The 144,179-nt window shown below is 47.5% G+C and overlaps 1 long non-coding RNA gene across 5 annotated transcripts; it reads left to right on the top strand.

Moving 5' to 3' along the window:
* Positions 1-24,358: 24,358 nt before the first annotated feature.
* LOC137202736 (uncharacterized) lies at positions 24,359-133,979 on the top strand. 5 transcript variants are annotated; one of them, XR_010932761.1, is made up of 3 exons: positions 24,359-24,722; positions 25,686-25,761; positions 133,839-133,979. It is a non-coding gene; the product is annotated as an uncharacterized lncRNA (long non-coding RNA). The 5 variants fall into 5 exon arrangements; XR_010932762.1 differs by lacking the exon at positions 133,839-133,979 and adding an exon at positions 117,864-118,246; XR_010932760.1 differs by lacking the exon at positions 133,839-133,979 and adding an exon at positions 98,842-100,509.
* The last annotated feature ends 10,200 nt before the right edge of the window (positions 133,980-144,179 follow it).

Below are 144,179 nucleotides of genomic sequence, written 5' to 3'. Positions count from 1 at the left end.
GAAGGACCAGGAAGTGAGAGCATCAGGGAGCTGATGAGAGGACCAAAGGAAGGGAGTCTGAAAGATGTTGCATCCTTGTTGGACTTTCACCTGGGACCCTTGAGAACTAGATGCATTTCAAGGGCCAGAGTGGATCAGAGAAATTCATCATTGGTAAGCCCTACACTACCAGTGCTTGCACCTGGAAGTATTCTTTTCCCTCACTTCCACCTCTTCAAATCCTACTCCTCCTTTGAGGTCCAGCTCAAGACTGACCTCCCTCTGTAACTCGCCATGTCCTCTGAACTCCCACCACCATCTTGATCTCCATCATTCACTTTGGCATGTGACTGCTGATGCATTGCATTGTAAAGGCTCACAGGTACCACCTTAGCCTAGTTTCTCTCCTGGAAACAAGGCACCCTGTCTTAGGTCCTTTCATAACCCTCCCTGCACCTAGCATTCTGTTGGGCTTAGTAAATTCTCATGAAATGGACACAGTCATCGAGTGATATTGACATTCTCAACGGCCCAAATGCTTCACCAAACTTGGGTGTTGCCTGTCTGGCTCCATGCAAATAAACAAATGTCTGTAAATGGAAAGATTTTCCTAACACGTGTCAACTGGTAGAGGGTAAACTTAGCGCCAGTAGGAGAGGCACACCATGGGGCTTAGCAAATTAGGCTAAATCAGTGGTTCTCAACCTTGGATTCCCATTTCCAAAAGCTCCATTCTGATTTCATTGGTCCAGGATGGAGCCCAACCAAGAGTGTGTTTTAAAAGCTCTCTGGATGATTCTAATAGACGACCGGGATTGAGAACTTCATTTCATATTCTGAATCTTTTCAATGTGTTTTTCATACTCTAGTGTCCAATCCTATCTGATCCAGTTTACCCATCCCAATGTCTAAGCGGTGTTTTCTACTTTTGTTTGTATAATTTGATTTATTTATCAAGTACTTAGTACATGATGGGCCAGGCAGAAACAAAGAGAAATCTGGTGGTCTGCCCTCAAGAAACCCACTGTCAAGGGAGAGACACTTTTATGGAAATAAATAAAGGTACAAGTAAACTTTGCTGCCTAAACTCGAGAACTTAAGAGACTCAGATAAATTTTTGGAACACACCGTGCTGTCTGGATTCTCACAGCTTGCTACCTGAAATTCAGAAACCAAACAGATTAAGACAGTGTGGGACTCCTCTCTACACAAATTTACCATCCAACCTCTTGCTAAGACTCAAGACCTAAACAGACTGGGAAAGTACACTCTTGTAAGTGCTGTAGAGGAGAATGAGTTGAGAATGGGCAGGAAGGAATGGCCACCCAGAGGAGTAAGGCTCCCTGGTCTTGGGATCTGACAGCTCCCAATAGCCAAGCTGGGTTAAAAAAGGAAGCTTTGTGGGCTAAGTGTGTCAATGCTGTGCTCAGTCTCAGCTGGAGATATTTTCTTTTTTCATTTTTGAGACTTTGGTGTCTCCAGTAGCACCTGAATGTAGTTTCAAAGAAAAGGCTGAGAATCTCCCCTGTTTGGCTTAGTTGAGTCCTGCAGATGGCCAGTGACTAGTCAGACAAATTGGGGGTATTTGGGAGGAGAAGTAGGTATAAAGGAAAGGGCAATCAAGGGATGTTGCTTAGCATGGGCCAAAAGATTGAAGAGAAAGCTCGAATTAAGAAGCCAGCAGTGGTCCTGTTGAGTCCAGAAGAACACACTCCGGGTACCATGCTCCACACTCTCAGTTGACTGTCATGCCTCCTTCCTGGGGCACTTGGATGCTTTCTACAACTGCTCATCTGCATCCCATCCCCTGTCTTAACCTTGACTTTGATATACCTTCAGATACATCTGCGGTTACTGGTAACGTGAACCTGTCCATCACTCACTTACCTCATGGTCTTAGGATAAACGTGAAGGGGCTTCAGAAGTCACCTCTTTTGTGTCCCACCCAACAATGAGCAGAGGAAAAACGCACTCTTCCTCTGTGGGATCCATGGGTGGAGGTTCTCCACCAGGACTGGTATCTCACCTCCTCTGATGCTGCCGCAGAAGTCCAGCCCCCAGTTCTGGACTCCTGATACGCCTGCATTTCCCAAGGCATGGCTGACTCTGCCCATTCCCATCTTTGTCTCCTCTTTCCTCTGGCCTCCCTCCTTCTGCAAATTTTTTCTGCACTTGACTCCAACCATAAATTTTATTAATACTTTGTTAAACTAATAACAAAGACAACAATAATAATGAATGGCAGGGTAGCTATATTGGAGACTTTCAGTTTTTTAATAACCAACCTTTGGGAAATTTAGTAACTATTAAAGCATCTACAAAGAGAATCCTCCAGGGACTTCCCTGGTGGTGCAGTGGTTAAGAATCCGCCTGCCAATGCAGGCGACACGGGTTCGAGCCCTGGTCCGCGAAGATCCCACATGCCGCGGAGCAAATAAGCCCGTGCGCCACAACTACTGAGACTGCGCTCTAGAGCCTGCGAGCCACAACTACTGAAGCCCGTGTGCCTAGAGCCCGTGCTCTGCAACAAGAGAAGCCACCGCAATGAGAAGCCCACTCACGGCAACAAAGAGTAGTCCCTGCCCACCACCTCTAGAGAAAGCCGGCGCCCAGCAATGAAGACCCAACGTAGCCAAAAATAAATAAAATTTTAAAAAAAGAAAAGAAAATCCTCCAGAGAGACTTATAAATTAAAAAAAGATGGCTATTTGGGACTTCCATCTGATGGAGTTCACTGCACCAGAAAAGGGCCTCGTGTTGCAATTTAAGAATGCTCTCTCTGAGTTATGTCCCTCAAAACGATTTCCCAGGCCCTTCATCTGTTGGCCCACAAAGGAGGATTGATAAGAGAGTTCAAGGAAGCCGAAAGCCAGGAGCATTCCCCATGCTGGGTCGAGGAAAGGTTGAAGCAGGCCAGGCACCAACGCTTCAGCTCCTTGTCAGCAGCCTTTGATCTGCGTGGCAGCTGACACGAAAGTAGAATTTGGCCCTCCAACTGTACAGGACGAGACTTGACAAGGAAATCAGTTTCTCTGACAATTTCAAAAGCCCTGACACTTTCGTCACTTGGCACTTGGCCCTGGGGAATGGTGCTGTGGACACACAGGCACCCACCAGAGAAGCCATTTCCCTGGAAGGACTGACAGGCAAGTGAGGGCAAGTCTGTGAGGAATGAAGGACACGCTCTTCCCTGCCCTTCCTGGAGGACAGGTGTTGCGGAAACCAAGAGAATTTTGATCGGAGAACTGAAGGAACTTCCTACCTGTCTGTCTGGGTGGAAAGGCACCAGGAGGGGTGGCCAGGGAGTCTGGAGAAACTCTTTCCGTCTAAAGAATAAGCATAACTGCCCTGGGCTTGTAGGTTTAAGCAGAAGATGCTGTAGCTGGCTCCGGGAAGGATCATCCACATTGGTGAGGCTACGTGGGACTTAGATGTGCATTTTCAGCGTGCGCCACTGAGCAAACCAAAATACATGGTGTTTGGCCTTTTATTATAATTCCGTCTTACAGTTTGGCTGCCTGAGTGCTGTTGTCAGTGGACTCAGCCCTCCTGGGCTGCTCTGTTTGGGATTCATGACAGATGCTAAGGTGCCAGGCTTGGTTCAGGACCCCTGCTTGGCAGTGAGTCGAGCTGACACCTTGAGTGTTCTTGATCAAAAAGCCAGCTAAAGTACAAGTATCTTTCAGGGATGCCTAGGACGACACCTGCTCCAGTGAGAAGTGGACGAAACGTCCTCAGAAACTGACGGCCAGAGTCTCTGACATTTCGCTTTGGTGATGGGCTCAGGGCACCATTAAGTCCCAGAGGCTTCTGGAAGCCAGGCTTGACAGGCGGCACTAATTACTCCCCCAAAGACGAATGAGTCTGCACCTGAGTTTGGCGCGGAGGTACGATGAGCATAGGAGACGCGGTTCTCTCCCTCGGGGGGGGTCCCAGCTGACACGGAGTGAGAGACCTCGGGAGATGCCAGCAGTGCACGCTCATCTGTTACGACGCAGACTGAACTCAAAGTTAGTGTGCGGAGCTGCAGACGTGATGTCAGAGCTACTCACGCAGGCAGCCAAGAGCAAGAGAAGGGGCAGATTCTGAAAGCTTTTGCAGTGGATGGGTAGTAAGGGTGTTAGAGGCCGACACGCAGTCACCTGGCTGCCGAGAGGGGGGCCACCTGTTGTAGGTCAGACTTCCCAGGAAGCAGATTCTGAAATGAAGATTAGCGTGAAGGACATTTATTGGGAAATGCTCTTTGGATCACCACCTTCAGGGGAAGAGAAGAAAGCAGGTAGGAGCAGAGGGTGGGCTGGGCTGCAATGCAGTCCCAAAGGCCTCAGCTGGTCCATCAGTTACAGGGGACGTGCCCCCAGAGGTGTCTCAGGCTGAGTCATGGGGCCATGTCTTTGTACCCTTACTGCCCAGGCTGCCTTGGGAAGGGGACCTGTCCATGGAGGAGGCATCTCTGTTCAGCAAGGGCAATTCCGGAGACAGCTGAGAGCTGAGTGCTGCGAGCCACCGCATCCCTGCCGGGAAGGGGAGTAAATCCTTTGGTCCAGAAGGGAGATCTGAGCAGTACAACGCAGCATCTCCTACACCTGTCAGTCAGACACTTCATAGCTCACCTAGATTCTGCTCTCGGACTGGGCTTGGGAAAACTTGGCAGAATCTTCCCATGGTGCCCCTCACGGTCCTCTCCAGCATCTTTTGCATCCCCCTCTCCTTCTAGCACCGCGGAGCTTCAATATCTCCGTATGATTCCATACTAAGGGCTCAGAACTCACTGTGTTGCCATCTCCTAAATGTCAAGGAGCATTTTAAGGGTGTTTCCAAGGGATGCCATGTTTAATTCAAAAGAAAAGGCCATTAGTGGTGCAATTTCCATATCAGTCCAGATTGTTAGAGAGAAATCAAAGCCAGAATCCTTTCCCTCAAAGGTATGCTGTTTGGGGGAATTTTATTTCCCCGGAAGACATGTTCCCTGAACTTTGAGCGAGATCCAAAGCTAGTGAAAGTTTCCCCTCCTGGGTAAGTTCCCACGAAGGGTAGTGGCAGACTTGCGATGCTCGGCAGACGTGAAGATGGAGCTGCGGAGGGTGGTGAGCATTGGTGCTTCTGAACTCCCTTCAACACCACATCAGTAATCATCGCTCTCAGCATCCCTCTCTACCACCACCAGAACCATAGAAGTAGCCAAGGGAGGGCTTCCTTAATTAAAGCAACTACCTTGCCTACCCATCAGCGCAATTCGAACTTAATGAACCCACAGCCACTTCCTTCAAGCCTTAATAGTCACATGCTGGAAAAAAAAAGCCACCGTCCACTCTGAAAGCCTAAGAAGCGGCAGCGCAATTGGAATGAAAGAGATGGGGTTGTTCCGTGCTGGAGAAAACAACCAAGAGAGATGGCTTGAGAAGGACCAGGGGAAAGGCGATCACTTCCTTTTAAGCACTGCCAACTTCCTGGCGTGGGGGCAGGGCACGCATATTAATCAACTGGTCCGTTCATAAGCATTTATGCAACACCGCTTTGACCAGGCCCTAGGTTAGGTCCACGGGAGACTTGACAGGAAGGGAGATACAAAGATAAAAGCATAGGACCTGATTTCAAGGAACTCACGGACCACTTCAAATGCTACTTCAGGCATGAGCACTGAAATCGTCAGCTAATAAGGCAAGAAAGTCAAGGACCATCTAAAGTCCCAGGAGTTCCAAGAAACCATGCTGTTTTGGAAGACGCAGATCCCGAAGAGGTGGAGGGGAAGTGGAACGCCTTCCAACAGAGGAAACTTAAGTCATTAAATGCTCACAATAACCTTAGGAGGTCGGGCTTATTCTTATCCCCATTTCCCAGATGGGGAAATGGAAGCCCACAGGGACTCAGGAACTTGCCCAAGGTCACACTGGGAGGATGTGGCAGAGCGGAGTCTCAAACGCTGGTGGTTTCATTCCAGACCCTGGAAATATCATGTGAGCTACAGATGGCAGCCACGTACGTAACTTTAAATAGTCTAGTTGCCACATGAAACGTGATAAGGAATAAGAGGTGAACTTGATTTTAATAATATTTTATTTAACCCAAATTTCTAAAATATAATCATTTCAACATGTCATCAACATACAAATTATGAATGTGCTATTAGACCTTTTCTTAATACTAAGCCTTTAAAATCTGGTGCGTGCTTTTCACTTATAGCACACCCTCAGTTCGAACAAACCCCGGTGGTCGCAGGGTGCCGAGACGGGGGAGGTTAGCTGCGGCAGGTTGGGGAAGGTTCCTCGGGGCAGGTGAAGGGGTAAATGGCTTCTAGAGACCCCTTTAGACCCGAGGTAACAAACGCGCTGCCTTATATGGGAAGAGAGCTGCACCCTCTTGTGTGATCCGCTCAATGGCACAGAGAAATGACTGCGACTTGTTTCCTAGAGGTCCCGTGGTCCGGCAGAGGAAAGCCTTGATGCTGGAGCCCGGGAGACTGAGGCGTGGCCCTGCTTGCCCCACATACGGGTTCTGTGATCTTGGGTAAATTATTTAATCTCTTTAAACCTTAGAGTCCACATCTACAGCTATCAAATGGGAAGAACATCACCCCGCTGTTGTGTGAGGACTACACCATACAATAGAGTTAAAGCTCTTAGGACAGTGCTTGGCACATTGTAAATGCTCAGTAAGTGTGAGCCCTTACTGTTATCAGGAGCTCTGAGCTACACAATTACCGAGTTCCAAGTCGCTCAGAGAGCCGGTCACTGGATCGTCACCCAGGTCCCCGCACACTGCCTTCCCATGTGGCCTCTTTCCGTGGTGCCAGGTAGAGCCCCATCAGCCTGGGAATGAACTAGCAGAATCCATGCAGTGACCTAGGAGGGGTGTGGTGGGAAGACCCAGAGGGTCACTGAGAGCCCATCAGCTTGAGAAAAGTATTTAAGAGATGAACTGGAGGGATGAATAATACCTCCCGGACAGGGATTCTCACCCAGCCAAGAGGTGTCATTGCCAGTGCCAGGCAGCTCCTTAGGGGCAGAAGCCAGGAATCTCAGTTCCCTGTCTAGGGGTCCACACTTAATGAATCCTCTGGGACTGTGTTGTTCTCCTGTCAGCCCTGGCATGGTGTCAGGATCACCTGGAAAGCTTTTAAAACTTACAGCTGGGCTTCCCTGGTGGCGCAGTGGTTGAGAGTCCGCCTGCCGATGCAGGGGACACGGGTTCGTGCCCCGGTCCGGGAAGATCCCACATGCCGCGGAGCGGCTGGGCCCGTGAGCCATGGCTGCTGAGCCTGCGCGTCCGGAGCCTATGCTCCGCAACGGGAGAGGCCACAACAGTGAGAGGCCCGCGTACCGCAAAAAAAAAAAAGGATCCCAAGAATCATCATTATGAACGTAGTTTACACTTTCTCCAGAGCCTTCACTCTGCTGATCTCAGATTACTTCTCCCAACATCCCAATAATGTCAGAGGGAAGAAGAAGGCAACTGAGCAGAAGGAAGTGGCTAGAGATCAAGGGGGAAACTTAGGAAACAAGAATCCAGACCCCGTCCCAAAGCAAGGCTGGTTAGATCAACTCTAACTCTGCTGCACCGAGTCACTCAAAGGCAAGAAGCCGCCTCTCTTGGGGCTGAAGGCCAGACAATTTCATTTCCCTCTATCAGAAAAGGATATGTTAAAAGAAGCATTAATTTACAAAAAAACAGAGAAAGGAAATAAGCAAATTTCCATCTCTATTTTTTCATTTCTCAAAGCACCAGCCTCTTCTGTCCCATTGTTCCGAAAAAAAGAAATTTCTTTTGCATTTTTCTACGTTTTTCCCCCCATAGGTAGTTGTAGTCACCTTTCCCCGCTCGTATCATTTAATTCAGGTTCCTGAGTCTTTGGCATCGTTTTGTCTACTCCCTCCAAATATCTCATTTCATCTCTTCTCTGTCTTTTTTATTGGAAGAGTTTCTTCAAGCTGTAAGAAAACTCACCCCTTGTCTTTTCCCCATCCCCACTCTTTCCCTTTCAGCTGCTTTCCTGAATGGCTGCTGCACCAATTCTGTTTTCTTGACCACAATTGGTGCAGCTGGGATAGAGAAGGACCAACTGAAAAGGAAATGCTAATCAGACCATTTTGCAGAGTACAGTGAACACACACACACACACGCATGCACACACGCACGCACATGCACACAAATTAAAAAGGGCTCTGGTTTAAGGAGAAAAGTATCTTTTCTCAGTATCCCACATTGCTAGGATGCTGGGCTTTCTGACATTCTCCTGATACGCTTTTCCTCCAGTGATCCAAGGAGGCCAGGGGACAGCCACGCATGGCTTGTCCTCTCCACAGTCCCCTCTTTCATTGAGCGGTTTCAGACTGAGCTGGAACATTCAGAGGGGGAAAAGTGCACGTACACTCGAAGGCACATTCATCAGCTCCATGTCTGGCTAGGGGCTGCCGCGGGAACTAGAAAGGGCGCCAGAGGAGGTGTCCAGGTAGCAATGGGGCCGTGAGCTCGCTTCTGCTTCGGTTGGGAAACACAGAGAAAGCTCAGGTGGACCTTTGCCCTGAGACCAGCGGCACGAACCGTATTACGTAGAGGGTTTGTTGTTGGTCTTTTGTTCTGTTTTTTAACATGGGGGAGAGGAAGAGTAAGTGGCAAGGCCACAGCTGGTGCTCCGAATCCCTCGTGGCCTGATATCCAAGGTGCTTTACTGGATTTCTTGGAGGATATTCTCAAACCCCTAGCTGGGCAGGAGGGAGGAAAACTGAAAGAGAAGATGAGCAAACAGGAGGAAGCTTGTCGGAAAGGAAAGAACCCCAGGTTTGCAAACAACTCATGCGCAGCTCTCGTAAGGGATGGGACACATCACTTACTCTCTCTGTGCTCTGGTGTCCTCATCTGCAGAAACAGGTTTAAGTTGATGAATCTCAAAATGACTTTCCAGCCCTGGTATTTACATTATCGAATAGTAGAAATAAAAGCATTCCACCAACAAGGACCTACTGTAGGGCACAGGGAACTATACTTAATATTCTGTAATAACCTATAAGGGAAAAGAACCTGAAAACGACTAGATAGATACATCTATGTATAACTGAACCATTTTGCTGTACACCTGAAACTAACACAATATTGTAAATCAACTAAACTTCAATAAAACACATAAAACAAAACAAAAAACCAAAGAGTTCTCCTTAAATTAAAATCCGCTTTTGTTGTGGACAAGCACATTGGGCTGTTACTTACTGAAGCTTATCTCTCCACAGAGAAACTAAACACAAAGGGGATGCGATGTACAGTATGGTGACTAGAGTAATAATACTGTATTGTGAATTTGAAAGTTGCTAGAGGCAGTAAATATTAAAAGTTCTCGGGACTTCCCTGGTGGTCCAGTGGTTAGGACTCTGGGCTTCCACTGCAGGGGGCATGGGTTTGATCCCTGGTCAGGCAACTAGAACCACGCATGTGGTGTGGCAAAAAAAAAGAAAAAAGTTCTCATTACAAGGAAAGAAAATAGAAAGGCATACCTCCGGTCTGTTTTGTTATGGCGGGGGATAGAGAGTAGTCATGAAGTGGGACTTAATTTATCTTGGGCAGTGTCTCCACCAAGCCAAAAAGCACCATCTTTGAGTGTGAGCCTTGCTTTCTCTCTCTCTCTCTCTCTCTCTCTCTCTCTCTCTCTCTCTCTCTTCCCCTCCCCCTCCATGTCTGACGTGGCAAGTGACGGGGAGTTGGGGGGACGCAGGGGAGAGGAGAGCAGGAGATGGGAGTTTTCTAATGATCTTCTTTAGTTAATAGGCGCAAGTTGTTAGCTGGATCTGAGAAGGCTTCTTTCCCTGTGTGCCAATACTCCCCCCTCCTTTCTGTAATGGGTTTAGTTCCCACAGCTAATGTACTGCGTAATGAGGCAGAGGGGGGCCAGTGCTCTGGAGTAATGATACGGAGCCTCCCGGGCCTGACAAAGGACAGAGAGCCCGGCTGGACAGTCTTAATGACGGGTATGGGCTCCTTTCACTCACGGCGCGTTGGAGCCTCCTGCCAGGGCTGGTGTAAGCAGAGTGGCACAGTCCAGGCCCTGGAGTAAAACCCCAAGCGGTCCTGGGACAGGACAGATCCCTGCCAGGCCAAGTTCCTTTCTTTCTCCAAGCCCTGATCTGACCTCCCCGCCCCTCCCGCCTGGTCTTCCATCCACTGGCTCAGGGGCTCTTGCTCTCAGGATGGGGTACCCTTTCCCCATAGAACCCTCTCCCCATGGGGTAAGAAAGGCCCCTGCCCTGTTCCGTCAGCCTTTATCAGGCTGCAGATGAGTACAGAAGAGACACAGGCAATGGCCCAGCAAGAGAAGTGGCCGCCTTGAGGAGGGGACCCTCATCCCCTCAGGCCTCCGGGACCCTCATCCCCTCAGGCCTCCGGGTCCCCCAGCACTTCGCTCTGGTGGGGCTTCACCTGCTTTACTGTGCAAGGTCTCCCCGTGACGCGTGCACCCATCACTCCCGTTCGACCCGCGCTCTGTGATGTCCCCTTATCCACCTTCAACTCCTCACAGCCTCCAGTTGTAACACACAACCCAGACTGGAAGCTCACGCCATGTGTACTGAGTTGACATTATTTGAATGACTGGGAAATGGGCTCTGAATATTTATGTCCTTGGGAAAAACTTAGGGATCATTATAGATTATTCCCTGAAGCCATCGACCCAGTGGGCTCCAGGGATTCCCAAAGGGAAGGGAGGAGAGGAGGAGAGGCTGGAGGAGGAGAGGAGAGGCCGCGGAGCGGCTGGGCCCGTGAGCCATGGCCGCTGAGCCTGCGCGTCCGGAGCCTGTGCTCCGCAATGGGAGGGGCCACAACGGTGAGAGGCCCGCGTACCGCAAAAAAAAAAAAAAAAAAAAAGTTAAAATTCCACAGCCGGGAAGTTCAGGAATAGGCAGTTCCAACGATCGGGAGGAGGGTGGTGGGAGAATGTCGCTGGTATGACTGCAGCCTCAGTGTACACTTCAGGGTTTACAGAATGGGTATAATACTGACTGGGTCTTCCTAACATCTAGGACAGCACCCTACAAAACGCAGGCATGAAACCTGGGCTCCCAGAGGTTGGCTTCCAAGGGTGCACGGCTAGTAAAGGTTAGAAATGGTGCCCCCGGCCCTGTGCTCTTGTCACTGTGCCACGGATCTGGAAGGATCCATCAGTGGTAGAGAGAAGGCTGCGAATAGAGACAAGTTTGCGAAGCCCCAAAGGACCAGATCTGGTGAAAATATTCTGCCTTCACAAACCTATAGGTTACCTTCCAGGGTAACTGTTGAAGCTTGAATGAGATAAAATGGGGAACAAACAAGAAGACGGGACTTTTATGAGGTGAGCGGGAAGTAAGCTTGTGGAACTTAATTAGATAAGAAATAGCAGGGCTTCCCTGGTGGCGCAGTGGTTGGGGATCTGCCTGCCGATGTGGAGGACACGGGTTTGAGCCCTAGTCCGGGAGGATCCCACATGCCGCGGAGTGGCTAGGCCCGTGTCCCACAGCTGCTGAGCCTGAGCTCTAGAGCCTGCGAGCCGCAGCTGCTGAGGCCTGTGTGCCTGGAGCCCAGGCTCCGCGGCGGGAGAGGCCACCATGGTGAGGGGCCCGTGCACCGTGGCGAGGAGTGGCCCCCGCTCTCCGCAGCTAGAGAGGGGTCGTGCACAGCAATGAAGACCCAAGGTAGCCAAAAATAAATAAATAAATAAAATTAAAAAAAAAAAAAGAAATAGCGGGGTCACCCAGCCCCACTGTGTGTCACCTCTGTGCTAGTGCTTTGTTCCCAGGGGAATTCTATGATTGGACGGGGCCCCTGCCCTCATGGGTCTACTTTAAGAGATGATGCTATTGGGAAAAATAAAAATCTTTAAAGGCAACTGGGAAGTCATATCTCATGATCCCAAATAGTTTAGTGGAAAAGTGGGGAGTTGGGGAAAGCTTCCCAGTCCTCTGAAGCTGATACTGGCTTTGCCTTTCCTCCACCAAAACTGCCTTGGACACTGGACGGTGACAGACCCCGGACTGAGCCAGAACCACGCGGCTCTGTGTTCTGACGCACGAGGCCATTTCTCAGACTCCCTGCTAAGTCACGGGCAGTCCTCATGGCCTCTTCTCATCTCTTGGAAAGTTCCAAGATGCGTGGTCCCTCTGGCCTGCATCTCCACTGTGGGCCTTGCCCTGCCCCGGGCCTGTCCCTAAGTTCTCCAGAGAAGAGCCTCTCAGCAGTGAATCACTCATTTTCCTGCAACCAGGCAGGAACAGAGCATTCACCTTTAGCCAGGGATCAAGCCGCATTCCAGACACGTGGCCTCCTTGTGGTTCCACCTCAGAGCACCTCCCTTGGCCTGGAATCCACCCCTGCCCCCATGCCATGGTGATCACGTGACCATCTCCCTCCCCATCCAGGCATCTACACCTCCTCCAAGAGAGAGTCCCTCACTAGGCAGCAATCCCTCCGACTATTCTGTCCCCTGGCCCTGATCCATTTATGCTCCTACTTCTTACCCCTATGTCACCAGTTCTTAGGAAAGCGACTGGCACATAGTAGGTGCTCAATAAATGTTTGCCCAGTGAATGAGTGACACGGAGAGTTTCCACTCCTCAGATCACTTGCAACTAAAAACTGGAGTCGGAACTTCTCTGGTGGTCCAGTGGTTAAGACTCCCCACTCCTGGGCTTCCCTGGTGGCGCAGTGGTTAAGAATCCGCCTGCCAATGCAGGGGACACGGGTTCGAGCCCTGGTCCGGGAAGATCCCACGTGCCGCGGAGCAACTAAGCCCGTGCACAACAACTACTGAGCCTGTGCTCTAGAGCCTGTGAGCCACAGCTACTGAGCCCATGTGCCACAACTACTGAAGCCTGCGCGCCTAGAGCCCGTGCTCCGCAACGAGAGAAGCCACCACAATGAGAAGCCCGTGCACCACCACAAAGAGTAGCCCCCGCTCACCGCAACTAGAGAAAAGCCTGCACACAGCAATGAAGACCCAACGCAGCCAAAACTAACTAAATTAATTAATTAATTAAAAAAAAAAGACTCCCCTCTCCCAATGCAGGGGGCCTGGGTTTGATCCCTGGTCAGGGAACTAGATCCCGCATGCCACAACTAAGAGCCTGCATGCCGCAACTAAAGATCCTGCATGCCGCAACGAAGACCTGGCGCAGCCAAATAAATAAATAAATATTTTTTTAAAACCAAAACCAGGGCTTCCCTGGTGGTGCAGTGGTTGGGAGTCCGCCTGCCGATGCAAGGGACACGGGTTCGTGCCCCGGTCTGGGAAGATCCCACATGCCGCGGAGCAGCTGGGCCCGTGAGCCATGGCCGCTGAGCCTGCGTGTCCGGAGCCTGTGCTCCGCAACCGGAGAGGCCACAACAGTGAGAGGCCCGCATACCGCCAAAAAAAACAAAAACAAAAACAAAAAACTGGAGCCAACTCGAGGGCTAGGTCCCCAAAGCACTTCTCCTTCTTCCTGGCCTCATTTCTCGTGCAATATCTAGAGCAGTCATTGTCACCACTGCTACCACCACGGCTGTTATTATTTGTTTATCAGCACGATGGCTAATGGTTTCACAAAGATTCATTAGACTAATATGATCCTAGTAATTAATGAAATGCCTATAATAGAACAGCAGTGCGCCTGGCAGACAGCAGCAGCTCGGTTACCCTTTGTTCACTGACTCTCGAGATAGTACAGTCTCTCAGTCAAGAGGGTCACAGTCACAACGAAGGAGCTGTGACCATCCGTCAGGTGGGGTCTGTTAGGCACACACCAAGTTTTGGGGGCTTTCAAGTACATCCTTATTCAGTTCTCTCAAGAGCCCCAAGACGCAGGCATTCTCATCCTCCAAGGTCACAGTTAGTATCTGAGGTTGCTGGTATTCCCACTCAAGTCTGTACTAAACACGCCCTGTCCTAGAAAAAGTCCTCTCAGTTACTCCTGGAATAAGCCCTGGTTTCTTCACCTGTAAAATGAAGGCACTGGCCCGAGAGAACTTTTTTTTCAAAAATGCAAGAAATATTTTTCTATTGAAGTATAGTTGATTGACAATATTATATTAGTTTTAGGTTAGCACAGTGATTCAATATTTTATAGATGATACTCTAAAGTTATTACAAAATAAAGGCTATATTTCCCTGTGGTGTACAATATATCCTTGTTGCTTTTTAAAATTTTATACAGAGTAGTTTGTAGTAGATACAAGCTACTATGGATAAAATAAAGTACCCGGAGACCTCTAAGAGACATTGCAGTTTTAAGTTCTAGATTTTCTCTCCCCTCTGCCTTGGTGCGAGGAGAATCATCTCATGCTCACACAATGAGCTTTACCACCTGCCTCTCTCTCGGCAAGATCTGATGACTTCAAAAGACCCTCAGATAATGTCTCCTCGCCTTACACCTCTTTTTACTTCTCAGAGCATTTCCCTCCTCTGAAGAGGTCGTGGGATCCCCCTTTGGATCTCATTTGCCTCTCCAGGAAAAGGCTTCCCCCAGGTTCTGCTCCCCTGACACGCACCCCCTCATCAGAAACCAGCGACGCCCTCTCTCAATTGGCCCCATCACGTCCTCCTGGTTTCGCCCAGAGCTGCTGCCACGACTTCCCACCTCGCCTGTCTGGCGAACATAACTCCTGTGTGCTAGGGCTTGGGTATCGGAAAGGAAACAGGACACGTTTCCACCGACAGCCCATAAGAGCATCAAGCCCAGGAGGTCGGGCCAGCCTCTTCGTCAGTTATCAAAGTGAGGGAATTAGGACCCAAGCCCTCCTCCTAGAACCGAAGTCTATTTACCCCAAACACCAGCAGTCACTAGCAGAGGGATGCACCAGCTTGATCTGGGGAAAAAAATTCCTGGCATTCTAAGCTGCGAGCACGAAAACATTGCGAGGACTCACTGGCTGGGAGAACACAGGGGGTTTATGATGCACTTAAAATATTTATGTAAGGAAAGCAGGGGTTCACCACCTGTTCCCCCTCCCACTGCTATTTATGACAGCTGAGGAATCTTACCCTTTACGAAAGCCTAGGCTCCATGCCCGAACTTTCTCGCCTATTCTTTCCATTCACATTAACATTTTCATAGAAAAGCCTAAACCCCGTCCTGTCATGAGAAAGCAGAGTTCTCCCAATGCCTAGTGGGGTGGTGAGCACTTTTCTACAGCTCAGCCCCAACTTCCGGTTTGGAGTGTGAGGTGCATGGGCTGACCTACTCTTCCAGATCCGGCCTGGTGTTTGGCTCTCAGCATCTCCTGATGGAGGGAGTTTAAGAACGGGGTGCACGGTAGGCATGCGAACAAGAGGTGGCAGTCCCCCCAGCCTCTCCTAGTGCCTCTTGCTCCTAAAGCATCATTGGCTTCCTCCTGGAAGGTGACTGGGTGGGCGGGATCTATCTCCCACCCCTCCACCACCACCTTCAAGGGCTGGTCATGCCAGGAACCCTGTAGGTGAGGTTCTCCCCTGCCCCTGAGGAGCTTACAGTCTTCTGGAGCGGGGTACCCCTGCGAAAGCAGATTTCAGAGCTGTAGGTGCCCTTCAAGGTGATCTGCTGCAAGGGTTCTTGGTGGAATGATGACATTCTAGCAAATCCTGTAAGTCGTGTCAGAACGGAGAGACGGGAGAGTAGCTGTGGTTTGCTGGGCGGGGATAGAGGCAAGGAGGCAGCCTACTGAGAGACGCTGGGTCCAGATGACAGACTTTGCACACGCTTCAGCGTCACCCTGTCACCCCCAACCCCTAGACATCACGCACTTTAAACGTCCATAAAATGCCAGGAAACGGGAAGCCTCAGGAGGTTCTAGAATGCCGGGTTTGGAGAGCATTCTAGAGCACCCCCAGAGGCCAGCCCGTCCCTCCTGGAGGAAGGTCTCCACCCATATACACCTGCAGGCTTTTAAAAAGACTTATCTGCACTGTCTTAAAATCGAGAGAGAAGAGAATTCTGCAGCCCGCAGGAAGCACTCTCCAAGCCGCCCTAACCCTCATCCCCGGGAGCCTCGATTCAGCGTGCTTCATCCAGTGGCCACTCCTGCTTGCCTTGGAGGGAGGAGAAGCAGAAACTTAGCTGCATTTTGGCGCTGCCGCCAAAATGGCGCTACCGTTAATCCATCTGCAGGCTCTAACCACCCACAAGGGATTTGAATCCCTCACTGAGCTGGGCCATATTAACTATGCCCTCTGTATCCCTCTCCACCCTCTCCAGCCATTTCCTCTGCAGATAGAGGGCTGCAGCTTTCCAAACTTCGTGATCCTACCAGATCCCTCCTCTTGCTTCACCGTCATACAAGCCCAGAAAAACTGCTTCTACGTCCAAGCCCGGCCACCCTCCTGTGGCAGACTCTGGATCCTCTGGAGGGCTTTTCTGACTGTCTCCAGAGTGAGGGTCATGAACTGGCCAATATCACAGCCCTATGATTAAGCCACTAATAGTTGAGCATCGTAAAGTAATAGTCACCAGCTCATTTTAAAGGAGCTCTTTTTCCCCGAGTCCAATGTGCTTCCTAAGTGTTATACCACCCCATCCCCTTATTACACGAAAAGCCAGCAAGACAGTGTTGAAAATCTTAACCCAAACCTCTGCCTCGTCCTATCTTAGCGTCCTTTCCCCTTATGTGGTTCACTGTGGTCCGCTGAAGCCACCCCTATCTGCCTCTCGATTGGTGGTCGATTCTCAATTATCCACAGATAGAATGGCTATTTTGCGGGTCTTTATTTGCTGATGGGTTGAGACACAGTCCTAAGGCTGGGACCTGGGACCTGGGACCTGGGACCCTTTGCTGCAGTGCTTGCACCTGGATAAATGTCTCCTGGAGCAACAAAATACAAAGAAACCATGAGGGACTAAAAATAGCTGTGTGCATGTGCAGTTGGGCCAAATTATGGACAACAAGACACAAAGAGACCAAAAAAACCCAACTGCCACTTCTGAAGAGTTGGGAGCAAACACAAGGTGTTGGGAGCCAAAGCGGGGTACTGCGCATGCCCCCCCCCCCCCCCCCCGCTGCGCACAACGCTACCGGAGAGGTGAGCAAGCCCCCTCCCTAATCCACCCGTCTGGCCCGACACCCTCACCCATAGAAGGAACCAGCCTGCTGCATCCCCACCCTGGGGAGTGAGCAAGGGAACTTGTTACTTCTTTTTGCTCCCCCCTGCTGCAGCAGGGACCCCAATAAAGCCTTGTCTGTATTTCTTGTCTGGCCTCTAGTCAATTTCTATTGATTGGAGAAGGCCAAGGACCCTGGTTGGTATCAGCACGGCAAGGACTTCCAGAAGCCAGGCCATTCAGTGCAAACTATAAGAGGAAAGCAGGCTTCTGTGCCACAGAGAGCTGAACACAGAAACTTGGAATGGCCGAGCTTTGGGTAGTTGGCCCACCGCAGGGACCAGGTGATGTGCGGTCAGCTCCTCGGGCTTAAGGGAGAGGAAAGTCATCTGCTCTTCTAAGAAAGCTGGGTCCTGGGTGATGAGCAGCATTCCCCCGTGAGCTTAACGGGATGCTGCAAATGTTCGTTGATGAACAGGCATCATTAGTTAATCCATCTGCAGGCTCTAACCACCCACAAGGGATTTGAATTCCACACGACTGAAGCAGCAGCAGAGGCAGCAGCTGTCGATCGGCACCTGCCACAGGGGAACTGGCCAGATTTCAGAAAGGGTCCTCTGAGGCCAAAGACCGCAGGAAGGAGAGATTCCAGGGGGATCGGGGGCGACAGCTGGGGCTGGAGGGGAAGGTGCGGAGAGGAACTCGACGGGGAAAAGAGAAAGGAGAATGTGCAAAGAAAGCAAAGGACCCGCCGTGAACATAGGAAGGAAAAGGGCTAAATGGCAAAGGAGTGACCTCAAAATGAAGCCAGAGATGACTTAGGGGAGTCCTGGCGGGAAATCTCAGCCTTTCCCAAGGACACCATCCTGCTATTTTGGCCACCAGAGGGCTCCTGTATTCCAAAAATATTATGGAAAAGTGGCAAATGTCTCCAATATTTTCCACTCTGAGCATACACACGTGAAATTAGCCCTTTCTGTGTATGCGTACAGAAAACTGTCTTTGAGACTTGGAGATTCAATTCTGATTTCGACAGGGTCCGTGAGTCAATATGGACAGAAAGTATCAACCTCTCTGCTCCGTTCCTCTATCTGCCAAAATGGAGAGGCGGCCGCATATCTTGTTACAGTCCACAGTCAGAGGCAGGTGGGGGGGAAGGAGAGGGAGAAAAGGGCTCTACTGAGTCAGACTTGGGATTTCAGAAAGACATCCCCTCCTCTCAGTATTTATATTTAGCTAAGGATAAGAAGGCCTGTATCTTGGATGTCTTGTACCACCCTTGCCCTGGCGAAACTCGTATATCAAGGAAAAAAATTAATGCACATGTGTTTGGCAAAAGGCTCAGGTTAATGGGACAGTTCTGTCAATTTCTAACTATATGGCCTTGGCCTAAACCCCTAACCTCATGAGCTACAATTCCCTCCTCTATAAAAGGTAAAGTGTTCTTATCTCAGAGGCTGGATGCAGAATTGAATGAGATCATGTCTTTGAAGGGAGTTGGCACACGGTCAAAGCTCAGGATTCACACACTTACTAGAATCTGCCCCACACGTGAAATTGACATTACAGAGAGAAGCAACACCATTGCAAAACTGGCACAGACTGGGCGTGAGGAAGAGAAGACTAAGAATGCCACCATCCCTGCCTTCAAATATTTGAAGGACTCTTACGATTAGGACTTTTATCACCCCAGGGTGTAGAAAGAGGACTCATGAGTGGCAGAATTGGGGAATCAGATCAAGCTCGCTAGAGAATGCCTGCAATTTCCAAACGTGAAAGCTTCCCCCAGACGGAGTAAGTAGTCCATGTCAAACAGCAGTTAGCAGTTAGTGTTCCAGGAGAGGTCAGCTGAGCGATAGAAGGGAAGTGACAGTGCAGATTCCTGCATCAGGTGGGAAGGGCTGGATTCGGTGACCCACAAGAACCTTTCCAACTCAGGAAATTCTATTATTCTCTGTTCCAAGCAAAGGGACAAAAGGGAAAGCATTGTTATGTCAGGCTGGTGAGAAGGATGGTCTGTTTTCCAACCTGGCCGTTGTGACACCTTTCCTACATCATATGCTCTTTACGCATCTAGCCACCTCTGATCTTTTTTCTGCGCGTCGAGCCGCTGGTGCTTAAGCCTTGAATAATTACTTCTATGCCAAGAGTAGGGTTATGCACATCAAAGATGGCTAGTATAGACTCACTCCAATATTTTTGGAATGACTGATCGGTGTTTCTGACACAATAGTGATGTCCAGAGGAAGGTAGAGGTGGAGGGCAAAGCTGTGAATAAGTGCTGAAGAAACGGGGATAGGTTGGCTCAGAGTTCAAGCTTATTTAGATCAGGAGCTGTGTAATTTGGGCCACTTTCCTTTCCTCTCTTCTATCTGACGCTGAGAACAATCCTTTGTTTCACAACCAGGGAACTCCATCAAAAGGCAGAAGTCTGAACATACAACTTTTGGAAATTCTTCCTCTGTATGAGTCCCAGTGCAAGACTAACTTCCACTTAGACCTTCTATCTTAAGAAGGTAAGTGAGTTTTCCTGCTTTTTCTAAGATAGAATGGGCCAAGAGAGAGAAGGTATTCCCAGCTCTTGGGGAAGGATGGTTTTGAGAGGAATCAGGAGATGCAGCATATCTCAGGGGTCAAAGCATGGGTTACTATCTCGAGAAACTTGGTTTTGAGACAGCTTGATCATTCGCTAGATGTGAAACGTTTAACAGTGTCCAAGTTTTAGTGTCTCCATCTGGAAAAGAGAGATAATAATATCTCCTGGAATTTTGCTGAATATATAAAGTGTCCAGTATAGGGTGTGGCACAGAGTGGTGTTCAGACCACGATTGGTTGGTCTTGCTATTGCAAATCTGGTACCAGTCAGGAACAAGGGACAAAGGAACTGGAAAAATCCCAGCTCAGATAGGAAGGATATGCAGATTTATGGAGTCCAAGAGAGGTGTGGATATGTTTGCCCTGAAGTTGTAACCAGGAAGCTGTATGTCTGGAGCTACATAAATGGGCTGGTATCTGTACCACAGGTTTGGTTGGGGTAGGGAGAGGAGGGCGTGGGTGTGCACAGTGTGTCATCACAGGCAGTGTCAGTCACCTTATAACGAAACAGACTGGACCATGTTGCATTACAACAAGGGAGCAACATTCTCCACGTGGCTGAACTCTGGAAAGCAACAAAACCCTGTTGCACGTAAGGCTGCCCGAGTTAGGACAAACGTAGACCCCGAGAACCAGTCTTAAAGCAATGAGTATGTCCTAGGGCCTATGGTGGCAGCAGCTCTGGGTTTTGTGAGGCCAGCAGAAGGGAGATGTCCTATGACTGCATAAATGGGAAACTACATGTGAATGAAAAACGGTGCCATCGTATCAGTAAACCAAGGATGTTGCAGCCACCAAGCCAACACATTACAGCTGCCCCGACGGTGAGCGCTGATGAAACTCAGGACGGAAACAGGATGCCCACCATCAAGCCATCAGCCCCTGCAGCCACCCCCCGATGGTGCACTCTGAGAGGACTCACGGTGGGAAAGCACAGGATACCAGCCCCAGATAGCTGAAGTGCATATCAAAGGAAGGACTCCAGTGAGCCCAGAGTTTTGCATAGAAGAGCGCTAAATTCCTTAACTTGAGATGTCTGGTTTTTCTTTAATTAACAATAATCTTTTGATGTTCCGGCTACCCAGTCTTTGTTGCAAAAACCCGTATAGATCCCGGTTCTTCCCTTACCTCTTCAGAGCAGTCCCTCGGTGTGACTTGAGATGCTGTGGCCCGGGCTTAAGTCCTCAGTTTTGTCTGCCAAATAAAACATAATTCTCAACTTTTAGGTTGTGCATTTTTTTCAGTTGACATACATTATCCCCACAGGGCTTCCCTACACTCAGGTCTGTTAAGACACTGGTATTACTGACTACAGACATTGTGAAGTCATCTTCTTCAGTGCTTTAAACATAAGTCCATTACTCACGAGTGGGGGATGACGTCTGTCTCCCATCTTCACTGAACTGGTACCCAGATACCAATCACACCACATCAGGGAACCATACACATCTACTGGCCCCCACTGATGGCTGCAGTAAGTGCATCATGTTTCATTGGAAGAATGGAAAAACACCATGGTTTTAATCACAGCATGATGATTTGTACCAGGATCATGAGGGTCTGGGGCAGAGATTGGAAGGAACTGAATTCCAGCTCCTGGCTGTGTTATGTGCTCTGTCAGGCAGGTGTCCTGCCAATGTAGCAGGCTACCAAATACTTCAATAGTCCCCTCCGTCATGGAGGGCAAGTGTAATCACCTTTCCTCTGCAGAGGAGGCCTTGGAAGAGATCAGCTAACTGTCTTCAAAAGTTAAGCAACTTCCTTCTCAGGAACTTGAAGTGGGAGAGAATGCAGGTCGCCTGTTGTTTGCAAGAACTTCCTGTGTCTCCGCCCTCCAGCCCACCCCCCTGGAGGGGCTGCAAAGGCAATGGAGTTCAGACTTTTAAGATCATCACTGACAGTGATAAGTACCTTTTATATCGTGACCCAGGGCACACACACAATCATACACACAAAGACATATACTTCTTACTACGTGCATGTTCTTTGATATTTTCTATTTCATTCTATACTTATCCATTCCATTTTTAAGTTGTTCATGACCTGAATTTCACTGTATAACCTGACCTTTGAACTATGTTCTTCAGCATTGATCTTGCCTACCGATTCAAAAGCCTGCAATTCCTCTCCATTTCCTCCCAAATAAAGCCCAAATTCTTTAACACGACAGATAACACCATTTAAATGGTCTCTATCTTCCATTTCAGTTCTGCCATCTTCACCTAAGCACCCTATGCTCCCAACACACCTGGCACCTGCCTCTCCTAGGTGCCTCAAGCCCACTGTGCACTCTCCCATCTCTCTGCCTTGCCTGCGCCCTACCTCAGCATAGATGTGCTTCTCGCTGCAGGGAAAACTCCTCTCCATGCTTAAGAACTATCCCAGATGTCACCTCCTCTGAAGACTACCTTGACCTGCCCAAGCAGAGCTAAACTCTCCACTAGATTCCCACGGTCTTGAGGAATTCCCTTTTTGCTTAGCATTTAGTGATCATCTGACCCTCCTTGTCATAGCTGAGCTGGCCTTTTCTATTTTTGAATTGGTAGAAATAACTTTAAAAGAAAAAAATACCACTTTGGGTCTTTTCTTTCCTTTACGATTGGCCCTTGTCTTCCTCCTTCTTTATCTTCAACCTACCTCTCGCCCCACCACCATCTCCACGCTGCTCAGAAGCACCAGGAGAATGGGAAGGTCAGCTTAGGAGGAAGAGGCATGTGGTCAAAATTAGTGGTGGCGAACCAATCTGGTTCTAGTGTCTCTTCCTCCAGACTGACAGGGAATCCAAGCTTGGTAGAGGCACAACGCAATCCATCCGAGTCACAGGAGGCTGGAAAAGGCAAGGGGAGGTGGAGAAACCAAGGCAGAGTGAGAACACTGGCGAAGGCGCGGACGTGAGGAACGGCATAAATACTGATTCACGGGCTGCAGCAAACCCTGATGCCAAACAAAGGCCCTGTGGCCGCCTAAGATGGTAGGCAGTAGAGGCCCTGATAGAGGCCCTGATTTACAACTAGTCGCAGAGTTTAACCGAAAGACCCCGCAGTGCTCTGTTGTTTTCAGAGCAATTATCCACACATTATTCCATTTCACTATGGGGTGTCAGAGCTGGAGGGAAATTTCAGAGGTCAATTAGCCTTATCCCTCCTCCCACAGCAAGTCAAAAGGCAGGCAAGTGACTTGGCCGAGGTCACATCCCTGAGTTAGCAGCTGAGTGGGATGCTCTTCTATCAAACCTGCTTCACACACACGGGTGCCCAGAGCGCCCCTGTTCCCGTGGGTTCAGAGGGCTCTCACGGTTTTACACAGCCTGCATTTCAAAGCCCCTCTAGGAAGCAGTGTGGCGCCTCCCAGATCTTTGAAAGATTCCCAGGCAGAGACTCTACAGCCTCCCTCTGGTCAACCTTCTTAAAATTTGCTGCCACATGAGCTAAGCTGATCTTCACAGTATCATATCCCTATGACCAAGAGTGCCTAAGCTATGAACTCACCAGTAACTCGTGCCAAGCTGCCTCTTCTTTTGCACAAGATGTTCATTTAAAATCAAATTGCACATAAATCCCTCCAGTTTCTGCTCATTTCCCTCAGCCCTTGGCCTTTTTTGGTCTTTTTTCCCCTCTCTGCTCCCAACCCTGTCTGCTGCGAGTCTCTGAGATGACACACGGGCAGGGAGAGCTGGGCCGTCTAGGGGAGCATCCTGGAGTCGCGCTGGAGCCGATGGGCGAGCCCCAGGGCCGCGTCCGCCCGAAGCGCACAGGCTCCCCGAGGGGGTTACAGGGGTGGCCTGACGCAACTACCCTCATAGATCTGGAACGCCCCTTAAGGACTCTTCTAGAACAACTCCCTCATCTTACAGATGTGGAAAATGAGGCCCGGAGTGCAGAACGACTTGCCCTTGCAATTAGGGAACCCAAGCTAGGAGAGCACCCTAAGTGGCCCCTCTCCCGGACTAGTTCACTTTCTGGACCGCTGCCTCTGACTCTGCGGATGAGGAAACTGAAGCTTAGAGAGTTGAAGAGATCAGCCATGATCCCAGAGCTACAAAGTGCGGGCTTCAGTACTGGACCCACAGTGCGATGGGAGCGGCAGCGAAGGGAGACGGGGAAGGGGTTGGCCAGCCATTTCCCACGCGGCGGGAGACGCCTGAACAACTCCAGGGGACGCTGTTCTTACCGCCCCGCCAGTATGTGCCCCGCTGGAGACCGGGATGGGGGCGCAGGGTGGGGAGGAAGGTGCCCCGATCCTGCTGACAATCAGCCCCTGGGCCCGGCATGTCGGGGGCGCCCGCCCAGGTTGGGGTGCCTGGTCTCCCAGCACCGCCCGCGGCCCCTGTTCGGGAAGCTGGGGACCGGGTCCGAAGGCCTTTTCCCATTCAGTGGGATTATGCCTTTTGAATTGTTTTTTTTAAAAAAAAGCTGCAGCGAGCGAACCCTGCCTGACAACACCGAAGGAATTTTTCCCAGGGATCGGCCGAAAGCTGACTCACATTTAAAGACTTGCCCAAAGTGGTCATGCCCCTCTGAGCAAATACCACAGGCATGTCAAACCCCGCTCCCCACGGCCCCGCCGCCAGGCCCCGCAGCTGCCCGGCCCGGCCCAGCCCGGCCCGGCCCGCGATTGGACGAGCGCCGCGCTGCTAAGCCGGGCCAGCCAATCGCGGCTCCGCGTAGCCGGGCCAGCCAATCGTGGCGCCGCTTAGCCCGGCGCAGCCAACCGCAGCGCCTCTTAGTCGGGCCAGCCAATCGCAGCGCCGCCTAGCCGGTTGCTATCCGGGTCCCGGGTCCTAGGGAGGCGCGGCGGAAGGCGGTTCCTGCTTGTTTTCTGTCCCGCGGGCGGGGGCGGAGCGGGAGGCTCCGGCTGTGTGTTTAGGCAGGTAGGGCCCCGGAGGGAAGTGAAGAGTGAGGGCTGAGCCGCCTACGAGGGAGGGAGGCTGCCTCAGGGCCTTGAGCCGCAAGGTCCCACTGCGGCACGTGAGCTGACGCGAGCTGCCAGGGACTCCGGCGCCGGCGCGGGGCGCATCCCTGGGAACCCATCCTTGAGAGCCGCTGACAGTCCAGTTCCAGGCTGCCCCAGAGCTCCACAACCCGTCAGTCTTTTCTCCAGTTGTGGAAGGCAAGAAGAGGCACAGACCCATCAAGAGTGCAGCAGGTGCTGGAAAGATATCAAACGTCCGAGGTCTCTCTGTGTTCCCAGATAAATACACGTGTGAGCCTGGCTGAGTCTCTTCACAACTATGGTTCTCGATTTTTCTCATCTTTAGAATGAGAGGTCTGGGCCCCTGTCACCTCTAAGATTCTGGTTCTTATCTCAACACCTAGAGGAACATTGAGGTCTGGTTCTCCTTCTCAGGCCAAACCACTTTCCACCCGGCAGCCCAAGGGCTTTTCTTAACACATGAATGGAATCAAGTAGCCCCCCCGCCCCCCCCGCCCCCCCCCCCCCCCCCCGCCACACTTGTCCCCTTCCCCCACCCCCACCTCTTTCCTCCCTCGAGGGCCTTTGCACTTGCTGTTCCCTTCATCCCCACCCCAGCCTCTCCCTTGGCCAACTCCTAACTCCTCCAGGTCTCAGCATAAAGGTCACCCTGATCTCAATTGGTCCCACTGCCATTCCCTCTTACGGCACCCTGTGGTTTTCCATCATAGCACACACCCTAAACTATAATTTTATAAGTTTATTTGTGTTTATTTGCTTAATGTCTCCTCCACTAGAAAGGACAGAGGCCAGTTCTGTTTTTGTTTTGTTTTTTTTTGTACCACATCCCCAGTGTCTACCACAGTGCCTGCCACTCGGTAAATATTAGGTTGAATTCATTAAAAAATTATCTTCAGGAGAGTAAAGAATCATTGTACCCATTTAACAGATGAGGCTGTGGAAGCTCAGACAGGTTAAGTAACTTACCTACATTCAAATGGTCAAAAGGTGACCAAACTTATCTCTGGTCTTCGGTTTCTGTTAGGCAATTGTATTAGGAGATCATAGGCCTTCCAAGAGGTAGCAAATAAATACTAGAACAGACGGTTGTAGCATTTTGGGTGCTGTGGTTTTCCTTCTGCTATCCAGGATTTTTTCCAGCCCATTGAAAGTTCCATTCACTTATTCATTCTACAGATACTTATGGAGCATCGATTATGATGAGCCCAGGAGCCCAAGGTTAAACAGGAGAGTTCCCTTCCAGAACTTACTGGTAAGTGTGAACTTTCAGACCACAAGATATAGCCTTGTCTACCAAAGAGCAGAATCTACTCTGTCCATGTAGTAAAAAAATTGGGTCATCTATTCTGATGTTTTGTTGATTTCAGTGTCTGTTCTGGTATGTAGTAGGCTTAACCTGTATTTTTAACTGGACTAAAAAAATGCATTCCCAAAGCTGGAATATATTTTTTAAAGTTTAACCTACTGTTTCTTTGGATTAGCAGTGTTGTCTGGGAACCAATCATGGTTATTTCTAAAGGAGAAAGATGCTACAGCAGGGAAATGTACACACGGCAAGAGGCTTTTCTGGGTACCATTCCGTTAGCTGTGATCTAGAAGCTACCTCTGCTGTCAGCTGCACCAAGGACACACGCACACCACCAGCGCCACTGCCACTGCCACCACCAAATGGCTGAGTCAAAATGACATAAAAGGGAAGGGAGATGATACTCAGACCAAGTCCCAGCTCCCCCATATAGCCAAGCCATGTGATCTCTGGCAAGTCTCTGCCCTTCCAAGCCCCAGTCTCCTTATCTGGCCCCAGTGCTTTCCAGCTATGAAGCATCTGTAAAATGAACTGGCTCCATTACTTTATTCCTTTACTTATTCAGCAACATTTATTAATCATCTCCTATAGGCCAGGCACTCTGTCCAGCACTGGGACTACAATTGAGAATAAAACTAACTATGGTCTCTGTTCTCAGAGAGCTTACGCTCCAGTGGCAGATACAACCATCAATTAAATAGTCACTGATCAAACAATCACCATACACATGAATTACAAATTGAACTGAGTGCCGCCGGGTGATCACATTGGCGTGTGCATCAACCCTGAGGCAGGAAGCCTCCTGCACACTGAAGGAACCAGGGGAATCCAGCGTGGCTGGAAGAGAGCTGGGAGGATAGGAGGGCCCGAGTGGTGCAGGACCTTGAAGGATATGTTGGGGACTTCAGTCTTGATCATGAGGGCGATGGGGAACCACGGGAGGGTTTTAAGAGGAGGATTCGATGTTCCGGTTTTTATTTTGGAAATATTTCCAGCTGAGGCATGAGTTAACAGAGTGGAAGTGAGACGACAGGTTGGGAGGTGAGAGATGTTGGGAACTTGAATTAGGATGATGATGGTGGGGAGGATATGATAGTGATGGGGAAGAAGTGATGATGGTGGGGAAAAGATGATGGTGAAGAGGTGATGATGGAGGGGAAGAGACGATGATGGAGGGGGAGAGGCGATGATGGAGGGGAAGAGGTGATGATGGAGGGGAAGAGGCGATGATGGAGGGGAAGAGGCGATGATGGAGGGGGAGAGGCGATGATGGAGGGGGAGAGGCGATGATGGAGGGGGAGAGTTGATGATGGAGGGGGAGAGGCGATGATGGAGGGGGAGAGGCGATGACGGAGGGGAAGAGGTGATGACGGAGGGGAAGAGCAAGAAGCTGTCTAAACTGGAGAGTGCATCGACACTGGTCTATCTTCAAAGCCCAGTTTCTCATTTTTTTTCCATTTTCTCCCAGTAAAAAGTGTATGCGAGACTGTAAACCTCAGCCCTTTCCATGCCTGACACTGCACCAGACTTGGTCTATATGTGCTTGTACTGGTTCCCATTTACTGTGGATTCTGGACACCCAACATGGATCCCAGAGCTGAGAGTCTACAAAAATATATGTGTATCTTCTCTCACTGTCCCCTTGGCTGTGAACAAGTCCCCACACATCGTCGCCTCTGTGGGCGCTTTGGGAGGGGCTGTCTGCCTTTCCCTTGAACTGACTTCCAGAGCAAGTATTGCTTCTGATGCTTTGACTTCTGTTGTGGGTAACGTCGGGGAGGATGAGAGCCTGCAGTGTGGACTCCTTGTGGGCAGAGCTGATGGGGAAGGGTGTGGCGAGCAGGCCATTTTCCACGTTCACCCTAGGGCCCTTGTATAGACCTGATTCACTGGGGTCAGCCTTTCCCTTCTTGGGCCCATCTTGGCCCTCTGTTCATCCTTCCTGTGAGCCCCAGCAAGGCCCCTTGCCTGACTCACTTTCAGTTCCCCAGCCTCTCTCTCTCTCTCTGTCTCTGTCTCTGTCTCTCTCTCTCAAACTCACACACACACACACACACACACACACAGCCTCAGGCTGTGGTGTTTCCACCCAAGAGGGAACACATCACCTGCTCCGTACGAAATGAGTCTTGTCTAAATGAGAAAATGTGTGCATATGTGTTTCCTTGACCATTTCACAAAGCTGCCCTCTAACCACCATCTTCATGGAAGCCTTCTGCTCACTCCACCTGAAAAGGTAGATCTTTGGGTAGCCAAGCCCTGAACTCCACTGGCTGGCTCCCTGGGGTGGGGATCCCAGTGAGGACCCAGTGCACTGCCTCGGGGACAGGGAGCTCCATACCAGAGAGCATCATCCCAGCTCCCCTGGCCTCCTGCCACCCAGGGCCCCCGGCAGTCCCTGTCCCCAGAGAGTCTAGGTGAGCGATGCGAATAGCTCCGGGCCCTCCCGACTGCGGTGTGTGTAGGAGGGTGAGCATCCCCTTTTCTATAAAGGCAGCACTTGTTCGGAGTTCTGAGACTCTGACAGCGTCCACTTAGCAACAGCCAGCGAGTGGGTCTGGCTCGGGTCTGTGCTGGAGAGAAAGCGGGGTGCCTGATGGGTTTGACTCTGATGAGAAAGCAGTGTACAGAAGGCTTTTTTTTTTTTGGTAGGGGTGGAACTTTTCAACTTTATTGAGAAACGACTTATGTAAAATGAACTACATTCAGAGTACAGTTCCATGAGTTTTAACGGTTGTATATACCCATACAAAACATTTCCATCACCACACAATGGGGTTTTAAAAAATCATTTTAGATTGTTATATAGTATTACGCTTTCTCATGACTGGCCCTTCCCAGGTTCCATTCATTCTTTCCTTCATCCGCTCACCAGGCTAAGAGGAGTTACCCGAAGGCAGGGTCATATCTATGCATCTGTGTGTTCCCGCCTCTGAGCACAGAGCGCGTTCAGTGAATGAACCCATTTGGCGACCATTCACCCCGTGCCATGCACGGCTCTGGGGGACCTGAGGCGGGTACAGGACACCGTCCTCGTCTTCTGGAAGTCGCCGTCTGGGTGGAGAGTCAGCTGTGGCAGAGCGATTGCCAAGCTGTAACTGTAGGCCAGGACTGGAGGTGACCCTGCTGCAGAGGAGGACCCCACCCTCAGGAGGAGCCCCTGTCCTGTCACTGATCCCTCTCCTGCCGCCTCTGCACCGGCTCCAGGCTTCACGTCTTCCACGGCCTCCCTGGGGTCCCACGGCCCACGTCGGGGGTCAGCTTTCTGCACGGGGACAGGCGCAGGTCTGACAGTGGAGTTGGATCCAGTTTCTGTCATTCCCCTGCTGTCTGACTTGCACGTGTTCTCAAGCCTTCCTGAGCCTCGGTTTCTTAATCTACGAAAATGACAGCCAACATCACAAGCCGTTTCCCTGTGCCAGGCTTGGTTTTGACTTATTTGGTCCTCCCAGCACCCATGGTCTTGGTTTTACAGATAAGAAAGTGAGGCCCAGGGAGGGAGCAACCCGTCCACAGGGGCAAGAGCCTGAATGGAAACCCTGGGAAGCAGCTCCCAAACGAAGCCTGACTTTGGCCCGCGCCGGCTCTCAGGCCCCCTTCCCAGGCCCCCTTGCTCTCAGCCTCTCAGGCCAGCTGCACCCAAGCAGAGCACGTCTCCTGGCATCACCGGCCTTTCAGAAACACGGGTCCCTCTGTCTCTTTCCGCAGGCCTTGACCTCAAGTCCAAGCCCAGACTCCAGGCGCGTCCTGCCGCCCCGCCCCCTGGGCTGAGCTCCCCCCTCCCCTTTCCTGGGCGCACAGCCTCAGGTCAGCGGTCAGGTTCTCTGACCCGTCCCCTCTAGCACTCCCCTTTCCCCGGCCGGCCCAGCAGTCTTTCAACCTCAATTGACTCCTGCTGTTTTCTCCTCTCGGGCTCTCTCACTTCCTTTGCCCCTTTCATCCCTGCCCCCCACTCGGCTCCCACATCCTGCCCTGGGGCCCTCTCCCCGGCCCCGAGAAGTCTGTCTTGGCATTGTTCTCCAATTCCAACATTAGCATTCTCAAACCCACATTTGCATTTTGATGGCTCCTGTCCCAGCTAGACAGGGGTACTCTGATGCCTATATATTTAGGAGAGGAGCGCTTTCTCCCGGACAGTCTCATTTTCCACTTTGACTCCAGAGCATTCTCTGGTTCTGGCCCCGATTTACTCTGGGCCAAGAGAGTCAGCCCAGCACCTTTAGGCTATGCTGGGGCTTATAGGCTCATGGCCGGCTTTGCCTGTAGGAGCTCCGGAGAACAGAAGTCTCACTAAGCTCGCATCTGCAACCAGTCTCTCCTCCCAGGCTCCAAGACCTGGCCTCCAGCATTCCGCAGCACAATTGCGGAGGCCAGGGACTGGGGTTTGCGGTGTCACCTCTCGCCGGGACACCCACCTGCCATGTGAACCATCTCCGGCCTCGGTTCTAGGAAAAGCCACGAGGATGGGATAAAGAAGCCTAGTCAGCCAGTATTTCCCAGGGCAGGGGTGTTCCGGCTTTTAGTTTTTCTCTGCCTCTGGGCTTCTGGGGTTCAGCCAGAATTAGAACGGCCAAGTGCCAAGCAACTGAGAGAAAGGGATCTCCTGCCAGGTCTCCAGGGGGTTCGAGGCCACTTCTTACAGAGGTTTAGGGAATTGTGGTTTGCATGGCAGGGCTTCCTGGGGTTGCATCACAACTTCAGAGTGATTTATGACTCCTGTTCCTTTGAGAAGCTCTCGACCTCCGTTTCCACCTACAGCCGAGTCCTTCCACGCAGCGACCCTACAGAACATCTTATATGTGTGGTGCGGGGGTGGATATTGAGGCACTTGGGCTGGGGAAACAGAGGCACTTCCGGGGGCGAGGGGAGCTGGGCGGGGCGTGATCCTGGAGGCTTCTGACTCCAGGGCGCCAGCGGGCCCATCCAGGGCAGCAGCAAAGGAGACAAGAGGAAATCTTGATTCCTCCAGTTCTGTCAGGATTCAGCTAGCATTGCTGGGAAGAGTTCTGTGTTCCTGGCTCTGTGCTGGTGACTAAGGTTGATGCAAAAAACAAAACAAAACAAAAAGAAGCTGGTGCGCCTAAAACTCCAAGTATTTATGTTCTAGTGGGAAATCCATAAATGCACCATATTATTAATAATGACTGCCCATGGATCACTTGCTCGTGCGGGGTGTTTACATGCACTATTTCTAACTTTCACAGCAAGTTTATATTCTGGTGCCAGTCTTACAGATGGGGGAAGAAAGGCTCCTAGTAAAGGCTCCAAGATCACACGGCTAGGAAGTTGCTGAGCCAGAGTTTACACCCATTCGAAGTTCATGGCCCATGCTCCTTCCCCAGCACCACAGTGCAAGACGAGGCTCAGCCCAACTACCAAAGGGTGTGAAATAGACATGTGCGGGGGAGTCCAGGGCGGGAGCACCCCCACCTCGCTCTGGGAATAGGAGGGGCATCCAAGGGGGGCGGGCATCTCTGGAGAGAGACGCCCAGGGGGACGCAGGGAGCAGAAGCACCGAGGTGCACCAGAAAAATAGTGAGTCATCCTGTTACCGAACCAAACGTGGGGCCGCTCGCCCGGGCACAGTAAAGCCGATCTACTGACCCCAGGTTGTAGGGAGGGAAAGGGCAGCGTTTATTGCAGGTGCCAAGCAAGGAGTCGGGGACGGCTCGTGCTCCAAACACCCGAACTCCCCAAAGGGTTTCAGCAAAGCATTTTTAAAGGCCAAGTAAGGGAGGGGTGTCCCGGGGTATGTGATCTGCTCATGCACAGTTCTCTAACTGGCTGATGGTGAGGTAACAGGGTGATGTCATAGGGGTTCACATCAATCCTTAGGCTCCAGGAGTCCTGGGGTCTATGTGCTCATGGTCATCAAGTAGTTAGCTTCTCCCATTTGATGGGGGGCGGGGGCGGTTTCACATCGGTAAATCAACTTGGGACATGTGCATCAGGTACTAGCAGGTTGGCCAAAAAGTTCCTCTGGGCTTTTCGTAACATCTTGCAGAAAAACCCGAACAAACTTTTTGGCCAACCCAATATTATCTAAGTCCTTCAGAGAGGACCTAAAGCAGAGGATAGGGGAGAGAGGTCTGCCCCGGGAAGCCCCCATAGGTTACAATCCTGGAGTCTAGGATCTGAGGAGAAGAGAGTAGGGAGTAGGTTGGCACCAGAGCACAGAGGTGTCTGTAGGCATCTGGCCATGTTCTGTAGGTGTTCAGGGAACATGGAAAAAATTTGAGTAAGCTAGTGATGTGAGAACTCAAGAAGACATAGGTAAAGAGTCTTGGGATGGGGAGAGAATAAAATGACACAGGAGATTCAGGTTACTGAAATCCCAGCAAGGGGCAAAGAGATCTGGAAAAAAGTAGCCTGCGAATGGAAAGATGGTGTTAAGTATCTGAAATGATTTGGGGATGAAATGGGGGTCTGGAGCACGAGGTGAGGTGTGAGCCGGAGCTCCAGGTTTGGAGATTGTAACTTAAAAGGTGATGCTTGGGACTCCCTGGTGGCGCAGTGGTTAAGAATCCGCCTGCCAATGCAGGGGACACGGGTTCGAGCCCTAGTCCGAGAAGATCCCACATGCCGTGGAGCAGCTAAGCCCGTGTGCCACAATTACTGAGCCTGCGCTTGAGAGCCCACAAGCCACAACTGCTGAGCCCGTGGGCCTAGAGTCTGTGCTCCGCAACAAGAGAAGCCACCGCAATGAGAAGCCTCTGCACCGCAAAGAGTAGCCCCCGCTCCCCGGAACTAGAAAAAGCCCGTGCACAGCAACAAAAACCCAATGCAGCCAAAAAATAAAAATAGAAATAAAATAAAATAAAATTAGAAAAAAAAAAAAAGGTAATGCCTGAAACCCTAGGAATGGATTTAAGCAACAGGGGTAACAGAAGACAAGAGAGGCGGGGATCAAATCTAGAATCAAAGGTCAGAGGGCAAAGGTGAGACGCAAAGGAGATGGAAAAGAAGCAGTGGGAGGGGAGAAAGTAAATTCCCAGGTGGCTGCCTCAGTCAACTCTGTCTTGTCGCTGCTTGAGACTCACATACCAGATTGGGGCGTGACTGCCAACCCTTCCCCCTGGCCTGTACTCTGAGCGTCAGCGTCCTAATTTGTAAAAGGAAACAGGGCATGAGTGTGGCATCTTACATGATGGCTGGAGAGGCAGAGCACTTCCTAGGGGTCAGTCGATGGCAGCTCTCATGGTTATAAGTGTGGTCTGTTTACCCTATTCTCTTCCAAGGTCAGGACCTCCTCAAGATCAGGGAGCAGATCTTCGTATGTACCCCAGTTGACACTGGACACATTACAGTCACTCTTCAGATGTCTCTCGAATGCTGAGAAAGTGGGATGGATGAGGTTTTCCTGTTGCCACCCTGATCGTTTAGCCCCTGTTGGCTGTTAGTCAAGAAAGAGCTTGAGAGTCAAGAACCAGGCCCTCCGGAGGCTCTGAACACCAGCCCCTTCCTGTCCTGGGCTTCGTTTTCTCTGCCTAGAATATCAGCCTCAAGTTTCCATTGATAGGGTCGTGGGCAGAGGCCCGGGGCCAAGACAGCAGCCCTGAGACGTGGCTGGTGCCAGGCCCGGTTCTGCGTGAGGCATCGGGGACTTAGGAGGCCACCTGCGTCACTCAGGCAAGGTCATGGGAAGGACCTGCTGCTTTCTAGACTCCCGTGATCTCAGGTGGTGAGGGATGGGTGGGAGAAGCTTGGAAAAGCGAGGGTACCTACCCACACCCCTCTGGTGAGGGGCGCGGTGGGGAGCAGAGGCTGGGCAGGACCGAGGCCGGGACTGTGTGGCTGCACCTGACCCAGCGGGCTTTCTTCTCAGCCGTGAGGGGAGAGTAGAGACATCCATCCCGTGGGTCTGGGGAAAGGGTTTGGGAAGGATTCCTTCCCTCTCATCAGCACATCCTGGCGTGTCCTTGCAAAGGTGGCTCGAGGAATCTGCCCTGGGAGCTGCTGTTAAAATCTGCTCTCCACTAATGATGGCTTTTTTTTGTGTGTGTGTGTGTTACGTGGGCCTCTCACTGTTGTGGCCTCTCCCGTTGCGGAGCACAGGCTCCCGACGCACAGGCTCAGTGGCCATGGCTCACAGGCCCAGCCGCTCCGCGGCATGTGGGATCCTCCCAGACCGGGGCATGAACCCGTGTCCCCTGCATCGGCAGGCGGACTCTCAACCACTGCGCCACTGGGGAAGCCCTAATGATGGCTTTTTTGCCCACGTTTGTTTGAGTGAGGTGGAGGTGTGAAGGGCGCAGTGTGGAAGCCCAGCGTCCCCCTTGCTCTTGGCTGTCCCAGGCTCTGATAATGCCGGTGGCCGAGGCAGCCACTGAGCTATCAGGCCCCCGCTCCCCGAGCTGGCGGCTCGGCTTTCATCTCTGTTTGTGGCCAAGGACAGGGACAAGGGGACCAGTGCCCCGGCTGGCTAATGAGTAATGGGAGCCTTGTCTGTCTGTGGCCCTGGACATGCCCCTGGGATGACCTTGAGGTTGCTGGAGCTGGGCAGGCCAAGGCCAGGGGGCCATTTCCTCTTTATCCTCTCTGCTGCTACACACCCCCCCATGAGTCTCCCACCCCTTTCACCTAAATGCCTTGGTCTGAGTCATTTATGAAAGTTATTCCAAAGGCTTTCCTCCTCCACTCTGCTTTTATTACACAGTGGAGAATGATGGGGCAAGTCTGGTGTCCATCTGAGTCATCAAACTGTACAGCCTCTGGTTACCTTCTTCCTCTCCCCACCCTGAGTGTTTGTGCAAATCTCCCTCTAGGGATGATGAACAAAGCCATGGAGGGGTCAGGCGCACACCTTTGTGAAGGGCTACGTCATCTTGATCTTCCTTCCTCGGGTCAGATCGCTTCCTGCCTTTCTCTCCAAGGGCCTTGAATGGCAGCCCAGTAGGAAGGCAGCGGTCTTTGCTTCCTCCACGTGTGCCTCCCGTGCCTGCCCACGTGGGAGTCTCTTCTCTGTGCCCGTGACTTACTTGCTGCTCTGGGTCCCTGGCGCAGTTACCCAAACTCTCCAAGCTGCACCAGGGGACCTGCAGCACCCCTTCCTAGGGCTAGCGGGGCTGCACAGAGGGACCTGCAGCACCCCTTCCTAGGGCTAGCGGGGAGCTGCACAGAGGGACCTGCAGCACCCCTTCCTAGGGCTAGCGGGGAGCTGCACAGAGGGCAGATGTCAAGTGCGAACAACAACGAAAAGATAGGAATTCCATGTTTTGGAGCCTCGTGTCTGTCCTCCTCCCCAGCAGCAGCATGAAACACAACACGTGAAAAATGTTTCCCAAAGGAATGACTGAATAAATGCATTGCTAATGGCAGCAAATATATGTGGGCATCTGTCCTCAGGGAATGAATCAGTTCATTGATTCTGAAGTGTCACTGTCTCGCAAGGAGTTGAACCAGGCACATGGAAACCATGCCCTGAAACAATTGAATTGGGCCTTAAAAAGTAGCAAGACTTTCCTATTTTATGTTGGGTTAGTTTTTAGGGAGATGAACATTTGAGAAAGAGCTCCAGCCGCTGACAGCGTAATTAGGTTGTAGCGTCTGTATTTTGTTAGGTGTTGGGTATATTTCTATGGGGTGGAGAAATGGATGAGTGACAGATTAGCCATCGGCGATGGGAACAGTGCTTATATGAGCTGCTGGGGCTTGGGTACTTTTCAGGGGTCTGGGTACCAGCTTGCCGTACGGTCTTTGCGATGCCTCTTACCTTCTCTTCCTCCACCTGCCTGCCCCCCAATCTGAGGCGTGAAGCGCCACAGTCCCCAATCTCCGCATCTTACAGGAGAGCTAGAAGGCGAACACAGCCTGGGACATAGGCCTGCAGCAGCCTCCCAGGCCAGTCTCCTATGAACATGATCACCTATCCTTCTGGGGCCTTTAGAGCAAGCAGAGTTGAGGGAAGGGAAGAGAAGAGGTTGACGGGGGAGACGTGAACTGGACAAGTCACCGCAGGACAGTGAGGCCGAAGAGAGCACCTTGATCTCCCTCTCTGCTGTCCTGTCTCCAGGCAGCATCCACTCTGCCTTCCTGCACAGTTAGGCTCTCCTAGGGACGGGGCCTGGCAACACAGAGGAGAGGCGGGCAAAACGCTGGTGGATTAACTGGCAAAGCTCTTTCTCATCCCCTGCTTTAAAGCAGCTGTTTCTTCAGGAAGTTCCGACAGGCCCCTCAGAGTTGTGACGGGGCCTGTGGCTGGTGGGGCTCTGGGCTGCCTCAGCCGGGGGCTGCACTTTCTCAGCTGGGAGCTGGAACTTTGTGACGCATCCCGAAAGGAATTCCAGGAGGGCTGGTGACTGGCTCTGGAGCTTAGAACAGCTGCTTGGTGATGGCAGAAGTTCCAATCTCACTTCCTCCAGGAAGCCTTCTGGGATTGCCCAGCCAGGTGCTCCCTTCCCAAGTCCTGTAGAGCTTTTTTTGGGACACTTAAGACTCTCTTTTGTAGTCCCATGCTTGCGTCGTTGTTTTCTCCCTTTACTAGTCTGGGAGCTGTTAACAGGAATGATTCTGATCTCATTTTTCTTGCATTGGTTGAGTGTCTATAAATACTGTTGACTCAATGAAGAAATAAATGGCCATGTCGCCTGTGCTGGCCTTCTCACCTCTCCAAGTTATTTCCAGGAGAAAGGAGGCAAAGTTTAAAGCGCCTTCAATACCTATTTTGGCCGCCTGTGATGACGGTGCAGGCAGGATGAGGGTGCAGTGCCCCAGGGGAGGGAAGTCCAGGAAGTAAAGTAATGGGCGGACAGTTTAGCGGAATGGAATTCACGTGGGTGCTAACCCTTGGGTCCCATTTTCTGGTTTCCTGGCCTGCCCTGTTTGTAAGGTCACGGTGCCTTGCTCTGTGAAATACTAGCTTGAACAAACCTGCCTTTTTACAGCCCCATTTTGGGCTTCAAAGAGTGAGCCCCTCGTTAAGTTTCAAGAGGCAGGCTAGCAAGGTGGGTGGGATCTCAGGTTCTAGAACCCACTTCCTAGATTCACCACTAAATGGCTGTGGAAACTTAAGCAGGTTACTTAACCTCTCTGTGCATATGCAAAGGAGGGAAGGAATAGAAGCCGCCTCCTAGCATGCGGAGGATTGAAGGACTGAGCAGGTGGAAGGCTCTTAGAATGGTGACTGGCGGTGCTCGCCTGCCCTGATGGAAGCATCGGCGTTGAGAACAGCACCTTTTGATCCTAAGTTACTGAGGTCCTGCTTCCCAACAAGCCATGCTGATATACCTGTTAATGGAGAAACTTTTTCTGGGTCTTCCCTGAATGCAAGATGCACTGGACATCCACTCCCCACCACCATCAGCGCCTCCTGACCTTTATCTCCTGTGACCCCTGACCCCGACTGGGTCAGAATGTGGAGGCTCAGCCCAGGGGAAAGACGGGCTGACCCTGGGTCAGCCTAGACAAACACCTGCCTTCCAGGGAGGCCAGGTGATAGCATTCCTGAGGCCTGAGTGGGCTACACTATGCGTCAGCAGCAATCCTGTCTGCTCACTGCCTAGGACCCCTTCATCAGGTGGCCGGGCATCCCAGCAAACTCCCCAAGGCCATCTGGCTTGGTTAGAAGAGCTTCAGGGGCCTTGGCGCACACATTCTCGAGCCTGGAGTTAGAACGCGTACCTGGCTGTGTTCAGTGCCAGGTCTGGTTGTAAGATCCCCCTCCAGAGAACAGGCGAAGGAAAGGGAGCTCATGCCCAGGGACAGGTTGAGTCCGTGGTCAGGACCGTCGCAAACTCTTCTTTAAAAGAGGCAGTTTGGGGTGGGAGATTGGGATTGGCATATATACACTATTGATACTATGTATAAAATAGATAACTAATGAGAACCTACTGTGTAGCTCAGGGAACTCTACTCAGTGCTCTGTGTGACCTAAATGGGAAGGAAATCCGAAAAAGAGGGGATATATATACATGTATAGCTGATTCATTTTGCTGTACAGTAGAAACTAACACAACATTGTAAAGCAGCTATACTCCAATAAAAATTAATTTAAAAGAATAAAATAAAATAGGCAGTTTTAGGGTCGATGCACAGAACGATTTCAGAAAGGAAATCCAGTGGAGCAGTTGACGAAGACCTGGGTGGGAGGTAAGACTTCGAACGCCAGCCGGTGAGAAAGCCACGTCCTAGTAGAATTGCAGCATTTGTTTCATGGCCAGGCAGGTGTTAGGTGCGGTGCACAACCTCAGCACAGCCCTCTGAGGTGTGCTTGAGGAAACAGAGTCAGACAGTGGCCGTCACACAACTTGTAAGTGGGGAGGTTTGAACCCCCGTCTCCTGGCTTCTGGCCCACTTCTTAGTCCATTGTTCACATCTGTTCATCCTGGAAGGGACCCTGGAGCTAGTCCTGCCCAGACTCTGGCCAAGTAGAGCATTAACCTAGCAGGATGCCTCCCCAGCAAGAGTTCTGTACAATCCACCCCCCTCCCCCCCCACCCCTCCCCCACCGTGGAGATGCATGAGGAATGGTCAAGGCTCTGAGGCGTCCTGCAGTAGAGACCCACGTGTCCTGGTAAATGGAAGCACAGGGTGAGGAAGGAATTGCCTGAGGGCCACCAGCCAGTTAGTGGCAGAACTGGGATGGCAACCCGGTCTTCCTGGCCCTCAGCTGTATTTTTCTGCCACGCCCGGCTGGCGATGCTCCCTAACTTTATTTTTCTGCCACGCCCGGCTGGCGACGCTCCCTAACTTGGCATAGACCCAGCGGGGACCCAGCGTGAGGAGACGGAGATTTCACCTCTGGCTGGACGCAGGTCAGGAAAAGGCCTCAGGAATATTTACATTCAGCAGATCAGCAAAAGCCCATCTTCAAGGGCAGTAGGACATCCAGCTGCCGACGAGGGGTGAGATCAAAGCCTGGGCTGTGGGCTGGATAATTCTAGGAAGGGTTTCTGAAAGATGGAAGTGTGGAGACAGATTTTGAGAGGCTGAATCACTTGTATTTCTTTACTTTTTTGTTTTAGTATTTTTTTTAATTGAAGTATAAGATGTATTCATTTCTGCTCTACAGCAAAATGATCCAGTTATACATATATATAAATCTTTTAATATTCTTTTCCATTATGGTTTATCATAGGATATTGAATACAGTTCCCTGTGCTGTACAGTTGGACCTTGTTGTTGATCTGTTTTGTATGTAAAAGCCTACATCTGCTCCCACTCCATCCCTCCCCCAAGCCCCTGCCCCCTTGGCAACCACCAATCTGTTCTCTACATCCTTGCTGAGTCACTTTTAAAGGGAAAATAATTAAATGTCGAATGTGAAAATCTTATTTTATTCATTTAAGAAAACGATTTTGCACAGGTATGACTCCTATAAAGATTAGCTGACCCCCCCAAAGTGCCTTTCCCTCTTGCCTCCAGATGTGCTAATTGAATATCTTACATGAACCACCACGATTCACCCACCACGATCCACCCACCACGATCCACCCACCACGGTCCACCCACCACGGTCCACCCTGACACCTCCAAGGTAAGGCAGCAGGCTTTCGGGGGCAACAACAGTACACTTGGAATAGGAAAAATCCATGTTTGAGCCCTGGCTTTGTGATTTGGGGTCCTTCCCTTTATCTTTCTGGGTCTAAGTTTTCTTAATAAAAAAAGAGAGGATTAAACCCAAACATGGGTCCACAGGCAGACAGCATCAGCATCACCTGGGTTAATGAAAGGGACAGCTTCCTGGGCCCTACACAAGAAGTACTGCAGCAGAACTTCCAGGGCCCATGATTTTAACAAAGGCGCTAAGTATTTCTGATGTGGAATCAGGCTTAGGAACATTGGACTAAATTATTTTTGAGCGCTTCCAGCTCTCAAATGAGTTGCTTACACTTACAGAATATCAACATTCTTGTCATAAAATTAGATACTAATATTCACCTCCAAGTCATATATATTATATCAACATATTGAGGACTTCATCAACTCTAAAACCACCTACAAATAATATCAATATTTGTAGAAAATAATTTTGATGTACAAAAACTCACTTCATAGGGAAAATATAGAAAGCTCACACCCAAGTCTGTGGGAATCTCCTGCACGGTATGTGCATGAGGCCTTAAAATCGAGCTGGTCTCAAGCACGACTATGAAACACATGAAATTTTTACTTGGTCATGGTTTTTTTAAATATAAATTTATTTATTTATTTTTGGCTGTGCTGGGTCTTCGTTGCTGTGCGCGGGCTTTTTCTAGTTGTGGCGAGCAGGGGCTTCTCTTGTTGCGGTGCACGGGCTCTAGGCACGCGGGCTTCAGTAGTTGTGGCACGTGGGCTCAGTAGTTGTGGCTCGCGGGCTCTAGAGTGCAGGCTCAGTAGTTGTGGCACACGGGCTTAGTTGCTCCGCCGCATGTGGGATCTTCCTGGACCAGGGCTCGAACCCGTGTCCCCTGCATTGGCAGGCGGACTCTTAACCACTGCGCCACCAGGGAAGCCCCACTTGGTCATGTTTTTAACCTTTTGGAACTTTTCCAGCTCCCGTTAATCTCCCTTTACTTTTCTGGATTATCCAGAGAGAAAGCTGCAGAAGTGGTTTACACAAAGTCAGCGTTTCCCAAAGTGTGTCCTGTGGAACACTGACAGGTGTTAGGGAAAGAATGGGGGAGGCTTCTGGGTCAACTGCATTTGGGAAACGCTGTGCTGACCAAGTTTTATCAAGAATTTCGAGAGCCTTTACCACGCTAATATTAACAGCAAATCTGCAAGAAAGCAAAAAGTGTGATTAGCGTTGCCACGCATATTTGATCAGGGAGACCCTTTATCGAGGGCCATCTCTCAGGACCAGGATAATTTTGCATTAAGGTCCCAGCCCTTTGGGCTCATTCCTCTGAGGTGTCCTTCCTTTTCAAATTAGGACAGCTGGGAAAGCAAGACTCAAATCAAAGTGAACTAAAACCTGGCTGTGGGTCACCAGGGGAGCATTTAACAAATGTGAATCCCTGCTCTCCACCCCCGGCAGACTGCGTCAGTGCGCAACCAGCCCCAGATCATCTTTGGACCAGTGATTGGGAATCCTCCAAGGAATGAATCACTTCAGGCATCTAAGTGGGAGGAATGCTTTTGGGTGTAGAGGGTAGAGAGGGAGGAAGACTGGTTGGTCCTCCAGCATTCCTTAAATTGCATCAGGCTGTCAGGGCATCAGCTCTCTCTTGTGAAGCTGGACCCTCCCCACAGGATGGGAGGAGGCTTCTCAAATGTTCTCAAATGTACCTGAAATCTGGAGACTTGGATTGTTGTTCAGATGTGATCATAGCCTCCCTGTGTGACCATGGACCAGTCCCATAACCTCTCCGAGTTTCACTTTTCTCTTTGCAAATTGGCAGTGTTCATAGACACCTTGGGCCCTTTATGGAGACATGGTGGAAACAAAGGAGGCTAGGTAGACAACAAGGATTCACTGTAGAGCACAGGGAACTATATTCCATATCTTCTAATAACCTATAATGGGAAAGAATCTGCAGCTGTACACCTGAAACTAACACAATAGTGTAAATCAACTATAGTTTAATTAAAAAAAAAAACAACGAGGCAACAGACAAGGCTGGGTTTCTGGCTTTTCCAAAAGCAACAGCAAGTCAGGCTATTATGATTATTAATCCAGATTTAATGTCTGTTAAAAACTAGCACTTAAGGTGCTAAGAGACACAACCCTCTTAGTTTCCTCCGAAGAACCTTTGCATACAGTTTGAAATAGTGAATCAACATTGTATTTTTAAATAAATATATTAAGGAAAGGATCAGTGAAACAAGCAGGTCTGTACCGGGCAAGACAGGGCAGGGACTCGCACAACTGTCCTGATCACTCAGCCCCAGGCATCCCCGATTTGGGGTGGGGATTATCTAGAAAATCGCCTCAGCTGTCCACTTCATTTTCGGTGCTTGCTCAATGGACCACTGTCACATACATTTTTTTAAAACCTTCCAGCCTGCCACTAAGATTGGGGGTTATGTCGACAGTCCACAAACCTGGACGTGTGGAAAGAATTTCACTTTTTTTATTTTTATTTTTTAAAGAATTTTTGATGTGGACCATTTTTTTTAAGTCTTTATTGAATTTGTCACAATACTGCTTCTGTTTTATGTTTTGGTTTTTGGGCCCCCAGGCATGTGGGATCTTAGCTCCCTGACCAGGGATCGAACCCACACCCCCTGCATTGGAAGGCGAAGTCTTAACCACTGGACCACCAGGGAAGTCCCAAATTTCATTTTTTAAAAAATGCATGATGTCCACTGGATTAAACTAATTGGGGCAAGACCATGCCGCTCAAAGAAAGTGAGACTGGTTATGAAAGCACTGTTTACCAAATACCCATCATGTGCCAGGTCTCAAACTAGCTCCTTTTGTAAGTGTCATCTCATTTAATCCTCAGATCCGTTTAATTACTTTAAAGTAGATGGGGGATAAACAACAAGGTCCTATGGTATAGCACAGAGAACTGTATTCAATATCCTATGATAAACCATAATGGAAAAGAATATACAAAATAATATATATATATATATGTATAACTGAATCACTTTGCTATACAGCAGAAATTAACACGTAGGTCAACTATACTTCAGTAAAACAGTATTAAAACTGGAAAAAATTAAGTAGATAGGTAAGGAACTGGAGATGTTAAAAAAACAACCAATTAACAAAAAAAGCAAAAAACACAACCTGCCCGAAGACCACAGTTGGTGGATTTGAAGACCAGTGTTTCCAATGCCTGTTGCTACTTTCCTTCCTAGCTCCTTCCTTCCAAAATGGGAATCTTTTAAACTTAGAAGTCTCAAGGAGGCATAAGATCTATTCTCCTTTCATATTTCATATGAAGACAACACAGGACATAGAAAATTCTTAATTCTAACCATGCAAGAGTAGAGCTCAGGGGGCTTCCCTGGTGGCGCCGTGGTTGAGAGTCCGCCTGCTGATGCAGGGGACACGGGTTTGTGCCCCCATCCGGGAAGAACCCACATGCCGCAGAGCGGCTGGGCCCGTGAGCCATGGCCGCTGAGCCTGCGCGTCCGGAGCCTGTGCTCTGCAACAGGAGAGGCCACAACAGTGAGAGGCCTGCGCGCGTGTACCGCAAAAAAAAAAAAAAAAAGAGTTAACTCTCCTACACTGGGGTTTTCAAAAAAAGAGGATTCACCATTGCAGATCCAGCACGAGGGCATGCCTGGATGGTGGCCCGGCACCTCTTTAGAGAGGGGCTGTGAGCTGTGCAAGATACAGATGAAGTGGGAAATTATACCCCATCCTAATGGTTGGGCCTCAGTGTTCTCCCCCTGTGAAAGGGGAGTGAGAATAACTTACTCACCTGAAGTCGGAGGTGATCTTCCGGCCCAGGCAGGGAGGCTGCACTTTCGAAGGATGGATGCCTGGAGAGCTTCCATTTCCCCATTTGAATGGGCTCCCCCCTGCTCTCCCCTGAAAGGAACTTCGAGCAGGACAGTGTCTTTCTTCCCTTGTGGGTCCACTTAACCCTGAATAGAAGCCGGGCATCCTGCCTTCCAGCCCAAGCTAGTCCGGACCTGGCACATCCCCACCTTGTAGGACACTGTAAGCCTACGTGTGTACGATCTTTCAAAACCATCCTTCCCACAGTCTGTGGGATGTTCAGAGGGCCTGGCACCCAGGGAGAAGGGGCAGGCAAACCGCCAGCCCAAATACCTTTCCCGAGGAGGCCCTGGGGAGGAGAACCCATCAGTGGGACGGCACGTGCCACTCAGGGAGGCAGGGGCTGGAGGGGCCGGGCCAGATTCAGGACAATAACAGGAATGTCTGCACGTAGCTACCAGCCCAGGCAGGGATGTGTTCACCTGGAAACTCGGTGCCCCCAAGAATGGCTGCAGCTGTGGGGTTTGCCCCTCGGGGTCCCAAGCTCCCGGCCAGGTGGTAGGAGACTGCCCCTGCTGGAGCAGGCGCTGCAGGTCTTGCCCTGGGAGGAGAGTGGGGCGCTGAGGGCCAAGATGGTACCAGGGAGCCGCAGTCCCTGTGCCCCTGGCACCCGGCACCTCCGGGCACAGATTTCTTATCCACAGCTTCCGGAGGTTGCTCTCAGCCAGGCCTCGATGTCTCTCCCGGTCCTGGCATTCCTCGGCACCCAGGGCTTTGTGCAGTGACAGCCTCCTCTCCTGACTCAGACCCAGCTGAGCCTCCTGAAGCTGTGACTCTAGTGAGCCCGGGGGTCGGGACCGCCGTGTGTCCCTCCCGTCTCGGCTTTAGTTGGCTGCGTGTTTTGAGAAAATCACCTGACCTGCTGTACCTTGGATCCCCCAGCTCCATCTAAACACCTGGCTTATGAAAAGCAAAGGTGGGGACTCCCTGGCGATCCAGTGGTTAAGCTCCTCGCTTCCACTGCAGGGGGCACGCGCTCGATCCCTGGTCGGGGAGCTAAGATCCCACATGCTGTGCGATGGTGCAGCCAAAAAAAATTTAAAAATAAATAAAGTGTATAATTCAGTGGTTTAAAAAAAAAGCAGAGGTGGACCTAGAGATTCTGCCAGTCCTGGCCATTGAGGAATGAGAAAACTGGTCTCTCAAAGATGGAAAAATAATTATTCAGGACAAAGTAGAGCTAGGTCTGCTAGTGTCTCTAGTAGCTATTACCTGCTTCTTCCTTAGAATCGCAATCTGTAACCTAAACAGAAGGATGACATTTATCGACTTCCCTTGTGGCCAGTAGAGTTTAGGGGAAGTGTAGTGGGCAAGTTCCTGGAAGTGTCTTTAAAGGGAAGAAGTGCGTCCCTCTTCACTGCTTCCTTGTTTCGGCAGGTGGGCTGCCGGCCTGAGAGCTGGAGCTCAGCAGTCATTCTGAGCCATGAGGTAGCAGCCAAGCTCTGAGAATAACAGACCACATAGAAGGATCCTAGGTCCCTGAAGACCTTAGGAAGCCTCCCTGGCACCCCTGCACTAACGCCTCCAGACTTCTATTGGAGGGAGAAGTAACTTTCCATCTTGTTTAAGCCAATACTATTTCTGTCACTTGCAGTCAAAGCTAAAACTAATTGTACCAAGAAGACAGTACGTGGTTCATTTGGAAGAAATAGCCAGTTCTAGAGATCTGGTCCATTAGGAAAGCTTATAGTTTAATTTGCGTAGAAGAAAGGATCTCGTCATCTTGGAAGAGGTGGTCTCTTGCCTACAGCTCAAGGCCAGGGTCTAGAACCTTAAAGAAAAATTTCAAAAGGGGAGCTCTGTTTTTATTGATTGGAAAATAAAAAGAAATGCCTTTTTGGGAAGGTCACTGCCCCAAAGGAGCTGACTAGGTAACGTTAACCTATGTGTCGCACTTAGGATTGGGAAGGCGAGGAGGGGAGCCTTACAGCACATACGTCCACAGCTGGGTGTGAAGTAGCATCTTTGTGTGGCCGGCAGGGGGGCAGGGATAAGAGCCGTTAGGAGTGGAAGGAGGATGTGGGTGGAAGTAGTCCAGACAGTGAAGTCATACACGGCCCATTGCATTATAGTCATTTATGCATTTACTCTGGTTTATTAAGCAGCTATTAAGTTCAAGGCAAAAGAGGACACAATGATCAGACACAGACCCTGTCCATATGCAGCTTATGAAGCCTGGTAGGGAAGGTAGGATGTAGCTTACCTGTGAACACGAGATACAGTGATACACACCTGGGCAGGGGCTGGATCAGGTGCCGTGGGTGTGCAGAGCATGAGGAGGTCCCTGCCAGGCGTGTTTCAGGGAAGCTTTGTTGGGAGTGGGCTTTGTCTGCGGTCTTGCAGGGTGGGTCAGGTTTGGACGTGCAGGCCCAGTGGGGACAGAGAGTGCCTTCTCCCGGGTCTGCCCATTCTCCAGACCACTGGTAAGATGTCCACTTCCTGGCAGTGTGATGACTAACGAGCCCCTCCCAAGGCTGTGGATACCGTAGCTGTTCGCTGCGGGCAGGAGTGTGTTCTGTATAAGATGCAGGTGGCTTGGGGATGTCGTTATGGTCCAAAGCTGAAAGAGGAAGGGCCAGGCCAGCCCTTGGTTTCTGAGGTAGATACACTTCGACGGCCATCTCAGCTCAGTTCCTCGAGCTCCTCAGGACTGGAGGCTTGGATTGAGATGGCCCCGCCAGCTGTGGCCAGGCCTCAGAGGCGGGCCTTAGGAGAAGCCTAGGGAGGTGGTCGTGAGGGGGCCGGGAGCCGGGCCTCCCCCGAGCCCATCATTCCACCTCCAGGGCCCTAGAACCACGGTCTGGCGTAGGAGGCAGCTCCCAGCTTAGGGACACGGGAAACACCAAAGCAGATAAGTGCCCGGGAGAGGCCGTAAGAGGGCCAGGTCCCCTGGCCCTGGAGGCCATAGGAACCGATGGCCAGGCTGTCGGGGACACTGCAGGCAAACCATGAGGAGGACCCCTGGCGCTCGGGACTTCGTGGTGCATAGATGTGCTGGCCGCGGGAGGAGTGGCTTCCCATAGTTCCAGTGTTCTGTTCTGTTATTTTTTCTTCTCCTCCCTTCTCCTCTCCTTCCCTTTCCTTTCGAGGATGAATCAGCACAGACCCACGAAGATTCACCACCGCCATGCCTGGGACGCACACCTCCATGCCCAGGGTCCGTGCTCAGACACGACCATACCCAGGGGAGCTGGCTGTTTCGTCTTTGTCTTTAGTTTTATGAATACCTGGAGGCAGAGGGGTTGAGGGAGGGGCAGTGATCAGTAAGGAAAGCAGAAATGCTTTTGCCTCTCTTCGCAAGAATAATGGGAGAAAAAAACTAGACCTCAAACGGTGAGGTGTTTGTTGCCCCAGAGTAGAGCGTGTCCGGGCGTGGGCAGTGAGGGCACATTTTACTGTTCGTCTTTGAGACCTTTGCCCGGAACCAGGAAGTTTGTTTGGCCCACTTTACCTGCCGGGGTCACTTTCTATCTACCTGGAGGCACAATCTGCCGTCTGTAATATCAGGGTCCGTTGCCGTGGAGACCGTGACGTTAGCACATCAGCCTTCTGGCTGGAGGAAGGGAACAGTCTGCCGAGACGGGGCCCCATGTACAAATAAATACATTCCAAAGCAACAGGTGAGCCTCAGAGAAGCCAGGTCTCTGGTTTCCACTGAAATGTTTCTGACATTAAACAAACATCGGAGGAAACACAAGCATCTGTCTAGAAGCGAAGCCTGGAGCTCATGAATTCCAGGGCTGCGCCAGGGCCCCTGCATCTGATTTCCTGTGTGGGCTGAGACCACTGGCTCAACCTCTCTGTGTCTTGGTGAACTGGCTGTCTCTCCTTCCTGGCTTCCACCCTCAGCCCCGGCCTCTTGGTGAGCTTAGGGGGGCAGATGCAATTGGAAAGTAGAAGGAAGTGTTTCATTCCACGGTGGCACTAGGCAGAAGTGGGCAGGAGAGATGATCACCCTGCCAGGGCTCATAACATCCTCTCTCCCAGCAAAATACCACCATTGGTTAACCCCTTCCCATCTGCAGTTATTTCACTATACTAATGTGGGAAAAAGTCCACAGGACGTGGTACCTCTTAGGAGGATCTGTGTCTTAAGGGCAATTTCAGCTCTTGTTGGGGAACCTGGCACGTGAAATAGTGCATCAAGTCTGTGCGTTCGGCTTCACTGTGTGCTGGATACGTGGTTCAGTTCCTAAGCAAGATACACTCTCTGAGCTTACTCGTAGCTAGCTCAAACGTGGGGACCCATCATCTCCCGCAAAGCTCAAGTCACTGATAACGCATCCTAAATTTCCAACCTTCTTCTTGGTACAGACAGGCTGAAATACCAGTGTAAATAGTTTGGTTTACTTTGAAATTCAAATATACAACTAGCTTATGCTCATCTCTAAGTCATAACTGAGCACTAACATTGCTTTGCATATAACAAGCAACTACTGAATGAATGAATGAATGAATTAGGGTTAACATTCATAATCTGGGTGCAGTGGTCCGTGTGTGTGTGTGTCCGTGTGTACACAGATGAATATTTAATCCTAATGTTTTAGAGCCAGAAGGGACTTTAGAATCATTTGTTCCAGCATCTTATTTTGCGCAGGGTGGGCCTGGGACTCAGATTGATGCAATGACCTTCCCCAAGTTGCAGCTAAAAGCACAGTCAGACTAACCTCCGAGACCACAGAGTCTTAGACCCGAAACCATAAGACTCCTAGAAGAAAACATAGGCAGTAAGCTCTTTGACATCAGTCTTAGCAGTATATTTCTTCAACTTGTCTTCTCAGGCAAGGGCAGCAAAAGCAAACATAAAAATCTTCTGCACAGTGAAGGAAATCATTAACAACCTACTGAATGGGAGAAGATATTTGCAAACAATATAACCAATAAGGGGTTAATATCCAAAGTTATTTATAAGCACTCAACTCAATATCAAAAAAAAAATCTAATTACAAAACGGGCAGAGGATCTGAACATTTTTCCAAAGAAGATATACAAATGGCAAAGAGACACATGAAAAGATGGTCAGCACCACTAATCATCAGGGAAATGCAAATCAAAACCGCAGTGAGATGCCACCTCCCACCTGTCAGAATGCCTGTTATCAAGAGGACAAGAAATAACAAGTGTTGGTGAGGGTGCAGAGAAAAGGGAGCCCTCCTACACTGTCAGTGGGTGTGAATTGGTGCAGCCAGTGTGGAAAACAGTATGGAGGTTCCTCAAAAAATTAAAAATAGAACTACTGTATGATCCAGCAATTCCGTTTCTGAGTATTTATCCGAAGAAAATGAAAACACTAATTTGAAAAGATACACGCACCCCTATGTTCACTGCAGCGCTATTTACAATAGCCAAGATGTGGACCAAAGATATGGACACCAAAGTGTCCATCCATAGATGAATAAAGAAGATGTGGTATATGTTTATACAGTGGAATATTACTCAACCACAAAAAAGAATGACATCTTGCCATTTGTGACAACATGCGTGGACCTAGAGGGTATTGTGCTAAGTGAAATAAGTCGGAGAAAGACAAATACCATATGATTTCACTTATATAGGGAATCTTAAAAAAAAAAGAAACCAAAGGAGCAAACACACACAAAAAGGCAGAAACAGACTCATAGATACAGAGAACAAATGGGTGATTGCCAGAGGGAAGGGAAGGGGGGATGCGCAAAATAGGCAAAAAGGATTATGAGGTGAAAGGTCCCAGTTATAAAATGTAAATGTCACAGAGATGTAACGTACAGCATAGCGAACATAGCCAATAATGTAGTAATAACTTTGTACGGAGACAGATGGTAACTAGACTTATCGTGGTGACCATTTTGGAACGTATAAAAATATTGAATTACTATGTGGTTCACCTGAAACTAATATAATACTGTACGTCAGTTACACTTCAATTGAAAAAAAAAAGGCCGTGGATTCCCAGTCCATTGCTTTTTCTCTCATTTCCCTCCGCACTCCTATGCTGTACCCTCACCCCATCCTTCCTTCCCTCTTCCTCCTGATCCAGTGGGGAAAGGCCACTCAAGCTTCCTGAGGTCACGGGGACTGCACACATAGCTCTGTACTGCCTTTACTCGGAGCTGCACCCAGCAAGGCCCTCGGAAAGGGCCGGGAGGCCAGGCTGCCGGGTCTGGCTCTCTTCCTCTTCCCAACTTGGAAGATGGAGTCAGGAGTTTTGTGTTTGAGCTTCAGCTCAGTGATGTTCCAGCTGTGTAACCTTGACCAAATCATTTCAATTCCTGGGACTCGGCTTCCTCCTCTGTAAAAGAACAGTAATAGTTCCTGCCTTGTACGTGTTCCGGTTTGGGGGGATCAAGTGAGATAATATGTGTACGGAGACTAGGAAACGTGATACCTATATCAAGGCATAGTAATACGACAATAATCGTTACGATCATTTTCAGTGATTTCCTACCTGAGAAGAGTGAGGTACCCAGTTAACTGTGCCCTACGGTGTTTCTAAAACATCTGTAGGACAGAGATGGGCACCAGCCATGCACAACGTTGGGTCTTGACTCCACCTACATTTACCAGGGCTTCTGTCCCTGGCCACACCTCCCCCTCCACCTCTCCCAGGTCACAGGCAAACCCGTGCTTCCAGCCATGATCCTAAAGGCTCCCCATAAAGACTGTCGTTCTTCGTTGCTGGAGAGAGTTGGACACTGGACCACTCAGTGCCATCCATCCCTTGACGTAGCCCCTTTCAGGCTAAGTACACAGAGGGTTTTATTTTTTTGCCATGTTGGAGTCAAGTCAACCCTGAGCACCAACCAGCCTTTATAGTCTGTACCTCTGAAAACCAAGACTGACGGCGTCTTCCCTTTTTGCTCTTCCTTGCAGCTCTGTAAGCCCAGCAGCTTACAGCCAGTGAGCCCCCTCCCACCCACAATGTTTGGGGTGGTTTGGGGTTACCTACGGGGAACCTCCCACCCCAGAAGGTCTTGCCCGAATCCCCCATCCTGAGCTTCCTGCCACCTCTGTGTGGAAGCCGGGCACCTTGTTTGTTTCCACCAGTGCCTTCTACCCATTTGTTACAGGAGAGCTGGCTGTGACATCAGCTAACCAGAGAACCAAGGGGAGGGTGCGCACCCTGTGTTTGCTCCAGTCTCATCTTTAAAATGAGGCCGTCCCTGCTCTGAGGTTTCAGGGAGGTGCCGGGCATGGAAGCGGGCTTTGTAAGCAGTTACACAGATCGAAGGATGATTACTTGGATGTCATTGTTCTCCCTTCCTGTATGACACCTGCCTCCCCCTCCCCCACCCCCGCCCTTAGGGCTTCCAGGGCACACCATGCTCAGCCCTGTGACGCCTGGCCTGAGCCTGCACACACCTCACTTTCTGGAGTTAGTTTTGTCCCAGAGGGTCACTGTTTGCATTCTGCTGGGTACCGCGTGGCTCCTCAGTTTGGAAGTGGCGAGTTGGTGAATTCAGTTCTCCCATTTATCAGATGAAATAACTGAGGTCCAGAAAAAGTCAGGGGTGAAGGACGTCCGCCAGGTCTGTGGCGGAGTACTCGTTTATTACCCTGGAGTAGAAAGTCTTCTTTCCCAGAGTTTTGCAGGAAAGGAATGCAGGGAAACAACCTCCTCTGGTGCTGATTTGCATGCAGTCGGTTGGGCTCAAGGGGCCCCAGGGGAGGAGAAGTCCTTTCGGGGAACCAGTGCAGGCTAATTATGCCCCGACTCCCTCTCCCTCCCGAATGCACAAGTGCTTGACAGCTGCTTCTTTGTACCCTTAAATATTTGAGCAGCCTGCGATCCTGGGATCCTGGCTGAGAGCTTGTCACTGCCGGCTCCCTCCACCCGGAAAGCGCCCAGGTCTTGCTGGGCTGCCCCTCATTCCTGTGATTAGATATGGTGCCTGTCAGGAGATAAAGAGGGGTCAGAGGCCCCAGGGGAAGAGGGAAGGAGGCGGCATCTTCTTTTCCCAGAAAACAATCCCCACGGTCTCTGAATGTTATTAAGAAGGTATTAATGTAGAATTCAAGTTCATTCCAGCACAGAGTGGGTTTGCCAAGTCCAGCCAAGGGGGTTTTGTGGGTCAAGGACTATGACCTCAACTGTCCATCACTGAAGTGTATGTATTGACTGAAGGCAGGTCATTCTGTCTTGACAGAAACAGCAGGAGAAGCTGACTCTGGAGAGAAGGAATAGAGAAGAGTGTGGGCTGCAGTTCATAGACACACACACACTCATAGAGACACACACACACTCATAGACACACACACACACACACACTCACTCACACACACACACACACACACACACACACTCTCTCTCTCTCTCTCTCTCTCTCTCTCTCTCTCTCTCTCGTATTAATTGACAAGTCACCACTGCCCTCTACTGGCAAAGCCATCACCTTCTCCCAGTGTTAGAAACCGCCTGGAACCTTTGTTGCTTCAGAAAATAATTTGATGGCTTATTGCATGATTTTTCACACAACTTGCAAATAAACTGTATTTCACAGGTTTTAGACGGTGCATTCGTTCATTCATTCCACAAGTAGTAACAGAAATGGGAAGGGCGTGTGTGTCCCTGCTCTCAAGGAAGTTATAATCTTCTATTTCTAAAAGGAGGAAAGGAATGCTGATTTAATGAATGCAAGTCATTTCACCTTGTCCAGGTTTAGTACCCAGGGCACAAGCCCCCTGACCCGTGGAGCTCAGGTTCAGACCTGCCAGTTTTCACCTGCCATTAGGATACAGCTGGAGAAAGGAACTCTTTCTCACTGTCAGGGAACATCTGGACTGGAATAATTAATCTTGGAATCGTGGGTCTGGAAGCTCATTCAGGACTCAGCCAAAGCAGAGTGTGAGGTTCCTAAGTCCAGATGGAAACCCCTCCTAACACTTCTCAGAGTCTAACACCTCCTTCAGGTGCGGGAGCCTGTTTCTCCCACTTCGCCCTGCAGACCCCAGTGTGGCTTCAGATTCTTGGAAACCATGATGAAGCGCTGCCTTTGCCTCTCCTCCTTCCTAAGATTTTCAAGCTCTTTGTAAATCCTGGGGTTTTCCTGGGCAACTTAAATAGGCATGGTTCCATCCAAAGCTTCTGATCCTGGCTTTGCTTTTTGTGCTTTTCTTTAATCAAATTAGGCAAAGTACGTATCCTTTTTCCCCCTAACATTTTTTTGGATTAGGTAATGCAATTCACATGGCCCAAAATCAAAACAATAAAAAAGCTTATGGTAAATTTCAGTTCACCCTGTCATCCACCTACCCTCACGTCCCTCTTTCCTCTGTCCTCTGCCAGGAGAAACCATTGTTGTTAATTTCATGTGTATTCTCTCCGTGTTTCTTTATGCAAATGCAAACACGTGTAAATATACATTATTGTTGCCCTTCCCCACTAGACAAAAAGGAAGCACCCTTTGTACACATTTTGAAACTTTTTTTGCAGAACAGTTGCAGAACAGAACTCCGAGGAGAAGAATGATGGGACTTTCTGGGCGGATGGATGGAGACAATGACCCTGGGATGTGCTACAAATCACCTGCAGGGAATTGAAACTGTATAGTCCTTGGATGGGCACAGGAGCCCAGGCAGTGAAGGGGCCAAAGAAACGAGGATGGAATGGAACACCGTCAGACTTAAAAGAAATGTAAGAGACCCACTTGTCCTTTCCAAAGCTGCACCAGAGCATTCCAACGCGCTCCTGGTCCTGTCTACACAGTGTCAAGGTGCGTGGGTGATTCCTTCCGTTCTGAGGAGTGAGGCAGTCCTATGGGTGGTTTGCAGCCCATGCAGCAGTCAGTGGTAGACTGACTTTGAAACATGGCCGAAAGAAGTCATGGCTTCACTGGTGTCGGGCCACAAACACGATCACAGAGTGTTTCAGTGTGTTTACTGCTGTGTAACAAACCACCCCAAAACTTAGTATCTTAAAGCGACAATTCTGTGGGTCAGGAAGTTGGGCAGGACTCGGCCAGGCAGTTCTGGCCATGAGGAGGCATCTGGGGTCATTCATTGGCTGCATTCTGCTGGCACTGAGCTGGTGGGAAACCAAGATCTCAGTCCTGTGTCTGGGGCCTTGGGGGTCCTGCACACGGCTTCTCCTCTGGCTGCCTTGGGCTTCCCCATAGCACATGGGCTTGGGCTCTCTGGCATTTTCCATCCCTGCTGGCTTCCAAAGAGAGAGGAAGCAGGAGCTCCCAGTCCTCTGAAAATCAGGGCTTGGAAGTCCCAGGTTACTTTAGGCAAATTCTGTAGGTCAAAGCCAGTCACAGGCCAGCCCAGATCAAGAGGAAAGGAAAGAGACTTCATCTCCCCACCAGGGAGAAATGCCTACGAGCACAGGGTGGGGAGAGTTTTGGGGGGGGCGGTGCTGGAAACTGGCATCCACAAACAGTGGACAGAAAACTGCAGGTAGGAGGAGCCTGCAGAATTGGGGGACATTTTGAATAAGACCCGGGGGCTCTTGGTGTCTCTGTAATTTGGTTTCTCTTTGTATACTGGGGATTGGAAGGTTCAAAAAGCTTTTTCTCTCCACTGGAAAATCACTCGTCTCGATGGCCAAGCAAGGGCTGGGGAGCCCCGAGCACGCTTGCCGTGGGCTGGAGAAAGGGAGGGCACGTCTTTGGAGTTAAGGGTGGAGCCCTGCAGGCTTGGGGGCGTGTGTTCTTCCCGGGTGCACTGGCTTGCCTGTTTCTATGCCGAATTCAGGGGCTGCAGTCTGAGTCACCATCCTCCCCCTCACCCATAGCAGACATTCGGACCACTCTTCCTAGCAAACCTTGGGATTCTTGTTAACACACAACCTAGGTAGACAGTGTAGACAGATCAGAAGTGTAGCATGCCTCGAAATCTATACACTAATATAGGCTGTCCTCTCTGAAAGGCACTGAAGAGGCACTCCCAATCCCCAAGTAAGAAAGAAAGTCTAGCTGCTGCTGGGGTGGGGAGAGGTCAGGGGGAGGGAGGAAGATGCCCTCCTGACAGGTGTTTCCCAGGTACCACAGGGGAACACACCTCCTGTGGTTTGTTGGGAACCGTGCTCAGGTGTCCTTGGAGGTGGAGTCATGGCGCCAGCAGGAGAGGAAAGTGAGGCACCAGGGGCAGGAGACCTTGGGCATGGCATGCTCTCCCCTGACTAGTGACAGGGCTGGTCATTAACAGGGGAGCTGGAGAGATGTCTGGACACTCTGATGTGACGCCGGGGCCCCAGGGACTCAGTGTCATCGTCTGTAAAGTAAGGGAGCTTGTTTCTGTGCCCTGTTCCAGCTCTGACATGCTGTGGTTCTAGAACTAGCTGAACCGTGGAGGTCTTTCTTATAGCAAGAGATGGGCGACTTTTCAAAGCAGATGAAGGGGGTGTGATCCCTGACCTTCTTGCTTCAGACGCAGTGAAACAGATAAGGAAGGACTTTTGGCCAACGCTGTACTTGGGCCGCAGCTAAGGGGCAGACTTAGAATCAGAGACTTCTCCGCGTGGCAGGATGGCTTAGAGATTTTTTTTTTTTAATTTGCCTTTTAGGACAAGAGTTAGAGGGAGGGCAGGAGATGACGGGCGTCAGCCCTCTGCCTGGGATCCAGGCGTCCATACTCTGACCACTGGCTTGCATCACCGACGCCAGCCAGAGGCTGACTCTTCTGGCTAAAACAGCCCCTTTCCCAGCTGGGGTCTGGCTGGGGTCTGGGAATGCCCATTAAAAGCCAGTTCCACCCACTCAACCTCCTCCTCTGGTCCCTCTTTTCCCTTTCTCCACCTGGTGTTCTCGCCTTTGCCAAAAAGGCTTAAACCTTGTCAACTTCTCAGCGATGAGAAATCCCACGCCCCCTCTGGCTCCCCCAGCCTGATCAGGCTTCGGGAAGGAGTTGCAGAATCCTGAGATGTGTCCATCAGAACTTCCCAACCCCTGAGAAAGTGGAAAACACAAGTCGAAGTGGCGTCTTGAACAGATCCAGATGGAGCAGAACCCTCTGAACGGACTAGACCATGCAGGAGGGAGACAGAAAAGAGACAAAGCAAAAGGCAAAGGGAGGGTAGCAGGAGAGAGGCCTGATAGATGGGGCCTCTCCCTCCTCGGCAGCTGGGCCTCTGCTGAGAGCACGGCTGAGTGAGGGTCGCTCTGAGCAGGGGCCCGGGGCCCCATGTTCCCTGAGAACGCAGGGGAGATTCAGTGGGGCGGGAAGATGCCGGGCCAGGCGCTGGGGAGCCTGTGAGGGCCGTGACATCCAAGCCGTCTCCAAGGCCTGCTGGGGCAGGCCAGGCATCCCCACGCGGTCTGGGGCCGCACAGCAGCCTGGGCCCCAGCCCCAGCCGTGGGGCCCTGCTCCGAATTTCACACCATGTCTAATCCAATCAGCGGCAGATTGCAAGCTCTCTGCCTACCTCCCAGATCGAGCATTCTTGGCCGGCTTGGCCCAGCCCGGCTGGCTGCCCTGCTCATCCATGTAGGCCGTGCTGTGGCCCCCTCTGGCCCCTGCCTCCCCTTCTGGGCCCACAGAGTTAATCCTGTTTGCCTGGTCTGTCGATTTAAACAGCTTTAAGTATGCCTCCCCAGGTCTGGGTGGCAGAGCCCTGATGCTTAAAAACAGAGGCCTCGCCTCGAAGCAGGCCGGCGGGGACACAGGCCACAAGGGTGTCATTCAGAGACACAAAACCCACCCCTCGTTCAAAACAAAAAAAAAGCAAGCCAAGTGAATCACACACACATAAAGGAAAAAAACCCTCACCACCCCACAAAACCGAGTGCCCTGTACCGCGTGCAAAAACAGCTCCAAAGCGGGGCGACGTGGGGCTGCAGCCAGCAGGACCCCAGCTGGGCGTGAAGCTCGGGCTTCTCCAGTAGGAACAGCGATGGAGGGACCCATCGCCTGGAGGACCGCACCCACCCGGCTCGGGGTAGATGGCTGGGATGATTTTGGAGCTGAGCCCGCTGCCCTCGGGAGCTCAGGGAAGGGTGTGGTGTAGGAATCTGGCTCTGGGTCGAGGCTCCTGCCCCAAGACTGAGCCCTAGCCCAGCGCTTCTCAAACTTTTACGGACAAATGAGTCACTGGGAGATCTTGATAAAATTGCAGAAGCGAAATCAGTAGGTGTGGGGTGGGACCCGAGATTCTGCATTTCTCCTTGGCTCCCAGGGGAAGCAGACTCTCCTGGGCTGTGGACCACAATCTGAGGAGCCAGGGTGTAGACGGAGCCTAGTGTCCTCAGCCTTGGACTCGGCTGCCTAGGTTTTGACTTCAATCCCTCCTCCTCCAGCGCGCTGCTGCTCTGTTCCCTTCTCCGCAAGAGATAAGACAGGAGGGGCTGGTCTCGTGTTAGAGCAGGTGACATCTAACCCAGATCGCAAAAAGGTGTCGTTCCCTGTCTGTGCCATGGTCATGGAGCTGCCCGTCGCTGGAGTGTGAAAGCAGGGGCTGCTTCAGGGGAGGCCCGCAGCCAGGGGTCTATCTGCAGAGGAGGACGGAAAGCCTTAGCTGGAGGGGGGTGCGAGAGATGACCCTTAAGGGGGCTTTTTCAGCCCAAGATTCTCTTATCACTCCTGACCTTGGCTTTGATAGGGGAAAGCATCCATCCTCCCTCCCCCTCCCTCCATCACGTAGGGAGTGACCCAGGGTGCCGGCTAGAAACTGCTATCTGTGGAGGGCTCGAGCTCCAAGCAGATCAGCGGGGGCCTTGGGACATGCGGGAAGGCTGTTTGCACTCGGTTTTGCAAGTTCTGTTTTGACTTCTAGAGAGAGGGGGCAGGCCCGCTGTCCCACGACTGCTAGAAACAGAGCCTTCTAGCGACAGGGGCACTCAGCTGGCCTGTTGGCATCCTCCCCCCGTCCACACCTCCCCAAACTCCACCTGTCACCCTGCATCAGTGTCTCCGAAGAAGGGACAAGGCTGGTCCAGTCCAGTCTGCTCAGAGTTCCTCTCCACTTGGAGTCCATGTTGCCCAGGCCTGACCCAGGCCAGGAGCACAACACGCAAAGCTGGGGAGAAAGAGCAGGACAGGTCCAAGGAAGCGCCAAGTGGCCGGTTCTCCAGGGACCTCTCGGGGTGGGGGGGGGAGGGGGAGGGGAGGCGACCGCAAGCACAGTGGGCGGGGCTCAAGGCAACAGCCACACTGGGGCACCCCCCCGCAGCCACCAGCCGAGTGGAGGCGGGTCAGGTGGGGCGAGGCTTTGGTGGAAGTGGCAGGGAGGCTGATGGGAGTGAACGTCTTTATGAAAGGTAGAGTCCAAGCCAAAGCCACATGAAAGAGGAGGCAGGAAATGCAGCTCCCAGCCGAGACCTTTCCCTGGACCCTCACCTCAGTCACACACGATTGTCCCCTGGAGGCAAGCAAAGTGCCCAGCGGGCAGACTGAGGTGGCCCTCGCCCTCAGAGCTGGGCAGGAATGCCTCACTTGCCTCACCTTAGGCCCAGCCCTGCTCTCCAGTCCTCAGTTGGTTTTCAGAGAAAAGAAAGACATGCAGATCCAGAGAGATTTTTTTTTTTTTTTTTGGTCTAAGTCACATGATAAATAAGGTCCAAAATGCTGCTCCGTTTTGGCCGGAAGCAGAAGTCCCACATTATTTTTCTAGCCCTTGGTGTCTTCATTTGTAAAATAAGATGGTTGGATTAGAAGGGTTTACACATTTCTATTATAGAACTGTTAGCCTCTCCATCATTAGTTCTTCAGATAAATCACTAATCAGCGGAACTCCAGGACACCTCTTTCCTCTCCCTGACTTAAACCCATACTCTTTTGTTAGTGAGGGGGAGGGTCCTCAATAATCCTAGATCTCTGCACAGGGGATCTAGTCAGAAAAGGTCATGCCTGAGTAGGATGTGTGATCCACCTGTGATCTAGATGCTGATGAGTCAAGGGTAGGCTTCCTTACCCCTTTCTGTTTCCCTCCCTCCCTCCCTTCCCTCCCTCCCTCCCTCCCTTCCCTCCCTCCCTCCTTCCCTTCCCTCCCTCCCTCCTTCCCTTCCTTCCTTCCTTTCTTCCTTCCTTCCTTCCAACACACGTTGAGAGCCTGCGCCGTGCAACACTTAGTGAAGAGGTCTCCCTGTTTCCCCGGGGAAACAGCTGCCTGTTGTATAACTTACAACATGCAAGAAGTGACCTAAAGATACCCTTTGTGAACCTTGGCCCACCTGGCACCGCGGGCAGTGAATAGAAACTCCATCTCCTGGGCGTCACCTGCCTTAATCTTAACCTCCCTGCGATAAAGGGGGGAAAGGGCAGCAAAACAACTGCAGGGCAAGTCCAGTGTTAATTTCTGACTCTACTGAAGACTGTTTTGCTGTTTCGGTCTCTAGAAAATTCTGATGGGAAACTTCCCAGTGAGAAGACATTGCCTTTGTTTTTCTTCTTTAAGAAAGAAACCTGTTTCGATGATTAGAACTTCATCTTGCTCATTTTGAAATGCCGTTTCCTTTGGGGACCTGGGGTGTGATGTCACTCTCACCAAGGTGTCCTGCATCCTCTTTGTGCCAGAATGATGTCTGAGCCACAATGATTGTTCATACCTTTTCGAGGATGGATGGGAAAAGGGATGCGTCTTCCTGGCTAATTATGGGCCACTTTTAAACGTTTATGGGTTTGTGTGTACATATGTGAAAGTGTGTGTGTGTGTGTGTGTGTGTGTGTGTGTCTCAGCATATATATCCCCTTCCTCGTGGCATCCCACCCCCATTGTGTGCAGTTTGGGGGAGACCATCCTTTGTGCGCCCCTAGCTAAGTGGTGGTACGTGAACTAAACTAAGCCAATCAGACTCTCTTTGCCAGTCCTTGAGGTCTTGAGCCGAGAGCTGGAAGGATGAACCAACACCATTGCCACAAAGACCAGAGGGTGTTAATTCCCGGGCCAGTAGCCGGATGAGGACTCCAGAAGCTGTGGTGATGCTAGCCCTGGTTTCTCCTCTGCGTCCACACCTAGTTCTGCAGGTTCCTATGCTTTTGGTCCCATCAGTAGATGAAGGGATCCTGCCTTGGTTTCCGTGGCCTGCCACTGAGGAACCCAGGGTGAAACAAGCAGCCACCTCCTGTGTGTGGTACCCAAGTGATGAAAATCTCCCCTCCCTCCTCCAAACTCACAGTGAAAGCACACTGTGGTGTGTGCGGTGACAAACTGCGCTGACTCCACCTTCCAGATGAAGCGCTCATTCTCCCAGATGCTGGAAGTGTAGTGGGCTGGTGCATCTCTGGGAATTGCCCTCTGCTGAAGACAGCCACCTGACCCAGGGTCATGTACTCCAAAGGGGCAGCCCACATCCGATGACAGGTGGATGGGGGTATATGGAGGCCTGGCCCCCTTTCCTCAGGGCAGGACAACTCTTAGAAGGCATCTCAATTATTCTTCAGAATTCCCCGTGGGAGCATCTGGGGCTGTTGGGACTGTCCTACTTCCCCATAAGTATTTTTCCCACAGTCACTCCCCTGTCAACCTCCATCTCCGGGTGCCTGTTGAAGAATTGACTTAAGACACTCGCCCAAAGCACTGATCTTTCTTTTTTTGGTTTCAAAGTAAGGGTGTTATAGACCCCCCAAGTCTGAGCAGTGCAGCTCTAACAGGACTGTAGCAGAAGTGGCCCAGGCACACCTAAATTTTTTAAGCAATGTAATTGCAGCGGGTGGCTAAGGTCATCCCTCTTGCCCTCGGGGCTGAGTGTCATACCCTGATTTATAGAAAATAGTCTGACCTCAGTAGAGGCAAAGGAAAGGAGCAGATTCCCCTGACTGAAGTTAAGAGGCAGGAGGGTGAGTAGGAAGAGATGAGGCTGGGAAAAGAAACGGGGCATGCCAAGTTGTGGTTCCCCCATTTCATAAATACTATAGATTATCTAACTAAAGGGATGCATTCATGGGATTACCCAGGTTCTTCCTGGTTCCTTCCTCGCCATCCTGCTATGAATTAATCCAGAAATACGTGGACACGGTGATAAGCAATTCTCCCATCAGGGACCGTGTCATGTTCAGATCAGCCCACATCAGATATTTAACAGAAGACAGAAAGTTCAAATTGAAACCAACCCTCTCGGTTTCTTTCGAGTTTCTTTCACAGAAAGAGAAAATAAGTGTTAGAGTATCTGTAAATCATCGTTTTACCCGTTCCCTTCCCCCATACCTGCCCCTGCTATAGACCCTCCAACGTTGACCAAATACAGTAGCAGAGATGACAAAAGTCGTGCTGCCAGTTTGCAACTTAAAGGTCATGGCTGCTAATAACTCAGAGGAAACCCAAAGTTCAACCCGTCGGCTGCCCGCTTTTGTCAGATGAGAAGACTGAGGTCAGAGAGGTAACCGGGTTGTTGAAGGTCACGGGGCTGATGTTCGTGGCTCCTTCACCAGAATCACCACCCTCTTTGTCACACTGGGATATTGACCGTGACTCAAAAGGTTGAGGGTCACGAAGCAAGCCTTGGAGACGCGGTGCGTTCTTCCTAGCAGTCCCTGTGCCCTTGGGGGAGTTACCACCTCAAAGGACAATGATGCCTGCTGGAGGTCTCTGGGCCTCAAGATTTGCGTACAGTCGAAGATAACTTTAAAAAGTTCTTGAATTTTCTACAAAAATGTCATTCTTTATGAAAGTCTTAACACCCATTGAAATCACTCCCTAATGTCTGCTTGTGCCAATTAGATCAAAGCTCAAAAATGATAAAACACACAGAAAAACGTTAAGTGTATCTGTAGTTAACTTCACATTTAAAACATTTTTTATTGGAATGCAGTTGATTTATAATGTTTGTTAGTTTCAGTTTTTACAGCAAAGTGAACGTTATACATCTATATGTATCCACTCTTTCTCAGATTCTTTTCCCATATAGGTCATTACAGAGCGCAGTGTAGAGTTCCCTGTGCTGTACAGTAGGTCCTTATTCGCTATGTATTTTATATATAGTAGTGTGTATATGTCTAACTTCACATTCATCACACAGTTCTGAATACAGTTTTCACTAAGTGGGGCGTTCGGATTTATTTTTAACAGCTACGAACTAGCTCTTCTCTGTTCTGTTGTGGTTGGTTATCAGGGATAATGAGTCTTTACCTCTTGTAACCCTCTGCTCTGTAGTTTGCTGCCACAAGAAACTTCTCTTAATGTTCAACAGAAAAACACATCCTGCTTATCCCGCTGGGTTTAGCACTCAGCTGACCCCTATTCTCTACAGTGAATGAAATTACGTCATTCCTTTGTGATGGTTTTTTCTCTAGAGACATTTCAGCTTCATTGTACAACTGGTTAACTTCCCTTAACTTACTGCTAAAGGTTGTTTACATTCTTTTATTTAATTGAAACATAGTTGGCAATATGATGCTAGTTTCAGGTGTACTATAGTGACTGGACATTTGCATGCATTATGAAATGATCACCGCAATACATGTAGTAACCATCCGTCCCCATAGAAAGTATTACAATATTATTGCGCGTATGCTTTCTGTGGTATATTACATCCCTGTGCCTCGTGTATTTTCTCTCTAGAGGTCTGTACGTCTTCACCTTCTTTGCCCTCCCATTTCCCCCTTCCGTCTGGCAACTACTGATGTTTCTCTGTATCTGTGAGACTGTTTTCATTTTGTTTTTTTGTTTGTTTTGTTTTTGAGATTTCACAGGTAAGTGAGATCCTACTGTATTTGTCTTTCTCAGTTCGCTTAGCGTAACACCCTCTAGATTCATCCACATTGTCACAAATGGTAAGAGCTCATTTTTGTATGGCTGAGTAGTATTTCCTTTACACACACACACGCACACACGCACACACACACCACACCTTCTTTATCCACTCATCTATCAATGGACGCTTAAGTTGCTTCTGTATCTTGGCTACCGTATCTAATGCTGCAGTGAACACTTGTGTGGATATATCTTTTCAAATATGTGTTTTCATTTTCTTTGGATAAATACCCAGAAATGAAATTGCTGGATCATACGGCAGTTTTATTTTTAATTTTTGGAGGAAGCTCCATAGTGTTTTCCATAGCGGCTGTTCCAATTTACAGTACTACCAACGACGCACGAGGAGCCCCTTTTCTCCAGCCAAAGATTGTTTCAAAACAAACAAGCAAACCAACTTCCTTAGAAGAGCATAGCAGACGTTAGCCAGCTTCACTAGTCACTAAATGACAGTGTACGAGCACGTAAGCTTTAAAGAAATGCAAGAGTTGTGACATTTCTCACTAATAATCATGGGCAATCTTTTAAATGCTTTATATCTTTTAATTAATCTTTAGGAAAGCCCTAGTAGGTAAATACTTTTCTTATGCCCAATTTATAGGTCAAGAAACTGAAGCAGCCAAGTTAAGCATCTTGGCCAAGGTTCCTCTGGCCAGTGGTGGGGCTCAGATTGGCGCCCAGGAGGTCTGACTCTGAGTGTCACCCAGGACACTCTTCCCTCTCCAGTACTTACTGTAATCTCACTTCAGAACCTTCTTTGGAGAGGCTGAGTCCTTTCCCCCCAGACTATTAGAAACCCCACGTCCACATAGCAGAGCAGCAGTTCACCAAGTCATCAAGTCATTTGTTATAAATAATAAGAGACCCAAGAAGGCTTCGACGGCATGGGAATTTTCTTATCTTTGGAAATGACCTTACGTTATTACTGCTGGAGACAGAACTCTAGCCCAAGGGTCAGCAAACTTAAAGGCTCGGTAAAGGGCCAGCGAGCAGCCACTCTGGGCTTTGTGGGCCATGTGGCCTCTGTCGCAGCTACTCACTGCAGCCACCTTAGGGCCGAAGCACCCATGGACCACAGGGAAACCAAGGGCAGGGCTGCGTCCCAGTAAAACTTTACCTGTGGACGCTGAGATCTGAATTTCATCCGATTTCCACATGCCCCCACATGCAATTCCTCTTCTGATGTTTACAAAACCAAGTAAGAAGCTGGCGGGTCCTGTAAAACCAGGCCTTGGACCACGTTGGCCCGGGAAGCACCAGTTTGCAAACCTCACTCTAGCTGCCCCTTCCACCTCCCCAGGAGCTCGCGGAGGGGAGAGCGTATCAGAGTCAGCTTGGAACATTACAGACGTTCAGTGGAAGTTTGCTGGATGGAAATGAACTGAACTTGGAAAGGAGGCGGGGGGTTGTTTTCAGAAAGCCCTTCCGGCCTCACGCTCAGAGAGGAACTAAACTCAAACAGTGGGGGACAGCCCTGCATGCCGCCGCCCTGGCTTTTCGGAATAGATTTGTTCGCTTTTGATGGCGCTGGTTCCCGCCTGATGCGGGTCTCCCCCGTGAGCTCGCTCTGCCTCTCTGTAGGGCAGGTTTCAGGCTTCAATCTGTAGATAGAGACCAAGGAGGGAAGAAGACAGGCTAACAGGCTGCTCTCCTGCGCTCCCTGCTAATCAGCGCCCCCAGCACCGCAAGCCAAAGGGGCCGTCCAGGGGAGTTCGTGCTCGTTCATTTGGCTGTGTGGCAAAGCAGAGCGCTTCTTCCTGATTTCTGCTCCTGAGAGCACAGCGGCACCCAGATCAAAGGACGGAGTGCTCCAAAGCACGCTGGGAACTTCTGCCTATTTGGGGAGTGTGGGAATCTAGCAGGTTTGCAGCTCAGAGAAGAGTACAGGGCACCTCGCTGAAGGTCTCTGCAGATGTAGGAATTAGAGACCCCCGGGATGCTGGGGCTTTTTAAGATGAGGGGAAATCCCAACTATCCTGTGATAGAGACAGACCGTGACCTCGGAAGGCTTCTCCCGGTGGGGAGACTTGGTTACTAGAAACAAAACCTCATCCGCACCTGCAGGAAGTGACAGGTGAGTCTGAAGACTCCACAGCCCATCAGGTTAGCTGGGTGCAAGGCTGCTTTCTGGCTGCTTGGAGGGTTGGGGGCTTGCCTGTGGGCGCGCCTCTCCTGTGTGTCTGCAGCGCCTGGAGATTGGTTCTTGGCAGGGCAGAGTGAGAAAAACGGCGCTTTTAGTTCGGGTGGGATATTTTCCATCCTGAGCGTGAGAATCTTCCCCACACCCATCTTCCCCAACAGCACCGGCTCTGAACAATGAACCCCAAAAGGCAGCTTACACAGGTACCCTCCCCTCTGCTCTTCAGGTGTACTTCTCCAAGCGCTCAGCAGGTGACGGAGGGAACTTCCCCAGAGGTGTCACCACGTGCTTCTCTCTTTGGGGGATGCACTGCTAGTGTCTTTGCTTTTTCACTGAAATAATTGGCATTCTGTTTTGCTTTTTCCTCCCACTGTTACTGCATTTTTTCAGTCCTAGTTTGTCCCTGCCTATGACCCTAGTCTGGAGACTTGAAGGAATCTCCAAGTTTTTCCCCAGAACTGCCTGAAATTCTACTATTAGTGACTCACTTATTTGGGTGAAGCATTGACCCTTTACTGTAATTCTTAAAAGTCAAAACAAACACAAACAAAAACCCAACAAGCAACCATGGATATGACTGAAAGGGCGGCGCTTCAGACTTTGAGCTCTTATTCATTTATAATCTACATTTTCTACTGAATAAGAGGGATGACCCATCATGGACACAGTGACAATTGTGGGAAAGGCCCAGGGTACTTCCTGATATGTTATAAAAAAAAGCGCACGAGACCCCATGTGGCTTGCTCCTGCCAACCCGCCTTCAGCCTGCATCCTGCCCCCATCTTTCCTGCGCCGTAACATCATTATTTCTCTTCCTCAGACACATGAAGCTCATTCCCACCTCAGGGCATCTGCAGATGCTGTTCCCTCTGCCCAGAAGTTTGCATGGCTACTTCCTTCTTGTCATTTGCTTTTACACTTAAATACCACTTCCTGCTACATGATCTAAAGCTGCCCACAGATACTCTATCATGTTGCCTGAGATTGTTTTTATAGTGGTTGTTACTCTCTGAAATTATCTTGGCTTTTTTTTTTTTCTTTTGGCCATGACGCGCAGCTTGTGGGTTCTTAGTTCCCCGACCAGGGATCGAACCCGGACCCTCAGCAGTGAAAGCACCAAGTCCTAACCACTGGTCAGCCAGGGAATTCCCTATGTTGGCTTTTTATTGTGTTTCTTTCTGTGGATTCTCAGTAGACTGTAAGCCCCATGGGAGAAGGAACCTTCTCCACTTTACTTAATAATGAATAAAAGAATGAGAGTCAGATCTTCCAGCAAGGACTAAAAGCAAAGAAACAGGAAGTGTAAGCAGAAGCTTCAGGAGAGCAAGGACTGTGACCTGGGGGGTCCTGGACAGGTGACCCCTCCAATGCTGGGAGCCCCCCAGGGTGACTTTCTTTAGGAGACACAGTGGGAGCCTTGATTCAGTAAATAACATTCCTCCGTCCCATCCTGATTCAGAGCCATCAGGGGAATAAGGCGAAGGAGGAAGTGATGGGAGCTGAACTGTCCTTTTCATTATTGACAAATTGGAGAAAGCGATTTATGTCTATGGGCGAGAGGGCTCACGCTATGAAACACCAGCATTGGGCAGACTGTCCGCTCAGCCGCAGCAGGGCTGTGCTGCCTTCTCTGGGGCCAGGCCTCTGGGAAAACTGAGAGCACAGAGTAGCGGGCAGGACGCAGGCTTGTGTGGGCAGCCGGCTTCCAAAAGAAGAAGAGAGGAAAGGGCTGCCCAGCTTCTCCTTCCAAATTTGCCAATGAAATACACCCTCCACCTCCCTGGGACAGAGTGGGTGTGGGGAGGTGGAGAGGCGGGGTGTCAGGGAGGCCAGTGACAGCTCCAGGTGGAAGGAAGCGTCAGAGCGGGAAGATACTCTCCTCCAACCACGGCTCATCTCAGAGGCGGGAATGGATGGACCAGGGTAGTGGGTCCCTAAAGGGCAGAACATCTGAGGACCTCGACTACCTGGCTGCACCTGGCCCTGGCCCCTCCTCTGTCTAACCTTGGTCATTTCACTCATGCTTTATTTATTCATTTGCAGACTTGTTCCACAGACATAGAGGCTACGCAGGGCTAGAGATGAGCAGAACTTATTGCTTTCCTGGGTGGTCCCAGACTAGCCCTGGCCAGGCCACTCCCACTTCTCTGGCTTCTCCCCCAGCATCCTCTCTACCCCAGGATTCCAGCCACTCGGCTTCCTTGGGTCCCATGTGTGTGATGCTCTCTACTCAAGCCCTGTGCTCTTGCTGTCCCCTCTGCTGGAGGTCTCCTCCCCCGTCCTGTAGCTATTTGGTGACCCGGTTTCCAGAGAAATCAGCTCACTCATTGCTTCCTCTGAGAAAACCTTCCCCACCTACCGTGATTCTCTCCCTGAAGTGCTCATATCATACCATCTGTCTCCATCCTTCAGAATACTTGTCACCAATGGAATTTTGCATTTAGTTGTGTGATTCTGTTATTTATGTTCAAAAACATTTTTTATGGAAAATTTCACACATATACAGAAGTAGAGAGGATAGTAAAAATAACTCTGTGTATCCACCACCCAGTTTTAACAATCATTAACTCAGGACCAATCTTACAGATTCTTTTATTGCTTATTCATTCTCTTCGACAGAACTTAAGCTCCAGGAAGGTAAAGAGAGTGTTTGTTTTTCTTACCGCTGCATCCCTAGTGTCTAGTGCAGCATCTTGCTCATGTAAAGCCCATGGTTTTGAATGAACACTGGGGTTGAAAGGCTGAATGAGGTGTATTTTCATTATGGAAAAGCACAGCCCAAGTTGCCATGAGAGCGCAGAGCGGCGGCATCTCGCCTCGACGGAAGAGTTCTCACGTGTCCACTCTCCCATCTTGGCTCTGATACTGAAGCTTTGCGGGGCAGAGGGCAGCGTGTGCAGGATGGAGAAGACGGGAGATGGGATTGGGGCGGGGTAGGGTAGGGTCCACTAAACCCAGGAGAGGGCAACACAGACCTGCTTGGCATCGTGGCTAGCAGCGGTCCAGTCCACCAGTCTTGCTAAATGGTTTGTCGTCTCTACACCAGAACTGATGCTTTGGCACTGATGGCCTCAAATAGTAATTCCCAAGATGCACTACTCTGGAGGGCTGCTTCTCGATGAAAAAGGATCATTGGTCTGGTAGGGTTGGGAATGCTGCTTACTCTGCCCTCTTGTTGGCTATTCCCTCTTGCAGTTTTTAAAGGTTTTAATTTGGTCTAAGACAGATCTTTCCAAATTTAATTATCAAGGACCCCATTAATTATCAAGGACCTTCATTAATGCATGAAGAACCAGTGTCTGCAGAACACACTTTGGGACACATTATAAACACATTTTCTCCATGACTTGCCATTTCCAAAAGAAGAAAAATTGTAAGCTTGTTCCTTTTCTTATTTTAACCTTTTCCTCTTTTTAGTATATAATTAACACATGGCTAATAGAGAAGAAACAGAAAATAAAGGGGAAATAACATCATATATTACATAAATAAATGTTTATTTTAATGATTCCATGGATAGAAATAACCCCCTGACTATTTTTGCTGCATCTGTTTCTGCATTAAAAGATGCATAATTACTACACATATTTCTCAAAAGAGATTTTATTTATTTCTTTCTTTTATTGAACTATAGTGGATTTACAATGTTGTATTAGTTTCAGGTGTACAGCACAGTGATTCAGTTACACATATACATATATGTATTCTTTTTCAGACTGTTTTCCCATATCGGTTATTTCAGAATACTGAGCAGAGTTCCCTGTGCTATACAGTAGGTCCTTGTTGGTTGTCTATTTTATATATAGTAGTGTGTGTATGTTACTCCCAACCTCCTCATTTATCCCTCTCTACTTTTAAAAAGTAATCACTGGCACTGATTTCCAGGAACAATGACAGAACAGTTTGAAAGGAGAATGCATCCCTGACAACTTAAGTGTGGGGTTCTTCTTGGCGAATTCCAAAGTGCTTTTTTTTACCTTTTGTTCCTTTGTTTTATTGTGAGTGAATTCCAGTTGCTTTCCTCTGTTTACCTGACATCCCCCCCGGGCTAGAGTTAGTCCAACTAAACAGACAGATTGCTAGTTCAAATACAGGTAGGACACCAAACTCTTAATCACGGCCCGGTGCAGGGAAAGAATGAAAATTGCCTCCCTTCTTGATATCAAATGACTGAAAGAGTTCCTCAGCAGAAACTTTTATAGGTGGAGAGGTGGGGGGCTCTCCTTTAACTATGGTCCCACCTACTGGAGACCAAGAGACTTGGAAATGAGCTTGAGTTACTCCCCAGTTATGTGCCTTTGGAGTCCTACTAAAAAGTAGTTTTCAACTTCTGTGGGCTGCTCTCTCTTGGAAGCTGGGTCACCCAGCATTTTTGAGTTTTCAGTGCTTGCCATTTTCTTCCTACTCTTCTCTCAAAATACTTCATAGCATAGATCTGTTGGCACTTGAAGTTAAAGTGATTTGGAGAATTTTGAAAGGAATTATCCTGACACCCTTTGAATGGACTGGAAACCTATTTTGAGAGCTTGAAGGTTAGCTGGGGGCATCTTTCTCTTAGACTTTGCGCGGAGGTCCTTGATCACTGGTCTCCCTGCAGTGATGTCAGGCATCTCTGCCCTTGTGTGTTCTCATGGTAGGCAGGGTGGACTTCCCTGTCCTGGACCTTGATCTTGGCCATATGACTGTCTTTGGTCAACAGGTTGTAGCACGAGCAAAGGCTTGAATGTGCTTTAGCGATGAGGCTGGTCCTCTGTGTGCCTTTCTTTGCCCTGAGATGCATTGACCCTGGTAAACCACTGGCCCAAGGAGGAAGAGAGACAATGGAGCCGCCCAGAAATCAAGCCAGGCCCAGCTGAGCCACAGAGGCGAGAGCAAGAAGCAGATGCTTAGAGCTGCACACTGTTGAATTTCAGGGGATTCTCCCCACCACCCCCCCGCCATTATTGTGATATAGCTGCTCAGTACATGTAGGCGAGGGCTGCATGTGAAAAGCAGAAACGGGGCGCCTGATGGAAAAGCCAGTGAATAAGCATCAAACAGTCAAAATTTAGGAGTCTAGTATAGTGGTAATACCAAGACTTGAATTTTTCTGGGACCCAATTGCAAATATGTGGCCCTGTTTCCCTCTAAGGAACATTCTCATCCAGGTGTAAGTGATTTGGAAAATACTACTGTGTGTCCGGCACTGGGCTTCACGGAGGACGTTACAGAGAACACGGACCAGAATAAAGGCAGTTTGGTGTGCATAAAACAGCCTAGACTTTGAAGTCGGAAAGATGTGGTTTTTAACTTACACCTTTTTTGGGCTACTTACTAGCCGTAGGGCCCATGGCAAGTGACTTAACGTCTCTGAGATGTGGCGCCTCCTGGGAACAGAGTGGCCTGTAATCTCTCCCTGCCTTGTGGGATGTAAGCGTCTAGCACGAAGTCGACGCATAGGAGGCACCCAGAAGCATAGTTACTCTAATAGTAATTGTCGTTAATCTGGTATCTCAAGGAGCTAAGTGGCGTTTACATGTCGACTTATCTCACAGAAGCGCGAGTGAGGATGCCGGACAGAACATGGAGGATGCCCTCTGAGCACAGGTGTCAGCTGGGTTGGAGGGTCCACGTGGAGTCGAGAGAGAGACTGAAAAGGCAAGTGTGGGCAGTGGGGGTCTTTCCATGGTCCTAATGAAGCTGAGCTTCAGGCCTCCTGGCTGCCGTGGACCCCTCCCCAAACCTGGTGAGGCTTCAGCTATCTGGTCGGTGTCCTTTTTCTTAAAGAGGGCCTCACAAATTGCAAAAGCCTCAGGGACCCACAGATGCACAGCTCTGGGTACTTTACAGGGTGATGAGCCTCAAGGGCTGGGCTGGGGAGCTGGGGTTTCTCGTGTAAGCCCCTGGGGAGCTCGCCAGTGGGAGGAAGTGGCAGTGCTAGTGCTTCTGGAAACCACCCAGCTGCCTGACGTCCAGGGAATTTGCCCAGCCCCTCTGGGCTGGCGGAGACGCCTCACAGAGCATGCCCGGAGCAGCAGACGGAGAGAAAACCCTGAACCCAGCTCCCCTCCCTCGGACAAGCCAGTGCAGGCCCCTCTGATTGTGTGGGATCACGCAGCGCTCCCAACAATTTGGGGAATCTGAGGCACGATGCTGCTCTCCTGCCGGCTCCCGCCGGCTGACACCACCATCCGGCTAAGGAGGTTAAGCAGCTTTACTTACAGAAGCCTCCTGGTGGCAGCAGCCCCAGCGCACCCAGGTAGAGCCTGCGAAGAATGAAAGCACATTCCTTCCTTGTCGCCGCTGAATGCCTGGGCAGAGTCTCCATCAGAGACTGTCTGCACAGGTACCAGCAACCCCACCGAGGCCGACCACCAGTCAGCATCACAGGAAGAGGACCCTAGTGCGGGGCCTGGAGCACAGTGGGCCAGAGCAGAGACAGGGCCTGATGTCCAGAGAGGCCTCCGCCACCTGCACTGAATTTAGCTCAGGAAAGGGACTTACTGAGCATTTTCTGAATGAATGAATGAATGAATGGCCATGACCACCCCAGCTGCCTCTGTGTCACACCCCTTCCCCAGTCCTCATTTCTGGAAGAAAGAGTTTTTCAAAATAAAAAGTATTTTATAAACACATGTATTAATAAAACTTATTTTATTAATAAGCAATTGCAATCTACCCCTTAAGTGTGGAGCTCTCAAAGAGTCTGAAAGGACAGAAATAAATGACTCCCGTGTCCTTCCACCACATGCCTTTCTTTCACTTGTGTGCCTGTGTACACACACACACACACACACACACACACACACACACACACACATGCCTGAGAGACGGTCCTGCATAGTGATGAGTGTGTGATCTCTAGAGTCAGATGCTTTGGGCTAGGAACCCATTTCTTCCATTTACGAATGGAATGACCTTGGGCAAGTTACTTCACCTTTCTGAGCCTCAGTTTTCTTATCTGTAAGATGGGATGATGACACCAACCACCTTCCAGGGTTTGTTATGAGGATCGATGAAGATAATAAAAAGTGTCATAAAAACTGTGAAGAGCACTTCACAGTTATTGCTGCCAACACAGCATCCCCGGATGAGTGAACAGGAGCATCTTGCTTTCGCTCTCCCTGGCACTCGGTGGGGACCGAAAAAGGATATGCATCCATTCACTCTGCGCAGACAGGGCTGGGTGGATGATGCTGTCCTGGAAATATCTCTGTGGAAGAAGTTGCTAAACTTTCATGGAGAAACCAGCAGGAGACCAGGGAAGACTTCCCAAAGGAAGTGATTTTGAAAAACATCGGAGATGCCTAATCCCTTGGCACTTAACCCCCCTTTTTCAAAACCGAAATACCTTGGTTATCTCTGACCCCTATAAAGATCATGACTTGTGTTTCTGATTTCTCTTCCAAGTTCCATGTGTTTTCTTGAATTTCCGCCCATGAATGTCATTTGTTGATTTCTCTACTGTAAGTTCTGTAGCCCATGGTTCTCTTTGTGAGGGTCCCAGCAAAACCTTTTTGGCTGTTGTATTCATGTGCTTGGGCTGCTCTAATGAAATGTCATCAATGGCATGGCTGAAACAACAAACATTTACTTCTCACAGTTGCGGAGTCTTGCTGGGTCCACACATGGCAGAGAGAGAGAGAGAGAGCAAGAGAGATCATGAGCGAGCCCTGATCTCTTCCTCTGTTCATGAGGACACTAATCCCATCATGAGGGCTTCACCCTCATGACCTCATACCTTCCAGAGGCCCCATTTCCAAATAGTATCATTTTGGGGGTTAGGACTTCAGCACATGAATGGGGGACCACAATTCAGTCCATAGATTTCTGCTCCCTTTCCCCAAATCATGTCCTTCTTGCATGCAAAATACATACATTCCATCCTGACAGCCCCTAAATTCTTAGCTCATTCCACCATCAGCTCCTATGTCTCAAGTTCAGTCTCATCTAAATATCCTCTAAATCAGATATGAACAACATTTGAGGTGTTATTTATCCTGAGGCAAAATTCCTCTCTAGCCGTGAACCTGTGAAACCACACAAGACATGTGATTTCAAACTACAATGATGGGACAAGCATAGGACAGATATCTTCCCTCCCAAAGAGAGAAGTAGGAAAGATGGAAGGGGTGATGGGTCCCAGGCAAGTCCCAGACCTAGCAGGGCAAATTCCATGAGATCCGAGGCTTCAAGAATAATCCTCTTTGACTCAATGCTCTGCCCTCCAGCCCCATCACGGTGACAACATCATCCCCACAAAGGTGCAGGGGCTCCGGGTGGGGCCCCGTCCGTAAGGTGGCTGTCTGGGGGATGGGGGGACAGCCCACACTGTGGGTCTCTGCTGAGGGCCACAGGCCTCTCCTCTGACACGGAGGGGGAGATAGCCTCTCCCTCCCCTTTCCCCTCAGGCCCCTGGCCTGTGCTCTCTGGGCCTTGTGGTGGGAGTGGCAGCCCTGGCCATCTCTGAATTGCCTTTGGGGTCCCTCCTCCCTTTTCTGGAAGGATAGCACACATGTGTAGCCAGATAGCTCTATGGTCCCAACCTGTAGCATCCAGGACGTCTAACAGCCTTTGTTTACCCCACGCCTCTTCCTCTGCCCCCTCTGGTTCATACTGGAGTATCTGCTGGCATGATCCCACCTCTGATGCTGCCTCTCCTGAGCAGGCTGGGTGAATCTGTGAGTCACACTCACCACCTCCTTGTCGCGTCATCGCCCAGCCCGGCCTTCAGTGTTCTCCTCAGAACAAACTTTATTTTTTGCAGTATGGACAGGCTGGGAATCTCCCAGACTTCCAGGTTCTGTGTTTTGTTTTTTGGGTTTTTCCTGGCTTACAATCCTCTCTTCGTGTTCTCTCTCTCCTCACTCTTTGCTGTAGAGAGTCAGGAGGAATCAAGCTGCTGCTTCTACATTGGCTTAGAAAGCTCCTCGGCTAAATTTCCGACCTCCTCGCTCGCAGTACGTGGTAAATGGTATAGGAGAGGGACAGTGTGTTATAGGATACCCGGTATGGAGCTCATCCAATTATGGGGTTCAGTGCAGGCGTTGGAGAACGGGTGAGAATCTTGAGGATGGGTGTGTGATGCGGAAGGAGAGAGCAGAGAAAGAGTGAAGGTGGGCAGAGAGGATCGACTGATGTGACGTTGGGGATGGGAGGATGGAATTCAGGGAAGGCAGCCTCGGGAGGCCCTTGAAGAGTTTGGACTGTATTGGTTAGAAAATGTGGGCACCTATGGTCTTGAACATTTGGGAAGCCTGCTTTAAAGGAGAAAAGCCTCTCTCCATCCTTGGCCCAGAGCTGTCTGTGCCTTGCCAATGCTACCCGGTCACAGAAGGAACCAGGGAACAGAAGTGGATGACTTGGATTCCTGGAAAACAGACCAAACCCAGGTCCAGCAAGGGAACGGGGGTGGTGGTACCATGGCTAATCTTGCTGTGGCCATTACCTCTCCTTGGGAATCCACCCTCTCAGGATAGCAAACATTCCACGGATCTCTAGTGGTCAAAATAGCACCGAAATGGTCCCACATGCCCCTACTTCACAAACCTATCCCCAGAGATAACGGTGGAGCAAGAAATTGCTTAGAATAGAGCCTCTGTCCTTCCAGCCGCTCCTTTTTTTGCCTTCCACAGGCTTTCCTTCTTCATTAAACTAAATCTGTCCACTCACTCTCTGAGCAAAAGTGTCTGACCCAAGTCAGTAACCTTCAGGGCTGGAGGAGACATGACACTCCTCTGTGTTGGTCACAGCCTGCTGAAGCTCTCTTCCCCTCAGGAAGCATCCTGTTTGCCGTGAAGGATGAGCACACATTAAAGTCAGTATCTGACTCACAGTTAAATCTTCCTAGACCGTGAAGTAGGGTCAGGTGTTCTAAAAATAATCACCAAGGCTTAACACTATGTCAGATGACATTCTGGGCATTTTAGATCTGAAATTTTACTTAATCTTCACAAAAACCCTTAGAAGCAGGCACTTTACAGTCTTTTTCTTTTGCATTACGGTTTATTATAGGCTATTGAATAGAGCTCCCTGTGCTCTACAGTAGGACCTTGTTGTTCATCCATTCTACATATAATAGCTTGCATCTGCTCATGCCAGACTCCCAGTCCTTCCCTCCCTCACCCCCCTCCCCCTTGGCAACCACAAGTCTGTTCTCTATGTCTGTGAGTCTGTTTCTGTTTTGTGGATAAGGACATTTGTGTCATATTTTAGATGCCATGGAAGTGATATCATATGATATTTGTCTTTGTCTGACTTGCTTCACTTAGTATGATAATCTCTAGGTCCATCCATGTTGCTGCAGATGGCATGATTTCACTCTTTTTTTATGGCTGAGTAGTATTCCGTTGTGTGTGTGTGTGCGTGTGTGTGTGCGCGCGCGTGTGTGTGTATACCACATAGAAGCAGGCATTTTAAAGATGAGGAAATTGAGGCACAAAACAAGCTCGAGATTACAAAGATAGGCAGTGATAGAACAGACACCTGACCCAGGCAGCATCACTGCAGAACCTGTGCTCTTAGGCACCACAGGATGTTGCTTCCCAGCCTCATGTTGGACCAGCCAAGGGACATCCCTACGGTCCCTGGGCCTCTGCTTCTTCATCTGCCGCATGAGGGGATTGGATTAGAGTCGACGCATCAGACTTAGACGTGGAACAGACAGAGACAACAGAAACAGAGCATTTGCTTTAGCAAAAGGGGGGCTGATAACCAGCTCACTTTTTCTCTCCTCCCTGCCCCCTTTCCCATCCAAGGGGCTCTTAAACTCCTGGGAAAGATCTCAGGACTCCAGGGAACTAGACGGCACCACGGAGTTACTTAGTGAGCATTTATTTAGCATTTACTGTGTTTCTGGTGTCTTATTCAGTGTTTTAGAAATATTATATCCCTAATTCTCACAACAGTCTCACGAGGTAGCTGTTATTATGCCCATTTTACAGATGAGTAAACCAAAGCACAGAGAGAATCAAATAGCTAGCCCAAAGTCACACAGCCAGTAACCGGCAAAACTGGGATGTGAATCTAGGTCTGCCTGACGCCAAAGTCCATGCCTTTCACAGCAAACTCCAAGGTCCCTCTGCCAGTGAGACTGTGTGCTGGGAATCGGGGTCTGGTTCCAAGCCTCCGCCTGAGTCACTGTGCCTGGTAAGGAGAAGGTGAGGACGATCTTTCCTCAGGGCAGCGGGGAGCAGCAGCTAGAGCCGAACTCACGGGAGGAACATCCGCTCTCCAGCTCAGCAGACAGCCGGCCACCAGGGCCATAGCCTGTCCGTAGCATGGAGATGATCTCTGCACTTACAGAAGCTTCCAGTCGAAGGAAGCTGTTCTGACTCAAGCTTCTCCGGTCAGAGTCCCTTTCTAGATTCCGGCTCCCACACTAGGAGGGTGTAGAAGCAGACAGCTTTGCCACCAGCCCAGACACAAGCTGCCTCTCGGGGGAGACGGCTTGCCCTGGCTCAGCAGGGCTGTGGGATCAGCCCACGTCACTCAGCCTACTCAGTGGTTGGTTATCTGCACCTGGCAGGTAAAGAGAAATGGTTGGTTAGAGGCCCCCAGGAGGCCCCCTTTCTTGAAGTCACGTGTTGTTTCTCCAGCTGTGGTTCTCGCTCTAAATCCAGGGACCAGATAGAAAAGGGGTACCAATGGAGCCTTGATGCCCCCTCTCACTTTAGAAAAGACCTGATTTCTAAGAGAACCTTAGTAGAAGAGAATCAGAGCAGAGCATCTTAGGAGAAGAGCATCTTAGAAGAAAATCTCACTCACAGTTAACTTTATCTGAACAGAATCATACACAGTTTTGAAGCTCACCATTTTATTTTATTTTATTTTTTCACTGCAATTTACTTTTATGTTTTGAAAAAAAGATAATCTTTATTCCCAGACAAAATGTGTAGTTATTGATAGAATAGTTTTCTTTATTTTTCTTTATTTTTTGTTTTTGCGGTACACGGGCCTCTCACTGTCGTGGCCTCTCCCGTTGCGGAGCACAGGCTCCAGACGCGCAGGCTCAGCGGCCACGGCTCACGGGCCCAGCCGCTCCGCGGCATGTGGGATCTTCCCGGACCGGGGCACGAACCCGCATCCCCTGCATCAGCAGGCGGACTCCCAACCACTGCGCCACCAGGGAAGCCCTATTTTTTATTTTTTAATTGAAGTATAGTTGCTGTACAATTTTATAGAAGTTACAGGTGTACAGTATAGTGACTCACCAGTTTTAAAGGGTATGTTCCATTTATAGTTACTATAAAATATTGGCTGTATTCCCTGTGTTGTACAACATATTCTTGTAGCTTATTTTATACCCAGTAGTTTGTGCCTCTGATCCCCTACCCCTATATTGCCCCTCTCCCATTCCCTCTCCTCAGTGGTAACCATAGTTTGTTCTCTATATCTGTGAGTCTGCTTATTTTTTGTTAAATTCACTAGTTTGTTGTATTTTTGAGATGCCACATGCAAGTGATATCACACGGTGTTTGTCTCACCATTTTATTAATTTGTTGTAAACTAAAACACCACACCCTAATCGATCTTTCCAGCAAATGTTGATTTTAATTGTTTCGTGCCAGATTATTTTTAGTGTCTGAACCATTGGATATGACCACAGTTGAAATAAACTCCAAGATAAATCCAAAGAGACCTGGAATGAAAGTTGGATTCGCTCTGGGCTGGTGACGCAGCTGTCATCCTCAACAGTTCCTTCCACAGTCACCAAAGAGAGGGCCAAGGACCAATAAGAAAGGGTCCTCAGTCTAGTCCACAGTCTAGTGGAGGAAGTGGATGTACAAGGGGAATATCTCAGTACAGTGTGATACATGCGCTTACAGACGTATATTCAAAGGGTGATGGTCAAGGCTGTAATTTTTAGAAAAGACGAAGCACCTCCATTTCCCTGGATCATAAGCCCCTACAAAAAGGAATGTATTTTCGGCCAAGCTGTATGGGTGCAGTCAGAGCACAGAGCAAATATGCCCATTAGAAAAGAATTGATGCTTCTGGGATCCAGACCACCACCCGACTCAGCCTCCAGCCGTTGCAGCCTGGCCCCTTGGAGGAGACTGAGCAGCCTGCAGTCCAGGAGGGCCGGGCTCCTCCATGGCCCCTTGAACTGAGGGGACCACTTGCTGATCCCCCGGAATGGTGCCCAATGATGGTTCTCACCAGTGTTTGCCTGGGTTCCTGGGTGGAGGGCCTCTGCCTTGAACACCAACCTCAGAGAAGGGCTGATGGTGTCTTGAGGGGCAGGAAAAGGAGCAGGGCTGGGAAGTAAGGAGATTGGGGTCCGGAAGGAACCGGGGGTGTGTGTGAGGAGGGGAATCAAGCCGTGGTCTCTGGGTCTAATCAGAGCCTCACTGGTGGAGGCCCAGCCCTCATCTGGCTTAAGTGCCCCCAAGCATCCGTGGTCAGGCTGAACCACAGCTGCGGTGTCGGGCTGCATCCATCTGGGGAGGTCGGCCCACGGTGACCTTGGCCTCTTCCGAAACCTGCGCGGTCAGGCCAGGCTAAAGCACTGGGGCCGGGGGAGGGGGGAAGCAGGAGGCCAGATGGCAGGGGCCGGAGCTGGGTGGACTGATACGCCCAGGACCCCGGGCTGAACTTCTGTGCCCGTCCCCGCCCAGCCCTCCTGCTAGGGGTTGGCAGGAAGAAGTGGCGGCCGTAGGGAATTAGTAACAAGATATGGTGTCATTCACCTCCAGACCCGCTAGTTCTAAACCAGGTGCACCGGGAGTCAAAGTTCCTGACCAAGGAGGCCGTGGTGGTTCATTTGAATGGGTTGAAGGCAGATGTTCATGCTCTCAGAAGACGGCGCAGGCAGGTCGGCCAGGGCCACGGGGCGAGGAGCTGTGTCCCTGGTGACACGCCGTGCAGGCAGAGAGGCCTCTACCGGGGCTCGTCCTTGTGGTCCATTCTCTCCAAGACCCCGCTTCTCTGCCCCCAGGCCAGGTCACACCGCCGTGTGCTCACATCAGGGTTGCCTGTCCACAGGATCCAGGTAGGCGGCACCCAGAGCATCTGGTGAGCGCTCTGCTTCCTTAGAAGTCTCTGCCTCCGAGGGCAGGGACCACAGTGATTTTATATCCTATGCATATGACATCATCACTCTCGAGCACATCCTGATTCATTATTATTTTGCCTTATCATTATCTCAACTAGTTGATTTATTTGTTTACTTGTCTCTTGCCTGAGTCCTAATACTATTAACATTAAGCTCTTTGAAAGCAGAGACCCCGTCTATGGCTGGCACTCATTAGACGCTCACACATTGTTTATTGAACGAATAAATACATAAAATACGGAATGAATCCCTGGTGCCTCACAGTGTCTGGCAGAGAGGATGTGCTCAAAGGTTTTTGCTGGATGAATGAATGAAGGAGGAATGAATGAAAATTTTGAGAATTATCAGCTCCCAGCATGCCGGTGGGACCATTTTACTGCTAGAGAATCAGCAAGTTTTTCTCAATACAAAACTGAAATCTGTAAACCCCAAGCACGGTGCTTGGTGCATGGTAAGTGCTTAGAAAATGTTTCTTGAGTGAATGGATAAGTGGATGGATGGATAGATGGATGGGTGGACAGGAGGGTCAAGCAGGTAAGGCTAGCATGCATGGATGAGGCCAAACCCAAAAGGTTTATGAAAATTATTTTTTTCCTTCTTATCCAACATGTTGACCTTTTGGTTTCCCTCTCTCCATAACTCCAGATCTGGGAGTTTCTCATTCATTCAGTTTGCACATAATTAAGTTTTTCATTCATTCATCCATCCAAGCAAACGAAGTGTTTGCTCGGTCCACACTCAACTCAGTGTGTTGTACGTGCGAGACGCATACCGTGACGAATAAGATGCGATCCAAGCCATAAGTCCAGTGGTCAGACAGACCTTCTAACTTCCTCTGTCTGCCACTTGGCTAAAGTTTCTCTTTTTTTATCACATAATCTCTTGCCCACTCATTCGTGTTTATTCGTGTGTTCATTGAACACTTGCTCCATGTCAGTGACTGTGCTGTGGGGTTACAACAGTGAGTAAGACAGCCTGGTTCTGTTTTTGTATTGTTGTTTTCATGTCTTGCAGCTGTACTGTCTGTCCTAGATTCTAAGTGACCCCTCACTTAGCTATCGAAATGGAATTTCGTCATGAGTCAGGACTAATATCTAATGAAAGTTATGGGCAGAGGCTAGACTGAGCCTATCTGCCCTGTATTGTGACTAACCTAGCACCAGTGACAATTAGCAGTTTTGCAGAAATTTTCAAAAATAAGGCTGCTTATGACACACAAAGTTACCATAATTGCAGGTTATATGTCTCTAGCCTCATAATTCAAGACAATTGCTGGAGCATCTTAGCGTGTCTACCATGGGCCAGGTATTGTGCTATATGTTGGGGGCGATGGAGAAAATCTTGCTTTGGGCCCCATACAAGATCTGAATCTAGCTAAAGATGTAAAAATGCTTTGTTCTATGTGATAAGGATTCTAAACAAGGTACCTATGTAGTGGGAGCATCGGGGAGGGCTTGATTAATTGTGTTTTGGAGTGTTGGAGCCAATATTTGGGGTTTGCTCTGGCCAGAAAACAGCAGTTTGTGAAATGAGAGAAGGATGCAGCAGAGCCTAAGTCTGGCAGTTGTAGGTGTGTGGAAGTTGGTAGAACCATGAGCTGTCTGCGTGGCTAGAATGTAGGGCATTAAGAAGAGATGGACCTGGGTATATATCTGGAAAAAAAAAAAAATCAAAACACTAATTCAAAAAGATACATGCACCCCATTGTTCATAGCAGTGTTATTTACAATAAGCAAAAACATGGAGACACCTAAGTGTCCATCAACAGATGAATGGATAAAGAAGTAGACTACTTACACATAAAAAAGAACGAAATCTTGCCATTTGCAGCAACATGGATGGACTTGGAAGGCATTATGCTAAGTGAAATAAGCCAGACAGAGAAAGATAAACACCATATGATATCGCTTATATGTGGAATCTAAAAAAATACAACAAACTAGTGACTATAACATAAAAGAAGCAGACTCACAGATATAGAGAACAAACTAGTGGTTACCAGTGGGGAGGGGTGGTGGGCAATATCGGGGTGGGGAATTTAGACATACAAACTGTTGAGTGTCAGACAGGCTCAAGGATGTATTCTACAACACGGGAGTATAGCCAATATTTTGTAGTAACCGTAAATGGAAAATAAACTTTAAAAATTATGTAAAAATAAAAAAGAATTTTTTAAAAAGAAGAGAGAGATGGAAAACGGAACAGGAAAAGCACGTATGAGCCAGACTGTTTTCTCCAGGTCATGCTAATGAGCTGGGTAGTTACTGTTTGGGTAATGGGGAATCATCAAATCAGTGCTTTTGACTGTTATGTCTTGGGGGGGGGGCATCCTTATTTTCTACAATATGGTACATTAGATGACCTGAAAATTCTCCTATCTCAAAACTCCTAGAAATGCTGAACAAAATATATATATAGAAAAATTGTTTTTTCTACACGCAAAGAGGAGCTCACAGAAAGTAAGAAAGATCCCCCAGGAGAAAACAAGCAGGAATTGAAAATGAGTGAACGGATGCGGGGCGACCCTGCATGCTGGGGCAGGTATGGGGAGGATTGGGTTTGTGGGCTTTTAGGATTTAAAATTTTCTAATTTAGTTTGGGGTTTTAGGTCCACAGAAATTTGAATATGAGGCCTTGGGTCTGTGCCAGATGGAGAGTTGGAATGAAGGCTTTCACGTAACGCAAGGAAGAGGTTTATAAGGAAACGTTCTGCTCAGCTACAAAGGGAGATGCCGTATAAGCTTGTCTGTTGAGCCTGGGCTACGAGTGGAAGGAAAACAAGTGTCCCCTGTAATCTCATAATTACACACTGACCTTCACGTGGAGCAGGGGTTTGCATTGACATTACTTGAGTGGTCCAGGAACCCTCAAATCAACAAAATAACGAGAAGCCATCTTTTGGCCAGTGCTGCTGGGATCCCATGGAGAACTGTACACAGATGGCCCTTGCAGGACACACGCTCAGTGCAGCCCCTTCAGAATCCTCATTCCCACCGTAGTGAATTCTCAACTCTGAAGTTATAGTCTCACAACCCCCATGGGCAAACATCGGCATATACAACAAACAATAGGTGTAGACCACCAAGAATCTTCATTCAGAAAATAGAGCTACTGGAGACAGACTAGAAATTAGTGTTTTCTTTAAATCATTAAAGATATATATAAAGGGAAAAAAATCATTAAGACACTACCAAAAGAAACCCAGACAGATTTGAAGAAACAAATAGAACCTAGAAAAACAAAGTGCAGTAAATGACATGGGTTGCACATAGCTGAAGTAAGAGTTTAAGAACTGGCAGATTTCAGAAAACTGCCCCAAATGCAGCATAGATACATAAATAGAAAATATAAAAGCAAGATTAAGAGACATGGAGGATAGAGAGAGGGGAAACGTATGAGTAATAGAACTTCAGGTAGAGAACATTAAGAGAAGGAGGAAAGAAAACAACCAAAGAGAAAAAGGCTGAGAATTTTCCAGAACCTATGAGAGAAACAAATCTTCAGAGGCAGGAAATGAGTCCTGAGAAAGATCGAATGAAACTTGTACCCATAACATCAGAGAAAAACTTTTGAAAACCAAAAAGAAATAGATCTTAAAAGCGGCAAGAGAGAAATATGGATTCTCACCAAGAAATCATAATTGGACTTATAACTGACTTCTCAAAAGGAACAGTGGAGCCAGAAGTCGATGAAATAATATTTTTAAGGTGCTGAGAGAAAAAAAATGGTCAGTCTTCATTTCTACCATCTTCAACTATCATTTAAAAACAAAAGGAAAGGGGCTTCCCTGGTGGTGCAGTGGTTGAGAGTCCGCCTGCCGATGCAGGGGACACAGGTTCCTGCCCCGGTCCAGGGGGATCCCACATGCCACGGAGTGGCTGGGCCCGTGAGCCATGGCCGCTGAGCCTGTGTGTCCAGAGCCTGTGCTCCGCAACGGGAGAGGCCACAACAGTTAGAGGCCCGTGTACCGCAAAAAAAAAAAAGAAAAAAAAAAAAAGGAAATAAAGATATTCTAAAGCAATGACCAAAAAAATGTATGATTCAAGGACACTCATGGAAAAGACTTCTAGAGTATGTGTTTTAGGAAAGAAGAAATTGAAGTCAGAGGGAAAGATTCAGAGGCAAGAAGGGATGGTTATTAAAGATGCTGATAAACATCTAGGCAAAGACAAAAAATGCATTAATTTGCTCAAAGCCAACAATAATGAAAATAATAACACTTAGGGTATAAAACTAAAGTGGAACTATCTAAAATGTTGGATAGCAATAATATGTAAGATGGGTTAAAATATTCTAAATTCCTTATATTATTTAGGAAGAGGATAGTAATAGTAACTTTAGAATTTAGGTCCAACTGGCTTGACAAAAGTTTCAGGATAACCCCTGAAAGAGTAGAAACAGAACATGTAATTTCTAAATTAATTGAGGGAAAGAGAGAAATATGGAAACCTTGATCGATCCAAAAGAAGACAGAAAAAGAGGAAGAAAAGGCATTAAAAAGCAGAGTAAATAGAAAGTCCCGCAAGAAACGGTGGAAATAAATCTAAATATATTAAGAAACACAATAAATCTAAGTGGATTATACTCACGAGTTGAAAGACCGTTGTCAGGTTCGATGTGAAAAAAATAGAAAGAAAACTTACTTATGCCGCTTTCAAAATACATATTGATACCTAAAACAGAAGGATTCAAAACAATTGAAAGTAAATGATAAAAAGAGGTATACTAGGCAAATACTAATCAAAACAAAACTAACTAGAAGGCTGCAGCAGAGTAAATGTCTTTAAGGCAAAAAGAAGGTCATTATATAGTGATAAAAGGAATAATTCATCAGGAGGGTATAACACATCCAAATTTGTATTTACCTATTTTAGACCCTCAAAATGTACAAAAGCAAAAATTTGACCAAATTTCAGGGAGGAACTGACAAATCGTTACAGGAGATTTTAAAATACACCTTTCTGGTTATTGATAAGTCAGGAGGCATAAAAATTGACCAGACTGTCTAAGATTTGAATAACACAATGAACAAGTTGATCTAACAGACCTGTATAGAATCGTGTACCCAACAGTTGAAGAATGCACATTTTTCAAACACAGAAGAGATGGTTACAGAAACCGACAAGGTACTCAGCCACAAAGCAAGTCTCCACAAATGCAAAAGAATAAGGATTGTAGAGCCCACCCTCCCTGACCCAGTCTAATTAGGTTATAAATGAACAACAAAAGGTAACTAAAAAAAAAGCAAGATATGTTTAGAATTTAAAACCTTTCGAATTGATTCATAGGTTAAAGAAAAAAGCATAATATCAATGAACAAATATTTAGAACAAAATCTATTATTTATATATATTTTTAAATTTTTATTGGAGTATAGTTGATTTACAATGTTGTGTTCATTCAGGTGTACAGCGAAATGAATCAGATATATCTGTATATCTATATCTATATATCTCGATTCTTTTTAAGATTCTTTTCCCATATAGGTTATTACAGAATATTAAGTAGAGTTCCCTGTGCTATACGGTAGGTGCTTGTTGGTTATCTATTTTATATATAGTAGTGTATATATATTAATCCCAATCTCCTAATTTATCATTTCCCCCACATTTTCCCTTTGGTAACCGTAAGTTTGATTTCGAGATCTGTGAGCCTCAGAACAAAACTTAAAATCCTACTTCATAAAGCTTGAGGGGTGTCGTGAAGAAGTGCTGTGAGCAGTGGTCCTCAACTGGGGACAGTTTTGCTCCTCACGGGGACATTTGGCAGCGTCTGGAGACGTCTTCGTTTGCCACGACTATGGGCAGATCTACAAGCATCTAGTGGGTGGAGGCCAGGGGTGCTGCTCTCTTCCAATGCCAAGGACAGCCACCCACAATTCCAGTGGGCTGGGCCCCAGCTCCCAGGTCCTCGCCTTGTTCACATGGATGTTATATAAGCCACTGAAGAACAGTTGACAATTCTGCCACGGTGGAGAAAAAGAAAGAGACACGACCACATGTACCACAGCTCAGAGCTTCAAAGACCACACTTAAGGTGCACTTCAAACAGTCATTCTGCAGCTCGAGCTGGTCCCAGACCCAAGACTGTGTAAACAGAATTATATTTACTAGCACGAGACCTAAAATAGAAATCCCGCAGCGAGCTCTTCTCTCATTAAAGGTGTCTCTTTGATACTTAAGTGGGTACCCATTGAAGGGGCCCGTGTCAATTGTTGACGCCAGTGGCTGGTGAGGATGCTCTCTCTTTCACATTTTATGGGAGACTTCAAAGGGCAGTAGATTCATAGTCTGGTGACATCTTTGGTGGAAATGCTCAGATCTTTTTCTCTCTGGTTGTAGCTGGTCTCTATGGGTTGACGTTTGGTATTGAAAAGCCTAAAACAGGTGGCTGAGGGAATCTGTAGGCTCATTGTTTAACGTTTCAAATAGTCACGAAATGAACTTCTCTGAGCCCCATTTAGGGTCCTAAGGTGTTTCTGACCTAATGAGGTTTTTGGTTTTGTTTTTTTTCCATCTAGATAAAAGACAGTGTATTAGTCAAGATAGCTGGTATTTTTTATTTATTGGTTTCCCATCAAACTCTCTCTCTCTCTCTGAAGTACACACAGGTCTTTATTTGGTTTGTCTGTGTGTGGGAGAGAGATACACAGACACAGGGTAACAACCACAAAGAAAGGCAAAGCCAGCCTGCCTATGTCTGTCCTGCCGAACTGTCTGTCTCTGTGAAACGTAGACTACATAGGACTTCCTCTAAGTCAATGATGGTGGTGATGGTGGTGAGAAGAGAGCACAGAAACACCAAGAAATGGGTAGCAAGCCAGGAGGAGAGGAAGAGAGAAGTGAAATGGCAGGAAGGTGAGGACGGCAGAGGTTCCTTTTCTCTGCCCTTAGCAACATTGTCTTGGCTCCATGTCTGTCTGTTCACAAGTCCTGTCTATGTCACTGAGGATGGACCCACTGGGGCCTTGGGGTTATGAGGGTTGAGCAGCAGGAAAAGACTCCATCCTCCTGGAGTGTGGGAGGGGGAGGGGAGGGGAGGACTGAGACCCAGGGCATCTTTAATGTCTGCCCGCCTGGCACTGGGCAGCCTTCTTCCTCTTGTAAGGGTCAGGAAGGGAGACTGGTGAAACTTGTACAGACTGGTTGAAATTTTTGTAGGCTGAAGTGATGGTTGGACTCCAACATTAAAACGTTAGCCAACTTGAAAGTTTCTTTGCCTACGAAGATGAATTTACCGAGCACCCTTCCAGGAAAAACAGAGATGTCACAATGAAAAGTTTTCCCTTTCATCCTGTGAAAGAATTCTAGGGGCTTCCCTGGTGGTGCAGCGGTTAAGAATCCGCCTGCCAAGGCAGGGGATACGGGTTCGAGCCCTGGTCCAGGAAGATCCCACATGCTGCAGAGCAACTAAGCCCATGCGTCACAACTACTGAGCCTGTGCTCTAGAGCCCGTGAGCCACAACTACTGAGCCCGCGTGCCACAGTTGCTGAAGCCCGTGTGCCTAGAGCCCATGCTCCGCAACAAGAGAAGCCACTGCAATGAGAAGCCTGCACACTGCAACAAAGAGTAGTCCCCGCTCACCTCAACTAGAGAAAGCCCGTGTGCAGCAGCAAAGACCCAATGCAGCCAAAAATAAACAAATAAATAGAAAGAAAGAATTCTAATGTGAATACCTCCCTGTGTATCATAGCACCTTCTGTTTCTTTAGGTTATTTTCACAGCTGCCATCTCATTTGGTTCTGTCAGGGAGTAAGAGGTAGACTGCTATCTCTTTTTATCCCTGGGACATTGGTTTGCTTCCTCCTTTCTGATAATAAGAATGATGTGATTGATGGTATCTCATGTTTTGCTTTGGTTACCAGGAAGCTCAGAGCCAAATTTGTAGCTCAAACATCACTGATTCTCTGTTGTTCTGTACTATATTTTCAGAGTCTAGAGCACTGGCTGGCACATTGAAGGCCCTCGATAAATACCTACTGAGTGAAAGGATCACTTATCACATGCCAAATTCTGTGCTAGGAGATGGGAACCAGAGCCTGTTTCATGGAGATGTGACCTTTGCTGAATCACAGGGCGCCACACTTGGTTGAAGGCTGTGCTGTCGCCATCTTGAAATACCTAATACACTTTGAATGAGGAGCCCATATTTCCATTTACACTGGGCTCTGAATTCTATGATGAGTCCTGATGGGGATGTTCCAGTGTTACTACCTGTATGAAGGTTTGATCTGGAGGAAGGAATTCTAAGAAAAGATATATACCACGAATATGTATTTTAACATGAAAGATATATGTGTGTACATACACACACACACATCTGCATGAATCTTTTGATTCAGAGCTAATGCCTTTTCTGTCATCTTTCTTGTATAAAACACACCCTTAATGCATCGTCCATGATTTCCTGTTTTCATTTCTTGAAAGGGGAGGGAGAAGTTAAAGACAGACTTGAAAAGAAATCTGCAGAGTTCTTCTGTAGTTTGATAATGCCCTCCCCAATTTTTTACAGTTGTTTCACTCACTGTTAAGCAAGTTTTGGTGCCTTACCTTTATCAAGTCTTCCCAAATGATTCAATTGAATTCTCAGACAGATGAATACTTTTTGTACTCACATTTCATTGGCTTGCATAATATTTAATTCAGTTACATAAATTACAATAGCGTGCACAGCTAGCGTGAACCAATTTGGGAACAAATACAAATGACCCTTGATAAGCAAACTCTAAACAAGAGAGAAGCAGAAATATTCAATCACATTAAAGAGTGGCCTACCAGCTTCCAGCATTCAGAGTATCATGGGTGCCAAACACAGAGAGGTGGATAGTGTTAGTGAATCTGGAAAGTCAGTTAAGGGGAGGTTGGTTAAATGAATTTCTACTGTTATTAATGCTATGAGAACACATAACAGGGAGATTCAACTCCCTTTGGGCCAAGGAGGTCATAGAAGTCCTCCCCGAGGAAGTTATGACTGAGATGAGTGCTTAAAAAAATAAAAATAAAGGTAGGGGTTGTCTAGATGAAGAGAGAGGAATGATCAGGGCTGTAGGAAGAGCATGTGCAAAGGTCCTGTGGAAGGATGGGTTTACAGCAGATTCAGAGACGTGAAAGAAGGTGGTGTAGCTGGAGCATACAGAATGAGAATCGTGGGGTGTGAAGCACAGAGAAGTCAGGAGGGAAAGACCTGGCAAGCTTTATGGGTCATGTTAAGGATTATGGGTTTTGCAATGGGAGCGAGGAAAGCTACCAAAGATTTTAAGCAAGAAATATGACATTATCAGATTCCAGTTCATAAAGATCACTCTGGCCGCAGTGTGGAGAACAGACTGGAGGGGAACAAGAGTGGTTTGGAAAATCAGCAGTAGTCCAGGGAAGAGGTGCTGTTAGTGTACTTGGGTTGTGATGATGGACATGAAGAGGATACTTAGAACTTGGTGATAGATTAGATGTGGAGGGAGGGTGATGACTGATCGAGGATGACACCTAATTTCTGACTTGTAAAACGGGGTGGATGTTGTTTCTGTTCATTGAACTATTCATTGAAACTATATTACAAGCCTATAGTAATCAAAGCAGTATGGTATTGGCATAAAAACAGACATATAAATCAATGGGGTAGAATAGAGAGCCCAGAAATAAATCCATGCATATATGATCAATTTTTTTTTGACAAGGAACCAAGAATATACAATGGGGAAAGGAGAGTCTCTTCAACAAATGGTGTTGGGAAAACAGGACAGTGACATGCAAGAGAATCATACTGGACCATTATGTTACACCATTCACAAAAATTAACTCAAAATGGCTTAAGGACTTGAGTGTAGGACCTGAAATTATAAAACTTCTAGAAGAAAACATAAGCAGTAAGCTCCTAGACATTGGTTTTGGTAATGATTTTTTGGATTTGAAAACAAAAGCAAGAATAAACAAGTGGGACCGCATCAAATTAAAGAGCTTCTGTACAGCAAAAGAAAACATCAATAGAATGAGAAGGCAACTTACTGAGTGGGAGAAAAGTATTTACAAATTGTATATCTTATAGAGAGTTGATATCCAAAAAACAAAAACCAAAAACCAAAAAATTTAAAAACGGGCAGAGTATCTTAATAGACATTTTTCCAAAGAAGACATACAGATGGCCATGAGGCACAGGAAAAGATGCTCAACATCATAATCTTCAGTAAAATGCAAATCAAAATCACAGTTGGATATCATCTCACAACTATTAGAATGGCTATCCTCAAAAAGACAAGAAATAACGAGTGTTGGCAAGGATGTGGAGAAAAGGGAACCCTTGTACACTGTTGTTGGGAATGCACATTGGTGAAGCCACTACGGAAAACAGTATGGAGCTTCCTCAAAAAATTAGAAATAGAACTACCATATATGATTTAACAATTCCATCACTGGGTATTTATTCAAAGGAAATGAAAACACTAACTTGAAAAGATATATGTACCCCCTACATTCATTGTAACATTATTTATAATAGCCAAGACATGAAAGCAACCTAAGTATTCACTGACAGATGAATGGTTAGAGAAGATGTGGTATATGTATTCAACAGAATATTATTTAGCTGTAAAAAAAGAAGAAAAGCTTGCCATTTGTGACAGCATGGATGGACCTTGAGGGCGTTATGCTAAGTGAAGTAAGTGAGACAGACAAAACAAATACCATATGATCTCAGTTATATGTGGAATCTAAAAAAACCCCAAAAAACCAAACAAAACCTAAAAACCGGAAACCATACATACAGAGAACAGATTGGTAATTGTCAGAGGTGGTGGGTGGGGGTGGGCAAAAGGGATGAAAGTGTCAAAAGGCACAAACTTCCAGTTATGATATAAATAAGTCCTGGGGCTGTAATGTACAGCATGGTGACTATAGTTAATACCATATTATATATTTTGTTGCTAAGTTGCTAAGGAAGTAAATCTTAAAAGTTCTCACCACAGGGGAAAAAATTTGTAACTGTGTGTGGTGATGGATGTTAACTAGACTTTTTGTGGTGATTATTTTTCAGTATACACAAATATCAAATCATTGTGTTGTATGAAACTAATATAATGAAGAACTAAGGACTGTAAATATCCATTGAAACTAGCAACCTGGAGGTCACTGATGACTTTAAAGAAAGCTGTTTCCTGGAGTGATGGGATAGGAAGGCAAATTGGAGTGGGTTGATTAGGCAGTAGGAGATAAGGAGATGGAGGCTCTGCAGATCCTTTCTAGGAGGGAGATAGAGAGATGGATGGATGGATGGATAGATAGATATATAGATAGATAGATGATGGATGGATAGATGAGGGATGGATGGACAGATAGATATATAATGGATGGATAGATAGATGATGGATGGATGGATAGATAGATATATAGATAGATGATGGATGGATGGACAGATAGATATATAATGGATGGATAGATAGATGATGGATGGATGGATGGATAGATAGATAATGGATGGATGGATAGATAGATGATGGATGGACACATAGATAATGGATGGATAGATGATGGATGCATGGACAGATAGATAGATGATGGATGGATGGATGGATAGATGATGGATGGATGGATAGATAGGTAGATAATGGATGGGTGGATGGATAGATGATAGCTGGATGGATGGTTAGATGATGGGTGGATGAATGGATAGATAGATGATGGTTAGATAGATGATGGGTGGATGGATGGATGGATGAATGGATGGATGGATAGATAGAGATATAGAGAGAGAGAGATATATAGATATATTTACACAAATATATGTGGAGATATGTATGGATATCCATTTGGATAGTCATATCTATCTCTATATATACATTTGTATACATACAAACAAATCCCTATTTTATTGTTGAGAAAACAGGTTCAGAGAAATTATATGATTTGCTTGAAGTTGTACAGAAAACCTGTAGCCAAGCTATGACCATAGACTAGTCCTCTGACTCATCAGACATAGCTCAGCACCCGGAAAGAGGGTTGGATCTCAGAGCTCTTGGCAAATCACATATTTTCTCCAAGTCTCAGTTTCCTTAGCTTTACCTCATTGGTTGTGAGGATTAAATGCAAGAACCGCTCAACAGCCGGACCCTAGCAGCACTCTGTCTCAGTTTCCATGTCCTTCCTGCCCCTCAATTTCCTTTTCTCCTTAATCTGAGAAGAGGGAGATAGCATGAAAGGAGAGAGAGCATTTGGATATTTCTTTAGAAGGGTGATGAGCTGGGAATTAGGTTCAAATCAGCTGGAGAGATGGAGGGTAGATGCAGCCAACATACTGGCGGCCAGAAAACTGAGTGAGCAGAACGTGCCGTCATGAAAACCAGGAAGTGTCTTTCCCTGGAAGTCTTTCAGCTGAGGCAATAATTCCTTTCTGCGTACTTTGAGCCATTTGTTTAACGCTGCTGTCTCTGACCTTCAGAGGGAGTGATCCATTAACAAGTCTGAGAACTTTGTCAGCAATCCCCAAATTGAGTCTTTATTAGCATTTCAGAGGAACATCTAAATGCCACCACTGAAGCACAGGCTCCTTGGTCTCCTGAAAGCACGTGTGCAGAGTCCTGTGCTGCCTGGCCACTAAGCTGGGTGACCAAGAGGGAATGAGGCTGCCCCCACCCACGCACCCCACCTCTTTATCCTGTCCAGAGAGTCCAGAAAATGCAGGTTACCTAGGCGCCTACGACTAGTCATCCTCTGCCCCGGCCCAAAGATGTTAAACCAGTTTAGATGACTGGGTTTTGGCAGAGGTATTTATTTTTTCCAAGTGATTTTCAGGCATGCCGTTATTTCCTAGTGGAGCCCAGTTTGAGAAGAGAACCGTTCCCTTCCAGCCTGAACCAACGTATATGTAGATTTATCTAAAGTTGGGGTGGGATGAGGGTGGACCGTGAATGACACTTTCAAGTTCTGACCAACACAAGGGGCACACAGTTTGTAGCCCTGTAGATTACCTTTGGGTTCTCCTACCCAGTGAGTTTTTTCGTATTTTTCACATGAACCAAACCCAGAAGTTACAAATGCCATTCCAAGTGCTTGAAGAAACCATTTCCAAATAATTCATTCAGCATCACGGTGATGGCCAGAGGCTCTATTTCCTGCTAGTTGTGGGCAGGTGTGGAGGAAGAAGTGGGAGGAAATTAAGCCAACTGGATACAGTCAGAATAAATACAAGAGTGGATGGGTTGCATGGCCCATCAGACTCAGCTCCTGGAAAAGCTTAAGTAAATAACCTTCAGCTATGACCTGAGTGAAACGGGAAACTCAAACCTCCCATTGTATCAGAGAGGTTTCCACAGTTCACGGACTTAGCTGTACTCAAGGGCCCCCTTCCCATAGCTGTTCTCTCCCAGCCCCACACAAACACTTAGGTTCAAAGCATTCAATCCTTTTTTTTAAGGCTTGGGTACTCAACCATGGCATCTCTTTCCTTGGTGAACTTTAGGCTGTGGTTCAACATTTGGTTTATAATTTAAACATCACCCTTAAAAATAACTGAGTGTTTACAAACACATAATGTTCATCCTTCTCTTCTTATAGAATATTAAAGAAGGTCTTAGAGAATCTAGAACAACTTGAACATCAAAATGAATAATAATACTAAAGGAATAATTAAGAATCCATGAATCTACACTAGAAAGAAAGAAAGAGAGAGAGAGAGAGAAAGAAAGAAAGAAAGAAAGAAAAAAGAAACACAAAGAAAGAAAAGCTCTTCCTTATCATGGAAAGCCAACTAATAAATGTAGAAGAAATGACGGAATTAGAAAATCACCATTTGGCAACCATCATAATAATTGATTTAGGCAAGAAACATCAATGGATGCTAAAACCGATCGGTAAAAGTTTGAGGACTATTCAAATTTTATATACTCTCAATGTCTACCCATCATACACTTACTAATTACAAGGGGGAAAATAGTCATTTTGCAGTGGAGAAACCTGGCAGACACCCCCTTAAATGAGTGATCAAAATTCACGTCAGCAATAATGGGTCACATTGACTATGTGCTGTCTGAAACGGAGTTCCTGCCAAATGGGTGGAATCTAATCACCAGGAAACATTAGACAAACCCAACTTGAAGGACAGTTTACAAACAAGTTGAGCTCTGCTCTTCAAAAATGTCTACAGCATGAAAACACAAAGACAGACTGAGGAACTGTTCCAGGTTAAGGGAGACTAAATTAGAGACATGATAAATGAACACAATACGAGTCTGGATTTTCTTTTTCAATAAAAGGGCGTTATTGGGACAATTGGTGAAATCTTTGTCAAGTCTGTAGTTCAGATAGTAGTGTTGTTATCAATGCTAATTTCTTGATTTATAGAGTTGTATTATGGTAGTATTAGAGTATGTCTTCCTTTTAGGAAAGACAGTCTGAAGTAAATAGGGGTAAAGGGGCTTCATGTCTGCGATTTAATCTCACACAGTGCACACACACACACACACACACACACACAGAAGAGGATAAACCAGAGTGAGATGTTAATCTTTGAGGAATCTGGATGAAGAGTGTAGATGGATTCTTTGTATTATTTTCACACCTTTTCTATATATCTGAAGTTACATTTTAAGAACTTTTGAAAGAGGTCTTGGCGATTAGTTGTTAAATCCTCTTGTTTGATGGTAGCGGTCTTGCCCGAGGACATCCAAGGGGCTGGTGGTGGGGTTAGGCTGGGCACTACCTCTGCCGCATGCCATAAATCCAGGGAGACAGGCAAAACCGTTTTGCTTTTCATTGCCAATCATTCTGTGGGCTCTCCTTTGAGATCTTTCTGGATCTTTCATTGTCTGGTTTAAACTTGGATAATGTAACCTATGACAACAGAAGACACTTAGAACAGCTGCTGGGGATTGGTGTTAAGAGTGGGGCTTCTCTGATGAATCCTCCCCAGAACTGTCCTTGATTCAACCATTTCTAAGTGCACCCTAGAGCAGTGAATACATCTGTTGTTGAAAGGAAGGATATTTGAGTCCCCTCCCTGGCCTTATTCTAGGCAGACCTGTGACCTTGGGCTGGAAATTGAATCTGTGGTCCTCAATCTTGACTCTGATTTTGCTTTTCTTTGTGCCCTCGCTCAATTATCCAGGAATACCTTGATGAATATTCCATCAAACGCTAAGGTATAAATATTTTCAGGTTTTTAGGAAGGACACCTTCTGCAACACGTCTTACACGAACGTGGCCGTTGAATTCAATATCCTTAAAGAACTACCCACATATGTTTTTCCTCCATCCACAAAACATCCTGGTAGTGTCTACATTTTATCTTCATTTGATTTTATGTGGAAGCGCTAGAGTGAGGGGAAATGAAGGAAATCCAGTTTCCAGCTGGACTCTGAAATCCGTAATACATGGTCATTCCTCCTCAGACCCTCCCACCTTTCCTTAGCAAATACAAACTCCTTGCCATGGGTTCCTGACTGTCTCCAGCTGTTTTGTTTTCTCAGCGGTTGAGATGAGAGAGAAATGAGAATGGAAATAGCCCCTCTTCCCACCTTTTGTAGAAGCCTTTCCCACGCTATCCACCATTCCCCTCCCAACTCGCCACCTTTAAATCCTTAAAGTTCACTTTTTCTACGGAGATTTCCCATGTTGATGCCACTGCATAAGAGCAGCTCATATTTATTGAGTTCCAACTTGTTGCATCAAATGAGAAAACCTATGCAAAGCGTGAGGCACTGAACTAGCATGTAACACACACATAATACATCTGATCATTTACAGGTCCTCAGTGCTTATCCAAAACCCTTAGGGCCAGATGAGTTTTGGAATTAATTTATTAATTAATTTTGCAGATATAAGAAAGGTAATGAGGTACCTGCACTGTACATGAATAAGACACCCTCAGCTGGGTCGGGGGGAGCATTCTTTAATCAAATGCATTAATATGTCTAAAATGCAATGTATGAATATTCATATTAAGTGGAATAAATAAAGCCTATAAATAGCTTTACTTCTGGTCAAGCCCGGTTTTGCAACCAAATGAGTTTGCGCCGAACTTACAGTGGACCTTCCTGTTGGGATTCGGGGACTGTGAATGAGAGATTGTGGTATATCAGTATTCTTAAGTTACTGATGCTCAGAGAGGTAAAGAGATTCCTATAGCTGGGAGCAGGGCTGGGATACAAACACAGATTTTTCTGAACCTGGAGCCCACGCTTTTACCAGGGACTGACCCTCCTTCCCTCCAGCTAGTTCAGCCTTCTCTGCAGGCTTCTCTTTACGGGCCTGCATCCCCACTGTTCCGACTCCATCCACTACATTCACTCACCTTTCCCTCCTGGGTAGGTTGTGAAGTCCTTAGACTGAGTCAGAAGTTCTGCCTTTCACACACATTCCCTGGAGAGGCATCCAGGATTTCCAAAACCGGAATAGGTACCACTTCCCCAGGGAAACAAAGGGCCCAGAGAGGCTCATCTCCACAACTTCTTTTAAAATTTTATAGAGAATTTAAAATGTTTATTGGAAATTTACATAACATAAAATTAACAGCTTTAAAGTGAACAATTCAGTGACATTTGGTATCTTCACAGTGTTGTATAACCACCACATCTATCTACTTCCAAAATATTTGCATCACCCCAGAAAGGAAACTAGTACCCATTAAGCAGTTAGTCCTCCTTTCCCCCTCCCTCCAGCCCCGAGCACCCAGCAGTCTGCTCTGACGCTATGGATTCACTTGTTCTGGGTATCTCACATAAATGGAATCCTATACTGTGTGACCTAGAGTGTCTGGCTTTTTCACTGAGCATGATGTTTTTGAGGTTCGTCCTTACGGTAGCATGGATCAGAACTTCATTCCTTTTCATGGCTTAGTAGTATTCCATGGTATAGATAGACAACATTTTGTTTATCTGTTCATCTATTGGTGGGCATTAGGTTATTTCCCCCTTTTGGCCACTGTGAATTGCGCTGTGAGGAGCATGCAAGGAAGTGCATTGTTTGCACAATTTCTTTTTAAGATAAACCCTCTGCTCCAGCCAAGCTTTCCCTTTTACTGCCTCACTCGAGGCCCCTCTGCTGGGGTTTGGTACCGATTCAAAGCCTAGGATGAGGCTGAATATGCAAAGGACTGAGAGGAGATGAGGGAGCCGAGGAGGAAGGAGACAAAAGGATACTAGTTTGCTTTGCTTTGGCTTTAAATTGTATTTTTTATGCACAGAAGTAATGCATGATAATTGTGGAAACTTTTAAATATGCAGAAAACACAAAGAAGAGCTTTTTGCACCTTCTCTTTAAGTCCATCACCCAGGGAGAGGTTTCTGGTCATTTGTAATAATATCGTTTATACTGTTTTTTGCTTATTTGTTTTTAAAATAGACTACCTTTTAGAACAGTTTTAGATTTACAGAAAAATTGAGAAGATAGTAAAGAGAGTTCACATATACTACCTTACCCAATTTCCCCTATTATTAACATCTTACATTAGTGTGGTACATTTTTTGAAATTAATGAACCCATACTGATACATTGTTGACTAAAGTCCACAGTTTATTTAGATGTCCTTATTTTTTACCTAACGTCCTTTCCCCAGGATCCTATCCAGGAAACCTCGTTACATCTAGTCATCATGTCACACAGGCTTTTCTTGGCTGTGACAGTTTCTCAGACTTCCCTTGTTTTTGATGACCTTGGCAGTTTTGCGGGGGTCTAATCAGATATGTTGTAGAATGTCCCTTTATTGGGATTTGTTTGATGTTTCTCTCATGATTTAGCTGGGGTTATAAATTTGGGGAGGAAGATCACAGAAGTAAAGCGCCGGTTCCCTCACATCATATCAAGGGTACATATTATCAACATTACCTGTAACTGCTGACGTTGGCCTGGATCACCTGGCTGTAACAGTGTTTCTCTGGTTTCTTCATTGTAAACTTACTCTTTTCTCCGCTCTTTCCATATTGATCTCTTTGGAAACAGTTACTATGCATAGCCCAGACCTAAGGGGTGGGGAGGTCCCATAGTGTTTTAAACACCATTATTTTGAACAGTAGGAGTTCACTAAAGGAAGTGATCACTTACCTGATTAACCTGCCCTTTCCATTCTGTTAAGTATACTAAGTATGTGATACACTGAATACTCACTGAATTTAGGTGTCTAGGACACCTGAATCATTCCGCTCCTGCCCATTGAACTGTATCCTTACCAGTCAGTTCCATTCCCAAACCTAGGAATGCCAATTGTATTTGTTATTGTAAACCACATTATTTAATTTTTAGAGGATTCAATAAACTATAAGTGATAAAACTATTAACCAACCAGTTAACAGGCCTAATTAAAATCCATGGACGGGGGACTTCCCTGGTGGCGCAGTGGTTAAGAATCCGACTGCCGATGCAGGGGACGTGGGTTCGATCCCTGGTCCGGGAAGATCCCACATGCCGCGGAGCAACTAAGCCTGTGCGCCACAACTACTGAGCCTGCACTCTAGAGCCCGCGAGCCACAAGTACTTAAGCCCACGCGCCTAGAGCCTGTGCTCTGAAACAAGAGAAGCCACTGCAGTGAGAGGCCCACGCACCACAACGAAGAGTAGCCCCTGCTCGCGCAACTAGAGAAAGCCCACGTGCAGCAACGAAGATCCAACGATGAAGACCCAACACAGCCAAAAATAAATAAATAAATTTATTTTTTAAAAAATTCATTGACACCTTTATTGTAATATTGTTCTATATCAAAAAAGTCCTGCCTTTATTTGTTTATTTTCTCTGCTAGATTAATTTTACAATTAATTTGTCAAGATACGTTAAAAAAATCTGTTGCAATTTTCATTGGGATTTTTTTAAATTCATGAATTAATTTGGCGAAATTAACTTTATAATATAGAACATTTTTACCGTGGCACAGAAGCTTCCTTTTACTCAAATCTTTTTTATGTTGTTCAGTAAAGAAAGTGTCATAGTTTCACTTTATAGATCTTATATGTTTCTTATTAAGTATATGCCTATTTTTAGGACTTTGTTGCTCTAGTAAACGCTATTAGATTTATTATTTGGTTATTGATGATTTATAGGAAAGCATTTCGTTCTTGTATATTTTTAGCACTATCTGACATCTATTGATTCCAATATTTTTTTTTTTTGGCCGTGCCTCGCGGCATGTGGGATCTTAGTTCCCCGACCAGGGATTGAACCCGCGCCCTCTGCATTGGGAGTACAGAGTGTTAACCACTGGACTTCCAGGGATAATTTTACATATATATATATATATATATATATATATATATATATATATATATATATAATCTTGGATTTTCAAGGTAGATGACCATGCAATCTGCATACAATAACAGTTTTGTCTTTTTTATTATTTCTGTGTATATTTTTGTGTGTACAGAATTTGTCTAGATCTCCAGTAAAATGCTGAGTAACAGCAGTAATCGAGGTATGCTTTTTTTGTCCCTCATTTTGACGGGTAGGCTTCTGTTTTCACCATTCCTGGTAGATAACCCACACACACTGAAGAAAATTTCCTTGTATTCCTAGTTTGAAAATGGGATTTTTTTTCTTATGATGTTAATATATAAATTATGCCGCTAGTGTTGAACCAGCTTTGCATTCCTGAAATAAATCTTACTTGGTCATGAGCTATTATCCTTATATTATATGGCTGAATTTGATTTGCCTATATTTTGTTTAGGTTTTTTGCATCTATGTAAGGCTGGCTTATAATTTCTTTGTCAGACTTTGTCTTTGAGATTGCATTAAACTTTTTAAATGAGTTTTGTGTCCTTCACCTTTTTTCTCTGCTCTGGAACAATTTATATATCACAAAGATTATCTGCAACTTTTAGGGTCAGGTAGAGTTTATCCATGGATACATCTGGGTCTAGTGACTTTAAATTTTTTTTAAAACATTCTAATTGAAGTATGTCATACACAGAGATAAGCACTCAATTCATAAGTTTTGGCTTGATGAATTATTCCAGAGTTAACGTTCTCCTAGGACCACCACCCAGGCCAAGAAATAGAGCATGACTTAGACCCAAGAAATAGAGCATGACTTAGACCCAAGAAGCCCCTTCCTGCCTCCTCCCAGCCTCTGCCCCCCACTTTCCTCCCCAGACATCATCGCTGCGCTGACTTCTATCACCTTGGATGAGTTTTGCCTGATTTTGCATTTTATATAAATGGAATCATACAGTGTATATACTCTTGTGTTCTTTTGCGGTGTGAAGCAAGAGTCCGTTCATTTTAGTTGTCTAGTATTTCACTGTATAAAATATGCCACAATTTATCTATTCATTCTGCTGTTGAGGGGCATTTGCATGATTTTCGGTTTTAGGGCGTTATGAGTAACCCCGCTCTGAACATTTTTGCACATGTCTTTGCGGCATTCACTCACACATTTCTACTGGGAGTGGAAAAATAGGGTCAGTGAATGTGCATATGTCGACCGTTACTAGGTTCCACCAACTGCTTTCCAAAGTGGGTGTATAGATTCATATTCCCAGAAGTAGCGCATGAGAGCTTTAGTTGCTCAGTATCCTTACCAACACTTGATTATGAGTCTTTTTTTAAATTTTATTTTAGCCACTGTGGTCTGTGTTCAGTTGTATTTCAGTGGGTTTAAATTTGCTGCTCCTGATAACTGAGTTGAGCACATCTTCTTACATGTTTTGGCAATTTGGATATCGTCTTTTGTGAATGCCTATTTGGGATGTTTACCTATTTTTTTCCCCACTTAGTTGTCTTTTCCTTATGTGTAGGATCATTGAGTTCTAGATTAAAAACTTAGCTCTCCAAATATATGAACTTAAGGCTATACACTTTACCCTGTAAGTACTATATTAGCTGTATCCCATATATTTTGATTTGTCATATTTTCATAATAATTTAATTTTTAAATATCTACTATTTCTTCTTTGTCCAACAGGTTATTTAGAAGCATGTTGCTTAATTTCCAACTACGTCGAGATTTTCTCGTTGTCTTCGTATTATTGATTTCTAGTTTAACCCACTGTGATCAGAGGACATATTCTGCATAATCTGAAAATGTTTTGAGACTTGCTTTACGAACTAGCATATAGTCAGTTCTGGTAAATATATCTTGTCAAGTCTATATGCACTTGAATTCTGCATTTGTTGGGTATCATACATTGTATATGTAAATTAAGTCAAGTTTGTTAATTATGTTGTTTAAATCTTTTATAATCTTACTGACTTCTGTCTGCTTATTCTATAGTTCCTAAGAAACATATTATAATCTCCCACTATAAAGCATTACACTTATAATTTTTGTACTTTTCTGTATATGCTATATTTTGCTAAGAATTTCACTAAATATCTCTCACTGTGGTTGTGAATTTGTCCATTTCACCTTTAAGTTATGTCAGTATTTGTTTATGCATTTTGAAGGTATGTGGTTTTTTGGTTTTTTTGGTTTTGGTAAATACGAATTTACAAGTTGTATGTCTTCCTGGTGAAATGACTTCCTTTACCATATTAAAATACCTTCCTCGTCTCTACTAAAGACATATTTCTTGCTTTAAAATCTACTTTGTCTGATATTAATACAGCTGCAAGTTTTGTTTGGGTTAGTGTTTTCATTGTATATTTTTTTATCTAGATATTTTATATAAAATATTGGAGAGCTAATTTGATTTTCTATGTAGTGTCCTCTTCCATAGAATTTTGTTGCTGTTGTTTCTGTAGACAGTTAGATTAGGGCTGATCAATAATCCAACTAGAGATTTGAAGTGGGCTTTCGTGTTGGTGGGGGCCAGTATGGTTCTGGTTCACCCTTACCCCTAAGGTATAGTCTTTTGGGATCTCAATGGAAAACCAGGGAGGCTAACCAGGTTTTTCCTCTTGCGGGGGTTCTGATCTCCAAACTTTGTTCCCCAAACCTTGACAGGTGGTGAAAGTGCTCTCAGCTTCACAGCCACAATTTTTGATCAAATGTCGCTAAGGGAAGAGCCACATCGAGTGTTGAACTCACCAATCTGGACTTCCCTCTGGGATCTTGTTCTTACAAATATCTGCTGCCCTGGTGGCTCTCCAGTGCCTTGAATAGATTATTTCTTTATTTATTTAACTTTTAATCCAGCTCTTCTACTTGTTCTCAGGGACAGGTTTGGTCTAAAACAGGCTGGAACAAGCTCCATTACTGAAAGTAAAAAGGTTAGAGCATTTCCTGATGCCATTTTAAGAGTTACATCTTTCATTACCTTTTCAGTTTTGCTGTCATTATTGCTCTAAGTCAGGTTTTCTACATCTTTTGAATAAGTCTCCTAGAAAATCATTTATTTCATCTAAGTTAAAGTTGTTACAAAATTATATATGGTATTCTTTCGCAATTAAAAAATATCAGTATATCTTTTGTTATGTTTCTTTTCTCATTCTTAAGTTTCTAGAAATATTTAATGTAGTTTTCTTTACCAGAGTTGGCAAATATTTATTTTATTGTTCTTTTCAGTAATCATATTTCTTGTCTATCAATTAAGTTTATGGTTTTAAAAAAGTTGTTCCCTAGAGGATCTCAGTTTTTGGCCAAGTCAAGATGGTAACTTGAGAGACATTAAAAAAATAAATGAAAACCTTCCCTTTGGTGTAAGAGAGAGTCACGTTTCAACCCTGAATCTATCATTTACTATCTGTCTCATGTTGGGTAAATCGCTCTGTGTCTCTTAGCCTCATCTGTGAAAGAAGAAGAAGAATATCTATTCTACAGTTTGCTGTGAGATAATATATTCAAGAACTTATTACAATGCCTGACATGTGATTAAATACAAAAATAAGTTGTTATTATTCTGACATGTGAACAATGGAGCAAGGACGACATAGTTAGAATTGTCATAGGACAGATATCACAACTGCCAACACACATTTGGGATGCCACATAAAGAAATTACTCTTACAGAATGAGGTGTTGAAGGTAAGAGAGAGACCTAATCGGTCAGGCTTGGGTTTGGATCTTGGCTCTACCACTTACTTAGCTGTGTGACCTTGCATGTGGTACTTAACCTCTCTGAGCCTTAGTTTCTCACCTGTAATATGTAGATAATAATAGGATTATTTTGCAGGCTAACTGACGTAATGTATACAAAATTCTTAAGACAAGGTCTCACACACAAACTTCAATACATTTAGCTATTACTATGAAATGGCTAACTCCAGAAGGTAGAAGTGGGACCAACAGGTAGAAGTAAAGGGGCAATCTTTGGCTCAATTTGAGAAGGATGTTTCCAAAGATTAACGTTCTCTGACAATGGACAGGGCTAGCGTTTGTCGTAATAAGTTATATACTGAGCTGCACGTTCCATCTCCAAGGCGCTTTCAGCTCTGTAATTCTGTGATTTCACAACAGTATGAGTGTTCCAGATATTTTCCCCTTTCCAGATTCCTATGCTGTTTTACCTTTTCTCTCACTTGGCAATTGCTTCTCCATGTTGTGTGTTCTTTTTTGGCATATTTGTTTATTCTTTCATTCAATCGCAGTGCAGGAAGCCCCATGCCAGATGTTGATAATAAAGTGAGGAGGGACACCAGACCACCCCCTACCCCCTCCAAACTCTCCTGAGGCCACAGGCCAGCAGGGGAGAGAGACATTAGTCAACATTCTCCCTACTGAGTGTGTGGCCACAGTCTGAGATGAGTGCCCCGAGCATAGGTGAGCGTGGGGAACCTGACCCAGATGCGTGCTCAGGGTCCCCCTGAGTAACTGACATGCACAGTGAAATTCACATCGGGCTTGGGATGGCTGAAGCAAAGTAGGGGAATGGGTGAGTCTTGTCATAGGTGTCCCTCCACCTCTCCTAAAGCCACCATCTCCCCCCACTTGGGCTCATGTTATTATCACATTGCATCCATCACTTGGGCAATTCCTGACGCTGGGCATCTCTCCTGAACCATCCTTCCTGACTTGTCAGAACTTACCTGTCTGCTGTCTCACTTCCTTATGCTTGGCTCAGCCTTAAAAGATGCTACTTCCTTTCGATTAAATCTTTGCATTTTATCAGAAACTCTTACTGTATTAAAGAAGCAGGGTGTGTAATGAGGGCATTCCAGCTATTTTCTCAGGCTTGGGGAAGCCATATTTTGGGGCAAAGAGCCTTTCACTTCCTCTCTAACCACCCCATGCAGTGGTTGTACACTTGATCTCCACTGAATCTCCACCCTGCTTCTCCCCACCCCATCCTCTACCTCAACTCCCCCCCATCTCCCCACACCCACAGACTTTCCACAATCGGCCTGGGTCCCTCCTACCCAAGCATTCACACTTGGGGTGTTCTTTCTGCGGGGCTCCAAGGGAAAACAACAGGCAAAGGAATCTGCTCCATCTGGTCCAAGAAAGGAGACCTCGAGAGGAAGCAACACTTCCTCTGCTCAGCCTTTCTTCCTGGGTCACAACTAGATCAGCCACTGTCAGCTTCTCCCCCAAGGAAGAGAGACAGCATAAGGGGAACCAGTTCCTGCTCTGGCACCTTTGGGTCTGGCTCTGTCGTCTTAAATCATCTGCCTCGAGCCCCTCTCTCAGGCACTGGAATACACAGAACCGTTTTACTTTGGGAGCAGACAGACTATGGAGTGAGCGCTCACAGAAGGCTTCTACTGAAATAGATAAAAGCCCTCTGTCTACTCTAAATAGTCTATGATATCAGCTGGTTACTTTTGTCTCTCCCTCCTCATAAAAAAGAAGTCCAGGGCTTCCCTGGTGGCGCAGTGGGTGGGAGTCCGCCTGCCGATGCAGGGGACACAGGTTCGTGCCCCGGTCCAGGAAGATCCCACGTGCCGCAGAGCGGCTGGGCCCGTGAGCCATGGCTGCTGAGCCTGCGCGTCTGGAGCCTGTGCTCCACAACAAGAGAGGCCACAACAGTGAGAGGCCCGCCTACCACAAAAAAAAAGTCCAGGCGGCACCATTTGGTGATGTCGTTGTCATTATTACTATTATTAAGTGTCATGTTGGCAAGGATTGTCTGTGTGCATGCACGGTCTGTCTAGATTCATAGAAGAATTATTCTGCATCAGTGATGGCAAATCGATTGATGGCTGTGAGAGAAAGGAGAAAGTCTTGTAGTCTCAGAGAAGGAGAAGTCAACCAGGGTGATTAGAGTCAAAGAAAACAGATTCCCAGAGTGGATAACCTACTTCTTTGTTATACAGCAGAAACTAACACACAACTGTAAAGCAATTATACTCTAATAAAGATGTTAAACTTCTGTTGATGATTTCGATAGGTTATCAGCAGAGGAGCCGAGAGGGGGCAGTAGGCAATGTGGTGATGAATGGATGGAATGCTTGTCCTAAGGCAGTGGAAGGGGTGGCAACTACATGCAAGGGTGAGGGTGTAAAGATCTAGAAGAAAGCTCTGGAAATGACCAAATGGCAGAACATGGGATTTGGGAAGAAAGACACCAGAAGTACTCAGAGAAGACAACAGAAGATTGAGAAGTCTTTGAGGATACAAATGAGTCCACAGGCCCTGCCGTTCTGGGGTCCAATACGGTTTTCCATCAATGGACATGTAAGTAAGACGTGTCTGACCAGAACTGGTGGTCAGATCCTGGCCGGGACTGACTAGCCTACTAACAGCAAGATGGTCAGCATCTGAGTGCTTAGTCACATCTTAGCTTAGGAGTGGGGATGCGGAGAAGCCACTGTCATGCAGTCTTTCTAAGCTTTCCTGAAGTAGGGTGTCCTGCAGGATGGGTGAGGCCAGTACACAGACAGAAGAGCACAAGAGGAGCCCGTGCCAGCAGAGGGCTGCCCGTGGTCCTGTCTACCTGCTCCACACCCTCCTCCTCTTAAACTTTTCTGTGGATGTGAACACATATATCAAGACATCAAGTTGTACACTTTAAATATATGCAATTTTTATATGTCAAAGTTATCTCAGTAACGTTGTTTAAAAAAAAACTACGGTTAGATCTTTCAAAGTCTCTGAATAGAGGGGTATCAGACAACAAGTTTTGATGAGTAGCAGACAGAGAAGGGTCCAAGTCAGAGCATTATTGAAGAGGTAGGTCTCGAGCAGAGGGTTCCATGAGCACGCAGTGGAATGTGGGCATTGGGTGTCCAAGGTCATCCAAACAGCTGAGAGACATTCCAGGAGGGAAGGCAGTGGACCCCAAATTACTGATTTGAGGGTTTTTCTGAGCCAGTGGGAGTAGCATCCTTGCTAAGCTGCCATTGGGTCATAATTCCAGCGCTAAAACATTCAGTTGTGCCCTTTTAGCTAAGCCCTCAAAGCCGCTTTTTTTTTGCGGTACGCGGGCCTCTCACTGCTGTGGCCTCTCCCGTTGCGGAGCACAGGCTCCAGACGCGCAGACTCAGCGGCCATGGCTCACAGGCCCAGCTGCTCCGCGGCATGTGGGATCTTCCCGGACCGGGGCATGAACCCTCATCCCCTGCATCGGCAGGTGGATTCTCAACCACTGCACCACCAGGGAAGTCCTCAAAGCCGCTTTTAAAAAAATCATTCTTAAGCACCTCTTGCCCTCTTGTGGGCATATTTTTACAATAAAATCTAAAGTTAATCCTTTGCCAGTTTGTGACCAGGCCATTTTGCTTTTTTTTTTTTTTTTTAATAAATTTATTTATTTATTTATTTTTGGCTGTGTTGGGTCTTTGTTGCTTCACGCGGGCTTTCTCTAGTTGTGGTGACTGGGGGCTACTCTTTGTTGCGGTGCACAGGCTTCTCCTTGTGGTGGCTTCTCTTGTTGCAGTGCACGGGCTTCAGTAGTTGTGGCACATGGGCTCAGTAGTTGTGGGTCGTGAGCTCTAGAGCACAGGCTCAGTAGCTGTGGCTCACGGGCTTAGTTGCTACGCGGCATGCGGGGTCTTCCCGAACCAGGGCTCGAAACCGTGTGCCCTGCATCGGCAGGCGGATTCTTAACCACTGCGCCACTAGGGAAGCCCCATTTTGCCTTTATCACTGCATTTCTCCCCAGTAGAAGTTTCTTGCATGATTGCTGGATGTCAGAACTCATGGTTAGTGGATGCATATTTCACTACTGGCCTGGATTGACCCTCAGTACTGTGTGGCAAGTCCATGGTGGAGGTATGTATTGGGTGCTATGGAGAACAAAAGATGAAAACTTGACTCTTGCCTTGAAAACTAGAAGAGCATCCCAAATGAAATATTTGGGATGGGTTTTGAAGGATGAGTAAGAGTTTGCTAGGCCGTAAAGGAAAGAAAGGAGACAAGAGGTTTTAGGTAGAGGAATACATATGCAAAATACAGATGCTCTAAAAAAACACTATTTGTTTGGAGACAATAAGAAGTTCTGTAGGGCTGTGTCAAAGGTTAATGTAAAAAATTAATAGAGACTAATATTTATTGAGTGCTTACTAAGTACCAAGCACTGTCTGAGCACTTTAAGTGTAGGAACTGAACTGAGTCTCCCAACAGCCATTTGAGTTTTATCATCCCCATTTTAATGATGAGGAAACACAGATGCTCACATGTGTGGAGGGAGGGTATGAGATGTAGCACAGTAGAAGGCTGGAAATCTTGGGGCCAGATTGTGAAGGGCATTCTGTGTCATGCTAAGGAGCTGGCATCTTGTCTGTTAGGCCATTGTTTCTCAGGCTCTGTCATGTGAAGCCAGTGATCCTTTGGAGGTACCTTAAGAGCAGTTACTAGTATCAAGGGGGTGGTAGATCAGGTTGTTTCCAGCTGTTACTCGTTATATTTAACAGGTTAGTGAATATTTCATGTGGAAAAACTGTGCTGCTGTTCAAAGGAATGTCTAGAAAAGCACTTCTTTTGAGCACAAGGAGCCATTACAGTAAGTCCCCTACATACGAACCTTCAAGTTTCGAACTTTCAAACATGCAAACGTGCGTTCGCATGTCCAATCACATAAGTTAGTGCACGTGTCTGACGTACATTGTCACGTGCGTGCATCCTCTACAAGTGGCTGTGCTTTTGTGTACTTTACTGTACAGTACTGTGTAGAGTACCGTAGTACAGTGTCTTTATTTCAAGCTAGATCTGCAGGAGGAGGACTTCATTGAACTCCTTGCCATGCAACACGAGGAGCTGAGTAACGAAGACCTGATGGAATTGGAGGCCCAGAGAAAAGGACGAAGAGAGACAAGAGGAGCAAGAAGTAACTGAAGAACTGAAGAGATTCATGATACAGGAAATGGCAAGGGGATTTTCTTTATTTGAGGAGGCACTGTTAGGTTTTGAGGCACAGGACCCGAACATGGAACGGTGCACGAAGGTTGCAGCAGCCATTCAGAATGCAATCCAGGGCTACCGTGTCATCCATGATGAGAAAAAAAGAGCTACTACCCAGACATCACTGGATCGTTTTTTCAAGAGGGTAGATAGAATTGAATCCAGCAAGGAACCAGAACCCACGCCATCAGCGTCAGCCGTGAGTGAAACTGCAGCTTGTTCTCCATCTCCTGTTGCTGACGATCCTTCAGCTCTACCATCGCCCACCTCCTCTCCCTCCTCCAGTCAGTAACTCTTCTTGCCTTTTCCCTCGATGCCAGCCCCTGTATGCCAGCTGTTGTACCGTACTGCTGTACTTTCCAAGGGACTGTACTGTAAGATTAAAAGTTTTCTTTATTTTTTGTTTCTTTATGTATTATTTGTGTGAAAAATATTATAAACCTATTACAGTACGGTACTATATAGCCGATTGTGTTAGTTGGGCACCTAGGCTAACTTTGTTGGACTTGTGAACAAATTGGACTTACGAACACGCTCTCGGAAGGGAGCTCGTTTGTATGTAGGGGGCTTACTGTATAGAGTTTTAGACAAGAAAACAGAATGTTTGTACCTTTTCATGTCGATCTTTGTGGAGCAGGATTAGATGGGGGACACTGAGGGCAATGAATTGGCTTCCTTGTCAAGAAAGAAAATACCATGGTGCTTAGAATGCAGGACGCCCCTCTTAGATATTTGCCGAAGGTTCCAGGCTTTTTAGAGTTTACGATTCAGGCTTCACAGCCCTGATAAATCTAAAACATGCACATGTAAGAGAAGCAGCTATTTATCTCTATGTGAACTGGGAATGGGATAATTTGTGTACTAAGATATTTACAAAAACAAGGACCTGTTCTCTAAATACAGTGATAGCTCTTCTATTCAGACTTGCCTATTCTACAACTTCAACATCCTAGAACCAGGAAACCTTCAGAGCAGTCAAAGCAGATATCATACTGCCCATGCACTGAAACTCACAGACCTTACTCAGATCCATTTGTTCTTACTGACATACAATTCTTAAAAGCCATAACGCTGTATAAACTGCTTTCATCTATATGATCTCACTTTAATTCTCACTCACTTTACTTTTTGAGGACTTCCTTACCTTCTGGAAATGCAAGGTGCTCCAGACTTGTTTTGTGTGTTTCTTGACCCAGTCTTTGAAGCAGCTATTTCTTTGAGAAGCCTGGTCCCTTTCACTGGAGGATGGTGTTAGAAACCAAGATCTGGGTACTGGCTGTGCTCATTGCTACTGGAGTGCCATTGCTTTTAGGCTCTTTCAGCTGGCAAAGCAAGGCGATAAATGTGTGTACACTATCTCACGTATGTACACATATCAGTAAAGATTTCTAGGTGTAACCATGTGGGAACATGAGTTCATGCTAACGTCTTCAACTCTAATCCATTACCACATGGTTTATTCTAGCCTCCGCCCCTTGCTTATCTGTAATCTCTCACTCCAACAGTGAACAATTGGCCCCCACTCCCCACCTTCCATTTACTTAATTGTCCATTTCCAGGACACAGTTATAGTAGAATCATATTGTTTACTCATACCCCCATAGGAAATAACTTTATCAGCTGGAGTACAGGGCTTATGTGCAGTTGCTTTGCCTGTAGGCTTACAAGTTTTTATCTATTGATCTCCTGTTTTCAATTGTATTGATTTCTGCTCTAATTTTTCTTGTTTCTTTTATTCTGTTTTTTTTTGGGGGTGGTGGTAATTTGCTCTTCTTTTTCTAGTTTCTTAAGATGGAAGTTTAGATGACTGATTTTAGATCTTTTTTTTTTTCTAATATATGTATTTGCTGCTATAAATTTCCCTCTAAGCGTGGTTTTTGTTGCATCTCACAAATTTTGACAAGTTGTATTTTCGTTTTCATTTAGTTAAAAATTTTTTTTTTAATTTCCCTTGAGATTTCTTCTTTGATCCTTCTGTTATTTAGAACGTGTTGTTTGCTCTCTAAGTATTTGGGGGTTTTCCACCTACCTTTCTGTTACAGGTTTCTAGTTTAATTCCACTGTGGTCTGAGAGCAGACATTGTATTTTAAGATACGTTAGTATGTGTTTTATGGCCCAGGATGTGGTGATCTTTGTGAGCACTGCCTGTGAGCTTGAGAAGCATATGCTTTCTGCTACTGTTGGATAAATAGTTGATAGATATCAATCATAGTCAGTTGATTGATGGTGCCATTGATTTCAATTTGTCCTTGCCAATTTTCTTTCTGCTCAATCAACCCATTTCCGATAGAGGGGTGTTGACGTTTCCAGCTATAGTAGTGGACTCATCTACTTCTCCTTGCCGTTCTTTCAATCTTTTGCCTCACAGTATGACACTCTGTTGTTAGGTGCATAGACATTTAGGATTGTTATGTCGTCTTGAAGGACTGGCCCCTTTATCATTATGTCATGCCCCTCCTTATCCCTGATAACCGATCTTGCTCTGAAATCTGCTCTGTCTGAAATTAATATAGCTGCACCACTTTCTTTTGATTACTGTTAGCATGGTATATCTTTCTCTATCCTTTTACTTTTAATCTATATGCGTCTTTGTATTTAAAATGGTTTTCTTTTTTTTTGCGGTACGCGGGCCTCTCACTGTTGTGGCCTCTCCCGTTGCAGAGCACAGGCTCCGGACGCGCAGGCTCAGCGGCCATGGCTCACGGGCCCAGCCACTCCGCGGCATGTGGGATCTTCCCGGACCGGGGCACGAACCCGTGTCCCCTGCATCGGCAGGAGGACTCTCAACCACTGCGCCACCAGGGAAGCCCCTAACATCGTTTTCTTGTAGATAACGTATAGTTGGGTCTTCTTTTTTATCCTCTCTGACAATCTCTGCCTTTAATTGGTATATTTAGACCACTGACATTTAAAGTGCTTATAGATATAGTTGGATTAATACCTACCATATGGCTTCCCTGGTGGCGCAGTGGTTGAGAGTCCGCCTGCCGATGCAGGGGACACGGGTTCGTGCCCCAGTCCGGGAAGATCCCACATGCCACGGAGCAGCTGGGCCCGTGAGCCATGGCCACTGAGCCTGCGCATCCGGAACCTGTGCTCCGCAACGGGAGAGGCCACAACAGTGAGAGGCCCGTGAACCCAAAAAAAAAAAAAAAAACAAAAAAAAAACCCTACCATATATGTTACTGTTTTCTATCCCTTGTCTTTATTCTCTGTTCCTATTTTTGTTTTCCACTCTCTTTTATGGTGTGTGAATGTGTGTGTTTTACTGTGGTAAAAAATACATAACATAAAGTTTACCATCCTAGCCATTTTAAGTGTACAGTACGAAAGTGTTAACTGTATGCAAACCGTTCTGGAACTTTTTCATCTTGCATGACTGAGAGCTTATACTTATTGACCAACAGCTCCTTGTATCTGCCTCCCTCCAGCCCCTGGCTACCACTCTTCTACTCTCTGCTTCTGTGGGTTTGACTAATTGAGACACCTCATCTACACGGGATCGTGCCGTATTTGTTCTTCTGTGATTGGCTTTTTCCACCATGCATAACGTCTCAGAGTTCATTCATGTCGTAGCTTACGACAGGAGTCTCTTTTCTGAGGCTGATGTTATGCTGTGTGTATATACCACATTTTACCACATTTTCTCTGTCTCTTCGTCTGTTGGTGGCTGCTTAAACTGTCTCCTCCTCTGACCTATTCTGAATAGTGCTGCAGTGAACCTGGGAGTGCAGATACTTCTTCAAGACTTATACACTACCATGTGTGAAATAGATAGCTAGTGGGAACCTGCTATAAAGCACCGGAAGCTCAGCTCTGTGCTCTGTGATGACCTAAGTGAGTGGGATGGGGGTGGGTGGGAGGGAGGTTCAAGAGGGAGGAGATATATGTACACAGATAGCTGATTCACTTCATTGTACAGCAGAAACTAACACAACATTGTAAAGCAGTTGTACTCCAATTAAAAAAAAAAAGAGAAGACTGTGCCTTCAATTCCTTTGGGTAAATATCCAGAAGTGGGGTCACTCGATCATACGGGAGTTCTATTCTTATTTTTTGAGGAACCTCCATACCGTTTGCAATAGCAGTTGCACCATTTTCGATTCCCACCAACAGTGCACAAGGGTTACAATTCCTTTACCTTCGGCACCACACTTGTTATTTTCTGTGCGTGTTTTTTTAAAACTAGTAGCCATCCTAATGGGTGTGAGGTGTTCTCACTGTGGTTTTTGATTTGCATTTCCCTGGCGATAAGGGACGTGGTGCATCTTTTCATGTACTTATTCACCATTTTCATGCTTTCTTTGAAAAAATGCTTATGGAAGTCTTTTGCCCATTTTTAAATCAGGTAAAAAAATTTTTTTTGCTCCTGAGTTTTAGGAGTTTCTTTTTTTTTGGGATATTAATACCTTATCATATATATGGTTTGCAAATATTTTCTCCCATCCTATAGATTGCCTTTGAATTCTGCTAATGAGCCCCTTTGTTCTGCTGAAGTTTGATGTAGTTCTGTTTCTCAGTTTTTGCTTTTATTTCCTGTGATCTCAGTGTAATATCCACTGCCTTTGTGGGCTTAATTGAGCATTTTACAATGATTCTATTTTCTATAGTTTTTTAGTGTATCAGTAATACTTCTTTTTTAAAAAACGCGTCTATTGGTTGCCCTAGAGTTTGCAATATATATTTACAACTGATCCAAGTCCACTTTCAAATAACACTGTAGTGCTTCATGTATAAGTACTTTATACTAACAAAATAATCCTAATTCCTCCCTGCCATACCTTGTATCTTTGCTGTCCTTCATTTCACTTATATATAAGCATATATATATATACACATAAGCATACATAATAGAATATATTCTTGCTATTAATTCGAACAAACTGTTATCTTTTAGATGAATTAAGAACACTTATTCCTTCTTTAATGCTCTTCCTCTTTTTATGTAGATCCGGGTTTCTGACTGATGTTGTTTTTCTTCTCTCTGAAGAACTTCTTCTAACGTTTCTTCCAAGGCAGATACGCTGGCGATGAATTCCCTTAATGTTTGTCTGAGAAAGTTTTAATTTATCCTTCACTTTTGAAGGATAATTTTGATGGATACAGAATTCTAGGTTAGTGAGTTTTTCCCTCAACACTTGAAATGCTTTTACTCCACTGTCTTCTTGCTTGCATGTTTTTTTGAGAAGTTGGATGTAGTTCTTTTTTTTTTTTTTTTTTGGCGGTACGCGGGCCTCTCACTGTTGTGGCCTCTCCCGCTGCGGAGCACAGGCTCCGGACGCGCAGGCTCAGCGGCCATGGCTCACGGGCCCAGCCGCTCCGAGGCATGTGGGATCTTCCCGGACCGGGGCACGAACCCATGTCCCCTGCATCGGCAGGCGGACTCTCAACCACTGCGCCACCAGGGAAGCCCTGGATGTAATTCTTATCCTTGTTTCTTTATAGAATAGATGAGGGTTTTTTTTTCGCCCCCCTCTGTCTTCTTTCCAGATTTTTTCTTTATTTCTGATGTTCTGCAGTTTGCATGTGGTCTGTGTAGGTATAGTTTTGTGGCATTTATCCTGCTTGATATTCTCTGAGATTCCTGCATCTGTGATTTAGTGTCTGATATTAATTTGGGGAAATTCTCAGTCATTATTACTTCAAATATTTCTTCTGTTCTTTCTTTCTTTCTTCTCCTTCTGGTATTCCCATTACACAGGCATTACACCTTTTGTAGTTGTCGCACAGGTCTTAGCCACTTTTTCTTCCCCCTCCCCCTCCCCCTCCTCTCTCCTCTCCTCCTCCCCCCTCTCCCTTCCCCCTCCTTCTCCTTCTCCTTCTTCTTCTTCTTCCTCTGTCTTTTTCTCTCCTTGTTTTTCAGTTTTGGAAATTTCTATTGAAATATCCTCAAGTTGAGATATATATAGAAAGATAGAGATTCTTTTTCCAATTCTTTTCCATTGTAAGTTATTACAAGGTATTGAATACAGCTCCCCATACTACACCTTGTTGTGCTAGGACCTTGTTGCTTATTGAGAGATCCTTTCCTCAGCTGTAAGGGATCTAATGTGCCCATCAAAGGCATCCTTCATTTCTGTGACAGTGCTTTCTATCTCTAGCCTTTCTTTTAGATTCTTTCTTAGAATTTCCATCTCTCTGCTTACATTGCCCATCTATGTTATCCATTAGAGCCCTTAGGTTATTAATCGTGGTTGTTTTAAATTCCTAGTCTGATCATTCTAACATCCCTGCCACATACCAGTCTGGTTCTGATGCTTACTCCACCTCTTCAAACTTTGTCTTTGCCTTTTAGTGTGCCCTGTAATTTGTTCTTGCTGAGTGGACATGATATCCTGGGTGCAAAGACTTTAGGGATGTAGTGGTGAGGCTAGGGGGAGAGGAAGCCTTCTATGGTCCTCTAATAGATCTGAGTCCTTTAGTGAGCTTGTGTCCCTGGAATGTGAGCTCCACAAGCACCTCTCAGTCCTCCACCTCCATGCTTAGGGGGGATACGATGTCTAGAGTGGGCTGTAGGTATTTCCTTTCCCCCACTGGTTGGGCTGTGATCAGACCCCAGTAGGATAGATTCCAGTAAACTAGTTTCTCTTGAGTCCAGGCCTTGTTTAGAAGAGCAGAACACTCTTCCTTTTCCCTCCCCCCTCCCTCAATAATCACCGTGAGAACCTGGTAGAGATCCTGGAGGTAGAACTGACAAAAATGGGGAGGGGCTCCCCCCGGAGTCTCAGACTTGTCCATCCTGAGGCTCCGGCATCTGTCAGTTAGAGTTTAGGTTTTCCTGCCCTGGCTGGTGCGTTTCTAGTCCTCTGAGTTGTGCTCTTCTGTACTCACTTGTCTGTCTCTCCAGTTTGGGGGGCAGTGTTTTGCCTTCTGACTTCACCTCTCTGATGGATCTAAGATTTGTTCATTGTTCAGCTTTCTACTTGTTGGCTGGATGGAGTGACGACTTCCAAGCTCTTTCCGGGACAGACTAGATACTGGGAGTCGACGATACCCTCTCCATCCTTGGCAGGCACAGAAATCCAGTTCACACCCTCCTTGACCTTCATGGTGGTCCTTAACCAAGGAACTGCTCTCTCTGCCGTAGTGTCAGGTAGCAGCAGAAGTGCAAGCGTCACATGGCCACGTCCGAGGGGCTCCCCAGGTCACTAATCTGCTTGCCTGGGGGAGATTCTCTTAGACCAGTGGTAGTTCTCAACCGACTGAGATTTTGTCCTCCAGGGAACGTTTAGAAATGTCTGGAGACCCTTTTGGTTGTTACCACCGGGGAAGCTGCTACAGGCGTCTAGGTGGTAGAGAACACTAACCATCCTAATGGCACAAGATAGCACCCCCCTTAACAAAGAGCCATGCAGCCAGATGTCAGTAGCTGAGGCTGGGAAGCCCTGTCCTAGATTAACCTCGCAGTTTTCTTCCCCAATCACACCCCACGCCCCCATCTTCAATACAACCAGGGTTGAACCAACTTGACGCCTTGAAATTCAACTTTTCTCTTGATTATTTTTTGGTCTTTTCACCAACCTTAGGAGCCAGTCACGATTCAGCCAACATTTTACTGTTTATGGCTTACAGGGCAGCGAGCTCATTACTTCCTCTTGTTATCTTGCTTTATTCATTCTCATTAGGTATTAACTGAGCCCTTACTATGTGCCAGGTGTAGTACTTCAATATGTGGGAAGGGTTCTACCCCTGTTTTTGCAGATGGGAAAGCTGAAGCTCAGAGAGGTTAAATGATGTATCCCAAATCACACAGCTTGGAATTGGCTTATCTGCTGGATACACATGCTGAGAGTAGCCACTGCAACCCTTCTCTCTGCTGGGATTTGCAGGTGCCCAGATGCTCTGGCCAAATGAGGCTGGCGTCAGCATCTGGGTTGAGGAGGTGACATCATCGTGGCCAAGGGAAGAAGAGGTCCCCATGTTCCAAGTCCCCACCCAGGTGCTCTGCAGGCCTCCCAGAGAGCGTGAATGGGTTTTGATGGGGGATAATAGTCTCTCTCCAAATACACCCACTGCTGGCCCTTCTTACTGAGCCATTCAGCTTTCAAACGGCTCTGTACATTAGCCCAAAGGATGGGTGTTTTGTCTTCTTTTCCCCCTGCCTTTTTCTTTTTTTAGGGAAAGCAATTTGCTCCTTTCTGATGTAGAATGAGATCTGGCAAGTAAGTCCTTGCTCTGCTCCTTCCCCTGTACCCCTCCCACCCTCGGTTGGAAAAACGTTGCCGGGGGGGAGCGAAGGGGGAGAGGAACACAGGATCCATGCTAAGCAAAACTATTTGCATAAGCCGTACACTTGGTTCTTAGAGCTTGGGCTGATCTAACCTATGACAAATTCCTCTGTCTCGGCTACCTGCCAGCTGCGTTTTCATCGGGGCTGGCAAGACAACTGAAGTCTACATTCTGTACCAATTAACGACCTTCAGGGAGAAGACCACCAATCGCAATGCCAGCACACTCTGCTTGTTAAAGGGGACAGGGGGCCTTGTTGGACAAGGCCCAGGCTTTTTTCTTTAGGGTGGTGGGCGGCGGGGAAGCAGGCCAGGAGGAGTGAGGGGTGGACTGGGGCGGGAAACACACCAGAAAGACCAACTCTGAAGTTGCAGGAACCCTCCGGAAGCCATCTGCACAGGCCAGAACGTCGTAGCGAAGCCTGGCGTACGCAAGGTGACTCTAGCAAGTAGGGCAGGGCCTGGAGTGAGGGGCTCCCTTTTGGGGAAAGGGACTTCTGCTGGCCCGGAGAGCCACAGACGACCAAGGGCAGCCCTGTCTGGAAACGTCGGGGCTGCCTTGCCCACTGGCACCAGGATGGGAGACGGGGAGGTGCCTTGGCCACGCCCACCGTGCAGACAGCCACAGGCTCTGGTAGCATCATCATCTCTGGTGCAGAGATCACAGATGTGTGTCTACAAGCCACAAAGGGAGAAAAGCCTGTCTTCCCCCAGGGCTCCAGCGATTTCATTTTTCTTTACTGTTGGGGGGTGCGGAGCGCGATGACAGGACCTTCTGAAAGAACATTGGGGGTGAGGGGAAGGCCCATGCACGACCTTGCCATCTCCCCCAGCTGCCCACTTGTGTGCTATTGTACGTTGTACGGCCCTTGGCCACTTCCTGCAAACTCTGTAGCCATCCCGCTTTTCCTTCTTCACCTGGATGGAGAAGGCCTCCAACTCTAACGCATGAGGGCCTGAGGGGACCCCAAGAGAGCATCCCCCCGACCACCCTGGCTTCAAAGCTTGCCCCTCGGAAACTAACCCCAGGTGGGTTGAAAGAATGAAAGAGGGCGCCCAGCGTCCTGTCTTGCCTGCTCGGATGTTGGATGGCGCAGGGAATCTCTTTGTGGGAAGGATGGAGGCCCCGTGCTCCTGGTGGAACCCCCCTTCTCCCAGGACCTCCCTCCTACCTGCCCAGCTGTGCCTCAGTTTCCTTGAGGGGAAGCGGCACCCTCTGTCTTCCGGCTCACATCCACCCCCCGAAACCAAGCATCCCGTCTCCAAAGCCTCTGATGTGGAACTAGTCACATCCATCTGGGCAGTGAGACGTAAAAGAGGGGCTGAGGGTCCTTTTCCTCTAGAGGAGCCTGGAGTGGAAAGATGGGGCGCCCCTGGCTCACCCCTAGCCCTCACAGGCCCCCAACCACCCCCATATCCCCAGCCCCATGCTTCATTAAGGGAGCACAATGTGTCCCCATGGTCGCCTGCCAGCCGGGATGTCCTGTGTGACAGCAGATGCAAAGAGAATGAACAGGCGGCTGAAAGAGCTGGGGACAAAAAGAGCACATTGTCCCAAGCGCTGAAAGGGCTGCCTGAGAGGGGACATATGCATCTGAAAAAAATACCCCAGTGGGTCTCCCCCCTGCTGGCCCCAGCCCGCCCTCACCCAGCCTTCAACCGATGCTGCACAAAGGGGTCCCCAAGCCAGGCAGGGCCGGCCCAGCTCCAGGCTGACAGCAGGACAAGCTTGGAGGGAAGGGTCTCAGAGGCACAGGCTCCCTCCAGGGAAATTCTCCACCCTTGTCCCCTGTCCATCATGGAACCCTGGAAGCCGGGGAGCTGGGAGTGTCTCTGGAAGTCACTGGCCCCGCCCGCTTAATTTACAGGTGACAACGGCCAGGCCCAGGCTAGGTGAGGCCCTACAGCTGGACAGGAGATGCCAGGCTGCCTGGGTACCCAGATCTCCCACAAGCCTGGTTCCCCACACGTTGGGGCCATAGCCATGCAACCAGAGGACCACGGTGGGCTTCCAAAGGGGTCGGAGAGTGTGGCTGAAACCCCCCTCTGCCGCTCTGCCGGGGTGTGGACCCCAGACTCAACTTGCGAAGAGACTGTGTCCTACCCACGAGAATCCCAGGGCTTGGCTGGGTTTGTGAGACAGGGGCCTCAAGAAGTGGGAGAAGAAGGAGAAGCCAGCTTGAGAGACCACTGCATGGTTTTGCAAAAGGAAAAGTACGTGGGTTTACAAGTCAAACGCAAGAGCCCGAGTCCTCTGTTCTGGTTTGTGAGCTTGGGCGATCCAGGAAGCCTCTGTAAGTCTCAGCTTCCACGTTAGAGAATCAGCGTGGATGCTCTGTCCACGTCAGTATCCACATCAGTACCTATCCTGGTACCAACACGGAGGTCAGCGCCATCTGCCCACCCCTCCCAGACGGCCACCTGGGGGTCAGAGGCCACAAGGGAAACGGTGAAAGCTCTTTGTGGACTATAGGGCGTGTACACGTTAAAACATCATTTTTAACCCTAGAAAGCTGTCGTCGTCCAGGACCATGTTCCTTTGCAGGATATTTTCTAACCAGCAGTCGCTTCTTGACTTTGACTTTGGGGAGGGAGAAGGAGGACTGATGGGAGTGAAGTTTCTTTTTAAAATCCATTGTGCAGGGCTTCCGTGGTGGCGCAGCGGTTGAGAGTCCGCCTGCCGATGCAGGGGACGCGGGTTCGTGCCCTGGTCCGGGAGGATCCCACATGCCGCGGAGCGGCTGGGCCCGTGAGCCATGGCCGCTGAGCCTGCGCGTCCGGAGCCTGTGCTCCGCAACGGGAGAGGCCACAACAGTGAGAGGCCCGCGTACCAAAAAAAAAAAAAAAAAAAAAAAAAAAAAAAATCCATTGTACATTTGATAATACCTCCTTTCAACCATAACGGACAAAGGGACTTTCTCGAAAGCAGACTCTCTTCGTCAAGGCAGGCGTCCGTGGGCTCCCTGGCCCTTCAGCCTGTCTCCAGAGCTTTCTGACGTGAGAAAGGTCTCCCTCCACCTGGAGCCACTTCCTCCTTCCTCCGCAGCCCCTCCCGAGGTAGACTGACGTGGACCCCACAGACTCAGACGGCAGCCCCCGGGGAAATGAGCTCACCGCCTGGATGCTAGCAGATGTGGGGAGTCTGTGTGGTCTCTCGCACAGCTGTTCAGAATTCTTTTCCCCTGAAAGTTTCCATTCTGTATCTGGGGTGGTGGGCAGGGGGAGGGCAGGCCAGCAGACAGGGAAGGAATGTCAGCTCTCCACCCTGTTTGGGGGCTGCTTTGTTTCTCTGAGACCTTAGTGTGGCAGAGACATCATGCACCCTGCAAGATGTTAGAAATGCGTTTGTTTTGTTCCAGATGTGACACCAGGATCTCCGAGTCGGATTATACATATTATGTTGCCATGCCAACACACACACGCACACACGCGCACACACACACGCACACACGCACACACACACACACACCAGGATCCCAAACTGTGCTCAGCGCTGAGGAGCGAAACGGAGGCCTAAGAGAAATAATGTTTTCTTTCAGAGAAGTTTCCCGTGTGACATTTCTGAACCAATCGGAGGCCTGGTCAGTGTCATGCTGCCCAGAGCCCAGAGGAAGGAGTTTCCCTTGGGATGGCGCTGATGAGAAGAGGCTTTGCGGGGAAGGTGGGCCTTGACCTGACTGGAAAGAAGGCTGTAACGTGGGCAGAAAGGCAGGGCTGGGCACCCTACACAGTGTGACAGGGCGAGGGAGAGGTGCAAGTGGGTGAGCCTCTTGCCCACGGGCACCCACATATGCCCAGAAGCCATCTTAAAGACCCCTGGAGCTGAAGGCCAGTGGAGAACCAGGTCTGTCCCCACCACCAAACAGGATCAGGACCAAATTATCCTCCCTCATGTGGAAAGCCCAAGAAAAAGATTCCAGAATTTCTGGTAAGTTTTTCTGGAGTTTTATGACCATAACTGTCAACATATCTTCCCTCATATTTGCTTTGAATCCTTCTGGCAGCCTGGGAGTCATACCTGACACCAAGCCTTAAACTTTGAAAATTCGTGGCCCCAGCGAGGTTTTGTGGGCAGAGGTGTCACTACAAACATGATGAGCTCCTCCAGTGCACCAGGCCCTGTCAGGCGCCGGGCAGTCAGAGGTAAATTAGGATTTTCCTGCCCACAGGACGCTCAGGATGTAATAAGCAATTGAAGCATAACGTCAGAACGTCTCTTATAAATTATAGGCAAAAAGAATTCACAGAAGAGCTACCAGGTGTGCTCAGAGGTTAGGGGATGATCAGGAAGCCTTCCCAGAGGAGGTCGTGGTTGTGCTGAGCGTGAGAGGATGGAGAAGCGTTTGCCGGGTAGACAGGGGGGCCCGGGCATTCTATACCCTGACCCACAGGAAGTGCCCCAGGGCTGGGCAAGCATCCCTCTTGTTTCCTCCAAGATCTGGCTCTCATAGTCAACTTCGCATATGACAAAAGAATAATAAATAAACGAGTGAGCTTAGAAGTAGTGGAGCAAGCCACAGCATGATCCAGGGCATTTGCAAACCCTGTAGGTACCAGTGTCCATAGGGTCTTTTGTGAAATGGCTGGCACTCAAGACAGAGTGTCTGAGCTCTGGCATTCCTGGCAGGGAGCTGAGCACGCTGGGGGCAGGTGGTCGTTCGCTCATGCACAGACCACCTGAGAAGAGGGTGCGGTGGGAGGTGAGGACAGCTTGAGCTGAGGCCGTGAAAGCTAGAATGATAATGGGGGCGGAGGTGGGGTGGAAGCAGTGGGAGTGGGTCATTGCTGGTCTACTGGGTGGCCCCCGGTCCGTCCTCAAGTGCTCCTGTCACGTTGTCTATGTCCATGGCCCCTTCCTCGTTGGGCTGGGAGGGCAGCACCATAGGGTAACAGTAACCGCAAAAGTAACAGTAATGCTGGAAACTCACCGTGAACCAGGCTCTGCTCTAAGCACCACATGTTTCTCAGGTCACTTAATCCTCACGACCCTGTGAGCTACGTGCGACGTCAGCCTCCTTTCACAGACAAGGAAACTGGAGTGTCAAGTGAAGCAAATTGCTCAGCGTCACATCGCTGACTAGTATCAGGACCCGGAGCTGAGCCCAGGCGAGGGGGTCCCGGAGCCTGGGGTCCTGATCACGACCCTCTGGCCCTTCCTTCAGTGATAGAGGGCAAACCAGAACCCTTGCCCTAGCCACTGATGTCTGTCTCCTGCATTTCAAGTAGTGAGAATCGTTGTTAATATTATAACTGCCTTTCCTACCCTCCCATCTTCATTTTCTCCTAATCTCAGGATACAGGGGTAGGGGGGCCTCCCAGAAAATAAATGGGTGTCAGAGTGAGGATGGGGGCGGATCCCATATTGCCTGATGAGCTGAAAGGCGTTCTGGGCCTCTCTGTATCCCATAGAGTCTTTTTCTTTTACTGGAGGCGGGGACGGGATTAGAAGCTCCCCTTTGACCCTCCAAAACCCTAAAAGAAGGATATCTCATTATATAAATGGGAAACTGAGGCACTGGGACAAAGATTCATGTACCAGTCATAGGATCCTGAGCACATCAGGGCAGGACAGGACAGTGCCTCCCATTATACTGTCTGACTTCTCACTGTCACTCGTCCAGGACCAGACTGGGAAGGGGGGCAGCCACGTGGCACACAAGCCCGCATTTCCCATCCCTCCTCCAGAACAGACCTCACAAATCCATGGGGCCTTCTTGCCCACTCAGCGGACTTGTCAGTTTAATGCTTTAGGGAGTCACTGTCTCCTAATCGCATTTGGCCCATGAGCTGAAACCCCCTCTGATACCCCTGGACCAGCCATTAGCTGTTTGAAGGCCTTATTGAGATCTTGAGTATCTTCCTAGATCTATAACTAATGTACTGTCTCCAAGGGGAACTGGACATTTTCTCACTGTGAGGCTATTGGGCTAACTCGGGTTTCTTTCATCTTTTATGGGACCAGGGCAGGAGGAGTAAAAATCTGAGCAGAGGGCTTCCCTGGTGGCGCAGTGGTTGAGAGTCCGCCTGCCGATGCAGGGGACGCGGGTTCGTGCCCCGGTCCGGGAGGATCCCACATGTCGCGGCTGGGCCCGTGAGCCATGGCCGCTGAGCCTGCGCGTCCGGAGCCTGTGTTCCGCGACGGGAGAGGCCACAGCGGTGAGAGGCCCGCGTACTGCAAAAAAAAAAAAAAGAAAAAAAAAAAATCTGAGCAGAGGCCTTACGTTAGGTTGAATAAGGAAACTTTTGTTGTGTGCCAGGACCTATTAACAATACGATCCAGCTAGCCCAAAGATGCTGCTTAGAACTGTGCAGGATATACTTAGACTGCAATGCGAGTGGCACCCCAGAGGGTTGAACAGTGCACAACCTGTACAACTGTCTCCTGAGGGCCTCGCCCGGGTAGCACATAGTCTAGCTGGGGAAGTGATCTCTAAACAGACAGCCATAAATCAGCTTCCTCAGCGCTGTCACCGAGGCACCTCCAAAGAGCACAGTGAAGGGCGAAGCCAGGATCTTTCTACGTGGGAGGCGGGGAGGTCTTCCCAATGTGACCAATACGAGCGCCCTTAAAGCTAAAAGCATCGGACATTCATCGTGTGTGCGGCTCTGGTGGACGTCGGCTGACCATGTTTGCAGACCACACAGCGATGCCTGGTGCCTGCAGTGAGGTCAGGCCCCTCCCAAGAATCCCCTTGTCTGTGCTGCTCAGGGCTGCCTGGGAAGCAAAGGTCCTCAGAGACAAGCATGACCAATGCAGAGAGGAAATGCAGAGATTTATTATTTTTTTTAAGGCAGAAACCCCAAGCCTCAGCCCCATAGTACATCAGTGTGTAGCAGTCAGAGCCACAGTTCGCAGCCTGCCTGCGAGGCTGGGAAGGGAGCCTTTCTGGGGGTGAGGTGAGAGCAAGGCAGTTCCGGGAGACGCTAGGCTCTGTTTGTGCAGACGGCATATGGAATCTTTTCAAGCCGGGAGCGTGTGGGTTCCTCTGTTTCCCTCCAGGAAAATCCGTGACGTGGTGAAGACTGGGCGGCCAGAGCAGGGGGCCGGCGCCCGGGGGCCCTTTGCCCATCGTGGTGGTCTATCTCCTGGGGGGAGCACAGAGCTTCAAAGACTGAGAGCGTCAGCTTGAGAGCGCCGTCTCAGGCTGAAGGTCAAGACCATGGCCTGGTTGAGGAGAGGGAAGGGAGTGAGGGTTCTCAAGAAAAACGCTCCAAGGACAGACAGATCCAGCCCCAGGCCAGATGAACCCCCCGGCCCAGGCCCCAGAGGGGAGTGTCCAGCGTGTCCTGCAGCCGCGGGGGAAAGTGTAGAAAGCACCACAGCCTCAAGACACAGGGCCAAGGCCGGCTGACCACCAGGGCCAGCGCTATTGGACTTCGGGTCCGTGTCACTGTTCCCAAAGCTTCCATCCCTATCCTTGCCTGTGAGTAGGACCCCGTGTCCTCACTGCGGCTCATTTAGGTCCATCAATATCTTTCTCCATCCCCTCGCAGCTCACCTGCCACATCATCGCTGCGGTTCTGGCTCCCTGGGCCGCACCCCACCAGGCTGTGCCTACAGCTCCTCTGCGGAGAAGCAGCCCAGCAGTGCAGCTGGCGCCCCAGATTCTAGCTCCAGCACCGCGATCCTGTTTCTCCTTCCTGCACAGGCGGACCCGTGTGGTTTGTGCCTTGGTTTAAAATAAAATTCAGTTTATCCAATAAAAAGATGAGTGGGTGTGTGTGTTTCATTGGATTTTGAACTTCTTAAGGCAGGAACCAGCCTCCCACAGTGCCTTGTATAAGAAGCTCACACAGTCACCGTGTGTTGCTGGAAGGAAGGAAGGGAGGGAGGGAGGGAGGAAGGAAGGAAGGGAGTGAGGGAGGGAAGAAGGAAGGGAGAGAGGGAAGGATGGAGGGAAGGAGGGAAGAAGTCATATATTTTTGTGAAAACTCCTCTGTTACGGAGGTGATTTCTTGTTCTTGAAGGCCGTCCTCACAGACACTGCCTTCTTGTGTGGATCTAACAAATTCTGTCTGAAACAGAAATCCCGTAAGCCATATGCTTTCACAAGGATATCTACAGGGGATGTGGCATTCCATATCTAATACACAAAAAGTGACAGATAGTTTTAATAAAATGTGTCCTTAATTATTTTCAAGACAGATTTCTCCAGCACCTACACTATGGCAGCCGCTACACTGAAAAGGAATGCAGGATAGGGGTTGGGGTCTGTCCTCAAGGAGCTCAGAGTCTAGAGGAAAAGAGAAAACGGGAGCCCAAATCCACTCAAGGTCAAAGTCCTCGCATGGCGTGAGGGATGGAGAAGAGGGAGGAGGACTTGCCTCCGCCCTGGAGACATGTGACCCAGGGGCTTTCTGCCTGGAAAGTCTGGGGAGGAATTGTAAATCTGGTTATTGATTGCCAAGAATGCTTGCCTTGGAAACTAGAGGGTCGCAGAGGCAGTCCCAGTGGTAAAGCGTCTCTAAACTGGGTCAGGGACAAAAGCAAAGGACAGACGAGACCATAAATAACGAACGTATAGGGCAGAAGGTGTCAGCTCCAGCTCTGCAAGGGAGAGGGAACCAGGAGAGTAAGGATTTGATGAGCGGTTTAAGAAGGCTTCGAAACCAATCCATCAGTGCGTTATTTCTTCGGCACTTTTCGCACCTCCCTAGAATACGAAGCGATTTCCCCAGCTTCAATCTCTCCTTGGTCTCATCCACGCTCTACAGCATTGCAAGGTTGATTTTCTGGGCTATCTCTTTGATCTCGTCATTTCTTTTGTTACAAACTTTCACAAGTTCCACTGATAAAGAATAAAAATAACATTTCGATGCATTCGAAGTCACTTGAGATTCTTTTTAACAAGCCGTCCAAGGAATTCTGAGGCCCCTAAGGTTTGTGAATTATTCCTTATATGGCTTATCTCTTCTACCAAGGAAGTTGATCTCCCGGGGGAAGAGCCTCCCTAGTACCTCCGCTCAGAGGCCGGCGCATGGCAGGTGGTCAAGAAATCATGGAAAAGTGACATGTGTCTTCCAAGCAAAGGCTGCCTGTCAAGCGGCGTTGGGTGCCCTGGGGAATGGAGGAGAATTAGATGTGTTACCGCGCGTGGTTCAGAGTCTATCAGAGGAGACAGGATTAAAGCACACGGCGCGTGAGGATAGCGCAGTGCCGGTCTGCAGCGTGTTGTTCCTGGAAGCACAGCCGAGGGAGGAGGCCCCGGACGCTTTCATCATATGGCCTTATATGGCTGGACACTTTCTCCATGGTGCTTTTTCCATTCCTTAGCTGTCCAGGAGGAAGAGGCCTGCAGACCAGAGGAAGATGATTATGGTGACAATCACAGTCCTGTTACCGCTTGTGATAAGAGCAGCTGACGTTTATAAGACACCACTATGTGCCACGCACTGTCCTCCGCATTTTATATATTAGCTTATTTCATCCTCATCACGACCCGATGACAGGGATCGGAGAGAGGTTGGAGTCGGAGAAATTGATTTGGAAGTTATTGCGTTGTGCTAGGCAACCCAATGGGACAGTGTTATTAACCGGTTTTACAGAGGTGGAAACTGAGGCACAGAGAGGTTAGGAGAGAATCTACTGACTTAAAGTGGCAGGTTTGAACCCCCCGGGTGCTAACGGGTTTGGGAAGGGAGGGACCTCGGTGGGACCTGCAAAGTGCAGAATGGGATTTTAGACCAAACCAGGAAATTCTTGGCATCTCCAGCCTTATCCTTCCTTCTGGCCGGCTGTTGCTCCTTGTTTGGCTCTCTGAGAGCTTTCTGGCTCTGTGCTGAGCTCACCTTTTCCCCTACCTGGGAAATCTCTCTTTCTCTTTATCCATCTCGCTTTAACATCCTTCCACCATCCTCCCACCCCTTCGGAAATCCTAGATGTCTCTCGGCGTGGTACCCCTACATCCGGTCACCCTCCCCTCCTTGCCCCTGGCTTGGATGGGCTCTCTTAAGACTGCTGAGGATCTTTGAAACGTCCTCCACCCTAGAACATTCTTTTCACTTCTTCCTTTCCTTCATCCCATAAGGTATGGAAAAACTAGGTCTTATAGCTCCTCGTATAACTAGAGCTTAAAACCAGAGGCACAGAGGCGTAGATCAGTGTGATCCTGCAGGGCCCGTGCTCTGGGGGACTCGCAGCAGCTAAGTTTTCTGCCACCCCTGACTTACTGTGTGACCTCGGGGCCAGCCACTTGCCCTCTCTGTGTCTCAGTCCCCCGTGGTGGGATCATAATATCTACCGCCAAGCAGTGCTCCGAGCATGAAAGAATTATTATCCCAAACGCCCTCTGAGCTTCTGGGACAAAGGTGCTGTGTTAATACACAGTATCCGTCTTCTTCTTCTTCTCGTTAGTATTATTCAAACCCAGATGGCATTATTATTGTTGTTGATTGACAGCTCCGCATAGCTCCATTCACGGGTGTCAGAGAGCCAGGCGGTAGTTAACACAAGCAAACACCATGTTTAAAACAAAGCCCAAGGAACACTCCAGTCGTCTGTGCCTTGGGTTGCTATTAGCACCAGAGCAGCTGCGGTGGCAACACGGAGGGACAGGGCAAGGAAAAGCACCCCGGAGCACAAAGAAGGAAAGTGGGTCTTGACACTGATCATATAATCGTGCTGGGCTTTTATAGACACTGGGAGGCCTCAGACAGAATAAATGCTTGAACTTTATCCACGGTTTACAGGCAGCGGCTGTAAAGGTCTTTGTTGCTGTTGCTGCCATATTAATGACCCAGCTTGGGGCACTGCTGCCGCCGCCGCCGGCCGCTTCTTCCAAAGAAAACAAATCAAAGTGAGTAACTCGATGTCCGGCAATGAGTTTTCCATTATAGAAAAATAAGTATAAATCTTTCCCAGTTGGGCAGCACACCGCGACGTCGGAGGCTGGTAAGGAGGTCAAGGTAGCTAGACGCTTTGAACCCCTGAACCAGCGCATCAGAAAGAGGCAACTTCTCTTTGTTAATTGCAAAATCAACAGATAAAAATAAACCGTGGTGCACAGGCTCTGTAGACGGCGTTTGCACCAAAGGAATGAGGGTCGGACGTAGGGGGAGTGGGGTCCTTTGAACTGGTTCTCCATTACCTTTCCCACTCTGCCGACGCTGATAAAACCCCACGAGCCATTGACCCTGGACGTGCAGAGACATTAATCTTCAGCCACGGGCCAGGCCCTGCAACGTCCAAGACATTGAGTCAAGTGGTATCTTGAGCAGAGGCAATGGAGTGCCTTGGAGGTTTTAAAAAATGACTGTCCCTAAATGTTCCTATTCTCTTAACAGAACTTGGGGGGCTTTTAAGAAACTGAGCAGTTGAGGCAGCACGCCTTTGGTTGGGGATTCGGACCAATGGATGAATGACGTGCGCTCCTAGGGTGTGGAAAAGGGAGATGAACTGGGGGAGGGATCAGCGTGGGAAGTAAGTCAGGAGGAAGTAGAGGAGGAAGGTGGGGACCCTGAGTAAGAGAGAAGACTGGGGGGTTTGTCCCTGGTGGGGTGTGATGGTTTGGGGGTGCAGTGAAGGGCAGGGCAGGGACAGCGTTAGTACCAAGGGAAGGAAGTCAGGCACCTGGAGGCCCAGGAAGTGAGGCCTGAAGGGGGAGGCAAGTGATTCCTAAGTGGTGCTGGTTCTAGGGTCTGGGACCCCCTCCCAGCCTCATCCTTCATTTAGAAGCAGCAGAAATAGCCCAAGGTGCCGTTTGGATGCAGGACTTTTCTCCCCTAAAATAGGCGTTACCAGCCCCCGCAAAAATACATGTGTTGCTTTTGCCCAAACCCTTTGTTTTCTTCTCTGTATTTCCTCTCACCTTCCTCCTCACCAAACCTCCTTCCTTCACTGGCTCCCCCCACCACCTTTTCTTTCCCCACCGACCACCTCCTCTTTGCCACCAGGTGAGCGTCCATCCATCCGTTCACTCTGTTAGTGTGGGACTCCTTCCAGAAACCATTCTAGATGAGAATAAGGCAGCGTCTCCGTCCGGAAGCATCAGAGGCAAGCTAGTTCCAAGCAAGCAGGAAAACAAGCCAGCGTGGGTGTGCCTGGGTCAGCTTCGGCGGGGGTAAGGGGTGGTACCAGCACGGAAGGCGTCAAGGAGAAGAGGGTATCTGAGCCGAAACGTGAAAACCAAACGGGAACTCGCTGGGGAAGCAGGGCAAATGGATCTGACATGAAGGGGAAATGCCCCGTGTGCTCAAATGCATGTAAGTTGGCCAGAGAGAGAGAAAGGACAGAGTGAGAGGCAGAACCAATGCAGGACAGGGGAGGGGGGCCAGGCAGGCTCTGGGTGATGGACTCCCCAGAGAGGCTGGAGCAGACGATGGAGAGAGGTGAGGCTGGGAGGTCAGTTTACAAAAGACTGATGTACCATGATGAGGGGCTCGGCCCTGATCCTGAGGGTGTGGGATCCACCTCCGATCCTGGAGGTGCGGGATCCACCAAAGGGACTAGATCAGACTAAAGAGAGGCCACTGGGGCTGTGAGCTGCATGGGTAGGGGCCGGGGCGTGGGGAGGGACCAGTTGGCCAAGAGGCTGCGTCATCTGCAGAGAGAGACAACCTGAGCTGAGCTAAAGCCAGAAGGGGGCAAAGAAGACAGAGTGTCTAAAAAGGTGGAACCACCCAGAGGAAGGTGGGGAGAAGCAGGGAGAGGAACCTGCCAGAATCCCAGCCAGTCTAACTAACTCCCCGTCTAACTCCCGCCTTCCGCAGCTTTTCCCTCGAGTGTACTTCATACTCCTCCCCTTCAAATTCCTCTCCTGTGTCTCTGCTTTTGTTCACATCTCCCCCCAAGAACTTCCTCCCACCTGGGTACATCATCGTGCTTCCAAACAATGTTTCCTCTCTGCTCTCCTAAAATTCCTTCTCTGAATCTCATTTTCACCTTTGTCCTTCTCTCCTTTTCCCAATCCCATGCTTTTCCCAGCTTGCTGCCACAGTGGGAGCCGGGACCTGCTGCTGGTCGCAGGGGCTAGACTGGCTTCCAGCCTCTTGCTTCAGGGCTGCTTGAGAGACAGAGTTGAAGGCTTCTCCTGGGAAGCAGCATGGAGGAGATTTGGGCTGTGGAGGAGAGAAACCCAGAAAGATGACATCAAGGGTGGATTTAAGGCAGACATAAAACTAAATGGGTCTTGTTTCTTCCCTGAAATAGTCCTTTGGGAACAGATTCAATGTGGTCCATGGAGATGTCCACATTCCATAGTCCTAAACTTGGGATTTTTTTTTAGTATGGGAGAGATCCTAATTCCTAAGAAGGCAAGAGGGAAACTGCCTTCCCTCAACTCCTCCCCAGCAAAGCATCCTCCCCGGGAAGTGGAAACATAGACTCCTGATTCCGGAAGCTTCAGGAACGAACAGTGGAGGTTTCAGAGGAGCCATGAGGAGTCATTTCTGTAGTCTCCATATTAATGAGGCCAGAGGAGGTTAGTGATCAGCTGCTGGATGTTCTGCTCTGCTACTTCACATACTTTGTATCTCCTCTAACCCTCCCATCAACCTTTGGAGGTAAGTGTAATTATAATTCCACTTTAGAGATGGAGAAACTGAGGTTTGTGGCCTTAGGAAACTTGCCCAGGTCTGCATGAGTCCTCAGCCTTCCCCACTTGGCCATGCACTGCTTCTACTGTCAAGCTAATGTTTGAAAATAAAAGTAAACCAATAACAACCTACCTTAGCCTAACATAAATTTAAGCCCACATTTTTTCTTTCTCTCTCCTGAGATGTTAGAAATGGATCTCACTGTCTGGGTTTTGCTTTCAAACAGAGAATTAAAAATGTTTCCCACAGAATTTTGATGCTTTTCTCCAGATGAAATATTTGGTACCCTGAAAAGGTGTTTGTTTGTTTGTTTTTTGAAGACAGCCTCCAATAAAAACTTTGACTAAGCCTGTCTTTCAGCTGTTTCCCAAGACAGCTCCTCTGGGGAACCGATCTTTGGAGGGATATGTTGGAAGGATTTCCCAGGACCTTCAGAAGGAGTCGAAGTTCTGGAAGAAAATTGTCTACCCACTGCATGGAAGGGGATTGGAAGCAGGCTTCATGGGCGGCAGCCGGAGGTGGAAATAGACAAGGGAGTCCAAAGTCAGTGTGCAGAAGGTGAGAGACAAGTGGAGTGACTGCTGTCACCAAACACCTAAAAATATGAGAGTGGCTTTGGGACAGTGGAGGACGGCAGCTGGAAAGACCTTGAGGACAGTATTAGTACAAATCTAAAGGGTCTCAAAGAGGCTGTTAGCAGAAGCCTGGTGTCCCTCGAGAACGCTAGCGATCAGGATTAAAGAAAAATGAGGGAACTGTTATTGGCAACTAGACAGAAGAGGATCCATTATGCAGAGGCGGAAAGTTGAGCAACACTCTTGTCTGCAGTAATGGGGAGAATAGAAAGCGCACCCTTTGAGTTGGGTGATCTAGAGCTAAGATTTCCAGGCAGGGTTAAAGGTCACCCTGACGTCTTCTTGCTGTAAAATTTGAGAGGAGAGAGAGAAGCTCAAGGGAACAAAAAAGTTAAATATAAAGGACACAGACTCTGCACAGCAGTTTGGAAGGTCTCCTGCTTCTCCAGATGGAAATCAATGTGAAATCAAGAATAGCTTCTGGAAAAAAATAAAATTCAGGGAATGGGCAGAAAAACATGGTGTAATGACAAAATTGAGAGTATGACTGTAAAGTCCTTTGATAAGCCCTTGGAAAAATTTAATGTAATGCCTTAGAGCATTTTGTTCATTCAAAACCAAAAATGAAAACAAAATCCAGGACTTTTAAGAATCCTTGGTAGCTTTGGCAGAAGCCAAAGGGAGAGAATGATTTATCCCCAAGAGGTTTGTGGATGTGACTTTTTATTTTTCTAATGGCATGAACTGCAGTAAGATTCATAGGAGGTTTCCAAAGGTTTTAAGAAAATTGTACAAGCAGAAACACCACTAGCTTGGACTGAAAGAGACAGAGAACATACCAGAAAAAAGAAAAAGAAAAAGGTCTTTGGACCCCCAAACTTTTACAGGCTGAAAATAATCTGAGAAAATGTCTCAGCTGCAAGTATAGGTTACCTTTTCAGGAAAAGGAAGAATGGCTGTTGGGACAGAACCAAGACCGCAGCAGGTAATTTCCAGGGCTTGGTCTCTAATCAGGGAACAGACCACACGTTCCCATCAGATTTCAGAGTTGCTTTAGACCAGGGACTCCCGTATGTCTCCTGTTTCCCCCCTTTTTGAATGGGAGTGTCTCTAGTGGTTATTCCATGCCCGTCCCACCACTGTGTGTTGGGTGTAGGGGAGAGGGCAGGTAACTTGTCTCGTTAGTTCCCGGGTGCTCAGATAGAGAAGACTGCCCTGGAGGGAGAGTGTGTCTCCTTGGACCGTCCAGCACAACCTCCTTGGCACTTTGCGCACACTGTTCCCTCTGCCTAGACTTGTCTTCCCTCACCTCCCCGCCTGGTTCATTCCTATTTGTACTCTAAGATTCAGCTCAAAATGACCGCTCCGCGAAGCCTCCCCAGTTTCATCAGCTAGAGTTAAGAGCTATGTTTCTGTCTTTCTGTAGGATTTGCTATGGCTTTTATCACCCTGAACTGAAATGGTTTACATACTTTCTTCCTCCCCAGCTGGCCCATGAGTTCAAACGTGGTAGGGATTGTGTCTTATCATTTTTGTTGTTTATCCAAACTTATTGCAAAATTAACACGGAAGCTCAACCAACGTCTGACATTAAAGCAATAAATAGGAGGCTACAGGTGGCCTAAACGCTTCGATGAAGGAGAGTGAGTGAAGAAAACCGAGGCCTGGAGAGGAGTCCCGTCCTGGAGGCCGGTGTCACCGACTTGGCGTTTGGGAAATCTGCGCGCACTTCCCAGGTGGTGAGCGAGCCCAGGGAAGAAGTAGCTTTGTCCTTTCTGGGGAGGGGCTGGGCACCTTGTTCTCCTTGACACGTAATCAGCGACTTAGAACTACGTGCTTTCAGCGTTTGGCCACACATTAACAGGGCGTGAAGGGGGGTCCGGGGATTCTGGGAATCGGAGCATCGGATTCCTAGAGATCATCTCAGACCTAAAATCTTCTGTTTGGAGAAACCACCTTGGAAACTTCTGTTAAGATCTATGAGACTAGAGACTGACCGTGGCCCCTTGTACCTGCTGGCACGTAGCAGGCACTAATTTTTTTTTTTTTTTAATGGTTGATTACCGGCAGATGTGAAGAAGGAAGAAGGGAAGGGGATGTTTTGGAAATTTTCTAATGTTGCTTAAACGGGTAGCGGTTTTTAAATGAATGTTGTGCGTTTATACACCAGTGGGTGTGATACATACAGTGGGCGAGTTTATACCTGCAGTGGGTATGATATCGTAGGGGAGGTTTTATACCATCAGGACAGTGATATCCAATGGCTATGTCCCTCGGACCTTTCTCCAGAAGGCCTCCTTCATCTGGATGGGACTCTGTCCTCCCCTAATTCTTAGTAATACTCCCTCTGAGAGAGTCTGAGACTCTCATGTCCCCTGTTGTCATGGAAACCCCATCTGGATTCCAGGGAACCAGAGTCTTGAGGAGAGATGATTCATGTTGGGCCCAAAATAAGATTTATTGAAATGATTGATTTTTCTGTTTCTCCCTGAGAGAATCTCAAGGTCAAGACCTAAGAGCGATCACAAATACACAAATATGTATCTCCTCAACTCCACAGAACTTACACAAAGACAGTGCAGGGGGGCCACTTGTGAGATGCATCTTAAGAGGGGCTGGCAAGACCTCTCCCCAGCCCCCAAATCCCCCTTCAGCACAAAGCTGCCCCTGGCTAGGTCAGTGGCTTTGTGAAAAGGAGAAAAGTCGGCCCTTCCTTCAGGAGGACACGGCTCTGTGCCAGGGGGCGTGGCTTGGTGAGCAGAGTGCAGATGGGGTTACCGTCTCACTCACCCCTCAGCTTCAAGTTCTACGTCAACAACAATCTACACAATCGTAAAGGAAACTCCTATCGTCATGGAGTCCAAAATTCCATCACGAGGATCCATTCTACGTACCTGGATGAAAGCATCGTTCCCCACTTCATCAAGTGTGGACACCCCCAGATACTGGGTACCCATCCAGCTCCTGTCGGCCATCTATCACTGCATTCTCTTTACCAAACGACAAGAAGCAGTGGCAGAGATGGGGAGGGGACACCAGGCAGAGACCTGAGCTGTAGAAGATCCCAGGGGAAAAGACTGGTTTGTGGAAGGCCCTGGAAGGCCAGGAAGGCCGAAGTTCAGGAAAGGGGCTGGGAGCAGTGGGCTGGGGGGGAGGGCAGCAGGGCCAGACCACATTCACCTATTTCTTTTTTTTTTTAATAAATCTTTCCAAAGTTTGAAATGTTATTTTTTAATCTTTTTTTTTTTTTTTTTTTTGCGGTACGCGGGCCTGTCACTGTTGCGGCCTCTCCCGTTGCGGAGCACAGGCTCCGGACGCACAGGCTCAGCGGCCATGGCTCACGGGCCCAGCCACTCCACGGCATGTGGGATCCTCCCGGACCGGGGCACAAACCCGTGTCCCCTGCGTCGGCAGGCGGACTCTCAACCACTGCACCACCAAGGGAAGCCCTTTTTTAATCTTTATATTTTTTCCAATATTTGAAAATTTGCAAAACTTATTTCCTTTTAATCATTTTAATGTGGCTACTAGAAACTTCCAAATTACATACGTGGCTTGCGTTATATCTCTATTGGGCGGCACGGGTCTAGAACTCAGCTCAGCTCCTGGCACTTAGCAGATGCCCGTAAATGTGATTTGAAATGAAATGTGCCACAGTTACCTGGCTCAGAGCTGACTGCTGCGTCCTCTTTAGACAGTGCTGCTTTTTCTTCGTGGCTATTGTTTGCTCTCCTCTGTCCTTTTCTCCCCCAGAGTTTTATTGAGATATAATTGACATGCATCACTGTGTAAGTTGAAGGTGCACAACATAATGGTTGGACGTCAGATATTGTGAATTTTGTTCTCCTCTTCAAAAATTCATAGTTGCGGGCTTCCCTGGTGGCGCAGTGGTTGAGAGTCCGCCTGCCGATGCAGGGGATGCAGGTTCGTGCCCCGGTCCGGGAGGATCCCGCATGCCGCGGAGCGGCTGGGCCCGTGAGTCGTGGCTGCTGGGCCTGCACGTCCGGAGCCTGTGCTCCGCAACGGGAGAGGCCACAACAGCGAGAGGTCCGCATACCGCAAAAAAAAAAAAAAAAAAAATCATAGTTGCTTAGCACAGAAGATCAAGCCAATAAGCAAAAAGATATTTCCAGATATTTTTTCTTTAAGTGGAAAAAATCCCCACGTCCCACTCCCTCATCCCCTTCTCTGGGAGGGACTACGACCTCTCAAGTACAGTGAGATGGCTGGTTATACAAGGAGAAAAGACAGTTTATCGAATTTCGATCCTTTCTGTAGACGTTGAAATCGATTCAGAATTCTCAGTTGTCAAAACTCCAAATCCTTCCCTTTGAAGCCCCACGACGGCTTCAAAGTATCTATGAGAAATAGTGCAAGGAGCAGAGTAAGTAGTTAACCGTCTTCTCTTAAATAACGTTAAATGAATAAAGCTTTGAGGTCAGATTAGGAATGCAGAGGAAATAGCAATCTGGGGAAAAATTTAGCGTTTCTTTTTTTTCTGAATCACTAGGAAGAAGAAGAAAATCTCACATAAATTAAATTTCAGGTTTTCAGAAGTCTGTGACGACTCCTGGCAACAGGGAGCAAAGTTCTGGAGTTAAATGGGCTGATAAGTTCACCTTCGCTTCCGAATTCTCTTCCCCATGTTTTGCATATGTAGTTTTACCCAACACGTGCCTGGGCCAGACACAGGAGCCCTGCCGTGACGGTGCTGGACCAGGGGAAGCTGGGCTTGTGGGAGAGGGGATCACCGTAGCTGGGATTTGGGGGAAGAGGTACAGGCAAGAAGCGGGTGTAGACAGGTGCCAGAGGAGACTGTGGTTTTAGGCATTTGTTTGTTTGTTTAATTACTTGTTAGAATGGATTGCATTTCTTTGCCCAGAAGAGGTACAGGTTTGAGATGAATTTTAGATGTTTTTAGAACAAAAATGTTACTCATTTTTTTTTTAGCTTCTGTTATTCATTGAATCTTTACCAGTAACTGACAAGCTAATTTAGTATATACTGTTCATTTTATGTGTTCTCCACTCTTCATAACTTTGATCATGTTAGATTTTCCACCAGGAATATTCACCTACATTTTCTATCAAGATGCCTATAAATCTATTCAGTGCTTCAAAGCCCAATTCAAACAGCCCCTGTTCTTGAAGACTGTCTGATTTTCCAAACATGATAATTTATTTCTCCTCTAAACATTCAGAGTTTTTTTAATATCTACTGTGGCGATTCCTTCTTACTTTGAATCGCTGTTATTTGTGTGCTTTTTTCCAGCTGCTCCGTGGCATGTGGGATCTTCCCGGACCGGGGCACGAACCCGTGTCCCCTGCATCGGCAGGCGGACTCTCAACCACTGCGCCACCAGGGAAGCCCTGTTACTCATTTTTGAATCTTCTGTTTTTGCCGTAGCTGTGCAACCAAGCTGGAGGAAAAGAAAGCGCGAGGAACTCCCACCAGACTGAAACCCTTTTTGTTGCTCGCATGTCACAGAGGCTTCATTCTGTTCCTGAGGAAGAAATAGTATCCAGAAGGATTCCCGAAAAGCTGGACAATTAGGTAAATATTTTTGCTCAAAAAACATGCCATTTGGTGCCACTTTCCTTGATAAATTCTTTCCCCTGTCAAAAAGGGAGCAAAAAAAAAAAAAGTAACCCTTCCCCTGAGATGAAATCATAATGAATAGAAAGATACAATCGGGTTTTTATAGTGTTACAACAGTTAAGCATACTAGAGCTTGAAGTCATTAAGCTTTTTCCATCATATTTTAAACTTTTCTAAAAATAAAAAAATAGAGCTCAGGGTAACATCTGTTCTTTAAAAGGATACCCTGTTATTGAGGAAGGAAATGAGACAGTTGGTCCCTAATCACGTTGCCTTAATAGTTGTAAAAGTCACACTTTTACAAAAGGGATATGGGTTATCTTAACCAGCTTCATGCAGAGTTAGCATAATGGCCATGATATAAGACAAGCTTCATGGAAAAACTGTCTCCACTCTTTTCCCCTTATTTCTAAACGCACTTGATCAATATGATACACTACAGTTGATCAGAGCAGACCTTTAGATAAACAATTGGCCATGGAGGTAACATTATGGCCGTAAACCACATGTACTTGTGTCTGCTCAATCTTTTACACCATATGATTCATTCGTTCATTCGTTCATTCACTCAGTACACATGTGTTGAGTGCATTGTATGGAGAAGAAATAACTTAACCCTAGAGGATCTGAAGCCAACTTCCCAGGTGAAAAGGTTTTTGATCAAAGTCTTGGAGATTACACGTGTGGCAGAATGGCCATCCTGACAGAAGAAACAGCACATATAAATACACGGAAGAATGAGAGCACATGCTATGTTCAGGGGGCAGCACTTAGCTTCAAGTGAGAGAGGCCAGGATGCCCGCAGTGGAGTGGGCTGCACCTGGATTGCAAAAGGCCTTGAGTGCCAGCCCAACGGGTTTATATTTTACTTTTTAAGAAACAGATGATATGAAATGGACCTCCAGTCAGGTAAGCTCCCCTTCATCTCATATTTCTCCATATTCTCTGTGCTCTAAGCACAAAGCAATGAAAGACAAAGTATGAAAAGAAAAAACAAACCTAAAAAGGTATCGCCAAACTCAAAAGGAAGAAAAAATATCTTTCTGGATCACTCAAAGCAGTGAGGAGGGATGAAGCCATGGCCTTGCAGGCCACAGTAGAAAGGAGCCTGGCTCTTTTGGGGTAACAGAAGCTAAGTGTCCACGCAAAGGATGGTGGAAGCAGGCTAACTGTCCAAAGACAGGGTCTGACTCTCCCAGAAGGTACACGATGAGGGAGGTGGGACCCAGGCTCCCAACAAGGAACTGATCCAGGTTCTGTGAGTGACTCTGCAATGTTCTTATTCTCACTGTGGGGCAGGAGACCCCAGGAAACCATCATAAACCTGGCTGTGGACTGAGGGTGCTGGGTGGAAGAATCCACAAAGCTTTTCAACTGGATGCAAGAGAGAGGGAACAAAACAAAAAGCCTCCCGTATAAAGTGAGCGGGCAAACTTTCCAGAATATACATAGGAAGTGAGTGCTAAGAAAAACAATCAACAAAATCAATAATTCACGCCAACTGAAAATAATTTTACAAAGCAGTCTGATGAAGGCTTAAATAGAAAGTTAAGATAATCAAAGAGATGAAAAAGAAATTTCGTTCATTAAAAATAAACAAGATAATGAGAATTCATAATTCTGTACTTGCAGTTGGATTAAAGGCAACAACTGAAAGCAGAGATTATCAAAATGAACGAGAGAGAAAGAGAAAGAGATCCAACCATATACTAGTGACTGGAAAAATACACCTAAAACAGTATCAGTCCAAAAGACTGAAAACAAAGAGTGGTCAAGAGAGAAGATAGATCATTCTAATTCCAAAAGAATGTTGAGCAGCAATATTAATATTAGACAAAATGGAATTTATGGCAAAGAAATAAGGAAAGAGAGAGACGCCATATAGTAAAAAGTGAGTCATCTGCCAGGATGATGTAGCAACCATGACTTTGCATGCACTGACCAACATGGCTTCAAACGATACAAAAGGGGGAAACTGATCATTTTATACAAATAATAGGAGATTTTTAACATTCTTCCAAGAGAAAATGATGAATTGTAAAAAAAACCTTGTAAGACTATAGAATATTTGAAGAAAATATATGTAAATTTATTTGACAGCTTTATACAGAACCCACACACACAATAAATAAAGATTATAATTGATTTTCATGTTAACATGGAACATTTGCAGACTTGACCATGTCACAAAGAAGATTTTAACAATTTTCCAAGAATTTATATCATACATGTTTTCTGATCACTATGCAATTAAATTCCATACCTACAAGCCAGGGAAAGAGGTTTTTGTTTTGTTTTGTTGTTTTGTCTTTTTTTGTTTTTGTTTTTGTTTTTGTTTTTAGTAAGTGGAGAAAAAAGCATGTCTGGTAGCTTAAAAATGCTCTCCTAAATAACTTTTGGGTTCAAGAAGAAATCATAAAGTCCAAAATAATTTAAACTAAGAAAAAAGGAAAGGATTACATAGACACATGTGATGCAGTTAGCGTAGACTTATAAGGTTCAATTAAGACCTAAATTTAATTTATAGAAAGAAAGAAAGGTAAAAAGTAAATAAGTCAGGGCTTCCCTGGCGGCGCAGTGGTTGGGAGTCCGCCTGCTGATGCAGGGGACATGGGTTCGTGCCCCGGTCCGGGAGGATCCCACATGCCGCGGAGCGGCTGGGCCCGTGAGCCATGGCCGCTGAGCCTGCGCGTCCGGAGCCTGTGCTCCGCAACGGGAGTGGCCACAACAGTGAGAGGCCCGCGTACCGCAAAAAAAAAAAAAAAAAAAAAAGTAAATGAGTCTACAGTCAATCCAAGAAGCAAGGGGGGTAAAAAACAGGAAGACCCTAAAAAGAGAAGGAAGGAAAAAATAAGGATGAGCTAGAAAACTAACAATACAAAAGATCGATAAAATTAAAATTTGATTTTTTGAATAAAAGAAAAAGGTCTAGTACGCATAATAAAGAAAAAGGCACGAAAAAACAATACCAAGAACAAAAAGGGGAACAGAACTATATTGCCTTAGAAGGGAGATTAAACAGATCGTAAGAGAAAATGATACATTTATGCAAATAAAATTGAAAATTAAGAAGAAAGGATTAAGATTTTTTTTTTACAATGGAATAAAGGGAGAATGAATACCAGGGTGAAATTAGCAATCTCAGCCATACTTTCCAGGCCTAGTTTATTAAGTTTCTAAAAAATTCGTTAAGTCAACGATAAATTTTATTGAATGTTTTTTCTTCATCCCTTGAGAAAAGCATACAATTTTACCCTTTACATTCAGACGGCGGCACAGCATAATAAGAAGAACCTGGATCTCTGAGATGTCCCAAACGGACTGGATTTCTTGAGCATGAAAAATAAATTTCTATCTTGTTTACTCCACTGCCATTTAGTCGTTTTGCGTTACTCTCGGCCAAGCCTAATCCTAACTGATAGGAAAAAGGAACACGTTAACCTAGTAAAGAATATTTATTAAAATATATTACAAATTCGCATCTAGTGGCAAAGTAATGTGAGCTGGGCCCCTGGAGTTTTGCCTTGCAGGGGTCCTGAGGAGTGAAACTCAGTAAGCACCCGTGTCCAAGTCAGGAGGAAACAGAACCGCTCACTCTAACTGCTTCTTTTCAGTCCTGTACCAGAAGTCTTAGCTAATACAATCAGATAAAGAATTTAAAAGCAAAAGGAAAATGGTCTTTATTAGCAAATGATGATAGTCTTAAGAAATGTTATAGATAAACTTTTGGAATGAATAAGAGTGATCACTAAGCTGAATGTAAGACCAAGAAACAAATCAGTAGCCTTCCTTAATCACCAGTCTTAGACGATTAGGAATGTAACTTTTTTAGAATGTCTTATTCACAAAACTGAAGAAGGTGCTTGTGGAGAAGCAGATGGAATATTATTGAAGGAAATGATAAAAGACATGGTATATTAATTAGGATGCTTTCACATGCAAGTAACACATGCCAACCAGAAATGTCTTAACTATGAGAATATTTATTAGTTGGTGTAACAAGAAGCCCAGCACAGGCAGGTGCAGGTTAGTCCTGCAACGCAAAGACGCCATCAGACGCTCAGTATCTTTCCGTCTTTCTGCGGCAGGGCTTCTACCCTCAGATTTGTCCTCTCGTGGCTGTAGTTTGGTTGTATTAGCTACAGTCTACGCGTAAAGTCCCCTTCGTACGGCCTCCTTCTGAAGGAAGTAAAAGAAGCTTTATCTCTTCACACATCCGTGTTCATCAAACTGTTCTCATAGAATGCCACCTCTAGTCGCGCTCCCCGGGATTAAGTTGTGAGGTCATGCCTACCGGCAAGGGAGGCTGAGAAACATCTCATATTTTCAGTCTCTATCGTGGGAAGTGTGTTCTTCCAGTAAGAAAGGGGGTGGGGTGGAGCAGGTTACTGAGGAAGAGGCCACCCCCAAATAAACGGACGGAGAGACCCGATAGCATTACTGCTCCTCCAATTTAAGTCTATGAATTCAGGGCAATTACAATCAAAATGGAAATGAGTTTTTTCCCCAGGCACTTGAAAAGCTTATACAAAAATTAATATGGGAGGGAAAAAAGGGCCAAGAATAGCTCAGACAATTTTGGAAGGGAACAAAATTGGGGACACGTGCCCAACTAGAGATCGAAATACCTTGTAAAGCCATAATAACTAAAGGTGAGAACACTTATGACAACACTCACTTCACAAAACTGTTACAAGAATCACGTTATAAGGCCTACGTGAAAAAGGCTTTGTTGACTGTAAAACGCTGTCTAGATGTGAGACGGTACAGAGGACAAAGGTGTATATTGCATCTCTGAGCTACAACGCTTCCTCCAGCAGTAAAATTAATGACATCGACTTCTTTACTCCCTACCTGCCATAAATTCTTCCCGTGAGTGGGCTCAAAGGAGGGTAAGAAAGAAGCACGAAATCTCCCAGTTGGAGGGAATCTTGGAGGCTATTATTTCAGTCTCCCACTCAGCGGAGGAATCCTATCTACAAATTCCGGCCCCAGGTGGCCATCCTGTCTTGGCTTGAACACTTTCTGTGATGGAAGGGTTACTCCCTCTCAAAGCATCTCGGTCCTCGGGCAGGCAGCAGTGACAGTTAGAGATGGAGCTGAAATCAGACTCCCTCCAACTTTTTTCCACTTGTCTTAGTTCAACCTTCGGGAACAACACAAAACAAATTCACTCCCTTCCACCCTTGACAGCAAATCAAGGGTTTGAAGAAGGCCATCAGGGCCTTTCCCTGGGATAAACATTCTCAGCTTTTTAACTGTCCCTCTAAGACCTTTCCCTAAACAGGCTGGCCTCCCTGGGGTGCCCACTCCTTGGTCAATATCCTTTTCAAAGCTGGTGGTACCTCCCTGCCACCGCCTCCAAATGGAAACAGCTTAAATGTCCACAAATGAGTCACTTTAAACAAATTAAGGCATATGCGTATGATAATGGATGGTGTGACTATTAAAACTGTGTTTTCAAAGAATCTATAATGAGTTGGGGGGAGGAATTCAGGATATGATGTTAATTTCAAAAAAAAAAAAAAAATTTTCCCTCCATATTCCTCCGTCTCACACAAAAAAAGACTTGAAGGACACATACCAAAACGATACCAGTAGTTATCACTAAATGGTGACAGTTAGATCATTTTTGTTTTCTTTTTTTCACCTTTCTACATTTGTAGGTTTTCTACCATGACTATACTTTTCTTTTGTAATTAAAAAAAAAAAAATTACAGAGGCCCACAAAGCTGAATGTGAAGGAGAAACATGGTGCCTGGAACAAACACGGATGCTCTGATGCGGGCAGCCAATGGGGTGCTCACCACCTTGGTGTGGCCATGACAAGCATTAGTTTTTGGGAGCCATGTCAGAAATTTGTCAGAAAATTGAGCTTTCTGTTAACTAAAATCCTCAAGACTTTTTTTTTTTCACATGAACTCTCGTCAATAGTTTGAATAACTGAGTCTTTTTTTTTTTTAATCAAAATGAAAATCTTTCATTTTCCTCCATTAAATTCCATGTGTTTGTTTTGGCTCCTTGCTTAGCAAACCATATCCTGTTTCTGCCATGCTGTGTATTACTTATACGTTTCCATTTTGTGTCAGCCCTCATTTGTATGTTGGCCTACCGTTCACGTCATTGAAAGATATTTAACAGAACCGGTCCCCACAGAAGGACCAGAGGCATCTTGTACTGTACACCTTTCTTTGGATGACTTGGCTCAATCATTCAGTGCTTTCTGGATACAGTGGGTTGCCTAGTTGTGCCTTTACCCAGCTGGACATCATCTCTTCCTTATCTATTCATCTTACCGTGAGAAACTTTGCCCAAATCCCTGCTGAAAGATTCAGTACCTCTGGGACAACCTGGTGATTTTTGATAACCTTTCAAGAAAAAGAATATGAAATGATGTTAGTATGATGTGGTTTGTTGTACACAAACTTGTGCTGGCTTTTTGAGATTTCTGCTTCCTTTTTGCAGCGATTTCAATCTAACTCTTTAATAACCCAGGTTAAGGTTTGCTGGGGATCAAAGTTAAACTCAATGGTGCAAACCTTCCGGAAGCTACATATTCCCCCTTTTGATAACTCGGACCGTTTCCCATCACTAATCCTTTGGCATCACTCCTGAGATCCCTGAAAGATTACCGACAACGGTTCCGTGATGAAACCTACAAGTTCTGTCATCCCCGGCGATGAGATTTGTCAGGACCTGGAGACCTGAGCTTATTTAAAGAGGCCAGGTATTTACTTCCTGCAGAGCTTCACACCTAGGGCTGTAGTTTCCTTTTAACCATGTTGAAGATCCTTCTTGGAGATAGAGGAGATGACAGCTACTTAGGAGTGGAGCAACTCTGCTTTGTATCTGTCATCTTCTAGCGTAACACCGTCTGCCCCTGGCCCTTCCCTATTCTCCCAGGTCAAAGCACGCTCACACAGAGCTCTGTTAGCTGTTCCGGAGCATTTTTTTGCAAGTCTCAGCTAGATTCTGAGCCCCAGCCTTGCTAACACGATGGCTGCAAACCCATGACACTCTTTGCCGTTCTCCTCTTGTTCTGTGCTCCTCCCTTGCGCTGTTATAAAGGCTCTTGGAGAACCTGAGGCTGCTGGAGGGCTTCCTTCGCTGGCTCTGGGTCTTCCCTTTGCTCCATTGCGTGGGAGATTGTACTGTCAGCATTTAATTTCGGGAAGAATTTTTTTTTAAGTTGAAGGATAGTTGATTTACAATGCTGTGTTAGTTTCAGGTGTACAGCAAAGTGATTCAGTTATAATATATATATGTATATATATACATATATGTATTCTTTTTCAGATGCTTTTCCATTATAGTTTATTATAAGATATTGAATACAGTTCCCTGTGCTATGCAATAGGACCTTGTTGTTTATTTATTTTATATACGGCAGTGTGTATCTGCTAATCCCAAACTCCTAATTTATCCTTCCCCTTTGCTAAAAGGATTCCCTTTCCCCTTTGGTAATCATAAATTTGTTTTCTATGTCTGTGAGTCTATTTCTGTTTTATAAATAAGTTCACTTGTATCATTATTTTAGATTCCACATATAAGTGTATATCATATGATATTTGTCTTTCTCTGACTTACATCACTTAGTGTGAAAATCTCTAGGCCCATCCATGTTGCTGCAAACGGCATTATTTCATTCTTTTTTATATATATACAGTAGTATTCCACTGTACCTACATCTTCTTTATCCATTCACCTGTCGATGGATTTTTAGATTGCAGGAAGAATGTTTCTTTAATTCATCCTCTGTCCTCTTACCTTTAAACAACAAAACACCAACATAATAAAATAAAACACAATAACAACGGCAACCAAACAGCTCCCCTTTAGGCGTGCTTCTCATCACGGATGCAAACGAGGTCTGATAAGACGCTGGAAGGGGCATTTAGGCTCCTCGTGGTGCATTTTCTTAGAAAAACATATGACAAATGATGAAAAATGTTGCTTAACTTGCTTCAAATACGAATGTGGAGGAGCTATTCTTTCCTGTGTATTGTGCAGTGGGAAAGAGGGGAGAGGAGTGATGGAGAAACAAGGGAAATTAGTATTGAGTACCAACCACGTGGTTTCATTTAATCTTCATATCAATCCTGGAAGCACCGTCCCAATTTTAATGGTGGAAAAAAATGAAGCTCAGGCTTAAGGAACTTGAAATAACTTTGTTTGTGGTCCAGAAGGTAGAGCCAAGGGTTGAACTCAGAATCAGTGTGATTCTGCCGTTCATGCTTTTTTCTACGTAACAGGTTGTAGGGAAGCAGCTCACAGGACAATCCAGTCCAGAGATGTGTGTTTTGGGACCACCCTGTATTTTAAAATTTTTGAATATTTTGCCAACATTCACAATGTAGGAGATTTTACATCAAATTCCAGATTTGCAGCTTCTTTTGAAAATCTCTGGACCCACGTTTCTCCCCATGGTGACCACTGGCCAAGCTGAATCATGGCGATCCCTTTAGAGAGACCGTGCCCCCTCCAGGTTGCCATGATCTCCGATCCTATCCTCATTTACATCCTCTACTTGATCCTGCTGGTATCTGCATTTGCAATGCCCTAGGCCATGCTGATGCTCTACTGGTTTTCCTGGTTTCAGAGAGAAAGACTGCTGCCGTATGCAAAAGAAGGGAGCAAAGGATACGAAAATCACAGATATGTCTCTTACACTCAATTCAGCCTCATTATTGCCCCGGAAAGGGGGCTCCCAGAAACTCAAGATGTCCCCAAAAGAATGTGCTTGTTTGTCCCAGGCTCCTCTGTTCCCAGTTATGTACTCAACTCTCTGTACTGTTTCTTAAACCACAGCGTCTAGTAAGAGTATCATTTAAGACTTTGTAACCTCCAACAATGGGCAAAAGAGTTTGTTCCTGTGACTGTTTAAACGGAGGTCTCAGGCATGATCAAACTCTGTGCTGTCCCAGAATCTCTGGCTAAGAGATCTCTCCATCCATAGCTGGATGCTACGGACAGAACAGTAAAAATGTACGTAGGCTAAACAGGCCAGACAGTGGGGCTATAAATAGGCCAGACAGTGGGGAACCAGGCTGGGGATCAGGAACCCGTTTCCTGCTCTTGGTCCTGTTCTTATAAGGACACCAGAGTGTAGGACATTACAGTGATACAGACCTGAAGAGGCAAGTCCGAAACTGGGGCTAGTAAGTTTGAATGACAAATGCAGGGGGAAATATGAAGGTCATTTTGAAGGGAGAGATTCATTCATTCATTCAGTCATTTGACACATGTGCCTCATGTGTCCACTACATGTCAGACACATTTTAGGCCGAGAGGATTCAGGAGTGAATGAGACAGACAGAAATTCCTGCCATCACGGAGCTTACTTTTTTTTTTTTTTGGAGCTTACTTTTTTATAGGGAAAGACAGACCATAAACAACCAAACAAACAAGACTAAAAAGGAAATATATACAATGTCAGTTGATGATAAGGCTGTGGAAAAACTCAAGCAGGGCAAGGGAGTTAGGGAGCTTTTTCTGAACGCTCGTGAGGCAGATCCAGTGGAGCCTGGGGTGGGGGGAGAGGAGAACTGCTGGGCCAGTGAGTGAATTTGAGGGCTGGGACCCCGCACACGCATGGGGGAGCAGGCCAGCCCATCCCTGGGGATGGTATAAAGGCAGAGACAGATAGGCTGGTACACGGGGTGACCGGAGCTTCTATAGCCAGGCTGGTCACCAGGCTGAACACAGGGCCTGAAGGGAGGGGACAACTCAGGAGCCGGGACCAAAGGCCCACGGAGAGGTCGGTAAGGGGAGACGTCTTTAGTTCCAGTAACTGAATCTAGAGGACAGACCTTTAAACCATGAGACACAGGAGAGCTGCGAGTCACAAGGAAATGAAGACCGTGGAAGCTTCCATCAGAGCCTGAAAACCGGGGACGGGGTGAACCCTCTAAGAAAGAGGGGAGCAGAGAGAGGAGCCCGGGCCAAGGGGGTGCCTTGCAGGAACCCCCGCTCAGGGAGCCGTGTGCGTGTGTGTGTGTGTGTGTGCGCGCGCGCACGCACTGGGGTGGAAGAGGAAGCAAAGAGGCTTGCTTTGTCTGTCGGTTCAGACCTACTTTCTTGCCGAAGAAGTGGAGACAACGGAACCTGCAAAGGAGTGGAGAGCATCGCTTGAAGGAAGGAAGGAGCCGC

The sequence above is a fragment of the Pseudorca crassidens genome, chromosome 11 (genome assembly GCF_039906515.1).
Source record: "Pseudorca crassidens isolate mPseCra1 chromosome 11, mPseCra1.hap1, whole genome shotgun sequence".
Taxonomy (NCBI): Eukaryota; Metazoa; Chordata; class Mammalia; order Artiodactyla; family Delphinidae; genus Pseudorca; species Pseudorca crassidens.
The sequence above is the reverse complement of the archived record's forward strand: the minus strand, read 5'-3'. Positions and strand labels throughout refer to the sequence as shown.